This window comes from Nyctereutes procyonoides, unplaced genomic scaffold (genome assembly GCF_905146905.1).
Source record: "Nyctereutes procyonoides isolate TBG_1078 unplaced genomic scaffold, NYPRO_anot_genome, whole genome shotgun sequence".
Classification (NCBI taxonomy): domain Eukaryota; kingdom Metazoa; phylum Chordata; class Mammalia; order Carnivora; family Canidae; genus Nyctereutes; species Nyctereutes procyonoides.
In genome coordinates, this window is record NW_026575034.1 from 22049267 (window position 1) to 22193445 (window position 144179).

Here is a 144179-nt window from a genome sequence, read left to right on the forward strand (position 1 = left end):
CATAGACATGGCCAACAGGCACATGAGAAAATGCTCCGCATCACTGGCCATCAGGGAAATACAAATCAAAACCACAATGAGATACCACCTCACACCAGTGAGAATGGGGAAAATTAACAAGGCAGGAAACAACAAATGTTGGAGAGGATGCGGAGAAAAGGGAACCCTCTTACACTGTTGGTGGGAATGTGAACTGGTGCAGCCACTCTGGAAAACTGTGTGGAGGTTCCTCAAAGGGTTAAAAATAGACCTGCCCTACGACCCAGCAATTGCACTGCTGGGGATTCACCCCAAACATACAGATGCAATGAAACGCCAGGACACCTGCACCCCGATGTTTCTAGCAGCAATGTCCACAATAGCCAAACTGTGGAAGGAGCCTCGGTGTCCATCGAAAGATGAATGGACTGGGTGTTATTCTGTATGTTGGTAAATTGAACACCAATAAAAATTAAGTTATAAAAAAAAAAGAGAAAGACAAAAAAAAAAAGAAAGATGAATGGATAAAGAAGATGTGGTTTATGTATACAATGGAATATTCCTCAGCCATTAGAAATGACAAATATCCACCATTTGCTTCGACGTGGATGGAACTGGAAGGTATTATGCTGAGTGAAATAAGTCAATCAGAGGACAAACATATGGTCTCGTTCATTTGGGGACTATAAATAATAGTGAAAGGGAATAGAGGGGAAGGGAGAAATGGGTAGGAAATATCAGAAAGGGAGACAGAACATGAGAGACTCCCAACTCTGGGAAATGAACTAGGGGTGGTGGAAGGGGAAGAGGGCGGGGGATGGGGTGACTGGGTGGCGGGCACTGAGGGGGGCACCTGACTGGATGAGCACTGGGTGTTATTCTGTATGTTGGCAAATTGAACACCAATAAAAAAATAAATTTATTATTTAGAAATTTTAAAAAATAATAACATAAATAAAATAAAAACAAAAACAAAACAACAACAAAAAAATGTCCCGAGTGCTGAGGTTGAGAGACTGTTCTTCTTTGGGGAAACGTCCACTGATGTCTTCAGCCCAATGTTTAGTTGGATTATTTGTTTTGAGGGGGTATTGGGTTTTGTAAGTTCTTTATATATTCTGGATACCAGCTTTTTATTATCAAATATGGCATTTGCAAATATCCCTCCCTAAGTTGCCTTTTAGTTTTGTAAATTGTTTCCTTCACTGTGCAAAAGCTTTGTATGTGTGTGTGTACAAAAGCGTTTTATTTTGATGTAGTCTCTCCAGGTGATTCTTATGTGAGTCTCAGGTTGAGAACCACCACCTTCAGTGGTGAATTGGGCCTTTGGGGGCCTTGGTCAGAAAGGACTGATTTGAAAATGAGACAACCTTGACAAGGAAGTCATCTTGAACAAGGGTGTTCCTGTCAGGAGTTACCACCTTTTCTGGGCTCAGGATGATCTCTTGCATAAATTGTGCCTCCATGAAGATAACATGAGAAGAATAAATTGATGGATTAATTTTCTGTATTGTATTCCTCAAGGAAATCCTGGAACTGCTTTCCAAGGTATAATTGTTCTTTCAGCCCTCTCTCGTCATCTGACTCACACCTGGTGCCGAAAGACCACCCCCAAGCAGAAAGACAAATAATTGTTTGAAATTTTAACAACTTTCCCATTAAAATAGCTGTATCTATTACACTTAGACATATGCTTTGACCACTTTTAAGGAGTCAATAAATTACCTATTTAGGCTTGCTTATCCTTAGTTCAATACTGATAATTAACATCATTCAGATAATTGGTCATTAGACAGATTTGTTATTTTAGGTGTCTGAATCATTAGTTTAGGTATGTAAATTACCTCAACACTATCAATTCTGTGTGGGAAACATCCAATTTTCATCAATAATTTTATTCACTTGGGTTTTTTTCCCTCTATTTTCCTTATACCTGACTTGTCTATGAGTTCAATGGGCTTGCAACCATGCTTTGACTTTGCTATTGTTTTATTATTTTCTTAACAACCATCTACAACTTATAATATATTAAAGGTAGAAAAATTTGACATTTTTTGGAAACTCATCTTAGGGCATCAAGAGTTTCTCTGGCATGTCACTGTCAGCTGAGCTGTTTTTCCAGTAGACATGAATGGCCTAGATGGAAGGATAAGCAAGTTTGGAATATTCAGGAACCTGCAAAGAGCTCCATGGCACTGTACTTGGGGCTCTAGGTAAAGAGAGACCACAAAAGGTGAACAAGCATTGATCATTAAGACTCATTTACACAGGCAGGGAGGGAGCTGGGAGTTATTTGGAAAAGAATGACAACTACTACACAGATACCAGTGCAGAAGTAAAGTGTTAACTTTCCCAGATATTGTCTTCAAGTTATTTGGTTGGGGAAGGGGGACACCTCATAATCCCATCACCAACGTGTCCACACTGTCCCATGGCAGGGCCCAGCAGGACTCTCTGCTTTGCAAGTTTTCACTTGCAGAAGTAACTTGGAAGCCTGGGTCTCTGCAAATACCAGTATGCATAAGGCCCTCTGCACATGGAGATAATTGTGTACATCTTTTAATTTTTATTTCATTATGGAGCTTTTCTGATTGTTTTTTGAATATTGGGCATTTTTAATTTTTTTGCAGAATTCTAAAGCTTACTAGCATAGAATTGTGTAATTCTTTTTACCATTTTTAATTATCTGTAATGAACTTTCATTCACAATTTCATTTGCCTTGTTCATTTGTGTAAAATGATCATCTAATTCTTCCTACTGAAATTTAGTGTATATATTTTATACACTAGTATATTCTTTCAACAAGCAAATTCCCTGTATGAGGGAATATGGCAGTTTGGGGACAGAAGGAGGCTGGGATAGCATTCCAAAACCGAAATCCTTGGCCCAGCTTTACAGAAGACCATGTGCTGCTGTAGCCTACCTCCACTTGTGATACCTGCCAGTGATCCTTTGAGTGTAAACGACTCAGAAGGAAAGGAGCAGGAGGAAGGACACTGCTGTAGGGTGGACTAACACAGCACAGTGCAGACTCACAGACTCTCAGATTCCACACTCCATGGATACAGCTCTGGCCCATCAGCCAGGGGAAGAGACAGTCCAAATCTTTTGTACTCATCAGTACTGAGTGACATGTTCCCTAAATGAAGAGGAAAATCTGAGGCCTCTGAAAACATGTAGGGCCACAGACACCACCTGCAAAGCACGATCTGTTTGCTTTAGCTCTCCTACGACACAATAAGAATATCCCACATTAAATATAAATATTCTAAAATTGTATGAGTGTGTTAAAGATGACTACTTGGCATAACAGCATGTCTGGAAGAAAGATAATTAACACTTACTTTTGGATTATGAGGTGTCCCCCCTCCCCCAACCAAATAACTTGAAGACAATAATGACCTTTGTTTTTAAGTCTCCAATATTCTCAAGAATAACTTAAAGCACTTAGGAGTTCTTTAGTACCTTCCCCATAGGGTCTCAGTGGCACAGGAACACTGAGCAAAAAAACAATTCCTCTCTTCCCACCCTAGGGAGACCAGATGAGACCTGCCCTGGGAAGGTGCACAGCCTGGGAGTGGCACTGCAGAAGGAAAAGGTTGAGGGTCCTGCGATCATCAAAACAAAACAGATCTAGGGTGAAGTCGGGATTGAGAGATTGCCCAGCATCATCCTCAGACAAAAGGGAAGATCATTAGAATCACACACAAATGAGTGCAGATCCTGTGTCTATTCCAGTGAGGATCTCAGGTTCCCAGGGTTGAGAAACTTCTGATTGCCATTTGGCGATGGCTGTAGTTACTGCTGCTCATTCATTGTCCATGCACAGTCCTGCAGACTGAAGGCTCCTTATGCTCCTGAACCACCCTCCCAACCCATCCCCAAACTTTCATGGTGGACTCTTTTTCTCTAATTATGACCCAGTGTAGTCCTAAGGCCCCAGAAATATAAGATGGCATTATGTCACATACACTTTTGGAGATGATGGGAAGGAGAAAGTCCTAGAACTGATTCCTGGGTGGTGAGAATCCACACTTTGTGCCCACTGGATTTTTTATTTTGAATTCAGATCCTTTCTCTGTTCTTTTCCTGAAAGTGGAAAAATTGGAAGCTGATTGCAGGCTTTATGGTCTTGTCAGCAGAGGGTGCCATTTTTTAGTGCCAGGGGCTCTGTTGAAAAGTGTCTTCCTTAGCTAGCAGATGGTTTTGTTTGGGTTGCTATTTCAAGTCTTTTTTTTTTTTTTTTCTATAACTGTCTCATCTTGAGCTGAGGAATTGGGAATTTCAGAGAATGAAAGATCTGAATATCCCAAGAGTTATCTCAGGGATACTCGATAATACTTGCTAACTGAGTATTACGCTCAACTACACTCAATAATTCAAAAGCCAGAGCCACAGGGTAGTAATAAACTGACTGGTAAGCAGAGGACTAAACAGATAGAAGGAAACCAATAGAAGCTGATTTCTGTTGGTTTCCATGGATGAGTGCTGTAGTTAAAGGTGTGTGTGTACGTATAATGCAATCCCTATCAAAATACCATGGACTTTCTTCAGAGACTTAGAACAAATTATTTTAAGATTTGTGTGGAATCAGAAAAGACCCCAAACAGCCAGGGGAATTTTAAAAAAGAAAACCATATCTGGGGGCATCACAATGCCAGATTTCAGGTTGTACTACAAAGCTGTGTTCATCAAGGCAGTGTGGTACTGGCACAAAAACAGACATATAGATCAATGGAACAGAACAGAGAACCCAGAAGTGGACCCTGAACTTTATGCTCAACTAATATACGATAAAGGAGGAAAGACGATCCACTGGAAGAAAGACAGTCTCTTCAATAAATGGTGCTGGGAAAATTGGACATCCACATGCAGAAGAATGAAACTGGACCACTCTCTTGCACCATACACAAAGATAAACTCAAAATAGATGAAAGATCTAAATGTGAGACAAGACTCCATCAAAATCCCAGGTGTGTGTGTACACACAGAGACACTGGATGTGTCTGACTTTACATCCCCTCCCTCAAAGTCACCAGGAGCTGGGAGACTTGAAAAATTCCTGGCAAAGGGACAAGAGCAGAAACTACTTGGCCAAGCAGCTCATTAATTCTACTTGTTGTTGTTCCCAAGATTACGAATCTGAGAAACCACCGAGGAGCGGACACCGATGCAAACACGAGGGTTTATTTACAAGCTCGAGCTTGGGTCCAAGTATACCCCACACAGCGGAGCAGGGACTTGGACCCCGAAGTGGGTCACAGCTGGGTTTTTTATAGGCTGGTCTAGGGGATTTTCAGAAGGGGTGGAGGAATTTCTCAAGTTCTGTTTACATTCTGATATGGGGCTTAAGGGCATTGAGCTCTGTTCTCATTCTAATATGGGACTTTCTACCACAGGTGTGGGCTCTGTTGTCTTTCTGATATGGGATTCTCTGCCGAGGGCAATTCTGAGCTCTGTTGTCTTTCTGATATGGGATTCCCTGCAGTTTTTCCCATAAAGTTCAGCTCTTATTCACAGGGGCCTAAGATGGCTGTACTTGTGCTAATGCTAAACTTGAGATGGGATGGCCTTAATTTTTCCTGGCCTCCACACTTGTCTCAGTGCAGAATTTGGGAAGAGATAGTCGGCAGTGGAAATGCCGAAAGACCTGGGGATCTTACCAAGTATGACGACACCATTGGACCTCTCTCGCTGGAGGTGCAGAAAGGCCTTACCTCATTCCTGATGGGAAAGGAATGGAGAAAAGCAACTCTGACCCCCATATACCACTGTTGAGGGGGCCCAGCCCAGAACTCTGGAGCCTTCCTCTGTCACTTTCAGTCATAATGTGAACAAGCAAACTGAAAAATGGACACTTATCTGGACAAAGAGAGAAAAGTTTCTAGTGAAAGAATTACTGAGTATTAGAAAAGAATATCAGAGACTTGCAGTTTTAGTTCCAACATGTAAGAAGAACTTAAAAGTCAATACTTCCAATTTCACAGTAAGAAAAAAGCTGAACTGAATGATTAGAATCAAGAAGAAAAGAAACAGGGGAACCCTGGGTAGCGCAGCGGTTTGGCGCCTGCCTTTGGCCCAGGGCGCGATCCTGGAGACCCGGGATCGAATCCCACGTCGGGCTCCCGGTGCATGGAGCCTGCTTCTCCCTATGACTATCGTAAATTAAAAAAAAAAAAAAAAGAAGAAGAAAAGGAACAACTGTTGGAGAGGATGTGAAGAAAAAGGAACCCTCGTGCACAGTTGGTGGGAATGCAAACTGTTGCAGCCATCCTTAAAAAATTAAAAATAAAATTACCATAAGACCTAATAATTCCACTACTGGGTATTTACCCAAAGAAAATGAAAACACTAATTCAAAAAGATATATGCACCCTTATGTTTACTGCAGCATTATACAATAGCTAAGATATCAAAGCTACCTAAGTATTCATCACTAGGTAAACGGATAAGAAAAAGCCATGTGACAAGATGGATGGACTTAGAGGGTATTATGCTAAGTGAGATAAGTCAGATTAGGGAAAACAAATACCATGATGTCATTCATATGTGGAATCTAAAACAAAACAAGTAAACAAACAAATGAAAAGCAGAGTCAGACTTTTATAGAGAAGGAACTGATGGTTACCAGATAGAAAGGTGGGGGGATGGGAGGTTGGCAAAATGGGTGAATGCGAGTGGGAGATACAGCCCTCCAGTTATGGAATGAATAAATCATGGGAATAAAAGGCACAGCATAAGAATATACAGTCAATGATATTGTAATAGTTGCACAGTGGCATTTGTGGTGGCTACCCTTGTGGTGAGTGCAGCATAATGTATACACTTTTGCAACCACTATGTTGTACACCCCAAACTAATGTAATGTTGTGTATCAATTATACTCAAAAAAATAATGAAAGAAAAAGCTGAACAAACTGAACATCTATGACTCTTCTTGGATGCAACAACAGACACTGAGGCCACAGGATAAACCACTACCCTGGTATCTAGAGACAGAGGACAGGTAAGCGCAGAGAATAACAGCCTCCATCTGCTTACCTGGAGAAGTTAAAAGAATCATAAACTAATAGGTGCATTAAAATGGTAATTCTAATGAATTGCTGGAGGCTGGGTATGGATAGTTTGAGAGTGAGAAATTCCTGAGATAAACTGCCCTAGGGGACCACCACACAGCCCTGGAATTTATTTCCAAGAAAACCAAATCAGATCTGCTAGTGAAGAACCAAGGGGAAAAAAAATCCTATCTTTTCTCTGGCAGAGGGAGGGTAAAAGAACCATCATAAAATATGTCCAACGACTTCCCCATAACAAAATGAAATCCAAGACAAAAAGGAATGAATATGGAAAAAAAAAGTATTTAAGAATTGTGTGACAATTTCTTTTTATGTAATATATGTATGATTGGAATACTAGCAGAAGAAAGAGAGAGAGTGGAGCAGGATCATAAGAAATATTTGAAGTAAAAATGGCCAAAAATGTTCCAAAAAATAAAAATAAACATCAAATAGAGATCTAAGCAGCTCAGAGAACACAAAACAAATCAATACTTTTTTTTAAATTCTACATCTAGAAAAAATAATATCAAATCATTTAACTATTATGTTCAGTTTGCTTAAAAAGGCAGCAAAGAATAAGGTAAGAATAAAGTTTTAGTTTTAGTATAAAGATTTTTTTTTACAATGAAGAATTCTTTTACAATCAGATGAAATTTTAAAATTATCTGTGATTTTAAAATCAACTTATTCTATTTCTTGAAATAAAACTAAGGTAACAATGTTTCAAGTAAACTAAACTACATTCTAAAACTGATTCATTCAAATCATAAAGAATGGAGACCAGGATAAAATCAATGGACAGTAGTTATAGATTTAGGTAAGTAGGTCACCAGGTATAAGCTATGTTTCACTCTGAAATGTGCCTTTATTCAGATCCATATGACAGTTAGACCTCACACAAACTACAGAGCCAGGAACGACCTTACTGGAAGCCTAGATATGGGGTCAATTCAGAAATTCAAGAAGACATACGATTAAAAATGAATATGGGCTCTGAGGGCAGGCTGGAGAGGGAAGACACCTCAGGCAGTAGAACCTGTGCACTGCTCTCTCTCCACTTGCCCCTTACACAAACCCATGCAAATACACAGGGCCACACAACCTCCAGATGCCATCAGAAGCTAGATTCTCTTCATTATATATATCTAAAACTCCATCTATTTTTTCTCTCTCAAATTCCAACATCATTTTCTATACCAGCATCACTCCTTTTCTGCCCTATGGCTTCCTAATTATTCTCCTGGTTAACACATTCTACCCAACATACATTCCTCCCAGAATAACCAAAATTATATTTTACAATGAAAATATGATCATGCCATTATTGAAAGTAAAACATTTCATTGAATGTCCATTACTAATGGACACACTGAGTGTCCATTAGGATTAAAACCTAATTTATTAACAATGTCAAACCAAATGCCATTTAACATATGAAAGTTTAAAAACACTATGGTACATCCTTTGTACATCCATTGTAGAATACTATGGAATTCCACACAACGATAAAATTACTGATATACACAACTATTTAGATGAATCCAAAGTGAATTATGTTGAGCAAAACAAACCCAGTCTCTATTTCGGTGAAATTTCTGTTCATGTTTTCTGCTCATTTCATGATTGGATTTTTTGTTTCTTGGGTGTTGAATTTAACAAGTTCTTCATAGATGTTGGATACTAGCCCTTTATGTGATATGTCATTTACAAATATCATATGGTTTCACTCATACAGGGAATATAAGAAATAGTGAAAGGGATTATAAGGGAAAGGAGGGGAAATGAGTGGGAAAAATTAGAGAGGGAGACAAACCATGAGAGACTCCTAACTCTGGGAAATGAACAAAAGGTTGCGGAAGGGGAGCTGGGCAGGGGGTTGGAGTACCTGGGTGATGGGCACTGAGGAGGGCACTTGAGGGGATGAGCCCTGGGTGTTATACTATATGTTGATAAATTGAACTTCAAAAATAATAATAATAAAAAGTCTCTAAAGGTTATATGCTGTGTGATTCTAGTTACATAACATTCATGAAGTAACAAAATTATAGAGATAGAGAACCAATTAATTGTTGCCAGGGGCTACATATGGAGAGAGAAGGGTATGAGTGAAGCTATACAATGATACCGTATGTCGTGATTGAACAATTCTGCATCTTAATTGTGGTGGAGGTTCTGTGAATCTGTGAAGTCAATTAATTACTTAGAATTATACACAAACACAAAGAATCACACACACACACACACACACACAAGGACACACACAAGTAGTGCATGTAACATGGATGGAACCCAGTAAGTTCTATGGTTTTGTACCAATGTCAACCTTACAATTTTGATAATTGTATTTTAGTTACACAGGGTGTTACCACAGGGGAAAACTGGTGGAAAGATAAACATGACCTTCCAGGATGTAGTTATTTTGAACCTTCCTGTGAGTGTTTAATTATTTCAAAATTAAAAGATGTCTCACAAGTGTTAAATGTGAGAAAAAATATCTTAAGAAAAATTAAAATAAAAAGTAATAATTATAATAGCAAATATATATAACACTATATCCTTAGTGCCATTCTAAGCACATTACATATAATAAGCTATTTAATCCTTATAAGAATTATGTAATGTTTATATAATAATCCTAATTTAGAGATGAGAAAGTAAAAATAAAGAAATTATGTGAAAAATACTCAAATCCTAGCTTAAGGTGAATTTTCTGATTAAGCAAGGGGAAAAGACATAAGCGACATACACATAGCTATTAATATAGTCAAACACATTAAATATCTAAATCAGATTATAAAATGGGAAAAATAAAAGACAAATATACTGGATAAATACTTAAATATGAGAGTGAAAATGTATCATTGTGATACTTTTTTTTTTAAATCATGAAAAGTGATAAGGACAACATAAAGTTTTTAAGAGTTAAATTGGCAAAAGGAAAGACAGTTAAAGTCATCTGGGTGATTTAGTAGTCAAGAGAACAAACCTAACAAATAAAAAAGAAACAGATTTGTTTTTGCCTCTGACATTTTCCTTGGTAGAGTTTCCATTTCCTCATCTGTAAGAACTATTTTACGAAGTGCAAGTGAAAGGGGTATGAGGTAATGTACATAAAATTTTTAACATGTAAATGGTAGTTATTATTACTTCATAAGATGATATATTGGTTATCTAATATATATTTAACCTCAAAACAATCAAAAATATAAGTAAAAACTGCAGTATAATATTTTTGTCCTTTTAAATGGCAAAAAAATTAAAGAAAAATATTCAACTCCATTGTTAGAGAGATACATTATGCATCCTTTCTGAGTACATTTTTATAGGACTCATCAAAAAACATATATAAAATCTGCAATAGCATTTGTAGGTTTCCATCCTCAAAATAAAAACTGAAACACCAGAGTAAGATTTATGCAGAGAATCCTTGTATATATAGTTAAAAACAGAAAACTCCAAATATCCAGTAATATTTAAAATGTATGAAAAAATATATGCAAAGAACAATGAATATAAGGCAAAATACTAAAATGTTACCAGTGGTTTTCTCCTAACTAGGGATTTTCTTTAGAATTTTTTCTTTTCCATTTATCTTACATTGAGTATTTGCATCTTATATTAAAAGGCAATATTTACAAATAATTTATCTAAACATATCTGGACTGTGTACTTAAGAGGCAAATAGAATTGAGTCTTAAATTTGTAGATATACAGTCATAATGCCATGCAAAAAGGGCTTAAAAAATACTGTTTTGTTTAATATAGTAAAACCCTGCAGTAAAATACTATGTAGGCACAGTAATTGATTATATAAATGTACATGTATTAGAAACAATGTCAACAAGTACTGCCGGAAAAGTAGTTACAGACCATATACAAAGTACCATCAAAAATTTATGTGTATCATATGATAATATTTTCCAGGTAGATAAAGGAGTGGATCAAGCTATAGATAGAGATGGAGAAAAAATACAGACACAGAAACAGATATAGATACAGATGCAGATGTAGATATATAAGTATATAGATATAGATGTATAACTATCGGAGACAAAACTTTAACAATAAAATTGCTTGGGAGCTGTAAGTTTATGGGCTTATGAGTTCCATTTCATGTTTGTCTTTTTTCATAATTTCTAATATTCTCTACAGGAAACATAGCTTTTTAATAAAATACATATTTAAAAAGAAACATGGACTAATGCTATCTTCCTCAGAGAGGAAGTATCAACTAAACAGCACATTGGGAAACAGCTGTGGTTGGAGAAAGTGGCAGAGCAGATAAGATGAGAAGTGGATTTGGAAGAAGGAATAGGAATTTTTCACAAGCCCATGGGGGTGTATCCCGAGGCAGAACAAGGACATGGAGAGCGCGGCATGATCTGGAAAAGGTGAGGCATTAAATATCCTGGTGAGTCTGATCCTCAGGTCGCTTAGAGGTGACACATGGGCAGTGTTGTAGTGAAGGAGGTCAGGAGTCAGGTCCTTAAGGCCTTGAATACCCCACTAAGGAGAAGATCACTGAAGAACATGGTCTGACATTGAGATTGGAAAAGCACCCTCCTCACCATCCCCCCCACACAGGAGGGACCAATTTCAATCCCCTCAGTCTCCTCAGGGGCTGTTCTGCTAAGTAAAAAATACATGGTTCATTTACATTCTCTTATTACAGACATGCGTGTTGACAAGATATAAATTACAATGTAGGGATACTTGAATGGCTCAGTGGTTGAACACCTGCCTTCTGCTCAGGGCATGATCCCGGAGTCCCAGGATTGAGTCCCACATTGGGCTCCCTGCATGGAGCCTGATTTTCCCTCTGCCTATGTCTCTGCCTCTGTGTGTGTGTGTGTGTGTGTGTGTGTGTGTTTCTCATGAATAAATAAATAAAATCTTTTTAAAAATTATAATATAATAGGAATAACTACAAAACATAGGAATCACTGATTCTAAGAACGACATTAGCCAGAATGAAAGGCATTAAGGAGTGTATGATTGTTTAGAGACAACGCAAGACATCTCAGAGCTTGAGAAACTCATTGAGGAATGGTGGAACAAAAATCCCAGGCCAGAGGACTGCTCTCACTTCATCTATTTCTAAAGATCATGCTAGAGTCATTAAAGATCTATGATCTCTGAAAATCAGTGCATCCTTTCCCAGGGTCTTTGTGGGAGCAGGCTTGCTCAGTCCAACAAGGCGCTATGCTCAAGTTGTTTTGACAATTAAGGAGTAATCCTGCAACCTCCCTGGTGAACTTGCTCCAGAGAGAGAACTCATTGACCATTCCAGAGGCCACTTCACAGATGGCTAGAGATTCCAAAAACTCAATTCTTAAACCAAAGTGATTTCTGCTTTGTGAACAACAGATGAACTACCTGCACCCGGATTTGCTTGGTCTTGATCCCATAAATGATGGGATTGAGCATAGGTGGGGCAAGCATGCAAACATTAGCCAACAAGATGTGGGTATGAGGTGGAATGTGGCGTCCAAGCCGTTGAGTAAGGATTGTGAAGATTCCAGGCCCATAAAAAAGGATGATGACACAGATGTGGGAACCACAGGTGTTGAGGGCTTTGTGGCGAGCATCTTGAGAAGGGATGTGGAAGACAGCATGGAGAATCAGCACATAAGAAACAAAAATTAGCACAACATCTAAAACCACTGTTAACATTAGGATGGAAAATCCATATCAGATGTTCACTCGAATGTCATTACAAGCATATTTGGCCAAGCCAATGTGTTCACAAAAGGTGTGTGGAATGGTATTATTTTGGCAGAAAGTCAATCTTTTCAAAAGAAATATTATGGGGAAAAGTGTACAAAAACTTCTCAGAAAGACAGTCACACCGATTTTCCCAATCAGGGCTTGTGTAAGAATAGTGGTGTATCTCAGTGGGTAGCATATGGCAATGTAGCGGTCAAAGGCCATCACCAGCAATATCCCTGACTCAGACATGAAAGTGCAATGTATGATGAAGAACTGAGTGATGCAGCGATCCAAGGAGATCTCCCCAGCACGGAACCAGAAGATGGCCAAGGCCTGGGGTACTGTGCACGTGGAGAGGACAACGTCTGCTCCGGCCAGCATGCAGAGGAAGAGGTACATGGGTTCATGGAGGTTGCGCTTTGTGAGAATAATGCAGATGAGCAAGCTGTTCCCAAGCAGGGCGATGACGTAGGAAATGAAGAAGGGGATGGAAATCCACATGTGCTGGTCTTCTAGCCCAGGGATACCCAACAACTGGAAGACCGTGTGACTAACAGCAGTGTGGTTTAAGGCAGTCATGCCTGGAGCAGATGATCTGGGATCTCACTTTCTGTTTATAAAGATATGAAAATGCATACTTTTTTAAAAAAAGATTTTATTTACTTGAGAGAGAGAAAGACCATGAGCAGAGGAAAGCAAAGGGAGAAGGAAAAGCAAATCCTGCTGAGCAGAAAGCAGACATGCAGCTCAATTCCAGGACCCTGAGATCATGAACTGAGCCTAAGGCAGATACTCAACCAACTGAGCCACTCAGGCACCTGGAAAATGCATATTATTTTTAATATATTCTTAAGGGGAATTATTCTAATATCCTTTGTGAATATTAGAACTTTTGGCATATCTCATACTCTTCATCTTCTTAAACATGCAAATAGAAAATATGCAAAAAAAAGAAAATATGCAAAGATGAAGGATATGGTGTGTGCCTCAATGAGTGACAACCAACTATACTCACCTCCAACAAATCAAAATCAGAGATATTATTCTATGTATCTCACTTTCAAATAGAGGATTATACATAAGTAGAAAAACTCATTATCATTACTAGGAAGAATGCAAACGATACTTGAAATTGACTAATTTATCAGAAGAGAATCAGCATAAGAAAAGGTGAATATACTGCATAGACATGCACAGTATGTTTATGAAACATTTCTTGCCTTGGGTGACAGGTGCATAGGGAGTGCTTAAGAGGCCAGAAGGGGTGCACAGTCAGTGAAGGGCCTTGATCACAACTTCATACTTAGACCTCACCCGCGTGGCAGCCATTATATGCCTTGAAGATTTATTGGAATAGTAATTGCCGAGAAACTGGATACTAAGAGGTAAGTTGTGTCCTAGGAATAGGATAGATCTGAATGTAATATGGTCACAGAAGAATTAAACTAGTATTTCCTAATCATCGTTTTAGGTCAGGGACTGCAGTATGCACATTGCATGTGGCGTTTTGTATACTTTCCCTGTAGGGAGCAGACATCCACTCTAGGAAGTAGATATGGCCTCCATTTCACCCCTAAAAAAGGACTTAAAATTTTTTTAAAAAGAATTTAAAAAAATAAATGACTGAAAGTTGAAAAAGAAAAACATTATCTCTAGGGGCAGGTGTGGAGCTCTTGATATTTGGAAGACTCTCCTGATAGAAGTTAACACGTAATTTTACCATTTGCTTCCTAGCATTCACTAACTTTCCTTCATTCATTAGCTTAATTATTCAGCAAGCTTATTTGGAGCACAGGCTATTTTTCAGGCATCTGTCCTAACTGGGCTTATGGACTGAGAAAGTGGTCGGTATGGAAGCAGATGGGTTCAGTAAAATTTTCCAGGTGTAATGGGCTCACAGGGTACCCCCTGAGAAGACAGCTATGTCTAGTTCCATTTTCACCAGAATGAAGAAGAAATGAAGCCAATAATAAAATATCCTCTTCCCGGGGTTTCTGAAGATATTAAATGAAGAGGCACCTTAAAATATCTAGCTCAGAGGCTAAGATAAATCTTATACTTGATAACATTATTTCTTCCACTCCAGCTCCCTCTTTTGGTGCCTTGATTTTTCTTTCTGTGGAGGAAAATTGGCTTCGAGTTCTCACACCTGCAGAGATGCCCTGGGTCCTTCCCCAAACTCCCCTCCAATATCTGGCTTGGGGGAGTTGACTAGTTTGCTTCCTTTCTCAGAGCTCCTTTCCTGATTTTTCAGGAGGGGTAAGTAAATGCATTTCCATAGTCTAAGTAACTGTATTTTCTGTTTTTCTCATCTCCAGTCTAATTATTTAGGCATCTACCATTTGATAGGATTGCTTTTCCTGGTTTGTTACCCCTCAGGAACTTCCATCTGGCCCATGCATCCCCAGCTCCCCTCCCAGACCTCACTTTCCACATCTGCTAGAACCAAACAGATTTGTGCCCCTGGTCTTTACCACTCCTTGTCCACATGTATCATTAGCCCCTAAGGGTCCTGTCACCTCTGGCCTGTCAGGGACAGAACACCAGTCCAGTCCTTACCTCAATCTGGAAACTTCACCACTCCTAGATATCTAATTCACTCACCAGCTTTACACTGAACATCCAGGAGCAGATGACATGAGATCCTTAATAAAATTCAGCTTGTAGGTCAGGAGTTGAGCTGTTTATACTCTTTTGTGGAACCCTGGAGGGAACATTTACTTACACTGGGGCTCCAGGGACAGAGCCAGTCTCCACCAGCCTTGCCTTATTCCCAAAAGGGCTGGGTCTCTAAAACCATTTACCATCTCCCTCCCTTCCTTCTGACCCTCTTCTCGTTTGCTTTTCTCAAGATTCTCTGATAGGAAAGCTTTTTCCACCTAATCTAGCCTTGCTAGAGTCCTATTTAATGAATATTTAACTCATTTTCAGAGGGAACATAGGGACAGCTAGGTGGCTCAGTGGTTGAGCATCTCCCTTTGGCTCAGGTGGTGATCCCAGGGACCTAGGATCAAGTCTCATATTGGGCTCACCACAGGGAGCCTGCTTCTCCCTCTGCCTATGTCTCTGCCTTTCTCTGTGTGTCTCCCATGACTAAATAAAATCCTTAAGACAAAACAAAACAAAGGGAATATAAAAACTTATAAATAATATGTACTAATGATTTCTATTTATAGTTTTGTTCCTCATAAAAAGAATTAGGTATACTTATCCTCTGGATTTTAATAAGTCGTAAATTTTAGAACCATGAATAATGATGTTGAACTATTGCCTAAGAGTATATAAGCATTCATATACTCTTAACACACTTAACAGTTAGTGGAAGAGGTGTGAGTCTTGATTACCTTAGACATTTTTTTTATTGTATGAATCCATTTATATGAAATGTCCAGAACAGGCAAGTCCAGAAAGCAGGTTAGTGGTTTCCAGGGATTGGGGGTGATGGGACTGACTGTGTCATGGGCATAGGGTTTCCTTTTGATGAAAAAATTAAATAGTTTTTAATTAAATTAAAATTAAAACCATAGCGATGGTTGCACAGATTGTAAATGTCACTGAATTATACATTTTAAAATGATGAATTTTTATTTGTGTTTTACCACAATAAAACTTCAGAAGAATGATTATGAGGGAGGGACAGAGGGAGGCTAAGAGAAGTAGCAGAGATGGGGACCGAGCAGAAATGAGTTTCAGTGGGTTAAGTTGAAGCCGTGGTAAATCCAAGATCCTCCCACTGTTGATGAGCTCAGGTTGACATGCTGCCTCTTTTAGTCAAGGCATTTCCTGGTCATTTCTGGTTCTGGAGCCAACTCCCACTTGCTCATCCTTCTACATACAGATGCAGTTGGCAGCTTTCCTCCCCTCTTCACTACCTGCTTTACATTTGGGGTTCCTTGTTGCCACAGGACTCTCTACAAAGCAGACACTGTATTCTCTTGCTTGCCTCAGAACAGTAGTTCTGTTACTTCTTATTTCAAGATGTTAGTGCAGCTTTCACTTGCTTAAATTGTAAATACTCATAGTGATGAGAGGACACTCATTCAGGGATTCCTTGACCTCTTCTAGGTAGTCTATTAGAAACAATATAGAATCCCATGGAGAAAAAGACAAAATCACAGCCAATCTCCAAAGAGGCCATTGCCTATACAGCATCACCACCTGGAGTCGAGCATTCATAAGCATAAACTCCTCTTGGTTTTTCATATTTTCATTCATAGATTTTGAGAAAATAAACCCCATCTTGACCTGTGTTCTGGCCTTGGTTTCTTGGGCCTGGATGGTGGTGCGGATGTGTTAGAGGACACTCCCAAGGGTTAAAGGCAGAATCCAAGCAGGATGAAGAGCTTCCTTGTGTTCCTGAGACCTTAAAAACGGGCTATTTAATGCTCCAGCCCCTCTCAGCTGTGCAGTGATTCACAGTGGGAATGGGTATTTCTGAGGAGGTCAGGGGCTGCAAGTTCTAGGCAGCCTTCCCCCAGTCACCGCAGGGATCCAATTGTAACTCAGGGATTTCCTGCACCGCTGTGCTGATTTCCATGGACAGGGCTCGCCCGCTTTCCCCAACTCCGTGACGTGGATACGGGAGGGGCCAGGAGTCCCTGCGAGGAGGAGTGGCTCTCGGGGCGGGTGGCCCTCCAGGCGGAGGCCTGCAGCTACCTTAGACATTTATATTTCATTTCTCTGCTTCCTTTGCCTGCCTTTAAGATTTTTTACTTTACCTCTTCTTTCTTACTTTCTTTTTTCATCTTCCTTTCTTTCTTTTCTTCTCTCTTAATGAGAGACTCAAGAGAGGCAGAGACATAGGCAGAGGGAGAAGCAGGCTCCCAGTGCGCGACTGGATTCCAGAACCCCAGGATCATGCCCTGAGCGGAAGGCAGGCACTCAACCAATGAGCCACCCAGGTGACCCTTTACCTCTTTAGTGTGATTGTGATGTACCCAGAAGTATCTTTATTTGCATCCTCTTTATAAAGTTGACTGAGCTTTTTAAATCTGTGAATTTATGACTTTCACCTAATTTGGAAAATGTCAGTAATTATTACTTCTAAACTTATTTCCTATCTCCAGTCTCTCATGTCATTTTGGGATCTCAACTACATACTTTAGATCTTCTGACATTGTTCCACCAATAACTGAGGGTCTCTTCATTTTTTTTTTCTTTTCCTCTCACATCTTAGAAAGTACTTTTGATAAATCTTATGGATCATTACTAGAAATATGACTATCAGAAGTGCCTAGGTGGCTCAGTCAGTTAAAAGTCTGCCTTCAGCTCAGGTCATGTTTGCAGGGCCCTGGGTTCGAGTACCACATCAGGCTCCCTGCTCAGTGCTTTTCCCTTTACCTCTGTACCTCCCACTGCTTGTGCTCTCTTTCTCTGCCAAATAAATAAAATCTTAAAAAGAAGAAGAAATATAACTATGGTGGTCAAAGGAGAAATGTGGTTGTATGTTTGTTAGATATTAAAGGAGAAATGTGGTTGTACCTTTCCCCAATGCCACTAACAATGTATGAGAGTGTCTTTTTTCTCAAAATCTCGTCAGCAGAGTTTGTTATCAAGCTTTTGACTATTTGTCACTCTGCTAGTTTATCAAGTGTGGCTGGCCACTCCACAAAAATGGCTGCCGATAATTCATTCCTCTACTGCACACACAAGCCAATTTTACCCATCATGAGGTGCAGTCTGTTCTCCAGCCCCTTGAATCTGGGATGGCCTTATAACTTGCTGTGACCAATAAAATAGGATTGAAATGATCTGTGAATTTCCAGGCATTTGGACCTTGCAACTTCTATTTTGCTCCCTTGGGGAAGCCAACCGTCATTTAAAAAGCTCAGGCTAGACAAACGAATAAGAGACCAGGTGGAGAGAGATCACATTAAAGACAACAGAAGCATACCAGTGGACATAAAGGCAAGGACTTTTCTTGAGTTGCTTCTTCATAGCATAAACCTGAACTGTTCTTGGCATACTATAGGCACACAATATTTATTGAATGAAACATGATTGAATTAATAACCTTTATTTGAATGATAGAATATATGACTTCAGTTGCTGGATATAACTTTTAAGGTGCTTGGATACCCTGAAGCCTGGTGATCCCCCAGTCGGGGACAGTTTGATAGAGTTTTAGAATGTTTGATTGACATTGGATGATGCCAGGAAATGGGATTTGGGAACCTCTCGCTACCCAATTCATAGCGTTTTTCAAGAATTCCCACCTCAGGTAGTTAGGCATTTCACTGCAGGCTATCTTTCCAGCAATATTTCCCATTTCATCTTTCATAACTGTTTCTCATACACAGAGCAAATTCATCCTTCACCACTCTTTAGTCATGCCAGGTGCTTCTATTATTTCTGTGTCCTTATCCTCATTTATTTTTTTCTGCCAGGAATATCCTCTTTCTTTGGCTGGTTGGTGAGCCTGTACTCAGATCCCAATCATTTGAATCTTACCCCTCCTAGAGAATGTTATAAATCATCTTCCCAACTAAACATTTTAAAATAATAATGTCTTGATGAGAAAACATGTTTGTATTCTTTTTCATTTTAACAGTTTTTATTCAAAGTTGCATATAAGATTACTTATGCATCTTTTCAATCGTTTCTTCCTTATATTTGTTCTTTTCCTTTCCTATTAAGATTTGGCTTTACATTAAAGGATATTTTTGCGGTCTTTGTCCAGTTTTAGTCTACTGATAACCACCTTGCTAGATTGAAAGTCCACATGGACAGTCATGCCATCCACCTTCTCTCACTGTACTCATTCAATGTAGATGACAGACTTCTTCCTGTAAATTTACCAATTTGCAGACCTTTGTAGTGTCCTCACACAACTTACACTTCATCATCCTTTCGGATGGGCATGGATCAAACATCGTACTACTTTCTCAGCTCTTTGGAAAGAGAGGAAGACATGATCTTCCTACAAATGTGGGAATGCCATATTTACAGTTTTTTTTTTAAGATTTAAAGTATTTATTCATGAGAGACACACACTCAACAGAGAGAGAGAGAGAGGCACAGACACAGGCAGAGGGAGAAGCAGGCTCCATTCCATGGAGGGTGCCTGATTTGGGACTGGATGAAGGTCCCCAGGACCACACCCTGGGCTGAAGGCAGCGCTAAACCACTGAGCCACCCAGGCTGCCACATTTACAGTTCTTGCTCTGGTCAGAAGTCACAAAGGGATTGAATTTCATTTTGGCCACTGGTGCTTCGGCAATGGTCACAAAGGGAAGAGGACATTCCTCTTTTTAAGAAGTATATTTTTTAGTAAAGCAGGTAAATGTGGAATAATATGACAATAGAGTCAAAATAAAATGTTTATAAAAATCATTTTTCAATGCAGATATTTATCACATCAGAAAATATTGCTAAATATTTTCTATGTTATACGTATTCTATCCAATACATATTTGCCTTAAAATATATATATATTTCCCACCTGGAACTCATACTTTTACTTTGAATAGTGGTGAGAGGGATACCCCTGTTGTGTTCCTGACCTTAGTGGAAAAGCAGTTTTTCCTCATTGAGGATAATATTAGCTGTGAGTCTTTCATACATGGTCTTTATAAACATATGTGGATGTTCAAATTAGTCCCGATTTAAAATGGGATTAATATTTGCTAATTCCTATTCAAGTGGAAACAAGATTATTTGGTGCACTAATGCTAACAATTCATTTATTGGAAATAACACATTTAGGGACGGTATTGTGGAGTAGGGCATGTGCAGGTTTGAAAAGTCATAAATATGTGGCCTCTGTATGTGGGTCGGAGGGAGAGATATTAAAAAGGCAGCTCTACTTCTGGGTTTCTTGCAGTAATAGCTGGCCCTGAGATCTTGAGGCTATTACATTTTCATCTCAAGAACATCTCTTGGTATTATCTTCTATAACAGTAGTATTACTAATGTTAAGTTTGTCCTCCTCTTATCAACTATTTTATCATTATTGGGGAGTAAAGGCTTTACTTTTTATGATATGGAATTATCGCACCAATAATTTTAGAGGAAGCTTGACCTCTTTATTTTCTTTCAGTAAACACTTTAATAGTTTATTGATATTCAAATCCTTGTCTATTTAACTCTATTTCTTTCCCCTTTAACTCCATTATTCAGTAACTAAATGAATATTTATTTCTTGTTTAAGAATTTTGTCCATGGGATCCCTGGGTGGCGCAGCAGTTTGGCGCCTGCCTTTGGCCCAGGGTGCGATCCTGGAGACCCGGGATCGAATCCCACGTCGGGCTCCCGGTGAATGGAGCCTGCTTCTCCCTCTGCCTATGTCTCTGCCTCTCTCTCTCTCTCTGTGACTATCATAAAAAAATTAAAAATTAAAAAAAAAGAATTTTGTCCATCCATGCTTCTTCCTCTAGTTCCTTTTGAATATTTCATATCTTTATATGAAAGTACTTCATATAAAGTACTTCATATGAGTACTTCAATCTCCACAGAGGTCTTTCCTGGAAGTGACAAGGTAAGAGACAGAACCCATTTACAATCTGTTCAGGAGTCCATTCACATCAGAGCATACATTCCAGATTTGGCTGTCCCTCAACCTCCTGAAAATCTTAATATACTATCCACCAGTTCCATTCCTCTTGTTCTGTTTCTTTAACTTATTACCATTTGATCTTAGCTTGGCCTTTTAATTTTAAAAAGATGGTTGTTACTTAGCCCATGTCCATGTGTATGACAGGAAAACATCTCATCTCTTCCCCTTTTCTTTATGAATTGTAGGCTACAGGATGGAATAAACATAGTTCCAGAAAAAGCTAAGGTCCTGGATCTTCTGTAATGAGAAAGAGGAATTGCCTAAGATTCCAGGCACTCATTGAGTCCCATGTAACAGACTACTAGGTCTCCACAAAAATCTGCATTTTCCTTTCCTTGAAATTTGATTGTACATAATTGCAAATGGTGGGCAGCCCCAGTGGCACAGCGGTTTAGTGTCACCTGCAGCCCAGGGTGTGATCCTGGAGACCCTGGATCGAGTCCCACATCGGGCTCCCTGCATGGAGCCTGCTTCTCCCTCTGCCTGTGTCTCTGCCTCTCTCTCTGTGTGTGTCTCTATGAATAATTAAAAAAAAAAAAAAAGAAATTGCAAATGGTTAGACAGGTTTACAACTTTTCTTTATAGTTAGATGTGGCCCCACAGCTATTCTCAGCAATAGAAAGTGAGCAGAAATTAGGATCTCATATATAAGTGAAGAATTTAAGAAGCAAATTGCCTCCCTGGGTCTTTTTTTTAAACTATTCTACTGGCTTGATGCTTAGGACAATACTATCTTATCTTTGGGGATGCAGAGATTCAGATGAAGAAAGCTTGGAGCATGAAACCCATACGGAACAGTGCTACATGGCACTAACTACACTCCTGTTTGATTTTTATAAGAAATGAATTTCTTTAGTATTTGATCATATTTAATCATAGCAGGTTAGTCTATACCACATTATGCCCAAAACATCAAGGCCATTCTCCTCAGAACCCCAGGAGAGTCAGGGCTGCAAATTCATTCCTCCAAATCTCAAACTGGACAACCTTCTCCAGATTTCACCAACGAAATCCCAGGAAGTACTTTGTCTTTCCTTATTGTGTAAGGTCATTCACTGAACACTTCCACTGGTAGAGGATAGCTGGGCTAACTCCTTTTTACCTGGAAATTATTACATGGGAAAATACGTAGAAGGGATTAATTACTCAGGCAGATTTTCTCTTTATCATCTCTCATCCTCAAACCCCTACCACCTCGATGAGCAACCATTTGCCAGCTCTATCTCCTTTTATATTTCCTGATTGAAATGCAAATCAGGATGAAGCCTATGCATTTGGCCTCTGGTCTCCCACAAATTTCATCTCCCAAATAAAATTCTGCCCTAGAGCAAACCAATATTGGGTTTTTACTATAACCTGTACTTCATCTCCCCCACAGATACCAGAGCTGAGCCTGAGGATGAGCTACTTTGTATTTCTTCAGACTAAGTGCTCAAAAGACTGGGGGCTAAAGACAGGGACCAGACCAGGTAGAATGATTTTTTTCTGGCCATGATCCCTTTCTATGATCTTCCACATTGTAAATTTCTAAATATGTTGAGATCTCCTTCTGCCATTACCTTCTACAAAAATGCCTCAAAGGGAGGAGGTCTGTGCAGAGATGAACATACCTTCCCTACAAAAGGGCCCCTGGAGAGATAGAAATTGCATTTCAGAAAGAGCTGTCCAATAGAAAGGCAATATAAGCCACACACGTAATTTTAAATTTTCTAGTATCTACATCTAAAAAGTAAAATAAAACTGGTGAAGTTAATATATATTTATTTAATCCAGTGTACGCAAAATATTATCATTGCTATCTACAACAGAAAAGTTATACTTTACATTATTTTTTTAAACTAAGTCTTCAAAATCAGGTGTGCATATTATATATAGAGCACACTTCAGTTCAGACTAGTCACATATAAAGAATTCAATAGGGCAGCCTGGGTGGCTCAGTGGTTTGGCGCCGCCTTCAGCCCAGGGCCTGATCCTGGAGACCTGGGATCGAGTCCCACGTTGGGCTCCCTGCATGGAGCCTGCTTCTCCCTCTGCCTGTGTCTTTGCCTCTCTCTTTCCCTGTGTCTCTCATGAATAAATAAATATTAAAAAAAAAAAAAGAACTCAATAGCCACTGGACAGTAGCTCTAAGCTCCGTGGTATTTGTTTCCACTCTCACATCCACCTCCTAATTTCTTTTACAGTTGGCTCAAAACCGTATAGCACCTCTAGCAAAGCCATTGCAGCTCATTCACAGGCTGCTCACATTTGAGCATAAAGAAAGGGGGTGACACTGGAAAAAGTCATTCTCTTCCTAAAAGTGCTTTATATTATTTTCTTTGTACGTTTTCCTCCCATTCCGGGAGAAAAATCTGTTTTCGATCATTATTTTCTTTTCCCTTTTTTCTACTTCAATGAATTTGGGAAATTTGCTTTAAATTTTCAATTACTAACTTAAATTTTTAAATCCATAAAGGCTGCAGTGAAAACTGAAGTTAAAATTTGATTTAAAGCCACCAAAATTAACATTACAATGGTTTTTAGCACTCAATCCTATATATACTTACACAAAAGTATAGTAATTTCTTTGCTCATTTATTGCATTTTACAAAACCTGACATCGGTGTTACAACACTGTAACATTATAGGTTGCTTTTTTTCATCAATGGGGATGGTAATGAAACCCACACAATATACTAGCAAAAACAAATCCAGTATTGCATATGAGGAATAATGATTTATTTCAGGACTTTGTGTTGCATTTAAAAATGGAAACAAATCAATGTATTCCAATGACAGAATAAACAGGGCACAGGATTATCTCAATAATTATGGACAGTATCTATTGACATTCAATTTTCCATTCAGTGCAGAAAATGATAGCAAATTAATAGAAAAGAACTTCCTAAATTTGATCCCATGAATCAACGGTAATGGTAAAATGTTGAAAGCTACCCTCACCCATCTCAATATTGGTAATTAATCATTCAGGGATGTTCACAATCACCTCTGGGTATATTTTGGCACTGAATAGATGTTTGAAGGGAAGGGTGTGAGAACGCAGGAAAACAGAAGTGCAGAAAGGAAAGACTGAGATACAGATGAATCTCAGTAGAGGGTCCTGCTCAGATATGGGTGGAGATAGCAGAATGTTCAAGAGCTTGGGCGACGCAGGGTCATTGGGACTACACAGTTGCAAGGATTGAAATATGGAGAAAGGGTGGTAGGAAAGTAATATTTAGAGAAAGTATAGATGGGAAAGCCATGGTTTGTGACATTATAAAAGGAAACAGTGCCGGCCTCGTAGTCTAAGAAAACCCCAACACGGCGAGGGGGTACCATCATGGAGAGGAGCAGGGAAGTAGAAGATTCCTCATAGGCTCTATATTCATGTTTATGATGGAGCCCAATCACCCAGTATCCACTCTGAGGTTGATATCTGGAGTAGACATTTCGATTGTTCGTAAACTGGCTGAAACAGTACGTTGGTCCCACTGAATTACTGCACACCCCCAGGATCCAGTCAGTCTTCTTGGCCACATCTACCTCCCAGTAATGTTTCCCAGAGGAGAAGTGCTGAGAGCCCAGGATACCACAGTCATAATGCTCTTCTAGGTAAGACGCAGATAGCTTGGCACCCACAAATCTCACCTGTCTTCGGTTTTTAGACATGACAAGATTTAAGTTAGCCGTGTGTGGATTCAGAGTCACGTCCACTGTGGGAAAATGTACAACATCAGCAGATAAGGATGGGTACATGGGTCATAAGACACAGAGAAGAGGAAACACAGAAGTGGAGGAATGGTAACTATGTGGGGGGTTGGAGAGATGGTACTAACACCTTGTAGTTGAGAGTGTGTGTGGGTATGTCTGAGTGGGAGGAGCAAGTGAGAAAGGCTAAGGACATTTCAGCTCAGAGAAGCCATGGTTGCTACTTACCCCAGTAGCTCTGGACATCCGTCAGTTCTGTAATGATAAACAGAGTCAATTATGTTATACAGAATGGGCAGTTTCAGGTCGGCTGTCTCCCCCTTATTGACTGAGGGGTGAGGCAGGAAATTCTATAATGATGCAAGCTGGCCATCTCGTTCCACCTTATATATGAACTGCATCTTCTTCAGCATGGTTATGTCCCTCTCTCTCTGATCTCTCTCTGCACCACTATTACCAAATACCAACTCTACACTCCATTCTATGTATTGCTGAGGCTACAATAATTTCACATCCAAAAGCTGTCCCCTGAATCTCCTCACCTCTAAACACTCGCAGCATCTTCTTCAGATCTGGAACTCGAAACATACTCTTCAGCTTGGTAGGGAGAGCTTGTGGCTTCTTTAGGGTCCAGAACTCACTTCTAGAGAGAATAGACCTTATGAATCTCCTACACTGCTGGCTTTGGGTTCCTCCAACACCCATCTCCCCCATCAACCACGCCCCTGGGAGAACTTGAGCATTCTCTCCTAAAGAAAATGAGCAACGTTCTGCAAAGAGCTCTGGCACTAGAACTGGAAGACCTGGACTAGAAACTAGCTTCTCACCATCTGTGCAAACTTGGATAAGATCTAACCTTTCAAAGACTCATTTTGGTTTGCTTATTTTGTTTTTTTGTTTTTGTTTTTTTGTTTTTGATAAAACACAATAATTTTCCCTTCTCTACATCCTAGGACTATATAAAATAATGAGCTGGGAAATATTTTTCTACCTCTAAAAAAGATACAAAATGTTTACAATGTCAAGGCCATCTTAAAGGTCTAGTATAACGGACTGGAGATGTGTGTGTTGACAGGGAGAACACCAGCAAACTGCTGCTGGGGCTCTGAGAGTATCAAGTAAAGGGCTTCATTGTGAAGAGTGAGTTAGGCCTTAGGCTCTCCTAAAGGCTTAGGGAGAAAGGCCTGCAGAACAGTGTTTTAGGAGGGAATATCTCTGTCTCTGGGAATATCATGCCAGTTGGAGAAAGAAGACATCTTTATCTCCAAGCCAAGAGTGAATATTTCAGAAGGGACAACGGACTCTGTGTTTCATGTGTCTATGAGGAGCTGAAAGGTACAGGTGTGTGGGCAACCTCAGATGTCATCTTGATGGATGAGATTCTAGAGTATGGGAGAGAGAAGAGAACATGTTTTGTTTCAAGGCCAAAACCAATCTTCTCAAGACCTTGTCTATGTTTTTCCTGGAATTGAAAAAAAAGGAAGTCTGAGGAGAAAAGGTAGTAAGGCCTGGACTTTTCAAAAGCCAAAAGAGAAAGGGAAATTGAAGCACAATGCCCCAGGTGTTGTATTTTGGACCTTGGAAAACACAGATGGGAAATTTCCCTCTGATAATATAGATGGACAAAGAAAAGCTGTGTAGTTTGAGGTAACTATAAGCTACTAGAATCTGGGCTGGAAACATCTAAAGTTTTGTGGCAATGGAGTCCGGTCATGGGATACTAGGGGAGTTAATGATACTGCAATTTTTATTCTTAAGAACACTACTGTCCCCAATTTGTGACCAACTCCCACTTCATCCAAATTCTCTTACCATAGAAACCAGGTCATTCCCTTTATTTTGGGGAACCCAAAAATTCTTATGATGAGCAACTCAAGGCATCACAGACCTATATCTTCCCTGCCTTGTGATTTTTCTTTTTTCCTTTTCCACTGCCCACAAGATAACTCTACGGGTGGAGAAATCTTTGCCAATCCAAGGGGACCATTCTGTGTTCTCTCCTACACATACCTTTTCATGACATCACTCACATCCTAGGAAGGAAAGAGAAATGTTAAGTTAAAGAGTAATAGAATAGGCCTCACCCATTAATAGCCTCATCCATATTCCTTATCCCATTCCCACCACCCCATGATATGATGGGAATAAAAAAGGACCCAAACTGGAGGCCACAAAGTAGATTAAGAACTCAGAGCAGACTGTCCCTGAGACTTTAATGTAGGGATGTCAGGAAATGATTCAACTCATTCATTAGTACCTTTATTTTGATGATAGGGTGTGTGTGTAATGTTAAATATGCACACTATCTATTAGCACTAGAGAATCCCACATGATTAAGTCATCATTTCTGTCCTCGAGATGCTTACATTCTGATTGCTAAGGATACAAGAGCCTTAAATGTGGTTCTCAAACTTTACCTCCTCTCACCCTCAATGCTATCCTTTCTGGCTTCATCTAGTTTTCTTGATTTCAACACACACTCATATTCATGGTTTCCAAATCTGTACTTCCACTCAGATGTCTCTCATATATGCCAGCAAAAGAGCTATCGGCACCACAAACTCAAAACGTTTAAAAAAAAAAAACTTACTTTTCCTGCAATGGTGAAGTCTCTTATCTTCAATCTTCCATTAAATCTTCCATTTAATCACCCAATTTAGACAAAGTATGATTCTAAAAACTACGTCATATTCACTTTGATGTCCCATCTCAGATCAAGCCAGTCCGTTTCACACTCATAACTTCTTTTAGCTACCTGCTCTTCACTGTCATCACTGCCACCATGACCTCCCTGGAGCAGAGCCTCCCGCTTGGTCCTCATAGCTTCTGCTCTATGCACCACATTGACTGAAAGGACAATGGCTTGATCTATGTAACATGGCAATAACTATTTTCTGTGTTGGGCCTATTTTGGGTGGCATTTGACAGAAACACAACTCAAACTGGTTTGAATATGGAAAGCAATAGAGGGGGTGGATGTGTCAATTTACACCAAATACCTAGGATTGGATCAGCTTTAAGGCATGGCTGTACTGAGGAACTCAATGGCCAAATCTAGGTGCCACTTCATGTCTCCTTCTCTTCCGTTAGCTTTATTCTCAAGGGTCACATTCTGATACTTGAAAGCCACAGGCTGGCATGGGCTATCAAATCTAACATGCAACAATGTCACATCGATACAAAAAAGGGGAGGAAGAAAGTATTTGTGCTGAGCGAGCTCTAGAAAACCTGACTGTGTAACAGCACTCAGGTTAAAACACCCATAAGGCAGTCATACAAACAGATGTGAGAGTCTAGACAGGTCCTGTCGAATGATATAAATGGATGAGCCCTTTGCATTTATGGAGCAATTTTTACAGCTTGAAGAGTCTGTGGAGGGGCTCAAGTGGGGGCAGGGAGAAGCATCAGGGCAACCCAATATCCAGGCTGAAGAAAAAGGACAAGAAAAAAAAAATGAAGCAGTGCGTGGGAAAAGGTCCAATAGGTAGAATGTAGCTACTCCATGACCCTAATACTAGGACCCAAGGATAAGTAACTAGGACTAATTATTCTACCAATAAAGGGAGAGCAAGAGGAAAGCAAGAAAGCAAACAGAAAATAAGGAATAGCCGAATGTTCCAGAATGTTGAAACTACATCCAGTCTCCAGTCACACTATTCATTCTATGCAGAAATCACCCGCTCGGATTTCAACTTTGGTTCAAGCTCCTGTATCAAATATCTCCAAACTGACACCTTGCACTCTCCAGGCACACACACATGCATACACACACCCCAGTACAGAGGTCCCAGAGCTCAGTCTTCTTTGTGTCTTAAAAAGACCCATTCAGAAATATCAGAAAGAGAGACAGAACATAAAGACTCCTAACTCTGGGAAACGAACTAGGGGTGGTGGAAGGGGAGGAGGGCGGGGGGTGGGGGTGAATGGGTGACGGGCACTGAGGGGGACACTTGACGGGATGAGCACTGGGTGTTATTCTGTATGTTGGTAAATTGAACACCAATAAAAATTAATTTATTAAAAAAAAAAGACCCATTCAAACTTCTTTTACATGTTAAATGATTTTGCCCTAGAGAAGAGAGTGAAAGCAGAGAAGGACTGGTGATGACACAGAATCTCTAAGTACTTGAGCGTGGGATGTGTTTGCCTGTTACTAAGCTGGCTGAAAAGTACCTGACAAATCCCAACACAGCCTCAGAGTTGACAGGTGCCAAATGGCCAGTGAATCTCAACAGGAGGAAGAGGGATTATGATTCCCCCAGGGACATTTGGCAATATCTAGAGGATTTTGATTGTCACAGCTGAAGAGAGATGCTACTGACATCCAGTGGGTAGAGGCCAGGGATGTTGCTAAACATCCTACAAGGTACAGGGCAGTCCCTCATGGCAAGGAATTTCCAGTTCAAAATATGAACAGTGCCGAGATTGAGAAATGCTGCTCTAAAACATCAGTGGATATAACAGATCTTCTCCATAGTATCAAATAAACTTTTGGACTACCCTTTATATATAATATATGAAAATGAGAATCCCCTAGCATTTATACCTTAATTATCCTATGTTTTACCCGTGACCTCTGCATAGTTTAATAGGCAAGAGGCACAACAGGGCCAGGCAAATCTTTTTCTTTCTCCTACCAGGTCATTAGTCCTGCATAAGAAGGGAATGAAAGTCAGTCTCCCTTTGCCTTGACTCTCAGACTAAGGGCTCTTCCCCGAGTCTTACCTGAAGCAGCTCCATTGCTGACCCCTGACACCGAAGCTCCAGATCAGAAATGAGCTCCCTCAGTGTTTCGCTCTGCTGGACCAGCTCATTCTCAGCCTCTTCTAAAATACTCAGGCCCTTCCTCTCTTCCTCCTCCAGCTTTTTCAATTGTCGCTGCTCCTCTTTGTCCAGGATGCTTCTCAACTTATTAAATTCTGTCTGGATCCTGTGTCTCTCAGGTTCCATCTGATTCTTCAGGAACATGTAAGAGAGAAAGGCTGCTCATCTGTTGAGCTGAGAGTCCCTACTCTTGGGTGGGGGTGGAGATTCAGGCTCAGCACCACTCTTCTGGCTAGGTCTCACCAGGAAAGGAGTAAAAATGGGAAGGGAGTCCCACAGAACCTGTTCTTTCCTTCTGCTTTGTCTTCAGCTCTTCCCAGACCATCAGCCCCAGGCTACCTTATCTAGGCCTCCAGGACATAGACTGTGGATCCTGGGTGAGGTCTAGATTCCAAGGCACCTCCCTGGCCTCCCAGGTCTCTGCATTGGCCTCCCCTTCCAATTTTGAATACCCAGGTGGGAATGATTGTGTGACCTGTCTTTCCAGGAGCTTCCAGAGCTTGAAACCATAGAACAAGGTCTGGAATCAGGAATTGGGGGCTGCCAATGGTCACGGTTCCTCTCCTATGTAACCATCTTTAAAAACCTGAATTCCTGTTTGATATGTTCATTCTCTAACACCGCCTTCCCCATCCTCACACTGAGAACAATGCCCTTGTTTGGAAGGGCTTCAGAAAAGAATTAGGCAAAGGGAAGCTCTTCCAGTCAAATCAGGGAACAGACAGACCCTGGGCTCCCATGCCCTGCCCTGATTCTTGTCCCAGGACACCTTCAAGAAGAATCTCTCTCACCTTCCATGATGTCCTCTTCCCTATGATAACAGCTGTTAGTCTCTCAGCTTCCTGTTGCTCTTGCCTCAGCTTCCCCAGAGACTCCTGGAACTTTTCCTTAAAGAAACATCAGGGCAAGCAGGGTCAAGCACTAACTTGTCTCTGTATCCAGAATGGAGTGAATAGGGAAGAGATTATGCTGACCTCAGACGTCTCTCCTACCATGGCTGAAGAACCGAGAAGGCCTAAGGATCTTTTATGCACAGGGAGTGTGCATAAAGAGCCAAAGGGCATAGACTCATTTCTCTTTCCTCCCAGGGATAGAACCTGTTTATGAAGGACTTTTCTCTCACCACCACCACATCCCCCACACTGGATCATACCAAGTTATACCCTGCAGCATCCTCTACTCTTGCGGAGCAGGTCTTGAGCAGCAATGAAGAGATAAAGTCTCTACCCTTGGGCAGGGGGCATTTTCTAGGTTCATGCTCTAGGTAAATGGAAAAACTACAAAGAAATTAGATTACAGGATAAATGGGCAGCCTGGGTGGCTCAGTGGTTTAATGCCACCTTCAGCCCAGGGTGTGATCCTGGAGACCCAAGACTGAGTCCCGCATCAGGCTTCCTGCATGGAGCCTGCTTCTCCCTCTGCCTGTGTCTCTGCCTTTCTCTTTCTCTCTCTCTCTCTCTCACTCGCTCTCTAAGTCTCTCATGAATAAATAAAATCTTAAAAAAAAAAAAAAAGATTACAGGATAAAGAAAAGTCATCTCCTGCCAAGGGCCCTGCTCCTTCCTGCCTTCTTTTTTTTTTTTTTTCCTCCCTGCCTTCTCCATTTGGAATCCTACCTGATACTCATGGGCAACCTCCTCCATAAGGACCGTGTGGTGACCACGGTGCTCCTGAGACCGCTCACAAAGCCAGCATATAAGCTTCCCATCCTCCTTACAGAAGAGCTGGAGCTTTTCCCCATGGTGTGCACAGAGAGTCACTTTCAGCTGCATCCCAGGGCCTAGTACCACCTCTCTGAGCCTCTCCGCTATGTTGGCCAGGTGCCGATTAGGCCGCAGGTCCCCGGGCTGGTAGCTGGTCTGACATACAGGACAGCTGCTTTCCCCGTCTTGGCCCATCACCAACTCCATGCTATTTCCCATGATGCAAGCTTGGCAGAAGCTGTGGCCACAGTCTATGCTCACGGGTTCTGTCAGGAGCTCCAGGCAGATGGGGCAGGTCACTTCATCTCGTATGTCCACCAGGACCGCTGAAGTCATTGTAGCTTCTCCCCTGGCTCTTGCCTGCCCAGCTGGGATTTCTAAGGCACTTCTTGCTTCCAGAATCCTGGGTAGATGGGCAAACAAAAAAGGGTCAAGGTAAGAAAAGAGTACAAATAAAGGGATGCTGAGTATCCTGGACAACTTGGCCAGATACCTGGGTAACACGGTATTCAAACCTGTTATTCACTCCAGCTCATATTAGACATCAATTTGTACTCTCGTTAGAACAAGAATTACTCCTTGTTAAATTAAAGATTTTCCTTTACTCCTACTGAATGGAGGGACCAACTGAAGCCCGTGAGAGGAGTAGCCCTGCGTGAACCACCATCTGTTTGATCTTTTCCCATCCACCAAAACACACCCTTAGTGTTAAAAGCATCAAAACACACGGCTGCCTCAGCATGTTTGCACTTGCTGTTACTGCTTGAAGGCCCTGCACCCTAATATCCGCCTGACTGGGTGACTTCATTCCACACTCTCCTTACATGTTCCCGTATCAGAAGAGCTGACTCTGTCTAGCCTAACTAAAGCATGGCCATCCATACAATCACTCTCCATATACTAACCTGCTTGCTTTTTTCTTTTCATCACCACCTAATGCATATTTTTAATTGCCTGAATCCTCCTGCTAGAATATAAGTTCTAGAAATCAGAGACTGTTTTTTTTCCCCCCTGTTCATTACTATATCCTCAGAAATATCAGTGTCTACACACAGGTCCTCAAAAAAATTTTTAATTTTAATTCCAGTAGACTCAACATACAGTGCTATATTAGTTTCAGGTGTATAAGGTCCTCAACTTTTGATGAATGAAAATCCAGAACTTCCTTTGTCATGAGCCTTCCCATGAGAATCATTTAGCATGAAGACACTTGCACCTTCTAACAGCTCTAACACCTTCTAACAGGTCAAAACAATGATCACCATAACTGTGAGGTAATATTTTGACTTTCATAACTATTTGTGATTTGAAAATCACATTCCCCTGCCTTCCTTATCCTCAGAGAAAAGCTCTGAATAAATAAGAGTATTTTTGGCCTTTTGATAAAGCAATAGAGACATTGAGTGACATTATAAAACCAAACAGTCTGTAAGTCAGAGTTGGCAGCTGGCAGACCTAACGTGTCTGCAGTCTTAGTTCAAGGCTCTGTCTGCAACCTCAGAGCTTTAACCAGACATTTGGTGGGAAAGGTGGTAAAAGTCGAACACAGACCCTTATGCATAAGGTGTGTGGAAATGAGAAAGGGCCTGTTTGATGAAGAAATTTCACCAGGGCCTGTCATAATCTTTGACAGGAGTCTTAGAGGACCCGTGTTTTGGGGGGAGAGGGGAAAGATGAGGCGATGGGGGCCACATGCATTCCAGTGTAGGGCAGTCCAGAGAAAGACCTGAGGGAGATGTGTGCAGGTGGGATGGCTGGCACAAAGAGGTTTTACAGCATTTCAGGGAAGTAGTTTGGAATCACTAATGGCATAGAAGTGTAAACATGGAAGGAAGGGAGAAATGAAATATTGGCTCATGATACACATGAATGAAACTTGACAACACTAGGCCAAGTAAATGAAGCCAGACGCAAAAGATCACGTTATAGAATTCCATTTACATAAAATGTCCAGAATAGCAAACCTTAGATGTTATTTGTGGGGGGCCGGTGGGAGAAAGAATGAGAATGACTGCTCATAGGTTTGAGGTTTCTTTTGGGGAGTGGTGAAAATAATGGGGAATTAGATAGTGGTGCTTGTTGGACGTATTTGTAATTATATCCCCCAAATACTGTATACCTTTAAAGGGTGAATTTTATGGCACAAGAATAGTATCTCAATTAACAAACTGTATGAGAGGGAAAAAGAATAGGGGAAGACTACCATGACCTCCAGTTCAGTGCTCTCCCAAGCCCTGAGCTTGTACACAAAGCATGCCATGGGAGAGGACTGAAGAGTCAAGCACGGTTCTGCAGTTGGTGTGGAGAGATAATGATGTATGAAGGTATTCATTTCAAGAATAGTAATAGGAAGGTAGAAAATCATCATCAATACCATTTTCTGATCAGTTCTTCTGTGCTAGGCAATGGCTGAACGCTTTGCAGACCTTGAATGAGCAAATCCCACAGTAATTCTATCAGTGAGGTTTAATAACACCTATTTTATGAAAGTGAAAAGTGAAATTCTTAAGGAAGTATTTAACTGCCAAATGTCTCAGAATGAGTAAGTGACAAAGTAAAAATTACAACCCAGTTTTATGCAGCTCCAAATCTCAGGTTATTAACTAGTGACCTGTCTGGTCCTTAAAGGGAAAGAATGCTTTCTTCATGCTACCCATGCCACACGCACGGGCGCTCAGATCATGACGTGACTGATGCTTTTCTCATTTTTAGGCTGTGCTGATTCACGATACCATGTTCCATTTCTCTTAACACTTAAAAGCATCCAATACCTCTTCCTAAGTTATCTGCACGCTCCCTCCCCAGCCCGACTTGGCTTTATTCTTGGCAGCACATCCCATAGACCTAGGCTGCTTCCTTTTCCCTGGCAGTTTAGGGCAGAAAAGAAGGCACTGGTGCTAGAGTAACATAGACCTAGGTCTAAATCCTGAGTTTATCGGTATCTAGCTTTAGAACACTGAAATGTTTCCTGATCTGAGCTGTGGCTTCATCCTTTGTGCATTGCCGAAATCAATTCCTCCCTTAGGAGTATAATTGTGAAAATTATCTGAGCCAATGCATAGAATAGTCTCAATAAAAACTAATTATGGCTACACTTATGCTGGCACTGCTTTCTGATCCTTCAATGCTCTTAACCTGTCACCATGAGGAAAAGGGCCTCTTAATATTTTTACTGGGGACAGAGCCAAGTCTGGTAGACAGATAGCTCTATACAAGTATCTGTTACAAGAATTCATCATTCACTTTCTTATCCCTTTTCATTTCTTCTTACTTCTTTTGGACTTAGGAGAAAAATCTATTATTTCAATTCATAACAAGATTTAACTCCAAGGCATTGAAGGACAATGTGAGAAAGCCTGACCTGTGCCAGTTAGTCTGTTTGTGCTTGGGACAAGGTCAGTTAAGAAAGCTAGAAGCCTCTCTAACTACACAACTAGAGATGCTAGAACTTTCTCTAACTTTATTGTTTGTGAATTAAAATAGATGTTCTCATTGAAAAACACCATTTCAGGCAGCCCAGGTGGCTCAGCAGTTTAGCTCCACCTTCAGCCCAGGATGTGATCCTGGAGACCCAGGATCCAGTCCCATGTCCGGCTTCGGGCATGGAGCTTGCTTCTCCCTCTGCCTGTGTCTGTGCCCCTCTCTCTCTGTCTCTCTCATGAATAAATAAATAAAATCTTAAAAAAAAAAACACTATTTCTCATTATTAGAAGCTTTCAGTTGTTAAGTTATAATACCATTGTCTTAAATCACAATGAGAATTTTTTAAAGACATCTTCCTATGTATATATGTATAGAGTGAGTGTGCGTTTCTCCCATTTGATCACTTTCCTTGAAAGCCATTTGTTCTGTTTGCCTAGCTTGTCTGGGACATTAAAGAACCAACTCACAGGGACGCCTGGGTGGCTCAGTGGTTGAACGCCTGCCTTGGGCCCTGGGCGTGATCCCACAGTTCTGGGCTCAAGTTCCGCATTGGGCTCCCTGCATGGAGTCTGCTTCTCCCTCTGCCTGTGTCTCTGCCTCTCTCCGTCTCTCATGAATAAATAAAATCTTAAAAAAAAAGAAAAGAGTATCTGGCCCTTTTGAAAAAAAATAATAAAGAACTCATAAATACACTGCCTAGTTGAAGGCATGCTAGCTACCCCTAGGATCCCAGTTGAGACCTTTATGTACAGATTAGGCCACGGGGCATTTCTGCATCATAAGTGCAATGCAATAATACCAAAAGCTGGAAATAATTCATAGGGGCACCTGAGTGGCTCAGTGGTTGGGCGCCTGCCTTTGGCTCAGGTGGTGGGGTATACCTCAGGGTCCTGGTACCAAGTCCCACATCATGCTCCCCACAGGGAGCCTGCATCTCACTCTGCCTGTGTCTCTGCCTCTTTCTCTGTGTCTCTCATGAATGAATAAAATAAAATATTATAAATAAAAATAACTCATAAAACCAATAACTGGTAAATGAACAGACTGTGGTATATCCATACAATGGCATTTTACCAAACATAAAATGGAACTGATACTTAAAAACGAGATAAATCTCAAAAGCATGATACAAAGGGAAAGAAACTAGATTCCAAAGGTAAATTACTATAGGATTCCATTTATATGAAATTCTAGAAAAAACAAAACTATCCTATTTCAAAAACAGACTAGTGGATGACAAGCCCAAGGCTGTGGGAAGGGGATTAACTCCAACACAAGGAACTTTTGGGGGTGATGGAAATGTCCTATATATATGACTGTGTTTGTGAATGCACAACTGTATACATAATAAAACTCACAGAATTGTATGCTTAAAGTTGATTTAATAGATGTAAATTATAACTCATTAGGGCTGAAGAAAACGGAACAAAGAAGAAACATTTAGAAAAGTTGAAGGCTTGGTTTTCTGATCTTCTAAGCATAAATTAGAACTGAGCTGTCAAATATGGTAGCCACTTGAAATGAGCACCCAAAATGTGGCTAGTCAAAAATGAGATATATTATGCATCAACTATACACCAGATTTCAAAGAACTTGTTAGAAAAACAAATCACCTAAAACATATCATTAATAGCTTTTGTATTGATTATACATCCTAATATTTTATATTATTGATGCACTGAGTTAAATGAAATATATTCAAATCAATTTCACCTGTTTCTTCTTTTTAATAGGCCACCAGGAAATTTAAAATTATAAATGTGGCCCCATCATATTTCTATTATTTCTTTCCATCTAATGTAGTATTATAGATATTCAAGACAGAGAAAGAATTTTGAGCAGAAAAGATGCTGTAAGAGTTAACATCTCTTGTCAAAGGGTATAAAGTTGAGGCTGGAGAAAGAAATTTGAAGGAGGGGAACATACAGTTAGCATGTTTGACTAACCCTTGCCCACATCCCAGAAGGCCTTTGACTGCCTGTATCAACAGAGTGAGCCCAGAGGAGAAAAGGCAGGTCAGCTCAGCCTTCCACGGAGGCCTGTCTCAAGGGCGGTGTGGTTCGACCAAGAGATGACAGCCTGGCTGTGAGAGGAGCAGTTCCCAGAGCCCAAAATGCCAGAGCCCTGTGGATCACATTTGCAAATGAAAGAGCCCAAATTCATGACCAAATGGAACTATTAAATCAGAAGCAGATGCCTGAAAAACAATGTCAGGTGATTGCGGAACTACCAGCATTGGCGTCCAGTGGAGCTTTTTATGCAGAATCTCAGCCTCACCTGGGCCAATTCAGTTTCTGCAAGTCAATAAAGATCTCCAGGTGACGCCTACGCACATCAAGGTTTCAGAAGCCTGGTTTTACAGAACGGCGCTTCCTTTCCAGGCAGATGCAATTTAGGGGCAAAATAGCTGGAAAGGGGCAGGGGGTGAGGAAGAGTCAGAGGACGGGCCAATAGTTAGATCTGAAGCATCCAACAGAAGCTCACAAGTCAGTATCAAAATGACTTCAGAATTACAGTCAGTGACTCGGGAGGGAACACTAGAGGCTAGTCCAGGCTGTGGGCTCAGAATGAGTTAGAAATAAGATGGGCAAGACTAACCCCCCAGCTCGGAGCTCCACTGAAAATGCAGTAAAAACCTGAACAGGTGGAAACAGCATTCATAAGTAAGCTTGGTTTCTCATACTTAGGGAATAATTATATATATATTTACCTTTGTGTAGGGTTCAATTCTACTTTAACCTATTATCTGGAATGGATAATCTAAAAGGTGGCACTTGATAAATACTGGAATTGGAACACAATCAGCTTCAAATTCTTTTTTAAATGTACCTCAAAAGAATCTCTATCCCAAGCATTTCGGAAATTTATAATAACTTTGCAAATTCTTAAAATACTGTCCCGCACAAGTTGTCGTCTTCTCCCCGAGTTTTAGATAATCCATTAACTGAGGGTTTTTTTTTTAAAGAACTGTTCCCAAAGTTCTTATTTCTCCTTGCATTTGTGATATTCCGCTTTTAATTTCCAATTTTTAAAACTCGTTATATTTTCACTTGCTTAGAGGTTAGTCATATTCTTCATCATAGCGCATTTTAACATATTTTATTGCCCACTCTCTTCTTGCAAAAATTGTTCTGACTGCAATTTTCTAAAAGCTCGGCGTTGACTTGGTCAAGAATAATGACCTAACTTGCTAATTTACTATTTGTCAGGAAGTCGCCTGGGTGTGTCAACCTCTCCCTCGCTTAATGCTCACCCGAACTCCAGGGTGTAAGTATCACTCGGTCCATTTCGCAGATGGGAGAAACGGAAGCTCAAAGACGTCCGTGTCCGAGGCAGAATTTGGCCACAGGCGGTTCTCCAGCCACCGTTTCTGCCTCCATTGACTGATTTTGTCCCTAATCTCGCGGAGCTCATTCGCAATGAGGATGAAAAAGAAATAAAAATGATCTATATCGTGAGCTCAGGAAGGGAAGGGGCCTCCTATCTTCGCCTACTGCCGTCTCCCCTCCGCCAGGAGTGACAGTAAGTGGCCGGTCACGGAAGGGCAGGCGTGACCCGCACACCGCCAGCATGAGATGCCCCAGAGCGGCCCCGGGCGGTCCAGACCCCCCCCCCCGCCCCCCAGCAGTTTTGAGTAGACGGGGAGGACCGGGGCGCGCGGGCCTGCTCCCTTCCCAGGAAGGCCGCGCTCCGGGGCCAGGCCTTGCACAGGCCCGCAGCCCCAGCGAGGCCGGAAGGCTCACCACCCCCAGCTCCCTGGAGAGGTCAGGCCCTCCAGGCTGGAGGATAAGCGGTGTCACTTCCTGGGGCCGAGCGCAGAGACGGGGGAGGGGTGCTGACCTCGGCGCCCCAGCCGGTCCCGCGGTTTGCGCTCCTTGGCGACCTCAAAACTTGCAGCCCGGCCTCCCTCCCCTCCCGCGGCCCCCGGTCCCCACGCGGCGCACGGACCACCCAGGGCTGCCGACTCGGGCGTGGCCGGGCCTTCCGAGCTCCCTGGCCAAACTCGAGTCCGCTCAAAACCAGAGGTCTCCGTCACCCTTGCCCGCCCGCGATCCCCGCGACCCAGCCTGCAGGGCGGCTCGAACTCGGCGCCGGCGGGGACGGCGCGGCGGGCCAGGAAGCGGAGAGGCTCACTCACCTGGACCTGGGGCCTGGAGCCGAGCCGAGGTCCCGCAGCCGCGGCCGCCCGCACCCGAGCCGAGACTCCGGGCCCAGGGGCGGGGCGCCGGACAGCGAGGGCCGCTGATAGGGCCGACCTGGCGGCGCGCGGGTCCCGCTCCCCGGGGGTGTGGTCGCCGGGGCCCCACCTGCCCGCGGGGGCGCTGTTGCGCTCACCTGTGCGCCGCAGCTCTGCGGCCTTGGAGAGCACCTACCTGAGCGCCAGGCTCGGCGCTTGCAAATTGCCTCCACTTGAGTTTCCCTACCTCATGTCAGTGTTGAGGGACACGGCTAATACGCCTGTTAATTAAAGTGTCTGAATAAAAATATCCAAACTGGGGATCCCTGGGTGGCGCGGCGGTTTGGCGCCTGCCTTTGGCCCAGGGCGCGATCCTGGAGACTCGGGATCGAGTCCCGTGTCGGACTCCCTGCATGGAGCCTGCTTCTGTCTCTGCCTCTCTCTCTCTCTCTCTCTCTCTCTCTCTCTCTCTCTGTGTGTGTGTGTGTGACTATCATAAATAAATAAAAATTCAAACTTAGAGGAGCAGGTAAAGAAAACCACTTCGCATCATAATGGTATGTTTTGCAAGAACATCATTAAAATTTATTAAGTTAAAAATTGCATCTGTGATTTTAACCTATGTGACCTATGTACTCTGTGAGAGACCGTGTATATGAGTTTTTAGGTCCTTGTGAATACACGCAAAGCTTATGAAGTGTGAGAGCGGGTTTCAATGGCACAGCAGCTCTTGAAAAGAAAAAGGAAGGTCAAATTTTTTGCCCTAAGGGAACGGAGGAGATGAACCTAACCTGGTCCCGGAAGTTGGGTTGGGGGAGGAGGGCTCACCGGGAGGAAGGTGTCAGATAAAAGTCAGGACAGAGGGTTAGGCAACAGATTTTTTTCATTTAGCATACTATTTTTAAGGTTTATTATTGTTATATCACCTACGAGTACTTTATTCCTTTGATGGCTGAATCATATTCCATGGTATGGATTTTCCACAATTTGTTCATCCATTCATCAGTTTTTAGATATTCTGAATTGTTTCTACTTTTTTTGGCTTTTATGAATAATATGACTGAGTTTTCTTGTACATTTTTTTATTATTATTAAACATAGGCTTTTTGTTTTTCTTGGGACTATACCTAAGGATAGAATTGTCGGATCGTGTATTTACTCTTTGGAGAGTCTTCCAGACTGTTTTCCGAACTGACTGCACCATTCTACATTCCCACCAGCAGTGTAGGAGGGCTCTAATTTCTCCATTTCCTTGCCAGTATTTGTTATTCCGTGTCTTTTATAATCATCTTAGTGGGTGTGAAGTGGTATTTCAGTAGTATTTTAATTTGCATTTCCCAGAGAACTAATGGTGTTCAGCATCTTTTCATACATGTTACTGCCATTTGCATATCTTCTTTGGAGAAATGTCTATTCAGAGCCTTTGCCTGTTTTTTTTTTTAATAGATTGCCTTTTTGGTATTAAGAGTTCTTTTTTTTAAGATTTTTATTTATTCATGAGAGACACAGCAAGAGAGAGAGAGAGAGAGAGAGAGAGAGAGAGAGAGAGGCAGAGACATTGTCTGAAGGAGAAGCAGGCTCCCTGCAAGGAACCTGATATGGGACTCGATCCTGGATCCTGAGATCACACCCTGGGCCAAAGGCAGACACTCAACCGCTGAGCCACCCAGGTGTCCCTAGTATTAAGAGTTCTATACATATTCTAGATACAAGTCCTTTATGAATTCTATGATTTGTAAATATTTTTTCCCACACTAGGGATTGTCTCTTCATTTTCTTGATTGCATCCTTTAGAAGAACAAGTTTTGAATTTTGATGAAAGTCGTTCTTTTGCTCCTATATATATAAAGTAGTATGATTTAACTCTTATATTTAGATTTATGATCTATTTTTTTTTGCTTTTTTTTAAAGATTTATTTATTTATTTTTTTTTTTTTTATTTATTTATTTATGATAGAGAGAGAGAAAGAGAGAGGCAGAGACACAGGAGGAGAGAGAAGCACGCTCCATGCAGGGAGCCTGACACAGGACTCAATCCCGGGACTCCAGGATCATGCCCTGGGCCAAAGGCAGGCGCCAAACCGCTGAGCCACCCAGGGATCCCCAGGTTTATGATCTATTTTGAGTTAATTTTTATTGTGTGAGACAGAGGTCCAATTTTATTCTTTTGCATGTGGATATCCAGTTGTCCCAGGACCATATTCTTTCCCCACTGAATTATCTTAATGTTGTTGGCAGTCCACTAAAGACCTTTAATAAGGGGTGTGTGTGATGGTACGGGGTAGGTGGGAATATGTTCTAAATTTGTAAATGTCATGTAAGAAAATATCACGTGGCAGCAGTAAGCAGGTAAAGAGGTCTGGAAATTACTAAATGCCTAAATCCAGGGAGAATAAATGTCTAGCTACTGCTTTAGTAGAGAGGAAAACATGCTTAACTAGATGCTCTTGAGTTTAGTTAAAAGAGGTGTTATACTATATGTTGGCAAATTGAATTTAAATAAAAAATTAAATTAAAAGAATGGATCTGTGAAATCACTGGTTTTCTCTCCATGCAAATCGGTGATAATGTGTGGGTGGGGATTAAGGATAAGTAACTCTAGATGTACATCCGATTTCTTGCTCTCATATCTTAATGAAGGACATGAAGGAGAAATGACTTGAGAGATGAAGAATACAAGTAGGAAGAAGAGAAATATGAAGTGATGCTCAAAGGAGCACACTGAAGGAGCATCTTTCCAGGGAAAACACCTTGAAGACACAGAGCAAAGGATCAAGGAGAAAGCTCAAGAGAGGGATGCCTGGGTGGCTCAGTGGTTGAGTGTCTACCATTGGCTCAGGTCGTGATCTGAGGGGTCTGCCTATGTCTCTTCCTCTCTCTCTGTGTCTCTCATGAGTAAATAAATAAAATCTTAAAAAAAAAAAAAAAAGAAAGCTCAAGGGAGCCCTGATATTAAAGAAGGTCTGGGGCTTGTATTGAGGGGTACAAAATGGGTAAAGGGAATTAAGAATTACATACTTCCAGGATCCCTGGGTGGCGCAGTGGTTTGGTGCCTGCCTTTGGCCCAGGGCGCGATCCTGGAGACCCGGGATCGAGTCCCACGTCAGGCTCCCGGTGCATGGAGCCTGCTTCTCCCTCTGCCTGTGTCTCTGCCTCTCTCTCTCTCTCTATGACTATCATAAATAAATAAAATAAATAAATAAATAAATAAATAAATAAATAGAATTACATACTTCCAATTACAAAATAAACGTCACAGAGTTGAAAAAGTGCAGCATAGGGAATATAGTCAATAACATATATTAACTTTGTTTGGTGGCAGATGGTGACTATGCTTATCATAGTGAGCTCTGAGTAATATATAGAATTGTTGAATCACTGTATTGTACATCTCAAACTAACAGGACATGGTATATCACCTATACTTCAATAATTTTTTTTTTTTTTTTTTTTTTTTTAAGGAGAAGCCTGAGGTCTGGGACTGGAAGAGATGTAAAGGAAAGATGGTATGTAGCACAAGAATAAGCTAAAAAACCATTTCATCAAAAGCTTTTTTCAACATGAGGATGAATAAATCAAACAGTGAATAATTGATTCCATTCAATACAACTTGCATTTCTTTTCCCACTTATTTTTCTCTCAAGAGACTAGCTACTCTGAAATTGCAGGTCAAAGGCCACACTTCTTTGCTTTTTTTAAAATGCCTTTTTATCTTTCAAATGAGTCTGAGTTTCTTAACAAGTTTTTCTCTCACTCTCTCTTATTTCCCCCTCAGTGTTGAACCCCTACTTCATGCAAGCCCAATCCACCCACCCTTACACTTCATAGGCCTTTAAAGATTCAGTTTTTACCCCTGAAATTCAGCTTATCACAGAAAAGATAATGAAAGAAGGAAATCTGCTTTACAAAGAAACCCTGAGAAATTCAACTTACAATTGTTTGCCTAAAATTAACTGGCATGCCAGGTACTAAATAAGTCTTGCCCTGTAATGTGTCTGCTAATTTATTTTCCATTCAATAGATATCTTCTATGGGGCTTGATTTTATTATCTTATAGGCAGTGGAAAGTGTAATTATTTGTATTTTGGGTAGACCTTTTGGGTGTCAGGGTAGGTGGTAGCTAGAAAGTACACAATGCTGAAACCAGGGAGACCAACTCATAGATGATTAAAACAGTCCAGATGAAACTAGATAAAGGCAACAGAGTGAGAATATGAAGTAACCATGAAGCAAGTCGCCAAGGTGGCAAGATCAGACTCTGTGACAGCAGCGAATTGAAGGGAGGAAGAAGGTGAATCTAAGACAGATTTTGCATTAAGCCATTTGGAGGAAGGTGAGGCTCTACACACAGGAGATCTTATTTTTGCATCTTTTATGTCCCCTCTTGTTTTTCTAGTTCAGTCTGTGTCCTGCTTTTCTGACCTCAGTACTAAGCCTTTCTAAGAGGGGATGTGTTCTGTGATTTCTGAACTTGATCTTTCTTTTTCCTCTCATAGGAGGGAGAAAGTGGATGGGGTTGGAGTGGAGACTGTTCATTCATTCATATCACTTCATTTTGTGAAGTGTGATATGAGCCCTTGTGAGAATCATAGGGCAAAGAAGATGGGATATTGACCAGTTAGCAGATAACACTGATCTGGATTTTAAGGAGTCATGATCAACAGGAATGGACATGGAGAACTTGGCAAGGTCTCCAAGTCAGTGGGGGATATATAGTAAAAGGAGTCTCAGGATTGGTAATCCCTGTGTCCTTGCATTAACATCCATTAATGTATAAATTGATTAAAAAAATGGGGTATATTCATACAACAGCACATTATGCAGCCATCGAAAGGAATGAAGACTGATACATACAACATGGATGAACCTTGAAAATAGCATACTAAGAGAAATAAACCAGTCAGAAAAGATCACATTGTATGATTTCATTTATATGAAATTTCCAGAATTGATAAATCCATAAAAAGAAAGTGGTTTAGTGGTTGCCTGGGGCTGGGAGGTGGGATGGAAGAAAAAGGGATACTGGTTATGTTGAGGGAGGTGAGTAATGCAGATGTTCTAAAACTGGTTGGGTGATAGTGACAACAGCTTTATGAACATAATAAGAAATACTCATAACACCCAAAATAAATGAATTGTGTGCCATGTGAATTTTATCTCAATAAAGCTCTTATTGAAATTGAAAGAAAGAAAAGAGGAAAGGAAGGGAAGGAAGAAGGGAGGGAAGAAGGAAGGAAGGAAGGAAGGAAGGAAGGAAGGAAGGAAGGAAGGAAGGATAGAAGGGAGGGGAGGAGGAAAGAAATTAAATCTATCTCCTGGATCAGAAAGAGAAATGTGGGCTGCTGGCCATTTAGCTTTCTGTATCAGTCTGCTGAACAATAGCCTTTATACAGTTACTTTATGGCCCCAAGATCATCTTTCCTGTGCTCTCTCCCCCAAGCTTGGGTGACACTTTAAACTTGTAAACTCCCCTACATTTCTCCACTCAACAAGAGTCCACTGCAGAAGTCTAATAGGGGAGGTGAAACTCTCAGAAGAGAGGGCAAAGGACACCTGGCTTCACTCATCTATACCTGCTTATGCCAATTGGAATAGAGAGCAAGGAAAATGGGAGTGGAGTGGGAGTGGAGCAAGGGTAAAAGAGGAAAGAATGGAATGGGGCAGAGTCTCAAAGGGACAGGAGGAGACAGAAAAGCCTGCTATAGGGAGGTATTCAAAGTACATCCAGTCATTCTCAATCTCTGGTTTTGTCAGGAATGCTGCAACACCAAATCAGAAAATTGAGAGGAAGAAATGCCTTTCTCAAGCAAAGAAGAACTGTGACAGGATCTTGAAGAACAGCAAATACAAAGGGCTTAGAAATTATCAGAGGCCAGAGGCCAGTAGACGGTGGTACCGAGGTCTTGGCCTCAGGGATGATTATTTTTCCTCTATGATTTAAAACAAAGAAAAACATGCCCACATCCCATATGTTCAAAATAATTAACTAGGAGAGTTGAATTGAAGCAGTTAAGTATTGATTAACTTGGGTTTTACAACTTATCTTTCCCCTATATTATGGGGAATATTGTTTTTAGGATTCAAATATTTTGTAAGCACCTAAGATGTCCTGGAATCTAACATTGTGCATTTAAGGCAGAGGGAATTAAATGGGTGTGCCTGGGTGGCTCAATATGTTAAGTGTCTGCCTTTGGCTCAGGTCATGATCCCAGGGTGCTGGGGTGGAACCCCACATAGGTCTCCCTGCTCAGTCGGGGTAGTCTGCCTCTCCATCTCCCTCTGCTGTTCCCCATGCTTGTGCTCTCATTCTGTCAAGTAAACCAATAAAATCTATATATTTAAAAAAAAGGGGGGGGGAATGAAATGTTGGAGTGATGCCCCAAGAATCAAGAGAGCGATCCCCTGCTTCAGAGAAGACCAGCCCTTCCCCAGCCTCCTCATCTCCAGAGGCTGGAGCAGACAACAATGAGCTCCCCTGGACTGACCCATCACACCTCCCCACTCAGGATACTCACCACCACTTACTGCTTTGAGACCATTAGGAATAATATCAGTAAGCATTTTTTTTTCCCTGTTATGTCTCATGCAAGAAACTCATGATTCAAGGTTATTGCTCAGACTCTCATCTCCATAAAGCCCTATATATCCCTAGTTCTCTTTTTTTTAAGGATTTATTTATTTATTTATTTATTTATTTATTTATTTATGAGAGACACAGAGAGAGAGGCAGAGACACAGGCAGAGGGAGAAGCAGGCTCTATGCAGGGAGCCCGACGTGGGGCTCGATCCTGCCCTGGATTATGCCCTGGACTGAAGGCAGCACTAAACTGCTGAGCCACCTGTGCTGCCCTATATCCCTAGTTTTGATTCGATATTCCACCCCTCTCCAATTTTTGAAATCCTTCATTGGGCAATCTGGGATTCAGTCATCATTCAGTAAAATTCCCTGTATTGTCAATTTCTTGGAATATTCTCTTTACTTTCTTGGTCTCACTCCTGGTTCTTTATCTCTGTCTCTGTCTCTCTCCTTAATTCTTTTGTCATGATTCTTGATATTTCAATTCATAGAGGATCCTTGCTTATGCTGACCTTCAGTCCTCTTCACTACCTTTCCTAAAATAAGCTTGTCTTTCATCCTTCCTCAGCCTCTCCCTCCCGTGGTCATCCTACACATCCCATTGTCACCAATAACTACAAAACCTTTCTGTGACCTTAGTTTCAATCATTTCACTCTTCCTCTAGGTGCCATCACTATAATTCCCTTTGATCCCACCATAATCAAACTGGTTCCTACCATTGATTCTCTGTGCACAGCACCCCCTCCATGTCTGCACTACTCCCCAATTTTCTCAGTTTAAATTCCTCTATTATAATCACTCTTTGATGTGCTCATTCAAAGACTTTGTTATTATTCCCCGCCTTCTTTGTAGGTTCTTAACAAAATACCAATCCTGTTTTTTTTTTTTTTTTTTTTTTGCACCAACCATGTTTTTACTTGACTCTTTGCTGCTCCTCTTTACCCAGTTAGCTGACCATGATTGGAGAAACAACCCCTTCCCTCCCCCACCCCACACACTTCACTTTAAATTTATGTGAGTCTTTAATGCTCTGTAATCTCTTCTCTCCCCCATTCTCCCAGGCTCTCATCTCCTTTCTTATTAAAGGATTTAAAACAGAAAATCCACAACATTTATACAATTCTGAAATAAATACATGTCAGAGATTTGCTTACTTCATTAATTAAGGAAGGAACCAGTAAGGTAGTAAAATCAGTTCAAATAAAATATGACTTCAGGAATGAGAACTGCAACATTCATATCTTATATAGTTTACTCTCTACATTAGCAAAACCTTACTATTCCAACATGATTTTACTATTTTAGGAGGCTCTTGCCTAGCAAAATAAAAATTTCAAATAAGTTTATTATTCAACCTAGAAATACATTTATATGTGATCCATTTGCTCAATACTTCAATAGAAGAGTTTACTCCTCAAGACTTTTCAAGCCTCCTTACCTCAAAATTCTTCTTACCTTACTGTTTCCATCAATCTTAAGCTGTTATCCATACCCAATCTTAATTAAGTCTCTGAACTGCAAGACTCATCTTGAAAAGAACTCCAAATCTTCATAAACATCTTAACTTTACCATTCTCCCTCTGAAGACTCTTCCTCATTGTATTAAGATAAAACTTTGCCTTGTTTTATCAACAGGTTATTTATGGATTACTCTGAGAGAGCCAACAGTTGACAAGAAATGTGTATACTCTAGCATACAAAATTAATTTTATATGCCACGAACAGGAATCATTTGTAATTCCAGGAAGAAAACATTTGCTTTGTTAGCATTTTCTATAATTTGTATGGTTGCAAAATAGCCTAGACCCCAGTTAATCAAAGATGATCACGGTAGTACATCCTTATAGAATCAGGTAATTCCCAGAGAGTCTGTTAGACAACGTCCAAAATTCCACTCCAAGAATACCAGTCATCTTTTTCTCCCATTTCCAAATCTTTGACAATATTTCCTGACTATTCTTGTGAAGTTCCTGTCTAGGACTTAGCCTGAAGTTTTCAGCCCGGATGGCCAAATGGAAAAAGGATAGAGTGTTCTAGGTGTTGATCCAGTACATGGTATACAGTAATATAGGTTTGTTTTTCCCTTGGTTGACTCTTATTTCTCCCAGATTCCAAAGATGCAGCCTCTCTGGATGCTGGGGGCATAGTTGGTGCTCAAGGGTACTGTAGGAGGTCCAGGATGATGACACAGACCTCCTTCCTTGTTCCTAATTAGCAACTGTTTCCTAATTCAGATTGGTGAGATTCTATTTCCTTCAGAACCTTCAAAGCTCTCAATTTCTTCAAGGTTATTCAGACTGAGGGGTGAAGGAGTAAAAGAATACATTACCAAAAGTTACCAAAGCAGTTACCAAAAATTTGCTAAACATGGAACAGATACCCTAGTGTTATTTAATTCAAATTATAATTGATATGAACAATAATATGCATAATAATAATAAAGCTTTTATAAAAAGCTTTTTAATAATAAAACTTTTTAAAAAAACCTCAATAAAAGTAGCATAATTTATTAAAATTTTAAAAATGCATAATGTATCATGTGTAGCTGTTCCACTTTTAGGTATTTAACTTACAGAAATACAGAACTCCCAAGATGCACATAAATATACACAAGCTCCAGCTATTTTATAACAGTGATAGATTTTTTAAAATATTTACTTATTTATTTGAGAGAGAGCAGGGTGAGGGCAAGGAGCAGAAGGAGAGGGAGAGAGAATCTCAAGCAGACTCCCTGATGAGCACAGGGTCTGACATGGGGCTGGGTGCTTTATCCCAGGACACTGAGATCATGACCTGAGCCAAAATCAGGAGTTGGACACTTGACTGAGCCACCCATGCACCTGAAAGGTGTCAAGTTTGATAGCAACAAAATATCCATTGAAACACCATTTATTTTGTTACGTCAGGCTAATCTCTTTAATAATCAAAGCATCTCTGAAGTGGGTGTTACTATATTTTACAGAAAAGGAAAAGAAGTTTAAAGAGGTTCAATATATTGCCTAGAGACAAATAGCTAGTATGTACTGAATAGGGTGACTTCCTCTAAGTCAACTCTGTGTGACTTTAAAGCCTTTGTGGAACTTGGGGAAGAAAGCACTCCTAGTAAGCACTGGGGCCCAGGGATTCAGGCTCCATTTAAGTTTTCAAATACTTTTGTATTTTAAAAATTTTACCATAATTACTGACTTTGTGCATATGTTGTTTTGTACCTGTGAAGATAGGTTTAAAAGGCAATTTCCCTTGTGGTTGCTAGATCAAAGGACAAATACATAAGAATTTTTTCAAGAGATTTCCAAATTACACAAAAATTCTGTCATATTTTATATTCATGAGCAGTGTATGAGAGAGCTTGTTTTCTTAATTCTTTGCCAACACAGTGTTAATCTTTTTAATTCAAGTCAATCTGACAGGTGAGAAATTGAATTTTGGTGTAGTCTTATTTCATTTTCTCTTGTTAATGGTTAGGCATATTCCAATTGACTTTGTCTTCTTTCATCAGACTCTTGATCATTTCTTCCCTACATTTTAGGGCTCCTTATATACTAGGAAAAATTAACCATTCATCTGTAATATAATTTGAAAATATTTCTTCACAGTTTTACACTGAATTTTGATTTTGCTTATGTTATGTTTTGGTTTTGATTTGGGGGATTTTTTTTTTTTTGCCAAGAAAAAAAAGGGAGACATTTATTATTGGAAGATCATAGGGATATCTCTGTGGAAGAGACATATAAACAGAAAACTGAATGAAAGGAGGGAGTGAGTCACGTAAAGATATAGGAAGAGGGTGTTTCAGGCAACAGACTGACAGTTACCAAGACCTGAGGAGGAGATGAACTTGGTACATCTGCAAAACATCAATGAAGTCTATGTGTTTTTTAGTAGGTGTACCTAAATCAATGTCTACAATAATTTCTAAGTGCATTTAATTTTTATATTTTAAAATTATATTTGGATGAATTCCGTTATTATAAATATTAGATTAATTCTTTTTTAAAACTTGTTCTCTTTCCTATTCCTCTATGTAGAAATAAAATTCATGTATGGTTATACAATCCTCTTGGGTCTCAGGACAACTTTTTAAAATTCAATTAGTTAATATATAGTGTATTATTAGGTGCAGAGGTAGAGTTCAGTGATTCATCAGTCTTATATAACACCCAGTGCTCATTACATCACATGCCTTCATTATAGCCCATCACTCAATAACCCCAACCCCTCAACGACCTCCCCTCCAGCAACTTTCAGTTTGTTTCTTATGATTAAGTCTCTTATGGTTTGTCTCAGTACAACTTTTATTCTTTATGAGGTAATAAGCTATTAATTAATAATACTTAAAACAATACAAATAAAACTATATTTGCAAAGCATTTATTATATAGTAAGCACTGTATATATATGCTATGTGATATATATTTGTATATATATTGTATGTGTTGTATATATTCTATAGTACATATTCTTATACACACGTTAAGGAGAAAATGCAAGTGGATACTTAGAAAGGTCTTATTTGAATGTAGATTTAAACAAATTATCACAATTCCCCTAACCAGTTTTTTTTTTTTTTTTTTGAGACAGTGGGTTATCAGAAGGTATTGAGTCATAGGTGGAAGTAAGTGGGATGGGTATTACTGTAGATTTCTAAAAAAAGAAATCAAAGGGAGATTTGAGTAGAGCGTGTACTTAAATAAATTAGGACATAGATGATAATAACACGGCAATACTTGGAAGATGTGGATATGAGGATAGTGTGAATATAGGAACAACTGATAGATACAGAAAGGGATTAAGTTGAGGTCAAGTTAGGAACATTTATTTAGATTCCTGGACAAGATGTGAAAACATCTGGTTAACCCCTTCCCAAATCTGCTTGGTCCTTACTCCATAAATAATGGGGTTGAGCATAGGTGGGATGACCACATAGAGGTTAGCCAAGAGGATATGGACATAGCGTGGGATGCGTTTCCCACCAAATCTGTAGGCAAAGACAGAGAAGAGGGCAGGGATGTAGAAGAGTAGGATGACACAGACATGGGAGCCACACGTGCTCAGGGCCTTGGACCGGGCATTTTGAGAAGGGAGGTGGAAGACAGCTTGGAGGATGTGAATGTAGGAAACAGTGATAAGGATGATGTCCAGGCCTGTGGAGAGTAGAGCAGCTGCCAACCCATACCAGATATTGATGGAGATATCAGAACAGGACAGACGGGCGATGCCCATGTGCTCACAAAAAGTGTGTGCAATGATGTTTATCCGGCAATAGTGCAGGCGCTTGAGAAGAAAGACAGATGGAAACATGATGATGAAGCTGCGGGTCATGGTGGCAGCGACGATCTTCCCAATGACCGTCTTCGTCAGGATTGTGGGATATTGCAGAGGGTAGCAGATGGCCACAAAGCGGTCAAAGGCCATGGCCAGCAGGACCGCAGAGTCAGCCACGAAGAGGAAATGAATGAAGAACATCTGGGTGAGGCAGCCATCAAAGGAAATATGGCTTGAACCCAGCCAGAAGTTGGCCAGTGCTTTGGGCATGGTGGAAGTGGAGAGCAAGATATCCGCACTGGCCAACATGGACAGGAATATGTACATGGGCTCATGCAGGCTTGGCTGGGAGAGGATGACACAAATTAAAATGCCATTGCCTGCCAGGGCAGCTGCATACATAATACAGAAGGGGATGGAGAGCCAGATGTGCAGATGCTCCAGCCCAGGGATGCCAATGAGGAGGCAGCCGGCCACTCGAGTGTCAGAGTAATTCACAGCAGCTGGACTGGTGGCAGATGAAAGGGCCATGATTTTCTTCACCTGTGCAGAGAGGCAACCTAGCTTCAGACTTTGTATATACTAGCAGAGTGCACACAAAGGCTTGCAAGCAGCCACATGGTCTGCACACACTCACAGATCCTACAACCCCTATGGGCTTTGCACAGGTATATTCTCTTTGGATACTTATACAGAGGCTCTGCACAATGTGCACACTTATAGACCCTGCCCACAGAAAGACTCTGTGCTCTTATTCAGAGGCTTTCAATACGGTTCTAGGACTTTCATAGGGTTTAAAGACATTGCCAGACTCAGTAGAGTACCACAGGTTCTGAAAAGAACGGGAATAGTTATAACACCAAAAACAATCTCTATAATCGCTATAGGTATGTTTTTTGTTGTTGTTGTTGTTGTTTAAGTTTATTTATTTATTTTTTAAAGATTTTATTTATTTATTCATGAGAATACACAGAGAGGAGAGAGAGAGGCAGAGACACAGGCAGAGGGAGAAGCAGGCTCCATGCAGGGAGCCTGACGTGAGACTTGATCCTGCAACTCCAGGATCATGCCCTGGGCTGAAGGCGGTGCTAAACCGCTGAGCCACCCGGGCTGCCCTCTATAGGTATGTGAACGATGATGAGCTCTGCAAGAGGCCCAGGCTCTGCACAGTAGGGCCACACCACAGAGCAACTGCCTCAGCATAGCACATCTTGTGGAAGTGTAGGATTGGGGACAATGCAATCCACTGCAGATATTATATCTCTTTCCTCCCTATCACAGATGCTCTGACAAAGATGGAGGCAGTCAAGGCAGCCACGACATTTAGAAAGAATACTGGAGGGGATCCCTGGGTGGCTCGGTGGTTTAGCGCCTGCCTTCAGCCCAGGGCATGATCCTGGAGTCCCGGGATCGAGTCCCACATCAGGCTCCCTGCATGGAGCCTGCTTCTCCCTCTGCCTGTGTCTCTCCCTCCCTCCCTCCCTCCCTCTCTCTCTCTCTCTCTCTCTCTGACTCTCCTGAATAAATAAATAAAATCTTTAAAAAAAAATAGAAAGAACACTAGATATTATGTGAAACAAAACAAAACAAAACACCAACCTGGGTCTGCTGTATCAACTAGACTGAGTGATTTTGGACAACTCCACTATCAGTTTGCTAAGTAACATTTTTCTTATCTTTAAAATGAGCGTAATTGTTGTCCCACTGGTATATTACATTAAATTTTGTCTTTGGGAGCCTTATTAAGTTGTGTGGTGCTCCCTGAGTCACCCATCTGTCTCTGAAACATGGTACTATCATCGGGAAGAAGAAGAAAGGTATGGAATAATGCTTCAGAAGGTGAGGTCCTCAGACCAGTGTCATCAGCATCATCAGGGAACCTGCAGGTTCTTGAACCCTACCACAAATCCAATGAATCACTAACTGGATTTGGAGGCAGCAATATACTTTTTAGCAAGGCTACCAGCTGACTCTGAGTCATGCTAAGGTTTGTGAGCCACTGAGACAAGAACTTTTTACCTTTCTTTCCTATGTAGTCTAAATGCCCATCCCTTTTGCTAGGATCAATAGCTTCTCAGTTCCAACTGGTTTCTGCAGCATTCTCTCTGGAAATGCTCAGACTTCCACTAAATCTAACCACTGTTATCCTCAGCTCACATGGTCAGGATGTGGAGAAAATATCGACCATACAAATAGTCTTTACTACACATTAGGCCACTTGACACCTTAGTCCTATCCAATTATCCTCACAATAAACATATAACTTTTACCACTGCCCAAATTCCTATTCCTCTCTCAACAGAACTTTCCTCTTATATTACCCAGACTTCAATTTTCTCAGAAGCCAACTCCTCATATTATTATTCCACTCTCATACATTTATCTTATCTCTACACCCATTCTTCTCTCATTTCCTCCAGTTTTAGACAAAGTGGTATGAATGTTTCTCCTGTGTTTCAGTGGTTCATTTATCAGAACCGGAATATATTTTACATTACCTAGCCATAAAAAAGCTCCTTCAAGATGTTTTATTTATTTATTTAGAGATAATATAAATCAATTGTAATTTTCTATACTGGCAGCAAACTGGAAAATTACATTTTGGAAGTTCCATTTTAATATAAACATAAAAGCGTACAAAATATATGTTAAAATCACATACTTAAAAAATAAATGTAATTGAAATTTGCAAAGCCTCTACACTGAGGACTACAAAATACAGCAGAGATTTTTTTAGACATAAATATATGAAGATGTACACCAGGTACACAAGTCAGAGGACCAAATGATTGTTAAAACATCAATTTTCTCAAAATAAATCTCTAGTTTGTTTTTTAAATGCAATTTTTTGAATAATTGGCAAATACAAAATTGTATATATTTAAAATATACAACGTGGTGATTTAGAATATTCATACATCTGTGAAATTATTGCCACAATCAAGTTAATTAACATCCATCATCTCACATAGTTACTTTTGTGTGTGTGTGATCTTAAATTATTTTTAAAACCAGCTGGATAGGGATCCCTGGGTGGCGCAGCGGTTTGGCGCCTGCCTTTGGCCCAGGGCGCGATCCTGGAGACCCAGGATCAAATCCCACATCGGGCTCCCGGTGCACGGAGCCTGCTTCTCCCTCTGCCTATGTCTCTGCGCCTCTCTCTCTCTCCCCCTCTGTGACTATCATAAATACATAAAAATTTAAAAAAAAACCAGCTGGATAAACACACAGAGACACATATCTTTGCATATGTGCATATGTATATATATGCATATGTGTTTAAGTATGTATGTATGTACATATGTCTAAAAGAATAATTTCCCCATCTATTATCTGAATCCCCTTTCTCTCCTACCTCCTCAGCTCTCATATCTTATTCTACTAACCTGTCCCACCACTTACTGTTCTTTCTTCTTTCCTTCAAAGTCAGTCCTTCCATAAATACTTCTTTAGGTTTCATTTCTCTACCTTCCACTGGTTCTTCTCTTGTTTTCTGGCCTTCCTTTCCAGTCTCATCAAGCGTTACTCTGTCCCAGCAGGATGGCTTCCTGTTGGTGTTTCCTATGGGCCTCCTCACCACCCACTCAGCCTAACTAATCTGGTCCACTGCCTGGGCTTCACTTAGTGGGCATGTGCTAGTCCCTCCCAAATCTATATTTGTCATCTACATTGTTTCCAGGCTGGCTTCAGATCCACTTATCCAAACACTTCCCCCACTCCCTGTAACTAGTCTGCAGTCCTCCCAGTCTAGAAAGCAGCCTCCATATAGAAGTCATGTTTCCTAAAGACACTTTTGAGCACAGTATTTACTTGATTGCAGATAATAATTTCCCGCTGCCTGAAAGATTCACACAAGTATGTGCCCTGCTTTCTCTGCTAATACTGGATCAAACGCTTGTCTCTGTGCCTGTTCTTCTTTCTCTGTGGTCTTTTATATGTTCTGCTTCTTCTAACTCCATCCTCACTTTTATCTACCCCATTTATAGTTCTCATTCAGGAAGACTTTCCTGAGGCTGAGTGGTGTGCTCCTTTCATGCACCTATGTTCCCCTGCAAATACCAGTATCTCTCTAGCACTTATCACACTGAAATCTTTTCAGGCCCAATATATTGTGAGCTCCTTAAGGGTCGGCGCTGTGTCTTATTTACTGGTGTCTGGGATAGAGTTGACATGTAGTGGATGTTAACAAAAATGAGAGAACAGGTAAGTTTCCACTCACGCAGCCACATAAATTCCCACCATCAGGGACACACACTTGTGCCATTAAAATCATAGGTTCACAGTCACAGACCCTCTGTTCTCACACCCTCTTCTAGTCTGGAGCCTGTGCCACTTGTTGCACCCATCCTTCCTCCAGCATCACTCATCATGTGCCTTCACCACACATGCTCCCACCTTCCTGGATTGCATCGGCCCCTGAGTAAACTATTCTTCTCCGACTTCAGTTCTACATAATCAACCTCCAAGGCAGCCTTTGTTCACAAGACTCTGGGACTTGTGGTTTCACTCCAGTTCAGGCACCCTTGATGTTGCTATGCCCCCCAAACTAGGGAGCATCCCTAAGAGCTCCACTTACAGTTTTCTCTCCCGCAGCCCCTATTATCAGAACTCCCACTCCTTCTATGCCCAATTGTCTTGTCCTCTAGTTCTTGCATCTCTCAGCTTTGGGGAAATTACCTGAAAAAGTGTTCCTTCTATCCCAATGAATTCCTCTTTTCACCTGTTTTTGAGTCCTTTACCTGATTGTTCCATCCAAGAACTTTATCCTTTATAAATGACCCCCAACTGCAGTAGAATAACATTTTCCCCCTTTGTTTACTGATGTCTGAGGATAGAATCCATGTGCCATTTATGATTGTGGCATCTTCCTTACAAGCCAAGGATCAGTTGCTCATCAATATCTCATCCTCATCTGTAAGGTGACCCTTCCAACTGCTCTTCCCCCATCTCACTCCACAAGAAGAACACGATTCACTCTGGCGACCTAGTCCTTTCTTCCCCTTCATCCTTCATCTCTCCTTGAATGTTGCTACAGAGGTGTCCATTCATCTTGTACCCATTCCCCAATATTAATAACCTCCTCTCCATCCTGAAAATATTTGATCCCAGACTTACTTCCTTGAGGCCACCTTCTCAGATCCACAGTTTTCAATTCCGCATTTCATACACAGCTCAGCCTTCCTCAATATATAGTATTGAGTCTTGAGCCTTGCTTCATAGGTCTTTGTTTCCTCTTCTCCTTTGGGACTATGGATTCTCCTCCCTTGTATGTTCTTTCCTCCCTTAGTTTCAAATCTCTGCCCTGCCATTTGGGCCCATATACTTCCATTCAACACAAGGATTTAAGGCACATAAGGAAATGCTCTGGCATAGAGCCAGAGAGAAGAAATCTATTGATAGACACTAAGGGGGGTGGTGGGACAGTGGTGGTGAGGACCAACTCAGAGGCTCCTCCTTAGCCTGAGAGTTTCCATTGAACTAGTTTTTGCATCTCCTGCCCTAATATAAACTCTCTTCCATGCCTTCAATCCCACTCTCTCTTTCTTTTCCTCTCATCCTTTTTCTTGTCTAAAGTTTTTCCTCTAGGGCTTCTTTCATTCACCATCTGCCTAGTGTCTGTCTTCAAACTTCTGCTTCTTTTTTTACCTTAATGCTCTCTCTTCACCCTTTCATTGCCCCTAAAAATCTATTGCATTATATGTCCTGAAGGAAAGGATACATAAGGATTATTGGTTTATATAAAAGATTAACTCATCTTGCTTAGAAGTCAAAGATTCTTCAAAGAAGTACCTCAGTATAGTTATAAGTAGAGACGAGAAAGCCTTATTCAGTGAAATAGGTAATATTAATATCTGTCCTACAACCATATCATTTGGAACTCACCCACATCCATAATTAATCAACTGTCTTTCTCCAAACACTCACATAAATATCTGGGATCTAGAGGGTTTTTTTAGTAGGCTCCATCCCCAATGTGGAGGCCATCATGGGGCTTGAACTCATGACCATGAGATCAAGATCCGAGCTGAAATCAAGAACCAGATGCTTAACTAACTGAGACCCCCAGGGGCCGTTGGGATCTAGAGTTTAAAGGGTTATTATCACACCATTCTTCAAAGTCAGTACCTGGAACCTAGTTAACTCTAATTTGTTTTTCTTTCAAAAATTAGTTTTTGAGTGTCTATAAATGACTAGTCTACACAGGCCATACCCTGGAGAATCCCAGCACATCCTAATTTCTCCTCTGTCCCAAATCCTGAATCATACCATGTTTGTGTATGATGCTATTTCTAGACTAGGAAAACATTAATGTAAACATTTGTATACTAATACTAATACCAATAGTATTGACTGGTGATTGGAGCTTCCCTGGAGTCCCTCTGGATTTTAGAGCCCTCAATTTTCAGTCTTTCCATCCCCTGAGAAAAACAATGAGAAATAAAAGGCTATGCTGTCCAGGTGTGTTTGTCTCTTGAATTAAATTTCTTTGTTCCTGTGCCTCATCTCTTGTCTGAGTACCCTTGTCTTTCTTTTTACATGTGCTCCCCAATTGTGTTGTGTTACCTCCTGTATTTTTCTGTTCTCAGCTTGGAACTATCCTCTTCAAGCCCTTTATTGGTTTCCTAGCATCAGAGTAAGGTACCTGTGAGTATAATCTGCATGTAGTAATAGTGATAGGAGTCTTGGGGAGGCAGACTGGGGAAGATCCTGGGAAGGATCCAGGGAATGATTAGGGTTGCTGGAATACTGAATGACCCCTCAAAGATATGCATATATCTCTTTTTTTTTAAGTCATCCGGCTACCTTTCTTTCTTTTTTAAGATTTTATTTATTATTAATGAGAAACTAATACAAACACAGAGAGAGAGAGAGAGAGATTGAGAGAGAGAGAGGCAGAGGGCAGAGACACAGGCAGAGGGAGAAGCAGGCTCCATGCAGGGAGCCTGACTTGGAACTTGACTCCAGGTCTCCAGGATCAGGCCCTGGCCTGAAGGCGGTGCTAAGCAGAGCCACCCAGGCTGCCCAAGATATGCATATCTTAATCTCTGGAATCTATGCATAAATTATATGTCAAAGGAGATTTATGGCTGCTAATCACTTGACTAAAATATAATGGGTTATCTGGGTGATTCTGAAGTAATTGCAGTAGTCTTTAAAGGAAGAGGGAGATAGAAAAGTTTGAATCAGAGAGAGATATGTGACTATAGAGGTTAAGAATAATGAGACTTGAGAAAGATTCAATCCCTTCTATTGTCTTTGAAGATGGAGGAAGAGACAATAACCCAAGGAAATGTGTGTGTGTGTGTGCGCGCGTGCACGCATTTATGTGTGTATTCAAAGTATATATTCAATATTTTCTGGCCCAAATAGGAAACATTGAAAAAAATTAAGTGAAGAATGACAACTTGAAATTTCAGTTTTACTCCTGAGACTGTATGAATGATTATTCTATGTGAAATCTTGCTTCCTTTTACTCTGGACGAGGCATAGAAGGACAGAAAATTTGTCCTCCAGGAGACTTCCCAATCATTAACAGAGGATGCCCACATATCTATAAAAGAGAATCCAAAAGAATAAGCAGGAAAATAATGTAAAACTCAATATAGTCATCCGATTGCTTGTTTGGTAAAATGATTTAGAGCTGTGATTTTATAAGCAGGGGAATGGGTTGCATGTTTCAGCATTACTGAAGAACATGTCCTGGAGACATCAGTGTTGGTAGGATCAAGAGCAATAAATAGAATTTACACATGTTGAGAGAAGACAAGATTCCACTGATGGAAAAGGCAACAATCCAAGCAATGAGATGTAGGAAAGGGGGAGAAATCTATGAAGGTCTATATGGACACCTCGTAGAGAGGAATGTGAGACACATTCACATAGGTAGAACTAAATTATATGGTTTATGTATACAAGCTTAGAATTGACAAATACCCACCATTTTCTTCAACGTGGATGGAACTGGAGGGTATTATGCTGAGTGAAATAAGTCAATTGGAGAAGGACAAACATTATATGTTCTCATTCATTTGGGGAATATGAATAATAGTGAAAGAGAATAGAAGGGAAGGGAGAAGAAATGGGTAGGAAATATCAGAAAGGGAGACAGAACATGAAGACTCCTAACTCTGGGAAACGAACTAGGGGTGGTGGAAGGGGAGGAGGGCGAGGGGTGGGGGTGAATGGGTGATGTGCACTGAGGGGGGCACTTGACGGGATGAGTACTGGGTGTTATTCTGTATGTTGGCAAATTGAACACCAATAAAAAAATAAATTTATTAAAAAAAAAAGAAAACTATTGACTTCCAGGCAGGGGATAAAATATTTTCTGTAGGTGTAATGGAGGGGGAACTACAAACTTTTAAACAAGGTTGTAAGCAAGGTAATTTCATATTTTTAAGAGAGCAATCTGGCAACATGAGATAAAAACAAAGATATTGGAATAACTGGAATTCTTATTGTATGGCTCTAATTAGTGATTAATGACTTGAGTAGGTGAGGAAGTGGAAAAATGGAGTAGTCAGATCAAGCAGGAGTTTCAAAAAGGATCAGAAGAACTGAAAAATGAGATATGGGGACTGAAGGGGGATGAAGAGCCTTAGTCACCCCTCAGATCGCCATGCTCCAGTGATGGGAGAGTTTCATGATGACAAAGTGAGGTAGCTGGTCAGGAAGTTGGCAGATGGAAGAAATTATGAGTTGTTGATGGGTTGACAGAAGAATATTTGGGTGGAAATTTTCTTCCAGATATCAAGGAAGTAGAGCAAATAGGCAGCAGTAGATTGGCTTGCCAGAGTCCTAATGATGCGCTGGCAAAGAAGAATGCAGATTTGCTAATTTGACCTGGTCCCTATTATTTCTTTGAATGGATACCTCAATGAAGATATTACTGAGACTCATGCCAGGTAAGATATTCAGTACTTACATCTTTGAGAAATCTCAGAGTGAATTACTTGGTGAAGGCAAGATAATCTTGGAAATTTAGTTGACAACACAGGGCCAGTAATGATCCTAGATCATGGATCTGATGGTACACTGTCCCAATATGGTAACAATACTGTTATGGTAATATCTATAGATAGGGAGTTATTGGTTTAATTGATACCTCTTGGCAGCCTTTGGTATCAAGGTATCAAATGCTGTGGAAATTGTGACAAAAGGTAGGTTGTGTTTGCCCTAGTGTTTGTTATGTGATGGGAATAAATGGATCTTAGTTCTGGAAAAGACTTAAAGGGAATTCACTGCCAGCCAGTTCCAGGAATAAAGTAGTATATTTTATCCTCAAGGAATTACAATTACCATGATGTCCACATTGAATTTAACAAGTGTCAATCCAAGCATCTTCATGTTGGTGGGGATCCCAGGACTGGAGCAATTCCACATCTGGATTGGACTTCCTTTCTTCGTTATCTACGTGGTGGCCCTTGTAGGTAATGGCATCCTTCTTTACCTCATCACTATGGACCACAACCTCCATGAACCCATGTTCTTCTTTCTCTCCATGTTGGCCTCTGCAGACCTCATATTATGCACCACGTGTATGCCCAAAACACTTGGCATATTCTGGTTGAAATCTCAGAAAATCACTTTTCCTGGCTGCCTTACCCAGTTGTTCTTTCTTCACTTCAGCTTTTTTCTGGATTCAGCCATTTTGTTGGGCATGGCATTTGATCGTTACATGGCCATTTGCTCTCCTTTGAGATACAGAAGTGTTTTGACACCTAGGACAATAGTCAAGATCATGGTTGGCATTGTGGGTCGGAGCTTTATTGTCATTCTGCCTGTTGTTTTCCTGGTGAAGCGTTTGCCCTTCTGCAGGACGCGAATCATTCCTCACACATACTGTGAACATATAGGTGTGGCTCGGCTCGCCTGCACGGACATCTCCATCAACATCTGGTATGGCTTTGCTGTGCCTGTAATGACTATTATCTCAGACCTGATCCTCATTGGTATTTCCTATTCTCTCATCCTTCATGCTGTTTTCCACCTTCCATCCAGAGATGCCCGGCAGAAAGCCCTCAGCACCTGTGGTTCTCATATCAGTGTCATTCTCATATTCTACACACCAGCCATGTTCTCTGTCCTTACTCATCGCTTTGGCCACAATATCTCTCTCACCTTTCACATCATGTTTGCCAACCTCTATGTGGCAATACCTCCTGCACTCAATCCTATCATTTATGGTGTAAAAACCAAGCAGATCAGGGACAAGATCATCCTTCTATTCTTTCCTAAAGGGATGCAGTGACCCTGGGCTAAGCACATGGAGAGAAAAATTGTGGGAAGTCTGATTTAATAGAATTTTTAATGTAAATCAGTAGCAGGAAGACCTCCAACAATGGACTCAATTCCTATGAATTTCAAGGCCTTAATTATGTTAGAGAAAATCATCGGTAGAACTAGAGGAAGAGAGGTAAGGATTTTTCAAGTCCCTAGAAAATGACAGACATCAGATGGAAGAATCCTAATTTTCTACAATCAAAAACTTAAATGCAAAAACTGTTTACTCTTTGTTTCTTTTATCTTGTTTCAATGTCTTCCTCAAATAAATTTTAAGAAGTAAAGAAAAGAAAAAAATACTACCTTATTTATAGGCTTGTTTAGTATCCAGTAAGCTCATAAATGCAATAACCATCTGCATGCTGAAAATTTCCACATCGAAAGCTCTACTCACAATTCTTTCAGTCCCACATAGACAACTTTGTATTTAGTAATGCCTCCTGGCTCTCCTACTGAAACTTCACAATCAACATGAACTAAAAGTCGTATTATCAATTACATCTTCTGAATTTCCTTTAAATTCCTCATATGTTTCACACTAAAATATGATCACCACTCTTTCTTTCTGTGTCCTGGATCTATTCAGCAGCCTCATTTGGAATTTGCATCCATTTTTTTTAAAGGGGGGGCCAAATTATATTATTATTTAAAAATTTGAGTACAACCAATTTTGTTGTCATTAAAATTAGAGGTATCTTAAATTTGAATGGATAAACCAAAAACCAGAAATTTAGTTTGGTAAAAATGGGAATAGTTTTCCAGTAATTACAGATTAGAAGGCAGAAATCAATTTAGAGAAACATAGACAAACCCCATGTTTACAATGATTGTGCCACAGATTTAAACTTCAGGAGTGCATTAGTAAACTGTTCACATTGAGATCTTCACCTTGAGATTAGATAGCTGTTCCTTTAAAAAAAATCTCAGTACCTTGTGCAAATAAATCGGTCTTCCATGTGCCTTAGCACACTTAAAATTTCTCCATCGTATATATACAAAACACCTACCGTTCGGCAGGGCAAAATACATACTTTCATAACAAAGCTATAATGTACGTCTCAAGTATGAACAATATACACATAATACATGGTATACAGTATTTACAAAATATAAAATATAATACAAGTTGTTGGTTGTGATTTTTTCAACTCATCTTTTGCACTTGTAAGTTACAAGGCAAATTTTCATTTCTGTACCAATTCTCTTTTCAAGGGTCCAGAGATTTTGAAAACTGATAGACATACTGCAATCTGAGATCTAAGTTTGAACTTTTAGGAGAGTTTTTAAGTGTACTGCCACAACTCCCTATTTTGGTTGGAATTTTCAATAGTGCTTCCCATCCAGTGACTAGGAGGCTTTGGAAGAACACTGGGAGAAGGTGGATCGCTAAACTCTGCTCCAGCATACTTTTCCTTTTGGCTCACTTCAGTTAGAAATGCTGATTTCTTCAAATGCATATTTTTAATATTCTCAGTGTTTTTAAAAGGCTTTTTTTTTTCCTGCTTCTGAATTAAAGCGGATGAAACAGAATCCTGCCAAAAGTTGTTTTCATTTCTTTTTTGCAGAGGTGATCTCGGTTAGTGGTAAGTTGTATCTGCTTTTCTGTCTGTTTATCTTTGGTTGTTCACACAAGTGTATACCACGAACAAGCCGGCTGTGGGGAATGGCAATTTTCTCCGATTTTCCCATCTTTGATCTTAAAACCTCTCTTCTGAACGATGGTTGGCGGGGCGCCGGGGCGGCAGCTGGCCTGGGAACTGGCTCACTTCCTCAGGTTGGGCTGCGGCCGCGGGACCCGGGGCCCAGCTGGACGCCCGGTCCGGTCCGGGACCTGCCGCGCCGCGCTCGGGCCGGTGCTGCGGGTGCTGCGGGTGCTGCGGGTGATGCCGGTGATGCCGGTGCTGCGGGTGTTGCGGGTGCTGCCGGTACTGCCGGGGCTCCGGGTGCTGCCGGTGCTGCAGGTGCTGCGGGTGCTGCCGGTGCTGCGGGTGCTGCGGGTGCTGCGGGTGCTGCGGGTGCTGCGGTGCTGCCGGTGCTGCCGGTGATGCCGGTGCTGCCGGTGCTGCGGGTGCTGCGGGTGCTGCGGGTGCTGCCGGTGCTGCCGGTGCTGCGGGTGCTGCGGGTGCTGCCGGTGCTGCCGGTGATGCGGGGTGATGCCGGTGCTGCGGGTGTTGCGGGTGCTGCCGGTGCTGCGGGTGCTGCCGGTGCTGCGGGTGCTGCGGGTGCTGCGGGTGCTGCCGGTGCTGCCGGTGCTGCTGGAGCCGCTGGGCAGCTGCCCCGGGCTGGCCCGCACCCCCGCACCCTCCGCTTGCGCCGCTTCTGTGGCGCTGCCCGAGAGGTGCCTCCCGCCGGGGTCAGACAGCCTTGGCCCGAGGTCCTGGGGCGCGGGGCTGCGGGATCAAGGAGGTGAGGGAGGAGGAGGTGGGGCAGTGCCCGCGGTCCGGGATTCGGGGTAAAGGCGGCGGGGCCGTGGCCACCCCCGGGAGAGCTCCGAAGTAAGCGCGGGCGGAAGAGCCCAGGCGCAAGGCGGCCGCCCGGGGCCAGTGGCTCCCGCTGCGGGACGGAGGCGACGGTCCGGGCTCTCGGAGCAAAGTGGCTCAGCGAGGAGAAAAGGGAAGAGAAGCCGGCGGTAGCGGTTGCGGGGCGGGGCGGGGCGGGGCAGCAAGGGAGCCCGAGTGCAGCGCGGACCATCTGCATTTTAATCACAAACTAGAGTGGTCTTACTAAGTCCTAATTAATCATGTCAATCCTCCACCTAAAAATCATTCAGGTTACCCACTTTGCCCCAACATATCTTCAAAGCCTTTCACAGCACGGTTGGTGCTAACCAACTGTTGCTTGGCGTCCACTAACCACCTCTCCCTTTCCTCTCCCTTTCATTCACGTGCGCACTATGCCATAATCACCCCATACATCTTACGCTTTTTTCAAACTATGTTCTCTTTCCTTCTAGAGTTTCATGCATACTATTTCCTTTAGAGGCAGAAGCTTAGCTTTTGCACTTGGGTAAGAAAAGGAGTGAAAGGACATAATTTTTCAATCCCTTTTTATTGTTCTATTTCACACCCACTAGGATAACTGTGATTTTTTTAAAATGGGAAATAACGAGTGTTGGTGAGGATATGAAGAAACGGAACCCTGATGTACTGCTAGAGGGAATGTAAAATGGTGCAGCCTCTGTAGAATATGGATTGGCAGTTCCTCAAAAGGTTAAACATAGAATTATCAAATGATCCAGTCCTCTTTGTAGATATATACCAAAAAAAAATTGAAAACAGCTGTTTACGCCAAAGTTTGTAAATAAATGTTATGGTAGCATTGTTTACAATAGCCCCCAAAATAGAAACAACTCATATCAAATGCATATCAACCAATGAATGGAGTCTTTTTCAGCCGTAAGAAGGAATAAAGTTCTTATATTTAATATCACATGAATGAACTTTAAAAACACTATGCTAAGTGAATGAAGCCAGACACAGAAGCCTGACATATTGTACTATTCCATTTAAGTCAAAAGTCCAGAATAGCCAAATCCATAGAGACAGAAAGTCAATTAGTAGTGGCTAGATGACTGGGGTGAGGGGAAATAAAGAGTGACTGCTTATTGAGGATGTGGTTTCCTTGTGGGGTGATGAAATGTGCCGCAATTAGATAGTGGGGATGATTACACAACATTGCAAATGTACTAAAAGCCACTAAATTGCACACTGTAAATGGTTAAGATGGTGAATGTCATGTAATGTGAATCTTACCTTAATAAAAAATTAAATATGCTCAGCATAATATAAACAATATATGATGAGCATAAAGCTAATAAGTCCTCTGATTTCAAAGTATTTGCTCTTACTTACTCAATGTCCTAGCTCCCAGTGAGGCAGGATTTCTCTAGCACAGAGACCTCACTTTTTGTATCCTGAATTAAAGCAAAGCTGCAATTTTCTTTTCTTTTTAATAAATTAATTTTTTATTGATGTTCAATTTACCAACATACAGAATAACACCCAGTGCTCATCCCGTCAAGTGTCCCCCTCAAAGCTGCAATTTTCAAGCTCATTCTAATCTCAGTGTGTCAGGCCTGCAATTGGTGGTGTGGTGAATGAAGACTGCTCATACTGGCTTATGAGAGCTAAGTGTTAAATTTTCAGGAATTTTGCAAGCAGGTCAACATCATATTGGCTGCTTCAAATCAGCAATAGTGGGATTATCTACTCCTTGGGAATCAGTAAATGTACAGACCAAATTTTCAAAAGATAGTTGCTAAACATTCACTAGCACATCATTGGCTATAATCCTCTTAAAGCCTGGTTCAGAGTCCTGAATGTGGCTGAGGCCATAACTTCAGACCTTATAGGGCTACACTTGACTTTCAGACATTTTTGGGCTGTTTATGTTCCTTTGGCCATACTTCACATTCCTGAGCTTGTTAGTATTGTTGGGAGTTGGGGATGGGGATGTAACACATTATTTTGTTGTGATTGAGGTAGGCTCTTTTAGGTATATGGATTTATGTGGCTACAAGGAATAGAGTGGGAAGGAGAGACCAGAATGCAGCCACCCAAGACTTACAGGGTTGAACATTATGGAAGTAGAAGACTCTCCAGGGAAAAGATGAGACACTTGTCTTCAGCTCTAAACCCAGCCAGTCACGTCCTTGTGCTTCTGGAATTAGGTGAATCTCTCTCGGGTTTTCTTAATATCTTTATATATCTCACTATCATTATAAATTAACTTCCCAAGATTTGCTCTTAGGCCAGGTTGCCAAGATTTGGCAAAAGTTATTCACCTCACTCAGGGAAAACACAAAAATATTTTCTTTATAGACCAAATATGCCAGAAGTCTGAGCAGACAGCTGAAAAGTAAGCTCCATGGTTAAGGAGCAAGGTATAATTTCCTTGCGAAGTCCTGTAGGGGATTCTGAAGGAAATGCAAAACCGGCCCACACTGCCTAGAATAGGGGCGGTGCAGACTGAGCACCTGAAGAGTATCTATGATCATCCCCCATCCAAAGTGGGAGGAGTATGCCTGATAGGAAAAAAAAAACTGTAGGAGGACACTTCCCTGCAGCTAGATAAACCCTGATGGGAAAAGAAAGGAGGCAGGAGATAAAAGGACTTTGCTGTGGACAAAGGATGGGGTTTTTGCTTTGTTTTGTTCTTATCCTTTGACCATAAGGAGGGTGAAAGCTTATACCAGGAGACATAATGACATTAACAACAATGACACAACACACGTGTGTAGCATTGTATAACATTTTATAATTTCCAAAGTGCTCTAGCATCCAATTTTCTTTGGATCTTCATATCACAACCCTGTGAGATAGATGTTAAAGGAGTCTAAAAGAGGCTTGCTCAAGTGCAAATTAGGAGGGTAACAGGAAAAAAAAATTTAAAAAAGGAGGGTAACAGGACACCCAGCATTCAAGGGTGTTTGTGTTTCCAAACATCTAATTGTCTTGTCCTGTTTTTTTCTTCCAAATTACATACTTATAGCCATAAATATTTCATTTATGCAGATCGTACTATCTACTATCATCAAATTTTCCTATTTGTGTTACAAGATTGTGAAGCAGTTCTTCCATGAATAAACTGAGATAGAAGGGAGAACCTTTACATTTCCCTTACTTATACAGTTTTGATATGAACTCTAATTTGTATTCAATATAGCTGTTGGGGAGTATGCATAGAGATCTAAAAATTTAAATAGTAGATGGAGAAGTGTTATATATAACTTGTTTTTGTTTGGTAGAAATAGAAATATATTGTTATTAAACACTGAAGAAGCTTATAGACATTTATTTATTTTTATTTTTTTAAAAGATTTTATTTATTCATGAGAGACACACACAAAGAGAGAAAGAGAGGCAGAGGGATCCCTGGGTGGTGCAGCGGTTTGGCCCAGGGCGCGATCCTGGAGACCCGGGATCGAATCCCACATCGGGCTCCCTGCATAGAGCCTGCTTCTCCCTCTGCCTATGTCTCTGCCTCTCTCTCTCTCTCTCTGTGACTATCATAAATAAATAAAAAAAATAAAAAAAATAAAAAAAAAAAAAGAAAGAGAGGCAGAGACATAGGCAGAGGGAGAAGCAGGCTCTATGCAGGGAGCCCGGTGTGGGACTTGATCCCGGGTCTCCAGGATCACGCCCTGGGCTGAAGGCGGCGCTAAACCCCTGAGCCACCCAAACTGCCCTCTTTAGGCATTTAAGATAGTAGCTTTAGGGGATCCCTGGATGGCTCAGAGGTTTAGTGCCTGCCTTCAGCCTAATGTGGTCCTGGAGGCCTGGGATCAAATTCCATATCAGGCTCCCTGCATGGAGCCTGCTTCTCCCTCTGCCTGTGTCTCTGCCTCTCTCTCTCTCTCTGTCTCTCATGAATAAATAAATAAAATCTTTAAAAAAATAAATAAGATAGCTTTATGCCTATAATACATATTTATCTTTGAAATATGGGACGCCTACAATTTGGGTCATCTCTATTGAATGAAAAAAGACTAATTTCATAGCAAGTAAAGTCTATCCTAAATGACAACTTATCTGTCTTCTGTTTTAATAGGATCCTTTTTCCTCACTTCTAAAAAAACATGAGAGCCAGTTATCCTCAGCAACACCTTCTTTTTGAGGAAAACAGCAAGGCCACTCAGTCATGAATCTGTTTGGTCTTTACTCCATAGATAATTGGGATTGTTATGGGGACATCATAGAGATTGGCCAACAGGATGTGGCCATGGTTGGGGATTTTTCAGCTGAAGCGCTGAGCAATAACAGTGAAAACCCCTGGAAGGTAGAACATGAGGATGACACAGACATGAGAACCACACATGCTGAGGGCTTTAATTTTTCCATCATGGAATGGCAGTCTGAAGACTGCCTCAAGAATGAGCTCATAGGAGATGACTATTGTCACCATATCTAGCATAATAGTGAGTAATGGCACAGAGATTCCATGCCAGATGTTGATGGTGATAACAGCACAAGCCAACTTTACCAGCCTCATGTGTTCACAGAATGTGTGGGCAATGATGTTTGTAAAAAGAGGGGCAGACACCTCTATTATCTTTCCCTACTAGGAAGATAATGGGGAAAACAGTTGCAAAATTCCTCAGCACTACAGCACCCCCTATTTTACCAATGACACCATGGCAGAGAATGGTGGTATATCTCAGTGGGTAGCAGATGACCACTGATATGCAGAGCAGAAGGGTTCATAGCAATCAAAAGCAGAGGCTAAGAGAATGCCTGACTCCACTACAAAGGCAAAATTCATAAAAAAAAAAAAAGAGTTCGGTTACACAACCCCAAAAGAGATGTCCGTATCATCAAACCAGAAGATGCTCAGGTCTTTGTGTACTATGAATGTAGATAGCATCAGATCCCAAAAAGCCAACATGGAGAGGAAGAGGTACATGGGTTCATGAAGACTGTGTTCCCTGCCACAATGCTGATTAGGATAACATTTCCTGATACAGCCACTGGGTACATCAGACAGAAAGGGATGGAGATCCACATGTACAGCTCTTTAGGCCAAGAATGCCATTGAGGATAAACATATCATAAATGACAGTAAAATTGTTAGGATGAACCATGCCTGAATTATGCTTTGGAATTTTCACCACTTACCTATAAGAATAAAGAAAGTTTGAGAGCTTGCCTGTCACAATCGACTAGCATGATCTGCTATGTAAAATTTCAGTTAGTAAGTTCCCTCCTACTCAAAGGTGTTAAGTATGTACATAAATGTGTGGGATAAAAGAATTTCATAAAGATGCTTCTGAGGAAAGTCCTGAGGCTGATACTGTTTTTTCACACAACTGTCATAAACTTAAAATGATAGTCATAGGAAATTTAAAAATCTATAATAATAAATTGTATTCTCTGACTAAATATTTTAAGACAGGGAAGAAAATTACAAATTTTTGTAAAACATATTCAAAACCAAATAACAACAAAAAGATTTTTTTTTGGTTGAACTAATTAAACAACAATTCTGTAATCCAGTGCACATATTTACCTAAGTAACTATTAATCTATTGATCAACTAAACATCTATTAATCACCTACAATGTGTACAGAGATATCCTCATGTGCATAAAAGGGAAAAGGAGTTCAAAGCCTATAGAATAGAAATCTCACATGTCAGTGTATAGTTTATAGAACCATTGTCCCAACAGAGATGTTTTCTATTTAATTAATTGTTATCCAATGATTATAGATACCCTTTGTTTTGAAGTTTCAATGGTGAAAAATTTTATTAAATTATGAACAGCCATCATCGCAGGTGGGGATACAGCTCCTGAGAATGGGTGGAGATGGTTATAGCACAACTCACTGAGGATGAGACACTATACTAAAGTTTACCTAGATTATTCAAAAATATTGTTTCTCTATGTCAAAGTTTCATTATTAATACATTCCAACTTCATTACTTTTTTCAACTTTATTACCTTAAAGAAGCATCATCAGAAATAAGTAATGAGGAAGCTAAAAATATAAATCATAGATGTAATTGGATACTGCTACCAACCACTTCATATTTAAACTTCTTTAAAAATAGATTTGGTAATTTCTTTCTTTGTTGGTTTCTAATTCCTTCAAGTTTTATTTTGTGTGTGTGCAAGCACTGAGTTTGAATAAAATTAGTAAACAAGAAAATTGTATCCTTCAGGAAACATAATACAGTTGACTTTCCTCAAATTCCCCCTCCCAGAGATTTCTGTGAAACCCTCCACCTGGTGCTAAATGAGTTTCATCACTGAAAAAATGACATATAATGGACACTATACCCCTTAAAGAAAATAAAAATAAAGTCTCCTACCCTTACATCATTTTAAGATTTTTGTTTGTTTGAGAGGGGCTGGGGTAGGGGCAGAGGCAGAGGGAGAGAGAGAATCTCAAGCAGACTCCATGCCCACTGTGGAGCCAACACGACGCTCAATCTCAGGACCCTGGTATCATGATCTGCGCCAAAATCAAGAGTCAGAGGCTTAAGCAACTGACAGCCACTCAGGGGCCCTATCCTGCCATCATTTTAAATAGACTAAAATCTTCATTAAAAAGGCAATTAAACTTTCATTAAAAAGAAAGTTAATTTCCTTATTAACAAAGAAAAATCTTGCTATTCTGTATCATAAAAGATCAACTTATATACAAAGCTTAATACATTTTATTTTAAAAATAAATGACATTTAATAGATTTCAGTTTTTATTAAACTTTTTAAAAGGTTACAAAATGCTTGTGCTTGGTGTTATTCTTGAACAATATCAATGGTACATAAATATATATTTGTATAGATAGGCTTTCTGATGGGTAAAAACATGGAAATAATTAGTTATATCTGCATAGTAAACCAATAGATATTATTTTATTTTTGTTTTGTCTTGATAGTTTCTATTTTTCTATTATATGGAAAAATATGACATTATTTTACTATTGTCAAATATATATGACAATATTAGATGAAGTTGTTTTGTTGTAATTAAAGGGAGTGCTAAAAATGCAAGCCTTTATTAGAAGTTATTTGATTTATATATTCTACCTTTGGAGGAATTGACCCAATATCCCTTCTAATCTATAGTAATCTAACGCTGTTGGTTCAGTTCCAGGCCAATGACCTCTATAGTTGCCCTTTAGCTGTTTAAGATAAACTGGGAAGTCTAGTATTGATTAGCATCAACTAAAATATTCATTGATGCCATAAATTTGCATGGCAAAGAATAGGGAATTACATTTACCAAAGAAAAAAGGTGTGTATAAAACAATACACAATACATTTGTTCTTTACTTCATATTAAGATATCTTCCTGGGACACCTGGGTGGCTCAGCGGTTGGGCGCCTGCCTCTGGTTTAGGTAGTGATCCCGGGATCTGGGATCGAGTCCTGCATCAGGCTCTCTGTGAGAAGCCTGCTTCTCCTTCTGCCTATGTCTCTCCCTCTCTCCCTCTCTTTCTGTATCTCTCAGGAATAAATAAATAAATCTTAAAAAAGATATCTTCCTAATATTTAATGTTTAAAACCAGAGCATTCTCCTTACAAAGATTAACTTGCTGGACAAAATAACATATTTGATGTGGTGTCTCATGCTTTTAAAGTGTAAGAAACTATGTGCATAAGCCCAGACTTCGTAGACAGGCAACCAAGAAGTCAAAGTCAGGGTTTCATTACCCACAGAGGATAAGATTTGAGAAGGACTCATAGATTCCATAATTCCCCTGATCCATCAAGAGCTTCCTTTCCCCAGACCACCCATTCAGGCACAGCTCAGATCTGGAGTCCCACCTTGGATTAAAAGATCAGAATACTTTCTCGAAATAGACTGTATTAAGAGCCTGTCTCAAAGCAGACATTTCTCCAAAGAAGACATACAAATGGCCAACAGACACATGAAAAAATGCTCAACATCACTCAGCATCAGGAAAATACATACCAAAACCATGATGAGATACCACCTCACACAGGCAGAATGGCTAAAACTAACAAGTTAAGAAACGACAGATGTTGGCAAGGATAAGGAGAAAGGGGAACCCTTTTATACTATTGGTGGGAATGTAAGCTGCTGTAGCCACTCTGGAAAACAACATGAAGTTTCCTCAAAAAGCTAAAACTAGAGTTACCCTATGACCTAACAATTGTATGACTAGGTATTTATCCAAAGGATACAAAAATAATGATTTGAAGGGGTACCTGTCCCCCAGTGTTTATAGCAGCAATGTCCACAATAGCCAAACTATGGAAAGAGCCCAGATGTCCGTTTGCAGATGAATGGATAAAGAAGATGTGGTATAGATATACGATGGAATACTACTCAGTCATCAAAAATGTAATCTTGCCATTTGCAATGATGTGAATGAAACTAGAAGGTATTATGCTAAGCCAAGTAAGTCAGTCAGAGAAAGACAATTATCATATGATCTGACTCATAAGTGGAATTTAAGAAACAAAACAAGATCATAGGGGAAGGGAGGAAAAAATAAAACACGACAAAATCATAGAGAGAGACAAACCATAAGAGACACTTAATCATAGGAAAAAAACTGAGGGTTGCTGGAGGGGAGGGGATGGGGGGATGAGGTAAATGGGTGATGGGCATTAAGAAGGGCATGTGATGTGATGAGCACTGGGTGTTATATGCAACTGATGAATCACTGAACCCTACCTCTGAAACTAATAATACACTATATGTTAATTAATTGAATTTAGATTTTTAAAAAAACCTATCTCATTCAGTGGAGGACTGCTGGTGTTCTCATCATGAGCTCTCCTATGAGTAGCAAACTAGAATGAGGTCATCGCAGCTTTAAAATATTACTATGGGAGGCTCAGAGAGCAGGGTACAGGAGTGTTAATTACTTTTGAAAAAGCACAAGAAAACTGAGCCCAGAGGTAAAGAGAAATTGCTGCAGGGAGAGCAGAGGGGAAATGCCGATCCAGAGAATTAATATGCGGAAGGGTGGCCAAAAAAAGTACAGTCTAAAAAAAAGTTACTTTCTTTAACTCCTGCTCTCATGGCCAATTCACAGACAGAAATGGCTTCTTGCAGTGTGGGTAATTGCAGTAACTGCTAAGTGTCTGTGTCCAAGTTCACTGGAAATGGTCAACCTCGTATCTGCACAACCTAGCTCAGTCACCTCCATCTATTCCCAGAACGGAGACTCCCACTACACAGAAGGCAGAATGAGCCCAGGATTGTGTATTGCTCCTAGAATATCCCAAGGGAGTAACCTCTGGGACTTTGTGCCTTTCCTGCTTTCCCTAAACTGCAGGCAGGGACAAATGACTCAAGAACATACTGATCTCCTTTCCTGCTGAAATAGCAATAACTCTTTGTCCCTGTACTAAACCCTATAGGGACATGCACAAATTTAAGGAGGCACCTCCAATTTTGGGAGCGTCCAAGACTATGAAGGAAAGTGTCTTCTTAAATTTTGCATCCTGGGGATTTCCCTAGCCACATCCTAGTCCCAGCTCTGGAGGGAGCATTATTTAGTTCATTATTGTGTCCTCCCAGCCTGCCTAGCTCATCATCTCTGGCTGGACTACAGTGAAAGTTCTCAAATTAATTTCACTGTTGCTAAAGCTTCATTCTAAGTGCATCTTCCCCATTCTAGCACCAAATCTAATAGTGAACGTCAGGAGTAGGATCCTTTCCATTCAGAAATTTGCCTTCTAGAAGCAGAAACAGCTAAACAGATAATTACAACATGATGTGATTAGTGCCAGGGCAAGGATAAAGTCAAGGGAGACTAAGGGGTGACTTTCCAAATGGGTAATGCTAAGATTTTAAGCTGAGTCAGACAGAAAAAGATAGGAAGGATATTCTAGAAAAAAGAAACACCATATATGCACAGGGATGATGACTGCAAAATTATAATGTGTATTTGGAACTCCAAATAGATTAGTCTGGAATTTAGGGTGTTTGGGGGACAAATGGGAGGAGGTGACACTCCAAAGGATGTCAAGGGACTGAAATTGCTAGATATTGTATGTGATGCTAATAGGGATCTATTTTATATTAAAGGCTTTATAAATTCTGTAGAAATGATGATTATATTTCTATTTTATAAGGATTATTATGGCTTGAGAGAAGGGGAGGGATTCATGGGGTGGAACTGAGATCTTCAGATCAATGAGTATCCAATAGCAGAGGTGACAAGGGACTGAAGAATGGTGACAAAGGAGAAATGTGTTCTAACAGTATCTTAAAGTCTCAATGGCCGGGTTGGCAAGCATGTGTGTAAGGAGTTTTACATGATAGTTCAAGTCTTTGATGACTGATTCATGATAGCGAAGGTATTCCTTTTTTAGGCTTGAATCAGAAAAAATAATCTGTACCCCTCCTTCCATAGGTCTATTTGCACTTTCATACTAAAATTACCATTATGTGTACTTACACAAATGATTGGATATTTATGACATAAATACAATAACCCGCAGACACAAGTGATTCTTTTTTTTTCTCTCTCTCTAACACACACACACACACACACACACACATACACAGATCACACTGTTGATGGCTTTAATGTGGTGGAGAGTCCACTTGCCATTTTGCAAGCCCCAGTGGACTGTGCCCACTCAGGATACTGGCTAGAAGAAAGGAGGCTGCAGGGTCTCTATTGGGACCTCAGAACTTCAGGAACTAGACCCCTGGGAAATGTTTCCTCTGCAGGCCACAGCTTGATAATTAGGTTTGTGGCTATGGTCTCTCAGGAGCCCACAAGTTTTGAGTGCCGTCTCTGAAGACCAGAAAGAGAAATAAGAGGATTAATTGCTTGAGGGTGCCATTTCTATGTATCCTTGGTGTTCACCAAAGGCCTGGGTTTGGTGAGTGTTGGGAAAGCCAGGGGCAGAGCTCAGGTTTGGATCCTAGGACAGCTAATTGAAGGATTTACAGAAGAACCAAGAGGAGGGCAAAGAGATGCTGAGAAAAGATCAGTGGGCTCAATCCAGCTTTCCCCATGAAATAGAGTCCACAAGACTGGGGGCCAGATTTTAAATAGTTCCTAGGGGTTGGCATAAGGATGGACAAATGGGGCAAAGGGAACAAATAGGACTGGTCCTTTTCTTCAGGACATAGTTCAACAGCGGAAACCATATGGTCTGAGAGCCTGGATTGGAAGGAGCAGATCAAACTCTGTGTTTTCTGTATATGATTTGAAATTTTCTGTTACTGTGTGGGTTTCTGGCATCCATGTCTATTTGCAAGTGTTTGTAATAATAACGACATTACATAATAGTCACTCTTTATTGAGAGCTTAACATTGAGCTGGGGACTTTCCTCATGTAATGGCCACAAAAATTCTATGAGGAAACAGGCATCTTTTAAAAAAATTATTTATTTATTCATGAAAAACACACAGAGAGAGGTAGAGACACAGGCAGAAGGAGAAGCAGTATCCCTGCGGGGAGCCAATGTAGGACTTGATCCCAGGACCCCGGGATCATGACCTGAGCTGAAGGCAGACGCTCAACCACTGAACCACCCAGGCGTAAGGAAACAGGCATTTTAGAGAGATCATATAACTTGTTTGGTATAATGAAAAAACAGGCACTGATCAAATGCAAATCAAATACTGGATTCTAAAATGCAAGTTCTTAAGAAGTAGCAATAACATGACTTCGTATAAACTTTGCCTAGGAATTCCATGTGTGTGTTTTATTTCACTCATTCATTTATTATTTTAGCCACTTATTAAACTCTAAGGGAATATAGAGTAAATAGAAGAGAAAATGGAGGTGGGGTAGAGATATGTGGCAGAAAAAGAGCAAAGATCCCTATCAAAAAGGACTTGTGTGGGAATTTAACATTATTCATAACAGGAATTTAATCATTATTCATCTATTCAACAAAATTTAAATGGTCATGAGAAGATGGGAATATTCTTTGTGTCTTGACTCAATAGCAATATTCAGTTCCAGAAATAGTCACTGAGCACTTTTTAAGGTCCACTATTGGGCAGATATTGAAAGCACTTTTGAAACAACAATAGCGACAACAACAAAAGCAGAAAGTACAAAATTTACATGATCTTTGCCTTTGTAGAGAACGCAGCTTAGCAGAGAAAATAAATAGTAAACAGGTGTTCGCAAGTATGGTGAATTTAAGAATAGAAGAAATATGATTTGGAAATAGAATACTCTAACAGAGATCAGAAAGACTGTTCTCAGGGAAGCGATATTTCAGTTGAATGAAGTGGAGTTTAGTTGAAATTTGAATGATAAGTAGAACCTAGCATTGCTTGGAGATAAGAAAAGCGATGGCGATGCTTGTTCTAAAGTCCAGGGGGAAATATGTGCACAGTCTCATAGTCAGGAGACTTTGGCACTGAGGGAACATGTGGTAGCCTATCTGTATTTAGAATAGCACACATTGTCTGTTTAGACTTTTATTTATCTACAATGATGGTTGTTCAGAGAAGTACATCATCAGGGTGGGCCATATCTGTGCAGTGAGTGGCCCACCCTGATGATGTACTTCTCTGAACAACCATCATGATAGCTCACCTGTAGGGAGTCATGGTGGTCTTGTTTCTCTTTATCACATAGCTTTCCCATATCTCTGGCCTCATTTCTGTTCAACTGCAGAGAAGTGTGAGTCTCAGCAGATACTTAAGTCAAAATTGAGGAAATAATTAAACACTGTAGTTGGAACCCCTGAAATAAAGTGGTAGAGGAATTTACCACACATCTTATATGGAAGTTGCTTTTAATATACACATCTTTAGAAAAAGCAGGACTTCTTTTTCTGGTAAACATTCCAAAGATGTAACAGGAAAACAGAAGAGGTAACAAGACCAGATTATGGATATCTTGTTAGCTATGTTACAGATTTTTCATTTTGATCCAAAAGGATTGGATCAGCATAATCAATTGTACATGGGGGTTTAAAGAGAGAAAGGTATAAATGGTGCAAGTCAGGTTTTTGCTTTGGCTTATTTAGTGGATGATATTCTATTCTGTGAAATATTAGACACAGTAGGAGGCTTTGGGTTTCTGAAGAAATACGATGGGTCTTAATTTTAATTTTTGAAAATTAAATCTGAGTCCTGTGAGATATCCAAAAGAAGATATCTAGAAAGGAGTTGAATATATGTGTCTTGTAAGATGTAAAGAAGAGGTAAAGAATTGGGAGATGTCATGTACAGCTATTAACTGGGATCTTAAGAGTTGATGGCCTAGTTAGGAAAAGTATAAAGAGAAGAAAAGAGGGCTTTGAGCGGAGCCTTGAGGAACCCCAGAACTTAAGATACAAGGAACAGGAAGAACAGGCAAAGGATGAGATGAGATGCTAGCGAGATTAAAGAAACACTCAAAGTGTTGTGAAAAAGCATCCAGAGGATGTTTCAAGATGGATGGGATAGTGAATAGTGTCAGATGCTGCTTGAAGTACAGCAAGGACTCAGGGTGGGACATGGACTTCGCCGGTGGTGTTAGCAAAAGTTGCTTTGGTGGAAAGGTGAGACCAGAAATGAGACTAGCACGAATTAAAGGGTGAATAGGACATAAGAAGCACGTATGTGGTGTAGACAACTACAGGTCTAACTATGATGAGAGAATATAATTGTTTCTGTGTAATTTACACTAGAAAATACTTGAGCACATTTGAATTGTTTAAATGTTGAAGGAGTAAACTTTTAAAAAGCCTAGGTTGAAGACAAAGGCAAGAAAGAGAATAAATGATAATAAAAGATACCTGACACGATGTAAAGATGTGAGAGAGAGGGATGGATTTGTTTTTGGACCCAGATACAAAAGGAATATTTTTTCCAATGTATATAAAAAAGGCACTTACAATCTAATATAAATATATACATACACACACATACACACAGATGTGATAGCTTTCTCACATGATTTCACATACAGTGCCTTTGAATTTCTCTGTGAAGTAAAATGAAAAATTATCTGCTGAGAAAGAGAGAGTTGGAATTGGTGGATGTGCTTGGAGAAAAGCAGGGAAAAAAGTCATCCAAGTAGATTAAGCTGAAGAATATCATGTTGGGTCATCGGCAATGTTGAAGATGAACTTTAAGGCTGATGATAATGGAATTATGGGAACATTAACATGTCTAGTTAAGTGCCTTACTGTGCCTAAGACTTACTAGGTTGGTGAATCTAGGAGTTCAGTTTTGCATGCATGAGAGCTGGGAGGTCACGCAAGCAAGGGTGGGCGGAATATATGAGAGTACGTGACATGATGAATCATAATTTAACCTAGAAAAGAGGGATGCAAAGACACCAGGGTAGTGAATGAAAAATAGTGAAAAAGTCAGTGCTCTGGAGGGCTCAGGGTTGTTGAAGAACAAATTGGTAATCACTAAACCACATAGATGAGCAAATAGAAAGTTAACATGTGCAAATGTGTGATTAATGAGGCCAGTCAATTCTAAGTTACTGTACTTGAAGATACAATAATGAAATTAGGTACCTTTCTTTTCGGTAATAAAATGAAGCTGTCTGAGGTGATGTTGTGCCACCTTGAGGGAAAAGTTTGGAGTAAGTGAGTGACAAGGATGTTAACATGCTGTAAAATGATCACCACAATCGGTCTAGTTATACATATCGCCGCGCAGAGTTGCAAATTTCTTTGTGTGATGAAAATTTTGAAGATCTACTCTCTTAGAAAGATTCAAGTATACAATATGTTATTATTAACCTGAGTCACCATGCTGTACATTCCATCCCAGGACTCATTTATTTTATAACTTGAAATTTGTATATTTGACTCCCTTTATCCATTTCACTAACGCCCCATGCCTACCTCTGTCAATCGCCAATCTGTTCTCAGTGTCTGAATTCCACGCTTTCATGTTGTTGTTGTGTTTATGGTTAGAGATTGCACACACAGCATTTGTCTGTGATGTCATATGATATTTGTCTCTGTATTCTTTTTTTTAAGGTTTTATTTATTTGAGAGAGAGAGAGAGAGAGAGAGCAAGAGAGAGCACAAGCGAAAAGGAGTAGGCTCTCTACTGAGCAGGGAGCCTGATGCAGGGTTTGATTCCAGGACCCTGGGATCATGATCTGAGCTGAAGGTAGATGCCTAACTTCCTGAGCCACCCAGGCACCTCTTGTTTGTTTTCTTTTTGTGACTTAATTTTATATCTTCTGTTATACAGATATCATGTATGTGCCACTTGCCCTGTGCTCTATAGAGAATTGTGTTTATTACATGATAGTTTATATAAAGACTTCTTATGTGTTATTTGCAGCTCTAAGCATTTGCTTATGTGTAGGCTTTAGCAGCTTACTTAACTTCTCTGTGCTCCGTTTCTGTATCTTTGAAATGTAGGTCACATTATTATCTATCTCATAGAGTTTTTAAGAGGATTATAGAAGTGATTTCATGTAAAGAGCTTTAGACTTGTGTAGTATGTGAAGGTTTCCCAAAATATTGCTTTTGTTTACAGAGGTTGCTTTTTTTGCTTTTATCTTGACCTGAGATTTAAAATGTATTAATTCTGTATTTCTTCCACTAGAGGTCCCTCAGTTACACTCTTTGAATACATGTCTTTGATAGTTTTTTTTTTTTTTCTTTTCTTTTTCTTTTCCTGTTTCTAACCACATGTTTATGGTTTGGGGAAGAGGTATCATAGAAGTTTAAAACACACCATTTGGAGTCAGAAGTGCCTGGATTTGGGTCTTACTCAACTTTCCATCTATGTTAGTCTCTTTGAGAGAGGTATAATAATACTATTTATACCCTAGTGCTATTGGGGATAGTTTGTTTTCATTCAAAATATTATTTTCTTTTTCTTATGCTAGGAAACAATGATGATAAATGGCTACAGTGACAAGAAATGTCACTGTATGTCACTTGTATGCTTGCAAGTTAACCCTCTTAAGATACTATTTTATTTAAAAAAAATTTTAAGATACTATTTTATTTATTTTTTAAGATACTATTTTAAAATGTAATAATATCAATACTTTTAAAAAATATTTATTTATTCATGAGAGACAGAGAGAGAGAGAGAGAGAGAGGCAGAGACACAGGCAGAGGGAGAAGCAGGCTCCATGCAGGGAGGCCAATGTGGGAGTTGATCCCAGGTCTCCAGGATCACACCCTGGGCTGAAGGCAGATGCTCAATAGCTGAGCCACCCAGGCATCTCAATATGTTGCACGTACTGTGGCAACACGATTAGGGTCCTGAGGATAATGGGATGAGGAAAATAAAAGTAAAGAGATGGGGACAGGAGGGACACAGTGGATGATGTCCAAGCAGTGTCAGCTTTATTCAAGGTTTTACAACATTTTATAGCATGAGCAAAACAAAGCTAAGAAGGTGTCTATTTTTAGCATGTTTGTGAAACCCTCCAAAGTTCCCCTTTCTCAGCATGTAAGACAGACTCACGGGTGCCAGGAGACCTTGGTAAATAGATAAGCTTGTTGCTCCAGATGTGCATACTTCAAAGGAATATTAGGTATGGTAAACAGACCAGCAAGGACAGACAGACCTTTACTTACATTTATGACCAGGCCAGAATAAGTTGTATCTATTGTGTTATGTGGGCGATCACGTACAAGCGAGCCCTGAGAACCATTGCTCAAGCCCTTTCTCAAGTGTCAACCAACTATTCACCCTTTATGCTCCCAAGCCTTTTGAGTGAATGAGGGACCCAAGTCCGGGCCTGTTTTGGTTCAGTTACTCCAGTTAGTTTGTGGTCACCCACACCAATACTTATTTTTTTTAAAAGACACTTGACGCAGTTTCTTCATTCAGTGCTAAGAGGGAGCTGGACACTGAACTGTATGCCCATTTCCACATCATTCTCCATGGTGAGGCACCAAACATCAGTCTCAGAGAACATTCTGGTCTGCAAATCCCAGGTGCTAGAATGTAAGGGAAATCAGGAGAGTAATTGCAATTGGCTTAGGGTTAGTGTGCTGGACACACTGCAGTTTGAGTGTTAGGTTTTCCACACTGACTTCCCTACATCCTAGGCCTCTTCTCAGTGCCTGGCATCTAGTATGTATCGCCTGAGCAATTATGTGGTTGGCACCATAGCATAAGTGTGTGGATTGTATAGATTTTGGCTCTGCCAGTTACCCAAGATGAGATCTTAGGTAAAGTTTTCTCTCAGAGTATTAGATTCTATTTAAAAAATGGAGGGATAAAAACAAATGTCTCACACCATATCCACAGTCATGCTTAAGTAGGAGTTCTCTGTGGACATGACCTGAGAAGGCTGCTCTAAAGCCATCAGTAAGGGTTCTCAACAACCTGGGAAGAGTTGAGTTTGATATTGGCCTGCCCAACAAGAAGGTTTGCATCAACTCTGAGCAAAGCACCAATGTTCTACTGGAGTCCCTGAGGAAAATAGAAGGCTGATTTGTACCTGGGCCCCAAGTAATGAGGGCCTGGACCCCTGGTCCCAAAATGGACCAAAGTGGGCAGGACACTGACCCTTTCCTGCTTTCCAACAGACATAGGCCTGGCAGTCCTATCAGTGATGGTAGTGTCTGCAGAGACCTTCATTTGCCTGCTCCTCCTTAGCTTCCCTTTAATAAAGTTGAGCTGCTTTTATTGGAAAGAAAATATATATTTCAGAAGACTGTTCTAAATTGGATAATACTTTGTAAAGCTGGGAATAATAGGAGTTGTAATTGTTAATTATCTACTTATTTTTCCAATTGTGCTCCATTTCTTAGTTTCTTTCTCTGCTTGTGGTTAGATTGTTTTTTTTTCTGTATTCAAGTCTACATAGAAACTAATTACATTGATTCAGTGAACACTCAATCATTACATGGAAAAAAAATAGGGAGATTGAAAACTCCAGAGTAACTGAGTAATTAGTACTAGGAGTGTCACATCTGAGAAATTTTTCTTTTCTTTCTCTCTCTTTTTTTTTTATGGGAATCTTTCTTCAAGACATGAATATTGTTGTTCTTACTAGCACTAGAAGGGTCTTTCTTGGCAGATAGGAAAGAGAACTAACCTAAAGGAGAGAGTGGACGAAGAATTACCATACAATATTCTCAGATTCACTATACACATTTTGTTTTTCAGACTCAAAATCTATTCATGAGACCACCCTGGCCATGTACAACCAGAGTAGCTACAACACAGGTGACTTCACCCTCCTGGGCATCCCTGGCCTTGAGCAGTACCACGTCTGGATCAGCATCCCCTTCTGCTTTATCTATCTCATGGCCATTGTGGGCAACAGTATCCTTCTCTACCTCATTGCCGTGGAGCGGAGTCTTCACGCACCCATGTTCTTTTTCCTTTCCATGCTAGCCATTACAGATGTGATATTGTCTACCACATGTGTCCCCAAAACCCTTACTGTCTTCTGGCTTGGTCCCCAGAAAATCAGCTTTCCTGGTTGCCTCACCCAGTTATTCTTTCTGCACAGTAGCTTTGTCCTGGACTCAGCTATACTCCTGGCCATGGCATTTGACCGCTATGTGGCCATCTGCTCCCCTCTGAGATACACTACTATTCTGACCCCCAGGACCATCACCAAGATTGCAGTGGGCATCTCCTGTCGAAGCTTCTGCATCATCCTGCCAGTTATATTCTTGCTTACACGCTTGCCTTTCTGCAGGACACGCATCATACCACACACATACTGTGAGCACATAGGTGTGGCCCGGCTCGCCTGTGCTGACATCTCCATCAACATCTGGTATGGCTTTTGTGTTCCCATCATGACAGTCATCTCAGATGTGATTCTCATTGCCGTTTCTTACACCCTCATCCTCTGTGCGGTCTTCCGCTTGCCCTCCCGAGATGCCCGCCAGAAGGCCCTTGGCACCTGTGGTTCCCATGTCTGTGTCATCCTCATGTTTTATACACCTGCCTTTTTCTCCATCCTTGCTCATCGTTTTGGACACAATGTCTCCCGCACTTTCCACATCATGTTTGCCAACCTCTACATTGTTATTCCACCTGCACTCAACCCCATTGTCTATGGAGTGAAGACCAAGCAGATCAGAGATAAGGTCATCCTTTTGTTTTCTACCAAGGGTTCAGAATGATGTTTAATATGCTATGGGAAAACTAACATCACTGTATAGGGGTATTAATGTAGTGATATGAGAAAAAATCTAATTTATTTATTTAAAGACAGCATGAGCAGGGAGTGAGAGGAGGAGGCAGAGGGAGAGAGAGAACATTAAGTAGGCTCCATGTTTAGCACAGAGCCAAACACAGAGCTCAATTTTATTACCCTGAGATCATGGCCTGAGCCAAAATCAAGAGCAGGCACTTAACCAACTGAGCCACCCAGGCACCCCTAAAAAAAGCTAATTTCTTTTTTTTAAGATTTTATTTATTTATTCATGAGAGACAGAGAGAGAGAGAGAGAGAGAGAGAGAGAGAGAGAGAGAAAGAAAGAAAGAAAGAAGCAGAGACACGGGCAGAGGGAGATGCAGGCTCCATACAAGGAGCCTGGTGTGGGACTCAATCCTGGGATTCTATCCCGGGACTCCAGGATCACACACTCGGCCAAAGGCAGGCGCTAAACTGCTGAGCCACCCAGGGATCCCCTAATTTCTTTTTAAATATAAAGTAAGATCTGCCTGCAGGTACTTTTGCATACCAGGAAAATGACATAATCTAATGTACGAGATGGTTCTATGTATGAAAAATTACTGATGGCCTGTTTGTTTGTGGAATATGAAGTTATATAGAATATAATAAGGAAAGGAGGTGGAAACAGAGAGCTGACTTACTTTAAATGAACAAAACAATACAAATTTGAAAATTGCAACTTTGCAACTATGGAGTGAAAAATGTAAGGGAGAAACACTTAAGCAGAGAGACTAAAAGTAAAAGTAAAAATACCAATGAATAATCCATTATTGAGGGGATCTGTAAGTGGATTGAGAATATTTATAATAATATTCAATGCTCATTATTATTCATGATGTACATTCACAGTTCCCTTTCAGTGGTGCCCCAACACATGAAGTCTTTCAATACAAGTGCTATGAACTGGGTGGTCTACCAGCAGGGCTGTAATGAGGAAGAGATAACATATACTTTTTAACACCAAAGTTGTTCACCCCAGTGCTGGCAGAGGACAGTAACTTCTAGGCTCTAAGACACATTGAGGAAGGGAGCTGCAGAGATTGGGTCAGGAGATCTCATGCCAGTTCGCTGGGACAGTAAAGTAGACATTTAACCCCACTGGCCTGGAGCCTGTGAGACCCTTACCTACGGAGTGTGTTTCCTGGACAGTGGGAAAGAATCAACTATCAGACACATAAGTGTGGTACAGGAGGGATAAACAGAGGAACTCTACAGGGAAGTAGCACATGCATGAGAAGATGCATCTAATTGCACAAGGATCACATGGCACACAACACCATTTGAAGAATGATCTAGAGTTCCTATGATAAACCTTTCATTTTTTGGAAATTATCCACTGATTTAGGACTATCTATTGAGTACTCACTGTATTGCAATGAGCTTCTAAGCATTCGGGATATAATGCTTCTAAGCATTCGGGTTAATAATACAAAGAGACTCTGCCCTGCTCTGTGGAGCTCATATTCTCAGGACAGAGATTCATAAGAAACATGAAAACAAATAAATTCTCTACCTTCAAAGAGTAATGTAACTGAGAGAAAAATGAAGTGAATGCAGTGATGCACTACAAGTGGGCAAGGAGGACAGTGGCAGAGAGGACAGCACAGGCAAAGGTCCTGGGGCTGGAAACAGTGTGACATAACTGTGGACAGAGCAGAGGCACATGTGGCTTGAGCATACTGAGGTGGGGGGACCAGAGGAAGGAGGAGGAGGAGCTTGGTCAGGTCCTGTGGGACTGGAATCATCCAAACTTCATTCTAGGAGGAGGAAACTGAAGCCTGGAGAGTGAGCATGACTTCTCTAAGGTGCATGGCAAGGCACTTATAAATGCAGAGCTTGAATAGCATCTGCCAAACCCCTCGTTCAGAGATTTTCCCACTCCACATAACCTCACTCCTGAGATAACGTCAGAGGGAAGAAAACATAAGTAGAGATATCAGAGCCCGTTTTTCTAATTTTGGTGAAGTCTAATTGTCTTAAATTAAGCTCCATGCTACTAATTGAGGATTCTGCTGTGTGTACCAGCTTGGTAAATCTGCTCACAAATATCAGAAGAAATGACCTCTTATTTTCTTCTAATTATTTCCGCCCTTCTGAGAGCATGGATTAGATAAGAGCTGATATTTTTAAAAGCTTACTGTGGAAATCTAAATAAATAGATTCTGAGCTAATTTAAAAGTACGTTCTCACACACACAAAAAGAGTACATTCTCGTTTCATCTTGTTAGGAACTCAAAACCATGGTTGTTCACCAACACACAGGAATGGCTCCCATGAAAGCTTAATGCCCTAGAAAAAGCAATACAGCAAGAGATTTTGTTCTGCATTGTGTCCTTACCTTCTCCCACTCTCTATCTTTGGCCCAGTTATCTATTATTATATTTCTTTTTTTAAAAGATTTCATTCATTTATTAATGAGAGAGAGAGAGAGAGAGAGGCAGAGACACAGGCAGAGGGAGAAGCAGCCTCCCTGCAGGGAGCCTGACATGGGACTTGATCCTGGGTCTCCAGGATCATTCCCCGGGCTGAAGGCAGTGCTAAACCACTGAGCCACCGGGGCTGCCCTGTTATATTTCTACCATCACTCTATAAAGGGGTTCATTTATTTCTTTGACTTATAGCCCCTGTGCTGGTAACTCTATACCCTAGTGTCCATATATGATCTTCCTAATAAATCTTAGTGTCTGCTTTTTTACCTAAGGGAGCCAGTGTTAGGATGAAACAAGTAATGTGGATCATGTGCTTTGCAGATTGTAAAATATTAATCTATGTTAGCTGTTAGGTTAGTATTCTACTACTTCCACTGTCATTCTTGTCTGGAAGGAGAATCTCAGCATGTTTAACTCTGAGCTTATCATTGTCATTTAAAATCCCTCCTCCCCTGGAAGGTATTATGCTAAATGAAATAAGTCAGAGAAAGACAAATACATATGATTTTACTCACACGTGGAATTTAAGAAACAGAAAGTTAAACATAGAGGAAGGCAAGAAAAAATAAAATAAGATGACAATAGAGAGGGAGGTAAACCCTAAGAAAGGAGGAACTATAGGAAATAGACTGAGCGTTGCTGGAGGGGAGGTGGATGGGGAGATAGTATAACTGGGTGATGGGCATTAAGGAGGGCACTTGATGTAATGAGCATGGGTGTTATATTCAAATAATGAATCACTAAATTCTCTCCCTAAACTAATAATACAGTATATGTTAACTAAATTGATTTTAAATATTTTTTTAAATTTTTATTTATTTATGATAGTCACAGAGAGAGAGAGAGAGAGAGGCAGAGACACAGGCAGAGGGAGAAGCAGGCTCCATGCACCGGGAGCCCGATATGGGATTCGATCCCGGGTCCCCAGGATCGCGCCCTGGGCCAAAGGCAGGCGCCAAACTGCTGCGCCACCCAGGGATCCCCAACTAAATTGATTTTAAATAAATAATTAGTAAGTAAATTAAAATAAAATAAATTCCCACTCCACTTTGATGTTTATGGAAGGAGAAAACAGGTTAAGCCTGGTGTTTCTCTTCCTCAAGGTCAAATCTACTGCCTCAGTTGCTAGCGGCTCTTTGTGGCGAGACTGGCTGCAAATATTCTGTTCCAGTGTCAGACCATGAATGACATTGCATGTTCTGGTTGGATTTAAAAGAGAATAGTGTCAAACATAAGTTGTCTTATCCTATATATTTTTCTTTTTGCAATTTCCTCATCCCTTATATTAGATATGAGATATTAAAACCAAACCATTAGGGGAATGAAGGGTTTTACCTTTCCATCCTCAGAATTTAGAGCTGCATCCTACAAATAGTAGAGATACAAGAATGTGTCTCTAAAACCTCTCTTCCAGAAATTCTCCATGTCACCATTCTTTTTTTTTTTTCGTAAGCTTTACACATCTTTTTTTTTTATATAAATTAATTTTTATTGGTGTTCAATTTACCAACATACAGAATAACACCCAGTGCTCATCCCGTCAAGTGTCCCCCTCCGTGCCCGTCACCCATTCACCCCCACCCCCCGCCCTCCTCCCCTTCCACCACCCCTAGTTCATTTCCCAGAGTTAGAAGTCTTCATGTTCTGTGTCTGATATCTCCCACACATTTCTTCTCCCTTCCCTTATATTCCCCTTCACTGTCACCATTCTTTAGGTGTTTGTGATTACATTTGCTGTCTCTTAGATTTCAGTGCTACTCATTCCATCATCCTGTTTACTCCCATTTAGCCAGACATTTGCATTGTATACCTAGACCTGATTGTGTACGTGTTTTATTTTATAAGCCAATGGCAACTGGATATATTTCTTGTGTTCAGAAGAATAATGTAGGCCTTATAAAAATGAGTAATGGAATAGATTTACAATGTCTCTCTTTGAAGAGAGAAGGCAGTTGGTTTTATGCCTTGCACCTGTCATTTTGAACCGATGTTTTAAAATAAATGGACAGTGATTTATGTGTCATAATTTCAGTTGAGTAACATTCACAAAGTGTATGTTCTAGGAAGCAAAATGCATAGAAATTGGTAATACTGATATATAGTAAGTACTACCCACGCGGCTTACAATCAGAAAGCTTCTATGTTAGCAAAAGGAGTACATCACATTTACAAATACTTTGCATAGCTAATCTTATATGTTGCAATGAGTGGCATAGGATGTTAGGGAAACACAAAGGAAGCATACTCAACCATTCCTCAGAGACCAGGAAAGATTTCTGGCAAAGTACATTTCCGTGATTGTCTAGAAGAACACAAAGCAGTTGAGCCTCATGAATAAGGGGAACAGGATCTGCCAGCCAGAGGGAATACTGAGCCTAGGCAAGAAACCATGTGTTTCAAAATCTGTTAACTCTGATCTGTAAGTTGATATAGGAATCGTCCATAATGATAATGGCATTGTGCAGGGGAGCTGGACAGTGAGAAAAGGGAGACTCATAAACTAGTCTTCGGTAGAGGTAGGAAGCTGGTGGGAATATCAGTAGATGAAGTTTGTAAACTATCTCATACCTTGATGCTATTGTTGACACTTGAAAGTTAATAATTTCATCACACATTTCTTACTTCCTCTCGGAAAGGAATTGAGGATAGGCATATGAGTCAGACAAGCTGATATATGAAAATATGAGCATTATTTCCATAGTGCCAAAATCAAGAATATGATATAAGTGTGTCTTCACGTTGCCTTCTACTATTTTATTTCCAAGTGTAAACTTCACATCCAAGAGTGAGACAAGACCCACCTAATCATCGCTGTAGTTCATTCTTCTGCTGAAGAAAACCAATGAATTGCCAACGTGGATGTACTTGCATAGGGATATATCAAACTATCAATGAGAAAAGATGATATTTTTAATTTCCAAAAACCATATATTAAGGCTTTTGTAGAGTAAAATAAAATACTAGAAAAATGCAATTTTAAATAACCATGGAACACAGTCTCATATCTATTGTATTCAAAGGCATAAAATATATTATAATAAGCACTACTGGATTAACCAGAGGAAACCAATGAAAGACTAGCATAAATATACATATTGGTTCTTGAAAGTGTGCATAGTGGTATGTACTATAGAGAATTTATATTATCTCATGAAATAATACTTTGCCAGCTTTGTTTGTTCTATGGGTTCTATGTATCACTAACCACTCCTTAAACATGTGATATTATGTGGTCATGTAACATGATCAGCCTGCTGAGGTACATACTCCCACAGACAGCAGTGCACGATGGATTCCTCACTTAGAATTCTTAGGAATAAATTGTCATGTTTTCAGAGTGGGCCATATATCAACAATTGCTCTCATATGCTCTAGTCCATTGTATCCACACATACTCCACAAGGGAAAGGTAGGGCAGGAGAAGAGGTTATTAGACTGTTCTAGACTATTAAAATACAGCATGAAAATACCATAAAGATTTTGTTGCTGTTTTTTGGCATACTGTAAGTTTGTTTTGTGACGGTGTAATTGCAAAACAATTCATACAAACGAGGTCTACAAAGACAAACTGTGGAGGACATATTGTGAAATACGTCATTACCACATCCTCTTATGTGCCTCTACATGGAAGGAAAGGCATTGGTGAGAGAGAGAAGAGTTGTGAAGCTACTGTCTACTATGAGGGTCCAGTAGCTACCCCATATGGGTCCTGCAGGCATCTCAGATAGCCAGTTTGTCCTTAAGCTGACACTGTAAGCCACACAACCCTGAGTAACGTGTCAGCTCTCCCAAGCTCAAACACCCTGCTGGTGTTCCGGTTTGCTGCTCTACTCTTCACACCACCTCTTGGGGAAGGTCCATGAATTGTCATTGTATAAAAGAAAAAAAAAAAGCTCAAAGAAGAAGACACTTGCTCCAGTCTGTTTAATAGTGGAATCTATTCAATCCCATGTCTGCCTGATTCAACAGCCCAGGCTCTTCCCCCACACTGCTTTGCCTGTATATCAGGCTAGGGGGCAGAAACAAATACTAAGTAATGAGGACTGTCCACGTCTAGGCGGCAGCTGGGGTTGTTATTTGCGCAGCAGGAAGCATGTCTCCATCTGAGTCTGCTGTGCCCCGCCCAGGGGCTCTGCAGAGACCTCCCTGCTTGGTCTCTTCCTTTCCAGGACTCTGAGTGCAAGAGACATGGAAACCTGGGGGGACTAGGAGAGTCAGCAGAGATGACTGCAGATTGCTGCAGATCCCTCATGAACAGTGCACAACTGAGACTCACAGGTTCTCAATCCCACCAGGAATGCAGGGTCCATGCCCCACCTGATGCCCTGAGAAGAGACCCATAAATTCTTCCTGCCCACACCCGCTCTCCCCCAGGCTTGCCTGAGAGTACCTTCGGAGTCCCCAGATCACTGATGCCCTGACTACTGAATGGACAGGCTGGAGCAACAGGGACTGGAGCATCACTGGATAGATGGAGGCTGAATGTTCTTCCTCATCTTTAATCCCACCTCCCCGGCAGAGAGGTGAGAGCTCCTGACTGATGAGCAACAGGACTTCCTCAGCCAGGCTCAGTCACAGGATCTGAGGGTTCCTGAAAACCTCTTCCTCTCCCTATGCTCTACCTGGATTTATCCCACAGTGATCCAAGCACTGAAGATCCTGGTGAAATGCCAATCTTCCTGTAGTTGTTTCAGAGAGCCTGTTTGTCCTGATAGAAACAGACTACTTCAGATTCTTTTTCAGAGAACAACTTTGATTTGCCAAGGAGACCCTGTGTTGGAGGTCCAGTGAGACTGTTAAGTTTGAGAACTGGAGTGAGGTGTCCCCACTCCCTTGTCACAGTTCCTGGATCAGAAAAATATGGAAGGTACAGATTGGGGACTAGGAACAGGGATTAAAAGACAATACCACCACATTCTCTATTTTATTGGAAACAGTCTTGTATTCAAGCTGCTTTTCTTGAGCTCCGTTGGCAAAAAAAGGTTGCTAGTTTGGTGTAACTAGGTCTATTTTGAATCTTTCAGCCTGACTTTTAGCAATTTGATTTTTCCAAACTCAGGACCATTCTTCTTTCAAATATCATTAGTTTAGTCTCTATCTTTCCTTTTTTTGTGTTCTAAGATATGTTACAGGATGGATGGTTGATCAGATTGTGAAATGAAGACTAGGAATGAAGTGGAAAATTTCTCAACAGGATTAGATTCAGGAATAATACAAATGCTGAAAGTACAATAATTACAACTATTATATTTAACATGTTTTCTGTATTGACTGTGTTTCAGGCAAAACTGACTTATTCGTTATTCACTTTTTATTGTTTTTTTTAATGAAAATGTCATTTCATAATTTAAGCCATATGCTTAAATCAAAAACTACTTTTGATGAGGCCTCTTCTTTATGATTACTGTGGAGAGCGTGTTCCACCTGGCTTTGGGTCATTTTCTGGGTTGGTTAAGTGATATGGATATTAACTAGGGCTATGGAGTACAAGGTGAGCTCAGAATCCTACTCCACTATCTTGTCCAGAGATCCCAGAATCACTTTACATATATTATTTTTTGACTCTTACATGATTTTTTGAATTTTATTTATCCTTAAAAGTTGTCTTATCTCCAGTTTAAGTAAAATAAATAAAGGTGTAGAGAAGTTGAATATCTTGTGCAAAGTCCCACAGCTGGTAGGTGGCAGACTAGGGTCTGAACCATATACTGTGGCCACGGAGCCCGCTCCAGATCTTAACCACTGTGCTAGAGGGGGAGTACATGGCAACAAGAAAAGTGGATCAATGTGCCTGGCTTCCCTCTCACTCCTACCTCCACAGAGAGCATGAGGATCATGAATTCTGATTAAACCAACGGCCAAAGTGCTTAATCCGTTCACTCCAAATCATATGACAAAGCTGGGACTGAACACATGCTGCCAGAGTTCAGTCCCTGAACTCTTCCCCTCTGCCTTCTTTCTGTGTGACTGCTTCCAGCTGCATTTAATACATTCCTTGTTCTGCTCTTCCCTGGACGGAACACTTGCGCCCCCAGCCCCTTAGGCAGGACACAGTCTGTGAGCCACTCTGAGGAGAAGCAGGCAGCGTGAGAAGGATCATCAGCACAGGAAGAGGGAGGACACGGGCTCTGGCTTGGAACCCACGGGGGCGAGGCCATGGATGGATCCAGGGGAGTCTGAGTCTGTGGCTGGTTCATGCAGGTGTGTGTGTGTCCCAGTGCCCCCAGTGACTCATGCCGGCAAGAAAGCATGCCTGTGTGAATGGAGGCAGAACAAGGACCTCCTCAGAGTTGGGGCGGGGGAGGGACCCAGGTCAGATGAGCTGCTGAATCTGTGTGAGTGGCAGAGTAGCTTCTCCTGCCAAGAGGAAAACTGCTGTCTGCTGGGAACAAGGCAAAGACTTCCCAGGCAGGAAAGGGTCCTGGACTAGGATCCAGGAGACCTTATTCTTTGTCCCAGCTGTGTCTGACCCAAGCCTCACTGTGCATTGGTTTCCTGATCACAGAAAGGGGCATGGACAGTGTGATGGCTGCGTGCATCGGCAGGTAGGAGCAGCTCCAGGGCTCCAGGCTGTGGCTCCGAGACAGTCTCTTGCCCAGGAGTCAGGGGGAATGGCAATCCCACTGCCACCTCCGTCAGCATGTCCCTTGTGAACCCCTGACCCTGAGAGGACACTGAGGTGTGGAGGCCTGGAGATGAGGTGAGAGACCCTGCAGAGAGCAGAGCAGGCAGAGGACGATGAGAAGCTCTAGCTGTGCACCTCTATTGAGTACATAATATTGATATCCTATGACTTATTGGATACAGTATGGGGCATCAGATTTGTGATGATATATGAGGGAATTTGATTTTACTTGTTGAAAAGCTATATTTGAGATATCCATAAGACGAGATCCAGAAAGGAGTTGAATATATGTGTCTTGTAAAATTAAAGGAGAGGTAAAGAATTGGGAGATGTCATACACAGCTATTAACTGAGATATTAAGAGTTGATGATCTAGATCAGGAAAAGTATGAAAAAAAGAAAAGAGGGCTTCAAGCAGAGCCTTCAGGAACTCTAGGACTTAAGATACAAGGAATAGGAAGAACAGGCAAAGGATGAGATGGGATGCCAACGAGATTGAAGAAAAACTCAGTGTTGTAATAAAGTATTCAGAGGATGTTTCAAGATGGAGAGGATATTGAATAGTGTTAGATGCTGCTGTGAAGTTCAGCAAGGACTCAGGGTGGGACATGGACTTCACCGGTGGTATTAGCAAAAGTTGCTTTGGTAGAAAACTGAGGACAGAAATGAGATTAGCATGAATTAAAGGGTGAATAGGACATGAGAAACATGTATGTGGTGTAGACAACTACACGTCTATGATGAGAGAATATAATTGTTTTTGTGTAATTTAGACTAGAAAATACTTGAGCACACTTTAATTGTTTAAATGTTAAAAGAGTAGAAATTTTAAAAACCTAGGCTGAAGGCAAAGACAAGAAAGGAAATGAATGATAATGAAAATTGGAAAGATTTGAGAGAGGGAGTTTTGGTTTGTTTTTGGACCAAGATATAAAAGGGATATTTTTTCCAATTATGACAGAAAAAAAGAGTAGAGAAAAAAAGGGATATTTTTTCCAATTATGACAGGAAAAAAAGTAGAGAAAAAAAGGGATATTTTTTCAATTATGACAAGAAAAAAAGTATATATGTGTGTATGTGTATATGCATATATATGTAGATGTGCTGTCTTCCTTGATTTCATATCCAATGTTTTCTAATTTCTATGTGAAGTAAAATGAAAGATTATCTGCTGAGAAAGAGGGAGTTGGAATTGTTATATGTGCTTGGAGAAAAGTAGGAAAAAAGTCATCCAAGGAGATTGAGCTGAACAAGATTATATTTTTAGGTCATCTGGCAGTGCTGTGGTGAAGCTTAAGGTTGATGATCATGAAATTATGGGAAAACAATTAAACCTCCTAAATGAGAAGAACCTGCAACCAAGAATACTTTATCCAGCAAGGCTCTCATTCAAAATGGAAGGAGAGATAAAGAGCTTCCAAGACAGGCAGGAACTGAAAGAATATGTGACCTCCAAACCAGCTCTGCAAGAAATTTTAAGGGGGACTCTTAAAACTCCCCTTTAAGAAGAAGTTCAGTGGAACAATCCACAAAAACAAGGACTAAATAGATATCATGATGACACTAAACTCATATCTGTCAATAGTAACTCTGAACGTGAATGGGCTTAATGACCCCATCAAAAGGCGCAGGGTTTCAGACTGGATAAAAAAGCAGGACCCATCTATTTGCTGTCTACAAGAGACTCATTTTAGACAGAAGGACACCTACAACCTGAAAATAAAAGGTTAGAGAACCATTTACCATTCAAATGGTTCTCAAAAAATACCCTAAAAACTATAGAACACTTCTCAAAGAAATTGAGGAAGACACAAAGAGATGGAAAAATATTCCATGCTCATGGATTGGCAGAATTAATATTGTGAAAATGTCAATGTTACCCAGGGCAATTTACACGTATAATGCAATCCCTATCAAAATACCATGGACTTTCTTCAGAGACTTAGAACAAATTATTTTAAGATTTGTGTGGAATCAGAAAAAACCCCAAACAGCCAGGGGAATTTTAAAAAAGAAAACCGTATCTGGGGACATCACAATGCCAGATTTCAGGTTGTACTACAAAGCTGTGTCCATCAAGACAGTGTGGTACTGGCACAAAAACAGACATATAGATCAACGGAACAGAACAGAGAACCCAGAAGTGGACCCTGAACTTTATGGTCAACTAATATACGATAAAGGAGGAAAGACGATCCACTGGAAGAAAGACAGTCTCTTCAATAAATGGTGCTGGGAAAATTGGACATCCACATGCAGAAGAATGAAACTGGACCACTCTCTTGCACCATACACAAAGATAAACTCAAAATAGATGAAAGATCTAAATGTGAGACAAGATTCCATCAAAATCCCAGAGGAGAACTCAGGCAACACCCTTTTTGAACTTGGCCACAGTAACCGGAGAAGGACAAACAGTGTATGTTCTCATTCATTTGGGGAATATGAATAATAGTGAAAGGGAATATAAGGGAAGGGAGAAGAAATGTGTGAGAAATATCAGAAAGGGAGACAGAACATAAAGACTCCTAACTCTGGGAAATGAACTAGGGGTGGTGGAGGGGGAGGAGGGCGGGGGGTGGGGGTGAATGGGTGACGGGCACTGAGGGGGACACTTGACGGGATGAGCACTGGGTGTTATTCTGTATGTTGGTAAATTGAACACCAATAAAAATTAATTTATAAAAAAAAAAAAGAAAACAATTAAACCTGATTAAGTGCCTTTCCATCTTGATCTAAAGGACTCATAAGGTTGGTGAATTTTAGGATTTGAGTTTTGCATACAAACGTGATAGGAGGTCAATGGACCTTATATGTGTAAGAGAGTGGTTGGCATGATGAATCAGAATTCAAACCAGAAAAGACGAATGCAAAGACACCAGGATAGTGAATGAAAAGTAGTGAAAAGGACAATGCTCTGGGCGGGGGAGGCTCAAGGTTGTTGAAGAACAAATTGGTAATCACTGAACCGCATAGCTGAGCAGATGGAAAGTTAGCTAATGTGTGTGATTAATGAGGCTGGACAATTCAAAGCTACAATTCTTCAAGAAAGAGTCCTAGAATTGGGTACCTGACCTTTTAGGAACAAATGAAGCTATTCAAGATGAGATTATCATGCTTTGAGGGAAAAGTTTGGAGTAGGTGAGTGACAAGGATGTTAAACTTGCTGCAAAATGATCACCACAATATGTCACGTTAACATCCATCACCACAGGGTGAATTATTTTCCTGTGATAGGGACCATGAAGATCTATGCTCTTAGCAAGTTTTAAATATAGAATTTCAGACTATAGACTGGAGTCATTGTGCTATACATTCCACCCGGAGGATTCATTTATTTTATAACTGGAAGGCTGTACATTTGACTACCTTACTCATTTCATAACCCCCACCTCCACCTCTGTCAATCACTAGTCTGTTCTCTGCTTCCATGAGCTACAAGCTTTCATGTTGTTGTATTAGATTACATATACAGCGCTTGTCTGTAGGTTCATAAAGTATTTGTGTATAATTTATGTGACTTAATTTTTATCTTCTGCTATACAGCTGTCATGTGTATGCCATTTGCTATACACTCTGTAGAGAATTTCCTTTATTACATAAGAGTTTATGAAAAGACATCCTGGGTTTTATTCGTAGCTCTAACATTTGCTTATCTTGTGGTCTTTGGCAATTACTTACCTTCTCTGTGCTCTGTTTCTGCATCCTCAAAATGTAGGCAACATTATTACCTATCTCATAGAGTTTTTAAGAGGATTATAGAAGTGATTTTATGTAAAGAGTTTTAACTAGTATAGTATTGTGAACGTTTCACAAAATATTATTTTTTATGTTGTGGAATTTCCTTGTTTGCTTTTATCTTGACCTGGGATTTAAATGTATCAATTGTACATTTCTTCCACTAGAGGTCCCCTCTATATTTACCAAGGGCACCTTTTTTTTTTTTTTTTTTTTTTTAAGATTTATTTTTTGTATTCATTAGGAGACAGAGAGAGAGAGGCAGAGACACAGGCAGAGGGAGAGAAGCAGGCCCCATACAGGGAGCCAGACATGGGACTCCATGCAGGGAGCCTGACACTGGAACTGGATCCCAGGTCTCCAGGACCACACCCTGGGCTGAAGGCACTGCTAAAGCACTTAGCCACCCAGGCTGCTATCAAGGGCATTTTAAAAGATTTTAACATTTTAAAAGATTCCCCTTTCAGGGCTGAGAAGGGGCTGGAGTCTCAACTGTATATCCATTTCCATATCATTCTCCATGGTGAGGCACCAAACATCAGTCTCAGAGAACATTCTGGTCTGCAAATCCCAGGTGGTAGAGTATACTCTCCCAGTAGAGTAATTTCAATTGTTGTAGGGTTAGTGTGCTGGACACACTGCAGATTGAGTGTTAGGTTTTCCACCACTGACTTCCCTGCATCGCAGGCCTCTTCTCAGCGCCTGGCATCTAAGAGTGTGTCACCTGAGCAATCACCTGGTTGGCACCACAGCTGTGGTGGAGTTTTAGCTGTGGACTGTACTGACCTTGGCTCTGCCAGTTATCCAAAATGAGATCTTAGGTAAAATTTTCTCTCAGAGTGTTAGATTCTAGAGCAAAACAATAAAAAACAAATGAGGAGAATGAAAATACTTACTCAGAAGATTATTCTCAATGAGATGATACTGTGTAAAGCCGGACCTCTAGTAGGAGTCTGTCATTGTTAATTATCCTGTTATTTTCCCATGGTATACCCACTTTTCTTAGTTTTTTTCTCTGCATGTACTTAGCTGTGGTTCTCTCTGTTCACTTCAATATAGCAAAAAATTACATTATTATTATTGATATAATATATATTTTTTGATATAATTTTTATACAATAATATATAATATTAGGTATTAAAATGGGAATACCATTTGGGCAGTTTGAAGAAGATTCCAGATGCCCAAGGGACTACTACCAGGGTATCTAGTCTAGGGAATCTTTCTTGAAGAGATGAGCACTGGGAGTATCTTTCTTGGCAGATAGGAAAGAGGAGAACTAACTGGAAGGAGAGAGTGGACGAAGAATTACCATACAATATTCTCAGATTCACTATACACATTTTGTTTTTCAGACTCAAAATCTATTCATGAGACCACCCTGGCCATGTACAACCTGAGTAGCTACAGCACAGGTGACTTCACCCTCCTGGGCATCCCTGGCCTTGAGCAGTACCACGTCTGGATCAGCATCCCCTTCTGCTTTATCTATCTCGTGGCCATTGTGGGCAACAGTATCCTTCTCTACCTCATTGCCGTGGAGCGGAGTCTTCACGCACCCATGTTCTTTTTCCTTTCCATGCTAGCCATTACAGATGTGATATTGTCTACCACATGTGTCCCCAAAACCCTTACCGTCTTCTGGCTTGGTCCCCAGAAAATCAGCTTTCCTGGTTGCCTCACCCAGTTATTCTTTCTGCATTATAGCTTTGTCCTGGACTCAGCTATACTCCTGGCCATGGCATTTGACCGCTATGTGGCCATCTGCTCCCCTCTGAGATACACTACTATTCTGAACCCCAAGACCAGTGTCAAAATTGTTGTGGGAATTTCCTTCAGAAGTTTCTGTGTTATAGTTCCATGTGTTTTCCTTGCAAATCGTCTACCTTTCTGCGGGACACGCATCATACCACACACATACTGTGAGCACATAGGTGTGGCCCGGCTCGCCTGTGCTGACATCTCCATCAACATCTGGTATGGCTTTTGTGTTCCCATCATGACAGTCATCTCAGATGTGATTCTCATTGCCATTTCTTACACTCTCATCCTCTGTGTAGTCTTCCGCCTCCCCTCCCTAGATGCCCGCCAGAAGGCCCTTGGCACCTGTGGTTCCCATGTCTGTGTCATCCTCATGTTCTATATACCAGCATTCTTCTCCATCCTTGCTCATCGCTTTGGGCATAATGTTCCCCGTACTTTTCACATCCTCTTTGCCAACCTCTATGTAGTTATCCCACCTGCACTGAATCCTATTGTCTATGGAGTAAAGACCAAGCAGATCCGGGACAAAGTCATTCTCCTGCTCTTTCCCCAGAAGGTTGCAGTGATATAGGCCTGAAGTTGAGGTGAGTGGGAGAAGTTCTTAGTGTATATTAGCTTAGAAATCTAATCTGTAGCCCTGGGTCCAGAGAAGGAATAGATGAAAAAATTCCTTATTAATCTGACATGTGGTTTGCCTTCTTTGTTACTTTACGCAGAATGTATTCAGATACAAAAATTGCAAAAAAAAAAAAAAAAACCTGATATAACTGAGTATAGAAAATAGTATATATGTGTATATTTATTTCCAGAAGTGAAATTTAGCAATTCCTTATGACTGTCCTAAGGCAATTACAAAAGAGCTAATAAAAACAATAGAAAGATCGGCATTTCTTTTTCTTTTTTTATTCTATTTTTTGTGTACTTTTTATTGGAGTTGTATATGCCAACATAGAGCATAACATCCAGTGCTCATCCCGTCAAGTGTCCCCCTCAGTGCCTGTCACCCAGTCACCCCAACCCCCACCCACCTCCCTTTCTACCACCCCTTGATCGTTTCCCAGAGTTAGGAGTCTCTCATTCCTGTCACCCTCACTGATATTTCCCACTCATTTTCTCTCCTTTACTCTTTATTCCCTTTCACTATTTTTTTATATTCCCCAAGTGAATGAGACCATATAATGTTTGTCCTTCTCTGATTGACTTATTTCACTCAGCATAATACCCTCCAGTTCCATCCATGTCGAAGCAAATGGTGGGTATTTGTTGTTTCTAATAACTGAGTAATATTCCATTGTATTCATAGACCACATCTTCTTTATCCATTCATCTTTCGATGGACACCGAGGCTCCTTCCACAGTTTGGCTATTGTGGACATTGTTGCTAGAAACATCGGGGTGCAGGGGTCCTGGTGTTTCACTGCATCTGTATTTTTGAGGTAAATCCCCAGCAGTGCAATTGCTGGATCGTAGGGCAGTTCTATTTTTAACTCTTTGTGGAACCTCCACAGTTTTCCAGAGTGGCTGCACCAGTTCACATTCCCACCAACAGTGCAGGAGGGTTCCCCTTTCTCCACATCCTCTCCAGCATTTGTTGTTTCCTGTCTGGTTAATTTTCCTCATTTTCACTGGTGTGAGGTGGTATCTCATTGTGGTTTTGATTTGTATTTCCCTGATGGCAAGTGATGCAGAGCATTTTCTCATGTGCATGTTGGCCAGGTCTATGTCTTCCTCTGTGAAATTTCTGTGCATGTCTTTTGCCCATTTCATGATTGGATTGTTTGTTTCTTTGCTGTTGAGTTTAATACGTTCTTTATAGATCTTGGAGACTAGTCCTTTATCTGATGTGTCATTTGCAAATATCTTCTCCCATTCTGTAGGTTGTCTTTTAGTTTTGTTGATTATCACATTTGCTGTGCAGAAGCTTTCGATCTTGATTAAGTTCCAATAATTCATTTTTGCTTTTGTTTCTCTTGCCTTCATGGATGTATCTTGCAAGAAGTTGCTCTGGCCAAGTTCAAAAAGGGTGTTGCCTGTGTTCACATCTAAGATTTTGATGGATTCTTGTCTCACATTTAGATCTCTCATCCATTTTGAGTTTATCTTTGTGCATGGTGTAAGAGAATGGTCTAGTTTCATTCTTCTGCACGTGGAGAAGCACCAGTACCATTTATTGAAGAGACTGTCCTTTTTCCAGTGGATAGTCTTTCCTGCTTTGTCCTTGTTTTTTCTCTTGTTGATATGATCTATCATGTTGATTGCTTATGAGTGTTGAACCAGCCTTGTTTCCCGGGGATAAATCCACTTGGTCATGGTGAATAAACTTCTTAATGTATTATTGGATTGTATTGGCTAGTATCTCTTTTTTAATAATATATTTTTTAAAGATTTTATTTATTTATTCATGAGACACACACACACACACACACACACACACAGAGAGAGAGAGAGAGAGAGAGAGAGAGAGAGAGAGGCAGAGACACAGGCAGAGGGAGAAACAGGCTCCATGCAGGAAGCCTGATGTGGGACTTGATCCCGGGTCTCCAGGTTTACATCCTGGACTGAAGGCGGCGCTAAACCGCTGAGCCACCCGGACTGCCCTATTGGCTAGTATCTTGTTGAGAATTTTTTGCATCTGTGTTCATCAGGGATATTCATCTAATTCTCCTTTTTGGTGGGGTCTTTGGTTTTGGAATTAAGGTGATGCTGGACTCATAGAACGAGTTTGGAAGTACTCCATCCCTTTGTATTTTTCGGAACAGCTTTAGTAGAATAGGTATGGTTTCTTCTTTAAATGTTTGATCAAATTCCCCTGGTAAGCCATCAGGCCCTGGACTTTTGTGTCTTGGGAGGCTTTTGATGACTACTTCAATTTCCTCCCTGGTTATTGGCCTGTGCAGGTTTTCTATTTCTTCCTGTTCCAGTTTTGATAGTTTGTAGCTTTCCAGAAATGCGTCCATTTCTTCTAGATTACCCAATTTATTGGTGTATAGCTGCTCATAATATGTTTTTTAAATCATTTGTATTTCCTTGGTATTGTTTGTGATCTCTCCTTTCTCATTTGTGATTTTATTAATTTGAGCCTTTTCTTTTCATTTTTAATAAGGTTGGCTAATGGTTTATCTATCTTATTGATTCTTTCAAAGAACGAACTCCTGGTTTTGTGGATCTGTTCTACAGTTTTTCTGGTCTCTATTTCATTGAGTTCTGCTTGGATCTTTATTAACTCTCTTCTGCTTGGTGTAGGTGTTTTTTGCTCTTCTTTCTCCAGTTCCTTTAGGTTCAAGGTTAGCTTTTTTATTTGAATTTTTTCCAATTTTTTGAAGGATGCTTCTATTGCGATGTATTTCCCTCTCAGGACTGCTTTTGAATCCCAAAAGTTGTATGAACGGTTGTATCCATTCTCATACAGTTTCGACTGTATCCCAAAGATTTTGAAGGGTTGTATCTTCATTCTCATTAGTTTCCCTGAATCTTTTTAATTCTTCCCTAATTTCCTGGTTGACCCTGTCATCTTTTAGCAGGATGGTCCTTAACCTCCACGTGTTTGAGTTTCTTCCAAATTTCTTCTTGTGACTGAGTTCAAGATTCAAAGCATTATGGTCTGAAAATATGCAGGGGAAAATCCCAATCTTTTGGTATCGGTTGAGACTCGGTTTATGACCCAGTATGTGGTCTATTCTGGAGAAAGTTCTATGTGCACTTGAGAAGAATGTGTATTCAGTTGCATTTGGATGTAACATTCAATATCTGTGAAATCCATCTGGTGTATCATTTAAATCAATCCAGTGTATCATTTAAAGCTCTTGTTTCTTTGGAGATGTTGTGCTTAGAACACCTCTCATTTGCAGAAAGCGCCATGTTTAAGTCTCCTAGTATTAGTGTATTATCTAAGTATGGTTTTAGTTTGATTATTAATTGATTGATATACTTGGCAGCTCCCACATTCGGGGCATAAATATTGATGATTTTTAGGTCCTCTTGTCGGATACATCCTTTTAAGTATGATAGAGTGTCCCTCTTTATCTCTTACTACAGTCTTTGAGATAAACTTTAATTTATCTGATATAAGGATGCCTACCCCTGCTTACTTTGGAGGACCATTTGAATGGTAAATGGTTCTCCAACCTTTCATTTTCAGGCTGTAGGTGTCCTTACATCTAAAATGTGTCTCCTGTGGACAGCAAATAGGTGGGTCTTGCTTTTTTATCCAATCTGAAACCCTGCACCTTTTGTTGGGATCATTAAGCACATTCACGTTCAGAGTTACTGTTGATAGATATGAATTTAGTGTCATCATGATACCTATTCAGTCCCTGTTTTGTGGATTATTTCTTTGGGCATCCTCTTTCTATTACAGAGTCCCTCTTAATATTTCTTGCAGAGCTGCTTTGGTGGTCACATATTCTTTCAGTTTCTGCCTATCTTTGAAGCTCTTTATCTCTCCTTCCATTCTGAATGAGAGCCTTGCTGGATAAAGTATTCTTGGTTGCATGTTCTTCTCATTTAGGACCCTGAATATATCCTGCCAGCCCTTTCTGGCCTGCCACGTCTCTGTGGAGAGGTCTGCTGTTAATCTAATATTTCTCCCCATATAAGTTAGAGCTCTCTTGTCTCTTGCTGCTTTAATGATTTTCTCTTTATCTTTGGAATTTGCAGTTTCACTATTAAATGTTGAGGTGTTGAATGGTTTTCATTGATGTTAGTGGGGGATTTCTGTAGCTCCTGAATTTGAATGCCTGTTTCCTTCCCCAAATTAGGGAAGTTCTCAGCCATGATTTGTTCAAATATGCTTTCTGATCCTCTGCCTTGTTTGGTGCCCTCTGAGACCCCAATTAAATGTACCTTTTTTTCCTTCTGAGGCTGTCCTTTATTTCCCTTAACCTTTCCTCATGGTCTTTTAATTGTTTTCCTCTTTTTTCTTCAGCTTCCTTCCTTGCCATCAACTTGTCTTCTATGTCACTCATTCTTTCTCCTACCTCATTAACCCTTGTCATTAGACCTCCAGTTTGGATTGCATCTCATTTAATTGATGTTTAATTTCGGCCTGATTAGACCTAAATTCTGTAGTCATGAAGTCTTTTGAACCCTTTATGCTTTTTTCCAGAGCCACCAGTAGCTTTATAATTGTGCTTCTGAATTGGCTTTCTGACATCAAATTGTAATCCAACTACTCTAATTCTGTCGTAGAGAGTATGGTTTCTGACTCTTTCTTTTGTGGTGAGGTCCTCTTTCTAGTCATTTTGCTCAGTGCAGAGTGGCTAAAAACGAGTTGTACTGGAAAAAAGAAGAAAAAGAAACAAAAAACAAAAAACAAAAAAACAAAACGAACCACAAAAAACAAACAAACAAAAACCAAGGAGGGGTATCCTTTGTTCTATATACTGTAAATCCCTCGATTTCCCCTGGAGCTTTCCAGTGCTGCTGGGCCAAGAACTTGCTCTTCCCCTGTCCTTCCAACTGGTCTTCTGGGGCAGGGGCCTGCTGTGCTGATTCTCAGGTGTGTGCACCTGGGGTAGCTGCCCTGCCCCCTGAAGGGTGCTGGGCTCAGTGGGAGCTGTTTATCCCGTGAGGCCCCTGTTCCCTGGTGGCCCCGAACCTCCCAAGCACAAGATGACACAGGGAGGAACAACAGTGGTGGCGGCCAGGGTCCAGACCTGGAGTCGGCTCCCCCAGTAACTCCCCCAGTCACTCCCGCAGTCTCCCAGTCCGCACTGGCCTGGATGCTCCGGGGCCACGGGGGCGCCGATCTGCACAGCTTGGGGGCGTCCAGCGGCAGGAGAGTCCTCGCTGTCCTGTGCCCTCCCCGCCTCCGCCTGTCCCTGGGGGAGCGCAGGATCCTGGGCTGTGTACCCCCAACCTGAGGTCCGGGGCCTGAGTCCCGGGCCCGCGGCTCCCGAAGGCAGCAGGGTGCAGCCCCCTCCCGGAGCCCCCGCCTGAGCTGCTCCCGAGGCCCCGCCGGGCGCTCCAGCCCTTTACCCGCTGGGCCCGCGGTGTGGGGCGCTCTCCCCCGGGGCGCGCTTCCTCTGTTGGTGACCCCGGGGCCTGGGGGCCCCACTGCCCCTCTTGCAGTTCTCCTGGTGCTTCCTGCGAGCACTTTTCCCTCCGGAAAGAATCCATCGTGGATATTTAAAGTTCCTGCTTCTCCGAGGCTGGAATTTCCTACCCCAGAGGCTCTCGCTGCCTGGCCTTAGCCGGCTCCTCGCGGGGGCCCCTGCCCCACTGGATTCTTTTTTTTTTTTTTTCTTCCACCTTCCTACCTTGGTAGAAGTGAAAACCCTTCTCTCTTTAGCATTCCAGCTGTTTAAATCTCAAGTCGAATTTGTAGGTTTTTAGGATGATTCGAAAGTTACAGGTGACTTGGGGACCCTTCTCCTCTGCCATCTTGCCCCGCCCTAGGTCACCTCTTCTTTATCCATTCAACTGTAACGGACATTTGGGTTACTTCTATATCTTGGCTATTGAAAATAATGCTGCAGTAAACATAAGGTTGCATACATCACTAAAAATTACTGTTTTCAGGTAAATACTCAGGTAAAGTAGTGGGATTACAGGACCATGTGTTATTTCTATTTTAAATTTTTGGAGGAAACTCCATGCGGTTTTCCACAGTGGCTGTACCAGTCTGCATTCCCACCAACAGTGTACGAGGGTTCCTTTCTCTCCACATCTGTTCAACACTTGTTATCTCTTGACTATTTAGATTTAGCCATTCTGAAAGGTGTGGAGTGGTATCTCATGGTGTTTTGTATGTATTTTTCCCTGGTGATGAGTGATGTTGAGCATCTTTGATATATCCCCTTGCCACATAGTATTCATAATTTATTAAAACAATGAATATTTTGCATTTTAATATGAAGAGGATGTTTTGGTAATTTTTAACTTATCAATTGATACTAATATGGATATAGGATTCATATTCCAGAATTCTGAAAGCCTTAATCAATCTAGGCACAGACTACATACATAACAGTGGTGTTGGGCTATTTCATTTAATCATTTACTTTTTTATTCAACAAATATTATTGAGCCTCCAGGTTACATTAGGGGATGTGAGAGGAACCAGACCCCTTACTTCTTCATGGTCTCAAAATGAATTTTGCAACCATAGCCTGCGGACACTCTGAATACATCCCCTCATTGACCATAGCAGCAACATTTCAGGAAATATAAAGGAGGAAGTGTTTGGGAAGAATCGACTGAGGTCAAACCATGCTTCAAATTCTTTGGCTGCAAGTCCAAATCCCATGTGATATTCTGAAAATGGCTGTTTGCACTGCTCATGTTATTTCTCATCTCCAAAAATATTTCTCAACATCTAAGTTTTAAAGAAACTTTGAAAACCAGTGAAAGGTAATAAACACAGACACTGACACTGTCAGAGGATCCATGTAATAACTGCTGATTTACAGAAACATCGTTAGCTATGTCATGAATATGCATGTGCCCACAGACTCACTCCAACCCAACAGCAGCTGCTAAATATCTGTATCACACAAAGCCATGCCAGACTTCATCTGTGATTATGACATTGACAGTAATGTCATTCATTCATTCTCAAAGACAACCAAGATGCAAGCAATGAGCTACGTAGGGAGTACAAGGCAATGAATATAACACAGAGTCCTTAATTTATTTAAGGTTGTAAAGAATTCAGTAGTATTTGATAAACTCTCTCATGAAGAAAAGAACCTAGAGTGTCACAAACAAGCTTAAACATTAGGAGAAGAGTCACAGAGTCCATCAGGCTTCTAATGAAGCTTAGAGCTTAAGAATCTTTTTTTTTTTTTTAAGAGCTTAAGAATCTTAGAGAATCTTAGGCTTATAATGAATCAGCAGGAAGAGCTTTAAGTGACAGAAATCCACCCAGAGGAAATGATGAGGCCACAAGATTGGAAGCAGGAAGCATGAACTAGAGTAGTGTTTGAGAACCTGAAACAGGTGCATAAGACCTCTTTCTGAACTACGTTGGTAAGTCAAGGAATAATGGAGATGATAGGAAAGGGGAGTGATGAAGGCAATGTGTGCACACAAGCTGAAATCCTTGCAGAGGGAGGGGTTCAATAAAGGAAATAGGCAAACTCCAAATTGGATAACTGCAGCTCCAAAGTGGCCTTTGGGAAGAACAGATTCCAATCTGCCAGGATTATGACATGTACACTTACAAGGAACAGAATTTTAATGTGAATCCTTCATATCCCCAAATGGTCAATACGTGAAGACAGTGGGTACTTTCTTCTTAATGAACAACCTGAGGGAATGTGGAATTAGTTTTTAGAGAACTGGGTAATATTCTATTGTATACATAAACCACATCTTCTTTATCCATTCATCTTTCGATGGACACCGAGGCTCCTTCCACAGTTTGACAATTGTGGAACTGGGTAGCGAAACTTTAAACACCTACTCGCCTCCTCGGGATTTAGTGGTTCTCCCCTGTGGTGCTTTGTCCCACAGGGATGTTTGGCAGTGTCTGAAGGCATTTTTGGAAGTCAGTATTGGGGTGGAACACGTGCTGTGTGAACACCAGGGATACTGATAAATATTCCAGGAAGCAAAGGACATCACACCACAATAAAGGATTATCCAGCCCTGAATGTTAATAGTGCTGTGATTGAGAAATTCTACACTAATTAAGGTTATAAAAGAGTCGTGAATTACAGAATAAGATTTCTTTTTTCTTTTTTTAATAGTTTTATTTATTTATTCAGAGACGCAGAGAGAGAGAGACAGAGAGAGAGAGAGATAGAGAGAGGTAGGGACATAGGCAGAGGGAGAAGGAGGCTCCCTGCACAGAGCCCAATGTGGGACTTGATCCTGGACCCTGGGATCATACTCAGAGCCCAAGGCAAATGCTAAACTGCTGAACTATCCAGGCACCCCAGAGGATAAGATTTCTGAAGAGGACTACTGGAAAAAGTTAAGTCCTCAACCCCATACTCCACACCCAAGAAAAAGGGGTAGAGAGGTACAGCCCATTTTACCTTGGGTCAAGAATCCTGAAGAATTCTACAAGAGAACATATGTTACTTGATATTAGGGGAGAGACGTGGCAGACAGGTACCTTACTCATGCCTGTAAATTGAAATGGAGAAATGACAGTGCCCCTGCTGTTGGAATGAGAGACTAGTGATGTTGTGAGGTGGGTGTTTGCTACACTAGTGGAAGGTTGACCATTCCTTGGATGATCTGTATGCTAGAGACAGCTGTCATGGTATCTTTGATTTGGTCCACAGAGCCTACAGTTCTACAAGGGTGACCTGTGGAGGGTGAAATCATAATCACCCATTCAGAATAAAGAGATATTAATTTACATCAAGTGAAGAAGAAGTAAAAGAGGGAACGAAGCTTCTTCAGTAATCTATGAAACACAATATCAAAGAGGTCGAAAAAATTAACACACCTAGGAAGCATGGTAACAGCTACCTGAAGCACTCATGGATTGTGAATCATCCACTGTCTCTACTCTGTCCTTTTGGAAGGAAACATCAAAAGCCAGATTAGCAAGTGAGGGATGGGAGGAGAGGAATAGTGTGACTGAATGCTGGGCCGTCTGGCCGTTATGTGAGCGTGGGCATTGTGAATATGCACCAGGCTCACCAGAAACTATGCGATCCTCTGAACGTGACCAGAAATCTTAGGAAACTCTGTTTCCATCCAGGGTGGAAGAAAGAACTAGCCAGATTCATAATTCCAAGGGGTCAGTAAAGCAAAATTGGTTATTTTCTGTTGATACTTTAAATGCTGGACCTGGTCAACATATTACATAGTCCCAGGATCCCGTAGAAGGTAATGAGATCATTTCTTACACTCCTGTCCTTCCGTCACAGATGGTGTCTTGCACGGAGTAAAGAATTGGACTGGCTAATTAATTACTGAATTCTTTTTCAAAAACAGGAGCGCACGCTTTATTCTCCATGGTCTCTAAGGACCTCTAGGGGCTAAAACCTTCCTGATGACTTTTCAGACACAAAGCAGCATCACTCTGCTCTCTCTGGAGGCTTAGAATTAGATACAAAATGGGCAGTCATGAATTCATGCTAGCTGATAGAGAGAAGGGTGTGTTGTTCCTCCAGTGTCTCTCCTCTGTCTGGCTTCTGGTGAGTTCTGAAACCCTGTAGGGGGCAGCTAGCTGACTCACCTGAAGTCTGCTTTAAGAAGAAGTGAAACCCTGAAGAGGAGATGACAGATGAGAAGGGAGAGAGCGCCTGGAGGTTAGCACAAGGGAGCTTTGAGTAGAGTGAGCAGAGCAGGTGCAGAGCCCCAGGACTGGGGTCCCTGTTCTGGCACAGCCACTAACTGTGCAACTCTGGGTACTGCGCTGTGATTCTCTGTGCACACAGCTCACTGGGCAGATTCAATGCACTTGGACTCCAGGTCTCTATGACTCATTAACATCCCACAGACCAGGGAGGAAAGTCAGCTCGGCACAGGCAAACTTCTGAAATCCAGGAGCAAGGGGTTCACAAACTACAAAATGGATCAAACTAACAGCTGAGTGAACACATTACAAAACCTTCCATTTGATTAGGAATTCTGACATTAAAGCCTGTGAAAGCTGCCCAGGAAATAAGAGAGTAAGGGAATCAGCTAGTCCTAAACTTTACAAGAGCCTGACTTGGCCAAGCATCTCTAATCTTTTGCTTTTCTGCCCTTGGGTTCAAGGCTGGTCATCAGAAGAGCCTCTCTGCTCATCCCCCAACTCCATCTCTGCCTATCTGTGCCTTCTTGCACAGCAAACTTTATAGGCATTCTCTCTTTGACCAGAAGTTCAAATGTTACAGAACATGAGATCCATGAAGAATCATAGAATACATCCAAACAGCAGTGACAAGTGGCAAGGGGCTTGATCTACAAAGAGAACAAAACTCTCTCAAGCTCACACAGCCAGGGCAAGCCAGAGCCAGCTTAGCCCCAGGGCTCCTCACCCCTCCAGCACCCCTTCCCCTAAACCACCTGGTCCCTGTTGGCTGCAGAGAAAGGGAGGGTTCTGAGTTCCAGGGTTGCAGGAACTGAGTCCAGCAATGGAGATAGGGACTTCTGCCTCTTGTTTGCCACATGAGTCTGTGCCCATCCCCTGGGTCCGAGAGTACCTTTGAAATCTCCGTCCAGAAATGTGTACTCTATTTTCCTTTTCAAATTCTCCTCCAACACCTTAATGGTGCCTCAAGGACTGAATAAGATATTAGAGCCTTACACATCTCTATGCAAATTGAGGCATCACCAGCTACTTGCCCTGTGGTGGGAGGCAGGCTCACGGCCAGAAGCCTCCTCATCTGTCATGGATTAGCCTGGTAAGTGGATACAACGTTTTCCTTGCAGAGTGTCTGACACATAATGTGCTCCCTACTGCTTGGTTTCTCTCCTGGTTTCCTTTCTTCACATTCATCCAGACAACTCACACCATGAGTGAGTCACTGCTGGGAATGACAAAGAATGTGATCCTGGGACTGCCGGGCAGCCACTTTCCCACAAATACTAACACTTAAATCCCTACACGCAGAATGACTTTGGTCCTGCCCTGCCCAGAGTCTTGCTCATTGAAGCCTGGTTTCTTCTTCCTTCTCTCTGTTCCCTTCACTTTTGCTCACTTGTCTTCTGGGGGTTTTTCCCCTAAATTCCATCACTGGTGGTTATGTGAAGAATGGGAATTGTATTCAGGGGGAAGAAAAAAGGGCTTGTTCAGTGGTGGATCCCAAGCAATCACATGCCTGGAGGGAGACAGGCCAGGCGGGCACAGACTGAGCTCTGTGACTAGAACGGATGCAATGAATCACACAGAGAGGTGGCACTGATCTTGGGAACCACGGGGCGATCCGAGTCATATACTACCCCAGAAATTCCAGGCACGTTCCCCATGTAATAATGCTGCATTAGTCCTCACTGGAGCACTTCTTGGGCCTTGAGATACCGGAAGCTCCCAGGTCCCTTCCTCCTTCCTTCTCCTCAGCAAAGACTCTGAGATTAGGCTCTGGCCTTGTGTCATTAGGGTTGGGAGAAGGGGAAATGGAAAATATTTCTGGAGTTCCTCTGCCTAAGAAGAGTGCCTTTGCCTGACACAGTTCTGCCAGAAGCAAAGCTTTCCAGCCCTGTCTTTAATCATCATGAGGCAATGAAGGTGAAAGAGTTTCCAGATCATCCGAATGACGGGAGAATACCAACTATAATCAGTCTCACAGACAGAAAAGTCTGTGCAGTTAAGGTCTGGGAATGCAGTGAATAACATGTGTCATTGTAACAAAACCCGGGTAAGGCTGTGCCTACGTGGTGAGGGGTTAATAATGTGAGTTCCTGATGCCACAACCTGCCAAGGTTCTCTATTAACACGTTCAATGCTGCTTCAAGGACATATCGAAATTGTAGAGAATACAGCTTAACATACGCGGCTTAAACATTTTCTCTTACCTAACTGATGTATTTACCAATGTCTTCCTTCATCTATAAAACAGAGGGTTATTATCCCAGCCTGAAGCCTGATGATGAGGAAATATGAAGAAAGGAAGTTTGCCAATGTTTTCCCCTAAGCAGTGATCTCAGGAAGGCATCAGTTTCCCACTGTGTGGACTTCATGCCCTGTGTCTCCTACTCCCTGGCCCCTGCCCCCCAGAAAGGGCAACTCTCCAAAGTCCTCCAGGTCCGAACCTATACAGTGCCCTGGCTTCCCCCTGCCATGGGACTGTTCAATGTCAGTCATCCTGCTTCCTTCCTCCTGACTGGCATCCCTGGTCTGGAGAGCTCTCACTCCTGGCTAGCAGGGCCCCTCTGTGTGATGTATGCCGTGGCCCTCGGAGGCAACACTGTGATCCTACAGGTCGTGCGAGTGGAGCCCAGCCTCCACGAGCCCATGTACTACTTCCTGTCCATGCTGTCCTTCAGTGACCTGGCCATGTCCATGGCCACACTGCCCACCGTGCTCAGAACCTTCTGCCTCAATGCCCGCAGCATTGCTTTTGATGCCTGTCTGATCCAGATGTTTCTCATTCATTCCTTCTCCATGATGGAGTCAGGGATTCTGCTGGCCATGAGCTTTGACCGCTATGTGGCCATTTGTGATCCTCTGCACTATGCCACTGTGCTCACCAATGGAGTCATTGCTGGAATCGGCATAGCTGTGACTGCCCGGAGCTTCATCACCCTCTTTCCCCTTCCCTTCCTCTTCAAGAGGCTGCCTGTCTGCAGATCCAATGTTCTTTCTCACTCCTATTGCCTGCACCCAGACATGATGAAGCTAGCCTGTGCTGATATCACTATCAACAGCATCTATGGACTCTTTGTTCTTGTATCTACCTTTGGCATGGACATGTTTTTTATCTTCCTCTCCTATGTGCTCATTCTGCGTTCAGTCATGGCCATCGCTTCCCGCAAGGAACGCCTGAAAGCTCTCAACACATGTGTGTCACATATCTTGGCTGTACTTGCATTTTATGTACCGATGATTGGGGTTTCTGTAGTGCACCGCTTTGGGAAGCATGCCCCACGCTACATACATGTCCTCATGTCTAATGTTTACCTCTTTGTACCTCCTGTGCTCAACCCTCTGATTTATAGTGCCAAGACAAAGGAGATCCGCCGAGCCATTGTCCGTATGTTTCGCCCCATCAGAATGTGACCTTCATGTGTGCCTTTAATATCTCATGTTCAATACAGGCATATGTTGTTACCGTGTCCTTATCATCATCATCATTGTCAACATTATCATCTTTGTATCATCTAGAATAAAATAAATATATAGGGGAAAGTAAAGGTCAGAAAATGGAGCAATGAAAAAAAAAACAAAAATGGAGCAATGAAATTAGAACAAAAAATGTCTAGCACATTCACCAAATTTCAGTGGCATTCATAGAGCGGTTAATATTGGAGTCATAGGTTATTAGACAACTGTTAACAGAGGAAGATTGATATAAATGAGAATCATTTTCCATTACAGTGACTGTTACCAATATTATGTTAGCTAATTCATTGAATCATTAAGAATGTCAGGTTCTGTATAAATTATTGATAGGATTTAATTCATTTAAACTTTATAATGGGGATCCCTGGGTGGCGCAGCGGTTTGGGGCCTGCCTTTGGCCCAGGGCGTGATCCTGGAGACCCGGGATCGAATCCCACGTCGGGCTCCTGGTGCATGGAGCCTGCTTCTCCCTCTGCCTCTCTCTCTCTCTCTCTCTCTCTCTCTCTCTCTCTCTGTGACTATCATAAATAAATAAAAAATAAAAAAATAAAACAGATTAAAAAAAAAACTTTATAATGATCTCAAGAGGCACAGAGAATTAAGTCAATTTTTTTCAGAGTAATACAGATAATAGGTGATCCAGATGAGAATCTATACTTTTATTTCCTGGAGAACCTGGGTGCTCAGTTCAGTTAAGAGTCTGACCTTTAGTTTTGGCTCAGGTCATGATCTCATGGGTTATGAGATGGAGCCCCACATCAGGCTCTGTGCTGGGGGATACTGTTTGAAGATTCTATTTGCCCTTCCCTCTGCCCAACAGCGTGCATATGTATTCTCTCTCTCTCTAAAATAAATAAATCTTAAAGAAAAATACTTGTCTGTCTCCATTATGTGTATCTAATACCTACAAATACTATCTGTGTGCTGAACTGGCCTCACTAACATTCCAAATGTTATCCTCCCTTTGGCTTCACTGTCATCACATTCATGAGTGTTTCAACTTCACAAAGTGAAATTTGATGTACTGTCAGAATGTTATATAAAACGTATGACCCTGGAAAACTGAAAGAGACTGACATCTAGAAGAAAGTCCAGATTCTTCTCTGCTTCCTTCATCTGTTCACCAATCTACCCTTCCACAGGGAAAACAGTATTCAATATATGAACGATAAACTCTTGTGGTTTTTTTTGCCATTATACTAAGTATATGATTTCTCTTTCTCTTCCTTTCTTGGGACTTTAATTTTCTTCTATATAATGATGTGATAGCAGATGCCAAAAATCATGTCTTTCTAGAACTTCTAAAAATCCCTGAGAGAGGTAATAGAGAATTTATGATTTAGACACTACAAAGCAAATATTTTGGACCTTCTATTAAATTGGTTTTCGTGGACACTCTTTCCTTGATACTGGGGAGGTATAATACAATAAAAAGTCCTTGGCAGAAGTGGAGTGCTTTCAGATGAGGTTTTAGCATACATCTAATCTAAATTAAAGGAGGTGCTCTGTGGAGACTGACCTACCACCAGTGATACTGAGCCAGAGACTAAAGCGGCTGAGCATAAAGTTATCTAGTTTTGTCTCTGTGAAGCTTTCTTGAGGGAATATGAAGAAAAAATATCAGGTGCCAGAGGGAGGGAATTATTTTTGAATGGAAGTGATGTATTTGGGATCCACATTTCCATATATGCTTATAAGCGAAATAAGAAACTCATAATGTAAGTGCCTCATTCACTATATAAATTATTTTAAGGGCATGATTGGGTAACATAGCGCAGCATGATTTCAAATGGAAAATAATGAGTCAGACTATGGGTTTCAATCAGTTCAAATAATGATTATTTTGATTCACACAAGAAGCTCTATACTGTCACCTTGATTAATAGCAGTAGTAGTAGTAGTAATAGTAGTAGTAGTAGTAATAGTAATAATTTATCATGCTTGAGAGTAGGATTAAATAATTATATAGATACAAAGGCAAGACTTGGGGAAACTTCTACATATGAAAATTTGGAAAACATTCTCTGATTCCTACCCCAGGGAGAAGAAGAAAACAACCTTTTGGCCACAGCCTAATGTTGACAGCCAAGGGTGGAAAGGAGAAAGGACAAGGAGCCTGAAATAGGAGCCTCCTATAAACACCTCTGGGTCTTCTCCACCTTATTTCCTCTCTCTCTCTCTTTAAACAAGCTTTCCTTTGAAGTCAATATTTTTCCTTATTGAAATAGAAAAATATCTGGATTTTGGCCAACTAAAAAGGAGCAAAGAAGACTTTATACTTCTTTTGTTTTAGGCCCCTTACTTCTGCCTCAGAAAGTTAGGTCACCTAAGAAGACTATATATTGAACTTGGATCAGCTAATCTTGGATGGGGGTTATAATGAGGTTTCTGGGGGAAAAAAATCTCTAAGTAATAGAGGTCATGCTTTTGCATTGTCTTGTCAGGGGTGCCAGTCTCATCCTCCAGGGCCTGTGTCAGGTAGGTCAACACAAGTAACAGAGAGAAGAAACTAGAACAAGACTAAGGATAGGGTGGGATTCCTGTTTCCTTTCCCTCATCATAAGACTCATAATAAAATCAATACAGTGAGAGTATAAGAATTGAAAAAACATACATCCATTTGCAGGGGGGCGGGGCCTTCTATGGAATTAATTTCTATATGAGGCTGGGAAGTGGGAGAACCTTTAGAAACAAGAATGAGGTAGTAGAGGTTTATTAACCGGTGCCTGGGTATGGCTGACACCAGTATCAGGGAGGTACAGCCCCACCTCAGGGAAGACAACCTGGACCTGCTCAGCTCTGCTAGGACGAGACAGCTTTGCCACTGCAGGTGCCACTCAGTGGGATGAGAAGTTCTCCTCCCCGGATACTGTTCTATGAATGAATAAATAGGAGCAGGGGCACACACTGCCTTTCTTCTGAGTTACAGTTCTCCACAGCAAGGGCATTCCGTCATCAGGAAGATACCCATCACTCCCTCATCAGCTGCCACACTGTCTCACTGTGCTGACACAGGGGTGGACTCAGGACCCTGAGCTGTTCTATTTCATTTTCAGAGAAGAGAGGATTCATGTGCTGGGGCCTGTGCATTGAGCAACGACAACCAGATGCCCTCTGGACAGTTGAGTGGGGTGTGTGCCCTGAAGAGGGCTCAGGTTTCAAGAGGGCCAAAACACAGATTTATGAAGTCAGCCATCACTCTGTGAATTACCATCTTCCTGGCCTCAGACAAGTAATTGAGTCCCTGCTGAGGCATTACCCTATGCAGGGAAGAGGAGGACAGCTAATCAAGCAGTGCCTCCACATGAATGTCTGTTGGGAGGATCATGGAGAGCACGTGACCACCAGTCGACCTACGCACTGGAGCCCAGAAATCGAGGCTCCTCATTTCTGACCCTGTCCTTGGAATGTGCATAGTTTGTCTTGCCCTTTCTTGAAATGGCCCCGAGGTCATGACCCTGAGATACTCATGTCTTGCTGAGATCTTCTGTCTATACAAGACACTTGACAGGATGAGCACTGGGTGTTATTCTGTATGTTGGTAAATTGAACACCAATAAAAATTAATTTATAATAATAAAAAAAAAGACCTCTAAACTTTTAAAATTCTGGTATCAGGTTAAAGATGTACTGGCCTTAGGCCACCCAAGACAAACCTCGCACGTAAGTTGCCTTGCTTGTTAAATCAGCCACCTACTGATTGGGAGTGTCCTGCCTCTTCTTTCAGGCTCTTCTTGTCTTTGGAATATGGTGGCCAGTTTCAAATGACACCTGGGAAGCCCCGGAAGATCTTTCAAACCAATGCCAGTAGCCAACATTTTATTTAATGGATTTTTCACACTAGGTGTAGCTGTATGTGGCTTGCAGTCATATTTGTAATATGAAGTGTTTTTATTTCTTTTTCTTTTCTTCTATTCCACATGGAAAACTTATTTATCAAATATATGTAAGAAAATAAACAGAAAGAGGTATGTTACCTGTTAGATAATTATTATTTTTTTAAAGTCGTTATTTATTTATTTCACAGAGAGAGAGAGCACAAGCAGGCAGAGCATCAGGCAGAGGGAGAAGGAGAAGTAGGGTCCTTGCTGAGCAGAGGGCTGGAAGCAGGGCTTGATCCCTGGCTTGATCCCAGGACCCTGGGATGATGACCTGAGCCAAAGGCAAATGTTTAACCCACTGAGCCACCCAGCGACCCCTCTGTTAAATGATTAATTTAGTTTGTTTTGTACATGTGTCATTCAGGAGTCAGCTGACACTATCTAAACATTGGATATTTCACTGAAATTTGCATAAGCCCACAACAATCTTCAAAGAGAATGTAAAAACCCCAGCCAAACATTTCTGGAGTCATGCATCACTCACCCAAAGCATGGATGTGTGGCAAGCTTTACTAACAGTTTAGATCCAAACAGATCTCAACTAATAGAAATACAACAAACAGAGCTGGTTATTGGACAATCTTGATTTTATATCTTTAACTGACAGTCAGGTGCTCAGAAAAATTTCTTTCTCAAGTGTTTCTCAATTTCCTTTTCCCTAGCAGAGATATTTAGACATTCTTTTTTATTCAACTTTTTTTTTTTAGTCAAAAAAAAAAGTACTGTTTTTTTAGGGGACTAGATATAATTCTGGTAACATACTATGTTCCTTACAAGCTTCATTGTTTGCTTAAAAGGAACATAACAGCTCACTCCTTTATTCATTCCTTCAACAGTGTGTATTGTGACCTACAATGTGGGCGACACTATATTCACTTGGAGGGCTCTGTGATTGCAGAATTTGGTTGTTAGTGTTTGTGAGAGAAATCTATCTGAACAGAGCTGGAAGGGCTATGCCAAAGTCTCTCGAGATGTGTTTACTAACTATTGCTTTTAAATGACCTCCCCCTTGCACAGCCACACCAGGTTTTGAACAGCTGCAGTGTGATGGAGAATGTGACTGGTGAGGATGTAGTACATGTTCATACGGACAGTGGCAGGACAGAATGAAGGCTGGGAGCCTCAGGTTGTTTTTTTAAGGCAAATATCTCACATTACAACAAGGCAGGAGAAAGAAGGTTCCTGAGTGGCCATCTGTATTTTTACCATGGAATATAGCCTGTAAGCAGCAATGGCTCAGAGTCAACTTCAAATACTAGATTTGGCAATCCAGCACTGTCTCTGGGACAAAGTCTTCTGTGAATGTTAAACAGCTTAGAAGTAGTAGAGTGCTAGGTGGCTTTTCCTGTATTTGAACAGTTGACATGCCATGACATTGTGTAAACTAAATCTGTGGATTTTAACACAAAAATCCAGCAGTCAGCAGTTTCGTAATAGGTCTTTGACTAAAATTTCTAAAAAATGTAGAAGCAAGTAAAATAGATCTGAAACTCAGACAAAGAAATGTCTGTGAAACACATACATCCAAAACTTTATACGCCTGGGTTGCAAACACTAGAATGAAAATAGTTCCCATTTCATTTATTCAGCAAGGATGGAAATTAATGATTATGGGAAATACCATTCAACATTTTGCATACAAATATGTGCAAGAATATTTTTATAAATAATGTAGAAAAACAAGTTTATGGTTTTCAGGAGGGAAAGAATGAAGGCACAACTCTGGTATAAATTGGACACTATTTTTAAACTGATTCTGATTCATTTTCAATATAATCTCTTAACCGTGTTAGACTTCAGACCACACAAAATATTATAAAATGGTTTATAAATTTATGATTTACTTAGATATCAGTATATTTAGATATCACATTGAATACTAATCTTACCAGTTTGAACAAATGCAATTTATGTCAAAAAGAAAAGCCTTTTTTAAACATACTGTTAATTAGGGACTTGGTCAATATTTTTTAAGCAGCAGTTAAACATACATATACGTATGCATATATGTAATGGATTTTTCTATATTAAAAAGTTAAGAGTCTTTAATTTTCTGCCTCAATATTTTTCTCTTAATCCATAGTCATTACAAACAGGTTATATTTATTGTGTGTGTATATATATATGTGTATATGTGTATGCATGTGTGTACATCCCAGTGGTCCTTATCCAACTGAGAGCTGGAGGGTGAGTAATTCTGGAACACTGAAAGGAATTTCTATCACTTTCTTGTTTTTTTGTCCCTTTTTTACTCAGAGCTTAGCTCAGCATATCTGTATTCAACAGTGAGACACACACAAGGAAACATCTCCCAATGTAATACACTTTGTTATCAGGAACCAGATTCAATTCAGCCATGTCCCCAGTTGAGTACAGTACAGGTTCATCATTCCATGTGTGTTTGCTAAAGAAATAAATAAGGCATCACTGCACAAAATGGTGACCAAAATACTTTGTGTTACACCTAGCACTCACTTTGCTCCTTATTCTGTGACTTCTCAATTCTGTGGTTGAATTCACATATATGTTTAAAAAAAAAAGAAACCTAAGAAATACTGAAGTCACCCATATGATTTCTTTTTTTTATTTTATAAATTTATTTTTTATTGGTGTTCAATTTGTCAACATATAGAATAACACCCAGTGCTCATCCCGTCAAGTGCCCCCCTCAGTGCTCGTCACCCAGTCACCCCCACCCCCTGCCTACCTCCCCTTCCACCACCCCTAGTTCATTTCCCAGAGTTAGGAGTCTCTCATGTTCTGTCTCCCTTTCTGATATTTCCCACTCATTTTTTTCTCCTTTCCACTTTATTCCCTTTCACTATTTTTTATGTTCCCCAAATGAATGAGACCATATAATGTTTGTCCTCCTCTGATTGACTTATTTTACTCAGCATAATACATTAGAACCCATATGATTTCTAATACTTAGTTGTATATACTGAAGCATTAGGATGTAACACTTTTTAAAAAATAAGAAAGATTCCTGTTATAAGCGTGACTTTAAGGGCTGTGGATTAATCTTTGTCCTTTTTCCTCCTTTCATTTTTGCTCATAACTCTGTGTACAGAGTTAACTCATATCCAGCTATTGGATATATATATATATATATATATATATATATATATATATATATACCTTTCCAGGTAACTGGGAGGAGAATTTTCTGGACTGGGTGGAGATGATTTGGTAGCTTTTCCAGCTTTGTGGCTCTGCAGCTCCTTCTGTTGTGTGAACAGCTCCAAGGAATACCTCTCTTAGAGGCCACTTGTGTGTCTCAGAGCTAAGACTATTTCTAGAGGAAATAGTCTCTCCCTCTGTTCTAGCCCTAGAGCTCTACAAGCCTTTCTTCCAAGAATTGTGCTCCATTGAGAATTTTAGTGTGGTGGCCCTGCTATCTTGCATCTATCTGCTTCCTCCATGCCTGTATCTGCCATCAGCACCTTCTTTCTTGCTCAGTGATTTTTATCTGTTTTATTTATGACTTCTTTCAGGCTGAGGTCAAATCCTCCCAGGACAGCTTATTTGCTGAACATTTCAGAGATTTTCAAATGCTTAGGAGCACCACAGCATTGCTTGATCCTTTCAGGTTCATGAGGACTTGGATATTATATGGATTATTCCCAGTTACACCAGTCAATCTCAAGGCCACCTGCCCAGATTTCTGCCTAGGTTACCATTTTCTCCTACTGGGCGTGAGTATTTGTGATTTTTGGGCAGTTTGTCATTTCCTGTTGGACTAAGTTTGGTTATTTCCCCACTGCTCCTTACTACGTACTTTCTAACTTTGTGTTTAGGCTGTCCGTACCTTGATCTAGGGACATTTGTCATTTGTCATTTCTATGTCATTGAATATTATTGAAGATGCTATCTCTAGGTTTTTATTCTATTTTTTCTTTTCTTTTCTTTTTGGTAATGGTTGGTTAATTTGCCATTCAGGAGGTGTTCAGAGGAGATTCAGATCTATATTGCTGCTATGTTTAGGGCAATATCATGTCACTCAGTCCTTATGGCTTTATTTTAGAAAAGTTATTTCAAGATCCTTTGTGGAAAAGAAAAACCACGGAAAAGGATATTTCTTTAAAAATGATACGTTTCTGTCTCAGTGTCTGCTTTTCTCAATCATCCAACAGAGCTGAATTATGCAATAGCCTGTTCACTCTCCAGTGAAAGCCACTGAGTTTGTGTTTACCTCTGCCAAGTGTCCACATAGCCTATGTGGGCTGCGCCATGTGTGGTTTGCATGAATTTGAAGAGGATTCTTCTCTCCTCATGGCTATTATTCTACAGGGATTATGTTCTCTTAATGTCCTGATATTATTAAGCTACCTTTTTTCTATTCCAGCATTGAAATCTCTGGACTTGGGCTCACCACAGGCCATTAAAATCCATATTCTAGCAAACTGTGGGCCAATATACCATTGCTGCTGAAGCAGACACACCCCCCATCAATCACTGGTGTCTGTTAGGCTTCCATGTAGAGTCCTTACTAGCTCCCTAGAAGAAAGTTAATCATCCTCCTAGTCATGCCCAAGGGATTATTACACAAAACTTTTCTCCTTGTTTCAACTTGTGAATTTCAGGTGTTAACATCATGTATATTGCTTGGTCAGAATGACAAGCATATAGGTTCCATTTTAGAAGACTGAAGAATATTATTTATTTCAAAAGTGAAAAGTTGGTCACAACTATTGTGTATCTTTAATTTTTCAAGTTTAAAGATTCTCAGAAGTATTATTCTTTTAAAGTATATTTGGTGATACCTTTTATCTCAAGTCACATATTCTCCAGTTATAGCATGGTTTACATAAGTTTTTGTCTGTTTTGAGATTTACTTAAAACCATAGGTGGAACCTGTTTATTGGGACAAATAAAAGAGTCTAATTGAAGACCCTCTTCCTTGTTAGCTCTGAGAGAAGTCATCTTTGACAACCTGTGAGACAGTTAATTACAACATAAGGCAGACTGTTGTATTGAGTCAATGGGTTAGAATTCAACTAACAGCAAGTACCGAATCAGAGGTCCATTTATAGAAAGAGATTAAAACCCTCCATGGCCAAGTACACCCGAAAATCAGCAATAACAACAAATTCCTAGGGTACTTGGATTTCCAGAAGATCTCTTCCTGGTCAGAGATTAGGCTTCAAAAACATTTTGTACAGCCTCTTACGAATTTCTTTAGTTTTAATGGAATAGATAATTGGGTTGAGCATTGGAGGCACAAAGAGATATACCAGGGACATGAACTTGTGCATGTACTCAGGGGCATGCTTCCCAAATCGATGAACCATGGACACACTAACCATGGGTACATAGAAGATGAGCACAGCACATATGTGTGACACACATGTGTTGAGTGTCTTAAGCCTCTCCTCCTGGGAGGCAATGGCCAATATGGAGTGCAGTATAAGCACGTAGGAGAGGAGAATGAGCACTGAGTCTACACCAAAGGCAGAGATAACAATGAACAGGCCATACATGCTATTGATGGTGGTATCTCCACAAGGCAGGTGGATCAAGTCTGGGTGCAAACAGTAGGAATGTGTTAACACATTGGCTTTACAGAAAGGCAGCCTCTTCAGAAGGAAAGGCAATGGGAAAACCATGCAGAAGCTGCGGATGATGATGGATATGCCCATGTGAGCCACACGGATATCAGTGAGCACCGAAGAATAACGCAGAGGGTTACAGATGGCCACATAGCGATCAAAACTCATGGCCAGCAGGATCCCAGATTCTGTCCAGGAGAAAAAGTGGATGAAGAACATCTGGGTCAGGCAGGCATCAAAGGCAATATCTGGAGCATGAAAGCACAAGGCAGCCAATACTGTGGGCAATGTAGAAAAGGACACACCCAGGTCATTGACAGACAACAGAGACAAGAAGTAGTACATAGGCTGGTGCAAGCTCTGCTCCTCCTTTATAATGAAGAGGATTAGGATATTGCCCAGGATGGAAATAGCATAAAGCAGCAAGAGGAGGGCAGCTAACGAGTGTTGTAGACCCTCCATCTCTGGGAAGCCTGTTAGTGAGAAGCTGGTAGTGCTAGAGATGTTAGTCCCAAAACTTCCCATGAGGGTCCTTGAGTAGCTTTTGGGGAAATAGAACCAGAGTAAAGTGAGGTCAGACAGTGGAAGATCAGGAGTGGTCACTGTCCTTAGCAGGATGTAAGAGGCAATGATACTTAAATTCTATGATCGCTAGATCATGAAAGGGTCAAGAAGGAGCAGGTTAGGGATTGTTGGTTACATCCCAGACTTTCTGCAGTCTGACCATATCCACAGATGTGTCTTGGGCTCCAAACTCTTCCCCACAGATATCCTTTGACTCTTTTTTAGGGGAAGGAGGAGAAATTATCTGTTGTTCTTCTTGTCCCTGTGTTCTTTACAGAAAGATTCCAATCTTTCTCCAGTAGCAGAGAGTGACTTTGCCTTTCTCCCTACCAGTTCTTAGCTACCATCTTCTTCAAGAAGTGAGGTATGGTATGTCCTTCCTCCGTCTCTGCTTATTGATGCATTCATTCCTGTGCAGGATGACATCTCCATCTAGACTCTGAGCTGTATCCTCTCTTGTCGGCATTCAACCATCACTCCAGATCCTCATCCTCTTTGTTGCTTGAGCCCTTCCACTTATTCACCAGGGGTCCAGAATCTCATGTTTCTGCACATATGATTGCTTTAGATTTTCCTCTCCTGCATTTTCACATGTTTTGTTTTTCACTGTTTATATTAAGGATTCTCAAACTGTATATTAGATTCATTTGAAGAGGTTTACAAAACTCCTTTGTCTGGGTCTCATTCATATCAATTAAATCAGAATCTGTCAGTGGAACTCAAGAATCAGGATTAAAAAAAAATTCCAGGTGATTATGATAGGCAGCCAAGTTTGAGAATCAGGGGCTTAGATCACTCCAATAAGCTTCAGATATGTCCCACCTCATACCAACTTCTTTTTTATTGAGGAACAATTTCATGATCTACTATCATAAGGAATAAACAAACAATAACAACCCTCTTTTTGGTCCCCACATAATCTTTTTTCCCCACATAATCTTTTAGTAACCATTCATCTCTCTGTTCTCTTTCATAACTAATATTTTCAAAATAATTTTCTACTCATAATATCCTTCTTTATTTCTTCTCTGTACATCAATGCTCCCAAATTTATATCTCTAGCTCAGATTTCTTTTAGCTATGGGACACCAGAAGTCAACTCCCTATTGGACTATCAATTGTAATAACTCCTCTGTATCTCAAACATAATATAAGAATTTGAACTTCTTGTTAGTCACCATACTTGATCCTCTCCAATATTTACCATCTCATGGAAGCCCATCACTATCTGTCCATGCACTCAAGCCAGAACAACCTAGGAGGCATCTCTCACACTCTCCCATTCCGAGATCTAATTAATCTATTACCATCTTTCCAAAATATACTTAACACTGGCTTCTCTCCATCTCACTTCCAACTGTCATCCACCCCTCAGCATCATCAACCAGGGTGTCTGCAGAGCCTTCCTTGGTGATTACCCAGCTGAATGTCATGCCTCTTACCAATTCATCCTCCATAAAGCAGCCAAATTATTTGTTTATAATATAAATAAGTGAAATGGTGTTATACTCCCACTGAAAATCTTCTAATGGCTTCCCTTACCTTTTGAAATGAGAATTCATCATCCTCACTGTGAAGTAGCATCAGTACCACCTGGGAAGTTGTCATCTCCCAATTATTTGAATCTTTCATTACTTTTCTGCTCGTGTTGTATGTCAGTGTTTTATAATCTTATACCATTTTTCTTCATGACTCATCACACTTTAGAATCATGATGAATTATTGTGTATCTGTTTGGATATTTGATTAGTATATTTCTCCTCCAATAAATTGTAAGTTCACACAATTGTCTGTTCTTACTTCTTATCTTATTCTCAATGCTTATCCAAGTCACTGGGCATAGAGCCCTGGGCTAGGACTCAAAGTTTTTCTAGTTTTAATCAGTAAGTATTGATTAAGTAGATAAACTATCTGAGGAAGAAGGTATCATAAGCTACACATTTTTAGGTGTAACATGAATTTTAGGGGTGCCCGAGTGGCTCCTTTGGTTAAATTTCTGCCTGCCTTTGGCTCAGGTCATGATCTAAGAGTCCTGGGATAAGACCCACATCAAGCTCCCTGCTCAGCAGAGAGTCTGCTTCTTCCTCTAGCCTTCCCCCCAGCTCATGAGCTCTCTTTCTCTCTCTCCCCCCTCTCTCAAATAAATAAATAAAATCCTTTAAAAAGTTTTTAAATGAATTTGAAAGTTAATAACTCACCTAACAGCTAATAAATGAGTTTTTGTCTCAGCTTTGCCATGTACCAGGTGTGCATTTAGTTTATCTACATGCCTTATTTTTACATCTATAGGATAGAAAAAAAAAACAGTACAACACTTAAAATTCCTATTCTGGACTCTGGTACAAATTATGTACTGAATAAATGGCAACCAAGAGAATGATGACGAAAAGGTTACTTAGGGGATGAGATCCTCTGGTTCTCTTTGCACATTTTTTAAAAATTTATTTTTATTTATTTATGATAGACGGGGGGGGGCGGGGCAGAGGAGAGGGAGAAGCAGGCTCCAGGCCGGAAGCCCGAGCGGGACTAGATCCCGGGACTCCAGGATCGGCGCTGGGCCAAAGGCAGGTGCGAAACTGCTGAGCCACCCAGGGATCCCCCTCTTTCCACATTTTCTTCCTACTTTTGGGTTCCCAACCAAAGGCTCCCCCCTTTTGTCTCAGCCTTTATCCACCACACAATAAAAATATTGGAGTATGAGTTAATTACACTGAAGCATTTGCACGGAAAAAAAGCCTTGGAAGCTATCTAGTAGGTCTATATGTGCTAGGGACTATAGAGTAAATCTGTTAGAAGGAGGCCAGGATAGTGGGATTTCAGACATCAGGGCTGCAGATGCGGAGTATGGGTTTGGGGAAGAGGAATGCAGACAAAAAAATCTCTAAATTTGGATCATAGACAGCCTCTTCTTCTTCAAATATCTGTACCCTAATTGCCTTAGGATTTTGAAGCTTATAATGAGGTTCCTACAGACCTCTGTGTAAGAGATGAAGTCCCAACTTACTTTCCCCAGGACGGCTCTACTGGAAAGGAGGAGAGAGATGGATGAAGTATTTACCAGGGAAGAAACACCAAGGACTATGCACATTGCATACAGTCTCCCCACCCTGATCTCTATAAAGCTGATTCTTAAGAATCCCCGGGGTCCAATTAGTCCTGGAGCTCAGAGGTGGCTGGGGTAGCAGACAATGCAAAAAAAAACTTGAGGCGATGGCTTCTCTGTGTCCTAGAATCTCTTCCCCTTAGAGGTTTCAAAGAAATTAAGAGTTAGAACTGTGTTGCTCTTTATTTTAGAGAAGAGGAACTGAAGCTCAGAAGGATCCCATTTAGTGAGCCAACAAACAGCTGGATTCTATCCCAAATCCCCTGACTCTTACTGATTTCCAAATTACAGCTCCTTTTACTAACTATTCCACAACCCAGATAGATTTAAAGAAGCGAAATAACATAATCACTAAAAACCTAATGATCCATAATCAGCAAATAGAGTAACCATCTTGGTTTGCCTGGAACTATACTGGTTTTAGCACAGAAAAATCCTGCATGGGGAAACCCTTCATGCAGTTTGTCAACCAACATCCCAATCTAGATTCAAAACTAACTTCTTCCCTGTTTAATTGAGTGTTCTTTAAAAAAATTATTTAATTGGTTCAATTGCCTAACTCCTCATTTGTAAAACTACAGTAAAAATTCCTGCAGATCTAGTAGACTATGACACTTAATATCACAAGCTAAGTGCTTATGAGACAAGAACTATTGTAATGACTTGTCAGTTTTTCATCTGCCAGGAAAGAATTTGAATAAAGATGGGATAACTAGTGGGCTTTGGAGGCTCTGAGGTCTGTGAGGACAGGTTGATTCCTAAGATACTAATCAAAGGTCTTAAGCTAGGAGAGTCTTTGGCTCTCCGTTTGTGTCACAAACTTCTGCAATGAAGAAATTGAGGTTCTAAGGGAGAAGAGTCTTGCTGCCATGCACAGAGAAATTGTTACAAAGTCAGAACTTGAATTGAATTTTCCTGATCTAGGCCCAAAGTCTAACCCCGTTGCCCATGCTGTCTCTCATTACCAGGTTAGGAGAGGGACAGAAAAGTAATTGGTATGTTATAAGCTTTCACCAAGTGTCTGGGACCATGATAGGTTATTTGATATAGAGTGACTCATTTAGTCCTCACAGAAAACCTAATGAATGCATTTTATTATACCTAAAATCAGTACTGGATTTTCCAGTAGACTAAACTTAATACAAAAATACAGCAGTGAAGGGGCACCTGGGTGGCTCAGTGGTTGAGCATCTGCTTTTTCCTCAGGTGGTGATCCCAAGGTCCTGGATTGAGTCCTGCATTGGGCTCCCTTCAGGGAGCCTGCTTTTCCCTATGCCTATGTCTCTGCCTTTCTCTGTGTGTCTCTCATGAATAAATAAACAAAATCATTAAAAAAAATTACAGCAGTGAAGAAAACACTAAACACTATCAATCTTAAAAATTATAGCATTACATATATTTTAAATAATAAATAAACATTACATTAATATTATATATTAAAATGTATACATTTATTTAAATGCATAGGCATTTGTATATATAAAAACTACACATGGCTCCAATGGAGATCTAGAAAATGAGAATAAATATCTATTTCTTGAAATAAACACAAAGCACAAGAGAGGAAGTGTTGGTAAATTTTACACCCGTAGTCTCCAAATATTCTGTCATTCATTTTAAATTAATGATCTCATCCGATCCTTTGGCCATGGCTTCGGGGGAGATGGGATATGGAGAGTGGAAGCTCCCTGTGCTCCAGATAGGCACTAGGTGGGAATGAGTCTCTAGGCCCCATGTTAGGCCTCCGCAGGTAGTGCTGTGGGCCCTCCATTGCCAGTAGCCACATCTGGAAGGGAATAGGGACCCTAGGAAAAGAAAATGCTTATCCCTTGAGATGAATAAAGCAGAGTATTTGGAAAGCACCCCTGTGGGGAGCCAGCAGGGGCAGCAGGCTCAGACCCCGCCCCTCGGAGGCTCAACACCTCTCTGGGAGTTTCAGATCCCTGGGACTCTTCAGGTTATTTCCACCCACCTGCATCTCTTTCTCTCCACTCTCCCTCACTTTACTAAAAACATATATGTTTTATAGAAAATTATAGAAGATACAGATAATTAGAAAAATAAGACTTCCTGATTCTCACTAGCCAGAGACAACTACTACTATAATTTGTTATTCCAAAAAAAAATTGTTATTCCTTCCAACTACTTTTTCTATGCAAATGTATGAATGTTTAACAGCAATATTACGTCAGTATTTTTACTAAGAAAAAAGTGTCAGCATGCTATAAATTTTATTTGATAAGATGTTTTATTTGAAATACAACTTTACAGTGGCTTATACATTCTCCCAATCTGTCCCCTGCTAGAAATCTGTTGTGGCAGCCACAGCTTCTGATTCAGGTAGTATATCTTTCTAATGTTGTTTTCCTTAATGTTTTAACATTTGAGAGGTCTACTATATTCCTGTCCCATTTCCCACTTTAAAAAAAAAAAAGATTTATTTAATTGAGACAGAGTGAGAGAGCATGCACGAGCAGGGGGAGAGGAGAGAGGGAAGGAGAAGCAGGCTACCTGCCTGAGCAGGGACTTGCAGGCAGGGCTTGATCCTGGAATCCCAGGATTCCAGGATCATGAGCTGAACCCAAGGCAGATACATAAGGGAGTGAGCCACCCAGACGCCCCTACCCCCCTTTCCCACTTTAAAAAACTTTACAGAAAATGATCTCCACTATGTAAAAATTCTAAATTAGCTTTAAATCCATGTTGTTGTATTCCCCAGAATACACAAAATTAAGTAAATTGAATTGGGAAAAAAAGATACCTTCAGTATTTGTTTAACCTTTCCACCTAGACACATGCTTTTGTGTCCATTTATCCAAGTTTATTTTTATTTTATTTTATTTTATTTTATTTTATTTTATTTTATTTTATTTTATTTTATTTTTTATTTTATTTTATTTGGGGCAGGGAGCAGCAGAGAGAGACAGAGAGAATCTGAAGGAGGCTCCAACCCCAGCACCAGCCCAAACACCGGTTCCATCTCACTACCCTGAGATCACGACTCAGCGGAAATCAAGAGTCAGTCCCTTAACAACTCCACCACCCAGACACCCCTCAAGTCTATTTTAAACTGATAAATAATACAGTTTTGTTCCCTAACATAGATCATTAAAATACTACAGAGAGAAATTATTTTTAAGCTTGAGAGTTGAATTAAAATATTTGCTTTTTTTGAAATTGCTAATTTTGTATTATTGTGTTATATTTGGAAAATTTTCTCAATTTTTAGTAATTTTTCTTTTTAGATCTTTGTGTTTTCTTAATCTACAAATGACTTAACTTGCAAATAATAATATGGTCGCATTCATTCATTTGTTCAATCAATAAATATTTATTGAAATCTGTGTAATTTGTACAAGGTTAAGCTCTGAGAGTAATCTGGTTATAAATATAATTTAAATATAAGATTTTTCCTTATTGAGTACTTACTATATGCCAATCAATGTGCCAACCATCTTGCAAACACTATCCCTAAACTTTATAAAAATGTAATCTGGCTATTTTGGTAGCAATTTACAGAGGGATAAGTTGAGGCTCAGAGAAGTTGGGATTTTTCTAAGGCCATGATCTGCCTTGCGCAAAATTCACATCATTTCCAATATTAAACAATTCAATCTTTTAAGAACCTAATGGTTCAAATAGGAAGCTATATGCGAAGTAGTACAGAATGATATCTAGCTGCTTTGGTGTAATTTGACACAAACCTGTAATTAAAATAATAACAATAAGCACAAAAATAATAGAACATCTGTTTTACTGCTATTGGAGGTGAAGGGACGAAGTAGACAGAGGGCAGGTGGTAAAGGAATTCCTTAAAATGCAACACAGAGTAGATGACTCAAAAGCTGAACCACTATCTGGCCCATGATATATGTCTAATACATATTTCTGATGAATAATTAGAATGGTATGCAGTTTCAGGCATATAAAAATGGACAAGATATTCTAAGTAAAGATTCTTTTTTTTTCTTTGTTGTCCCTTTTTTTAAATAATAAATTTATTTTTTATTGGTGTTCAATTTGCCAACATACAGAATAAAACCCAGTGCTCATCCCGTCAAGTGCCCCCCTCAGTGCCCGTCACCCATTCACCCCCAACCCCCGCCCTCTTCCCCTCCCACCACCCCTAGTTCGTTTCCCAGAGTTAGGAGTCTTTATGTTCTGTCTCCCTTTCTGATATTTCCTACCCATTTCTTCTCCCTTCCCTTCTATTCCCTTTCACTGTTATTTATATTCCCCAAATGAATGAGAACATATAATGTTTGTCCTTCTCCGATTGACTTACTTCACTCAGCATAATACCCTCCAGTTCCATCCAGGTTGAAGCAAATGGTGGGTATTTGTCGTTTCTAATGGCTGAGGAATATTCCACTGTATACCTAAACCACATCTTCTTTATCCATTCATCTTTCGATGGACACCAAGGCTCCTTCCTCAGTTTGGCTATTGTGGATATGGCTGCTAGAAACATCGGGGTGCAGGTGTCCCGGCGTTTCATTGCATCTGTATCTTTGGGGTAAATTCCCAGCAGTGCAATTGCTGCGTCTTAGGGCAGGTCTATTTTTAACTCTTTGAGGAACCTCCACACAGTTTTCCAGAGTGGCTGCACCACTTCACATTCCCACCAACAGTGTAAGAGTGTTCCCTTTTCTCCGCATCCTCTCCAACATTTGTGGTTTCCTGCCTTGTTAATTTTTCCTATTCTCACTGGTGTGAGGTGGGATCTCATTGTGGTTTTGATTTGTATTTCCCTGATGGCAAGTGATGCAGAGCATTTTCTCATGTGCTTGTTGGCCATGTCTATGTCTTTCTCTGTGAGATTTCTCTTCATGTCTTTTGCCCATTTCATGATTGGATTGTTTGTTTCTTTGGTGTTGAGTTTAATAAGTTCTTTATAGATCTTGGAAACTAGCCCTTTATCTGATATGTTATTTGCAAATATCTTCTCCCATTCTGTAGGTTGTCTTTGAGTTTTGTTGACTGTATCCTTTGCTGTGCAAAAGCTTCTTATCTTGATGAAGTCCCAATAGTTCATTTTTGCTTTTGTTTCTCTTGCCTTCGTGGATGTATCTTGCAAGAAGTTACTGTGGCCAAGTTCAATAAGGGTGTTGCCTGTGTTCTCCTCTAGGATTTTGATGGAATCTTGTCTCACATTTAGATCTTTCATCCATTTTGAGTTTATCTTTGTGTATGGTGCAAGAGAGTGGTCTAGTTCCATTCTTCTGCATGTGGATGTCCAATTTTCCCAACACCATTTATTGAAGGGACTGTCTTTCTTCCAGTGGATAGTCTTTACTCCTTTATCGAATATTAGTTGACCATAAAGTTGAGGGTCCACTTCTGGATTCTCTATTCTGTTCCATTGATCTATGTGTCTGTGTTTGTGCCAGTACCACACTGTCTTGATGACCACAGCTTTGTAGTACAACCTGAAATCTGGCATTGTGATGCCCCCAGATATGTTTTTTTTAAAATTCCCCTGGCTATTCAGGGTCTTTTCTGATTCCACACAAATCTTAAAATAATTTGTTCTAACTCTCTGAAGAAAGTCCATGGTATTTTGATAAGGATTGCGTTAAACGTGTAAATTGCCCTGGGTAACATTGACATTTTCACAATATTAATTCTGTCAATCCATGAGCATGGAATATTTTTCCATCTCTTTGTGTCTTCCTCAATTTCTTTCAGAAGTGTTCTATAGTTTTTAGGGTATGGATCCTTTACCTCTTTGGTTAGGTTTATTCCTAGGTATCTTATGCTTTTGGGTGCAATTGTAAATGGGATTGATTCCGTAATTTCTCTTTTTTCAGTCTCATTGTTAGTGTATAGAAATGCCACTGACTTCTGGGCATTGATTTTGTATCCTGCCATGCTGCCAAATTGCTGTATGAGTTCTAGCAATCTTGGGGTGGAGGCTTTTGGGTTTTCTATGTAGAGTATCATGTCATTGGTGAAGAGAGAGAGTTTGACTTCTTCTTTGCCAATTTGAATGCCTTTAATGTCTTTTTGTTGTCTGATTGCTGAGGCTAGGACTTCCAGTACTATGTTGAATAGCAGTGGTGAGAGTGGACATCCCTGTCTTGTTCCTGATCTTAGGGGAAAGGCTCCCAGTGCTTCCCCACTGAGAATGATATTTGCTGTGGGTTTTTCGTAGATGGCTTTTAAGATGTTGAGGAATGTTCCCTCTATCCCTACACTCTGAAGAGTTTTGATCAGGAATGGATGCTGTATTTTGTCAAATGGTTTCTTGCATGTAATGAGAGGATCATATGGTTCTTGGTCTAAGTAAATGTTCTTAGAACAAAGATACAGAGGCATAAAGGAGCCTGTTGGTTCAGGAATCACATGTAGTTCCATATGGCTAGAGCCAAATTAAAGTTTTTGGAGAAGTGGGGATGGTTGGGGTAGTAAGTCATAAGAAATACAGTGGTGATATTATTATTATTATTTAAATATTTTATTTATTTATTCATGAGAGACACAGAGAGAGTGAGAGGCAGAGACACAGGCAGAGGGAGAGGCAGAGGGAGAAGCAGGCCCCATGCAGGGAGCCCGATGCGGGACTTGATCCTGGGACTCCATGATCATGCCCTGGGCCGAAGGCAGATGCCAAACTGCTGAGCCACCCAGGTATCCAGTGGTGATATTATTAAGAGACATGTTAAGACTTCTGGACTTTATCCATAGATATTAAGAGCCATTGAAAGGAATTTAACAATCAGATAATCTTTAGGAATATCTTTCTGGCTGCAATATGAGAAAATGAGAGAAAAGATCAGTAAACAATGAGATCAGTTTGGAAGATAATGCCAAGTGAAGTGAGGGATGACAATGAAGGCTCAAAATAAGGTAGTAACAATGGTGAGGTAGAAACAAAGATTGGAAAAATCAAAATCTAGAGTTGTCAGGATTTAGTATTGAGTTACAGATAAAAGGTAAGGGTAAGGTAAAATAGTCATTTCTACTTCAAGTTTCACTCCATTGCTTAAAGATTCCTCCAAAAATGGTAAATGATGACAAGGAAAAAAAAAGTGTGTATATATATACATCTGTATATATAGCAATATTTTAAAAACTTTAAACAGAAAGTATACAATATAACACATTAAGACAATATTCAGAAAAAACTTTTATTTTTATATATTTTTTTTGTATTTTGGTCTCATTAGGTGCTCTTTCCAGAGTCTAATACTGCTTACATATTTTTTTCATTATTCTACTCACTAATATGATGAATTACATTTATGAATATCTGAATAATGAGTCATTCTTTAATCCTAGAATAATGTTGATTATTTTTTGTTTATATTATTGAATATTCACAATTTTTAGTATTTACACATATGTTCCCATTAGTCTTTTGCCTATAGGATTGTTTGTCGATATATATTTTTGTCTAAATTTTTATCAGAATTATATGTGCTCTTTTGTATAGCTTTCCAATTTTATTTATGACAAGATATATAGAAAGCATGATCTGCTTCTTGAAATGTGGGGAGAAATCTAAGGAAAAAGATATTGTACTATAGTATGTTGGAGATAGTGGGAGTATAATTGTTAAGTTTTAATTTCTTCCTCAATTATCAATTAAGTCTTCATGGATTTATGTTTTGTAATTTTCCCTCAAATATCAATTTATTCAAGACTTCGCATTACTTATAGAACATGCTACTATAATTTAAAAAATATCTCTAATCTGGGACGCCTGGGTAGCTCAGCGGTTGAGCATCTGCCCCTGGCCCGGGGCATGATCCACCGTCTCAGGATCGAGTCCCAAGTCAGGCTCCCTGCGTGGAGCCTGCTTCTCCCTCTGCCTATGTCTCTGCCTTTCTGTCTCTGTATCTTTCATGAATAAGTAAATAAAATCTTTAAAAAATATATCTCTAATCTAGTATTATATGATTCCTAAGTTTATTTTCTATTTCATTAGATTTTTAGAAGTTGGTCTATTTTGAGAGCTTGTTAAAGATTGGTTATTGGATTATTTTTAATCTTTCCCATTTGCCTTCATTCAGTCCTTTTAACATAAAATTATTTTATATAATACTTTATCCTTTTAAAATGTCTTAAATTGAATGCTTGATTTAACTTCCTCTCTTTTTTTGTCATAAAAAAATACTACTAAGAATTTTCAAGACTATGAATTTGAGCAGAATATATCATTGCATAGATTTCACATGTTTTGCTGTATATACTGTTTCACTTTCATTGTTCCTTTATTAATATATGTTTTCTATTGTTCATATAAATATGTAAACTTACGTATATGTGAACATATATGATGTATATTATAATATACACTTGCTGACTTTTCTTATTGAAACCCAAATCACTTAGTACAATTTATATTGCAATTGTATTTATTTCATCTTAAAAGCTGGTAGGTAGTGTGTAGTGTATGAAATAAATGCTGACATGCATAGTGATAGCTAATGTATATATAATAATTTTAACTAATTTTTTTGCATAATATTTTTAAAAAAATTTATTTACACATAACATGAAGACCTACCCTCTTGACAATTTTTTAAGGGCACACTACATTATTGTCAACTATGGGTACAATGTTGCACAACAGATCTCTATAGTTTATTTATCTTGCTTAACTACAACTTTTGTCCTTTATAATAACTGATTATTTCCCCCTCCCCTAGCCCCTGGCAACCACCATTCCACTCTTTGATTCTATGAATTTGACTATTTTCTGTAGTTCATGTAAGTGGAATCATGCAATACTTGTCTTTCTGTGACTGGCTTATTTCACTTATGTAATGTCCTTAATGTCTTCAATCCACAGTGTCACATATTGCAGAGCTTCCTTCTTAAAGCTGAACAGTGTTCCATTCTATGTATAGGCCACATTTTCTTTATTCATTTGTTGGTTGATGGACATTTAGGTTGTTCCCATATCTTGGCTATAAGTAATGCTGCAACACAGGTGTGCTAATATCTCTTTGAGGTCCTGATTCCAATTCTTTTGGATAAATACCCAGAAGTGAGATTGCTGGATAATATGGTTATGACAGCAAAAGCAAGATAACAAAAACAAAACAAAACCACTGGGAACTACACCAAACTAAAAAGCTTCTGCAAAGCAAAGGAAAGCATAAAAGCAACCATGAAAATATTTGTAGACCATATATCTGATAAGGGGTTAATCTTCAAAATATACAATGAACTTCTACAATTTAATAGCATAAAAACTAATAAACTGATTTTAAGATGTGCTAAGAAATAGCATAGGCATTTTTCCAAAGAAGACATTATACATGGTCAACAGGACATACAATGGCTCAACATCACTCATCATTAAGGGAAACGCAGATTGATAAATATATATAACCACAAGTGTTGACAAGGATGTAGAGAGTTTGGATCCTTGCACACTATTGATGGGAATGTAAAACAGCGCATCCACTATAGAAAACAGTATAGAGATTCCTCAAAAAATTAAAACTAGAACTACCTTTGACATAATCTTGAGGAAACAAATTCCTTTACCCATTATAACAGAGTTTCCATGGTAACAAGCAATTTCCTTTGTGCTGATTCACTTTCAGCAAAGGTAAGAGAAACATCGGGCTGAAATGAAAGATTTGTTATAGGATGTGTATTGTTGGATTAAAAAAGGGAAAATGAAAAATTCTATTTGTTTGTTTTTGCTAAATTATGACCCAGTTTACCCTGGCAAAACCTGTTGGCTTGAGTCTTAACTGTTGTTAGGCAGAAATCCTAATTTTGTTTACTGACTAAAAAGATATTTTAAAAGCTTTGTCAAAGCAGTTTTTAAAAACTCAAATTTGTGGACTAACAATAGATATCCACTGAATCTTGGAATTTTAACATGTCTCCTCCTTAAAACCTTGTTCCCAGTAGTATTTTGCAAAGCCTTTGACGGATCTCTTTGGTTTTGATGGAATAGATGACTGGGTTGAGCATAGGAGGTACAAAAAGGTAGATGAGGGACATGAGTGTATGTACATACTGTGGGGCATGCCTCCCATAGCGAGCAGCCATGGACACACCAACCATAGGCACAAAGAACATAAGCACAGCACACATGTGTGACACACACGTATTGAGGGTCTTAAGTCTTTCCTCCCGGGAGGCAATAGCAAGTACAGAGCGCAGGATGAGCATGTAGGAGAGGAGAATGAGAGCAGAATCCAGACCAAAGTTAGAGATGACAATGAATTGACCAAAAATATTATTGATAGTAATGTCACCACAGGGCAAGTGGATCAGATCTGGATGCAGGCAGTAAGGATGAGAGAGTACATTGGCCTTGCAGAAGGACAACCTCTTCAGAAGGAAGGGCAGTGGGAAAACCATACAGAAACCACGGATGACAACAGCTATGCCCAGGCGCACCACACAGGCATCAGTGAGCACTGTGGCATAGCGCAAGGGGTTACAGATGGCCACATAGCGGTCAAAACTCATAACCAGGAGAACTCCAGACTCCATAAAGGAGAAGAGGTGGATAAAAAACATTTGAGCCATGCAAGAATCAAAGCCGATCTCTCTTAAGTGGAAGCAAAACGTAGCCAACACGGTGGGCAGTGTGGAAAAGGACACACCTAGGTCATTAACTGACAGCAGGGATAGGAAGTAGTACATAGGCTTATGCAAACTCTGTACCTCCTTGATGATGAAAAGGATAAGGGCATTGCCCACAATGGAGACAATGTAGAGGATACCAAAGAGCAGAAACATCCAATGTTGGGATGTCTCCAGCCCTGGGAACCCTGACAGGGTGAAAGGAGGCAAGTCTGAGCTGTTGTGGGGCTTACCTCCCATGTTGGCACTACTGCTTAGGTTCTAGGACCACTAGCCTGTAAAAAATACAAACATATAGTTTAATTTATGACCTAGACCTAATATTTTAAGACTCTCATGTATCATCCAACCCCTTAGTTTATAGCATTAACCAGTCTTGCTCACCAAACCACTTATCCTTGTCCCTCATTGTCACTAAGATCTCTGCAATTGTCTGAGTTTTCTGTTTATCCAGCCGGCTAAACAGGTTACTTTGCTTCCTTTACACCTGTGCCCATTGCCACGATGCTCCTTCCCACATTCAAAACTATGAACTCTTTTCATCAGTCTCTGGGCATCGTTTTGTTCAAGACTTAAGACAAAACTGCCCTGATCACTACCTTCTTGAGTATTCTGTCCTCTTTCTGAGCATCTCACTTATTCATCAGACCATAAACTCTCCTCTTTCTACTCTCTCATGGTACTGAACATTTACTACCTTATCATGACTCTCCAGCTTCCTACTCCTATAATTTGTTGGTTCTTTTATCCATTCATCCTGACAGAAGATAAATGGGTAGAAAGATATCCATCCACAAAGATAACCTTCCAGGCATTCAACGAGAAGCACTAGATACCCACTTATCTTTGCATTCTTCTATCCAGTTAACTTATATCATCAGTTTTCTCCCTGAATAATTTAATTTACTAAATGTTAGTTCTTTATAATGTCTTTTAGAACCGAATGACAAGCTCACTTCTGAAAGCCCCTGGATTAATAATCATTCATTTATACCATGAAGTTGCTTCTTGTCTGTGTTCTCCATCTCTTTGAATAATACCACCATTATGCCTGAGATTGAAACTCAAAATCCAAATATCATTTTGATTTTCTTTCCTGTATCTATTGCATTAAACCAGGTAAAACCCAAGGAAGATACTGACCCCTAAAATGCCTCTGTCAGGACCTTTCTCCGTTCCTTTCCACCCACAGTCCCCCCTCCAGACCCAAGGAATCACATTCTTGTACCAAAATGACAGCCTCCTAATAAACCTCATGCCTCCCTCTGTTTCATTCTGCAGTAGGACTATTTTAATGAGTAGCAGAACTAAACTAATATTTTTAAAAGACATATCTGAAAATTGCACTATTCAGTTGGAAACCTTGGATGCTCCCTCATTACCAAAGGATTTAATCCAGGCTCACTAGTCTAGAATTAAAGGCCTTTGTAGTCAGTACTAAATCAGTAGATCTGGTCTCAGTCTTCAAAATTGCCTTCCTTATACCTCAAGATACCCAGATTGATCTCTTTGCTGTCATCCAAATAAGAACTGCAGCCCCTCAGCTCCCAAAGGCTTCCCTGAGTATGAGAACATCCCCATTCAATCCATCTTCCAGGACCCAGGACTAGCAACGCCCTCTGCTGTGAATACTTGCTGGTCATGACCAGCAGAGGTAACATGGCTCCTTGCCACAGCTATAGGTTTGCATCTCTTCTTGTGCCCACTTCTCTGCCTGGCCTGCATTATAGTTTTGTGAATCCACCTGACTCCTCAGCTCCAAGAACCCAGCCCTGACTTTCATTTGTTGTTGAGTCCCTTCTGTGGTTAGCGCAAGGTCTCACACAGAAGATGTACTCACTGAGTCACTGATCCCTTCTGGGTTTTTGGTCTCTTTGTTTGTAAACTGGAGATGTTAACGAACTGTGCTAATGGGGTTGTAAAGATCCAAAAGTGGGTAGTTGTGAAAACTTTCAGGATTTTGAAACCCTGAGTTCTAGAGACTGATCTCTGCCTTCACATCCAGCCACTCATCTGCCTTTGTCAAACCTCCATCTGACTTAGGACTCCTCTAACCTTTCTTTGCAGGATGCGTTTTCCCCTTTATTGCGTATTCTTAGGACAGCTTTGTCTTCTCTACTTGAAAACTCTTCCTACACATTTTTGTCTCTGCATGCAATATGCAGATGTCCTTGATTTTAGGGTCTTTTACCACTGAGTAAGGTCCTGCCATGTGACTTCCAAAGCAGCCAATGTCTTTTTATATATGCCCCTGAGACCTAGTATTCTGAAGAAAGTGAGGGGGTGTTTGTTCACATCAAGGTATCTATACCCAAGTACAGCCTTATCGGGGCGCCCTGCTGAGAAAGTCAAGTCTGAAGCAGAAAGCATGGCAGGATTTGAGAGAACAAGAGCAACAGGTAGTAAATGTGCCTTAAAGCTTGAGACCAGAGTGTCTGACACTCCAGCTTACCTACCTGAGAGAGCACCACAAAAAGAAGGTGCAGAGAAAGGAAGAACCGTAGTGGGGGCTCTGCATGCCTTGCTCCAAACCCCTACCCCATTTCCTCTGCCAGCTCCCTGGCCTGAGAATATAAGGTTGCATCTGGGAAGTAAGTCCCTTGAGCTTATATCAGCTCAGGTACTCACGGACTGCTGGGAATATGGAACATGTACATTGGTTTTACTGGGAGGACATTAAAAGAAGTTGGGTTTAGAAAAAAGCCCTTAGAAACCTAATGTTTTTCTGGGACAAACCAGGCTGAAAATGCAGTAACTTTTCAAAACTTCCACTCATAGATAAGTCAGACCAAAAGATGTAGTGCATCACCTAATACCCTCCTATCCCTTCTCGCAGTTACACTGATGGTCATGGAGGAAGGTCAGGCAATCACCCAAGCCCTGATCAATATACATGGATTTATCAGTATCTTATGTCTACTGACCCTTTGTCATGAGTCTTCCTCTTTATAATTTTCCATGTGAAAAAAATACTCTTTTCATTTACAACAAGGTCACAATTCTTACCCTAGAGATCTGTGGAATAAGGTGTATGTTAATAAAAGTAACTATACATCGAGTCATTTGTTCAACGGTAGACATGATTTTAATCTTAGGGAATGTGTAGATAAGTAAACGTAACAATTCATAGTCCAGTTGGGGAGACTCCTAAGGAAATACTTATAAATACTTCAGTGACTGATGATAAAGGTCCAAGGTAGACTTTAAGACAGAACAAAGGAGGGGAATTTGCAATAGTCTAAGACAGTGAGAAAAGATTTCCAGGTGCATCTCTTGACTCTCAAATTATGTAAGTTACTGTTAACATAACAAAGTTATGAAGTGACTGTGGTATGCAGAATGCCCCCCACAAAGATGTCCAAGTTTGGTACCTATGAATATGTACATTTCATGGCAAAAGAGACTTTGAAGTTATAATTAAGATTATAGACCTTAAGGATTTTTTTCTTTTGGATGATTCATGTAGACCCAATTGGTTTACATGAGTGTTTAAAAGTAGGGAACTTTCTCCGACTGGAATCAGAAAAATGTGGCAGAAGTCAGATTCAAAATGGAGAGGTGTTTGGTCCACAATGACCTGAGGGGGCTGGTGAATGAATAGCATGAGAGTAGTGTGGGCAGCCTAAAGGAGCAAATGCCAGTCCCTAGGTAATAGCCAGCTAGGAACTTGAAACTTCAGTCCTACTTTTACAAGGAAATGAATTCAAGCAATAACTTGAGTTTCAAAGCAGCTTATCCCCAGAGCTTTCAGTACGGAACTCAGCCCCACCATCATTCTGATCACCTTGAAAGACCCTCAACATGTAAGGTTTCTGGATTTCTGACCTACAGAAACTACAAGATAAATTTTTATTGTTTTAGGCTGCCACATTTGTGACAATTTCTTACAGAAGCAATATAAAACAAATATAGTGAGTCTCAGGCAGAAGGGAGAGGACAGGGAAAGAATAAAAGAAGGATAATTTCTGGCAGATGTAACAAGCCCTACACGAGATGAGGGCTTGAAAAGCAACACTGGAGAGGAGAATGGGAGACATAACAAGGAAGGGTTTAGAAGGCTTAAAAAAATAAGCTGGAGGGGCACTTGGGTGGCTCAGTAGGTTAAGAGTCTACCTCCAGTTCAGGTCATGATCCCAGAGTCCTGGGATCAAGCCCCACATTGGGGTCCTTGCTCAGTTGGGGGCCTGCTACACCCTCTCCCTTTCCCTCTCCCTCTGCATGCTGTTCTCTCTCTCTCTCTCTCTCTCTCTCTCTGTCAAATAAATAAAATCTTAAAGAAATAAGTTGGAAATAGTGAGAAATTAATCCATCAAAGCCAGACAATAAATGGTCTCAATTGTGTGTCCAAGAAATTTGGAAAAGAAGGATGCCATTGCTATACACAGGAGAAAGAAATGTTAAAAGCAAGACAACATGCCCAACATTGAGTCACTTATGTTAAGCTCCACATCACCAGAGACTTAGTTATAGATTTGTTATTCCAGGAATAGAATCTTAAACCTGTCAGTCAGGAATCCTCTGATCAGCACTAGTGAAGTAATCTGTCTAACGGACATTTGTCTTGCCCTAAAGGAAAGTAACCTTTCTTTTTTTGTTTTTGTTTTTCTAAATTGTTTATTTAAATTCAATTTAGTTTACATATACTGTATTAGTCTCAGAACTAGAATTCAGTGATTCATCAGTTGCATTCAACACCCAGTGCTCATTCCATCAAGTGCCTTCCTTAATGCCCATCACCCAGTTACCCTATCCCTGCATCCACCTCCCCTCCAGCAACTATTTTGTTTCCTAGAGTTAATATTCTCTTACGGTTTGTCCCCCTCTCTATTTTCATCTTGTTTTATTTTAAGAAAATTAATCTTTCAATAACCAACCCACTTTTTATTTTTTTTTAATAAATTAATTTTTATTGGTGTTCAATTTACCAACATACAGAATAACACCCAGTGCTCATCCCGTCAAGTGTCCCCCTCCGTGCCCGTCACCCATTCACCCCCACCCCCCGCCCTCCTCCCCTTCCACCACCCCTAGTTCATTTCCCAGAGTTAGAAGTCTTTATGTTCTGTGTCCCTTTCTGATATCTCCCACACATTTCTTCTCCCTTCCCAACCCACTTTTTAAAAAGATTTTATTTATTTATTTATTCATGAGAGAGAGAGAGAGAGAGAGAGAGAGGCAGAGACACAGGTAGAGGGAGAAGCAGGCTCCATGCAGGGAGCCTGATGTGGGACTCGATCCCGGGTCTCCAGGATCAGGCCCTGGGCTGAAGGCGGTGCTAAACTGCTGAGCTACCTGGGCTGCCCCACCAACCCACTTTTTTGCCTAGTGTAACTTCCTTGTTCCAGCTCCCTTCTGCTTATAGAAGTCTTTCTTTTGTAAGCTCCTCAGAGCTCCTTGTTATTTGCAAGATTGGATATTGCCTGATTTAAACTGGTTTTTGTTCAAATGAACTCTTAAAATTTTTAATTTACCTCAGTTTATCTTTTAACAGAAGGTAAGTGCAAACTTAGTGATAGGAAGTTGAGAATTCCCATATAATCGCATCGACCTTCTTCTGAAATGAAAGTCAGATCATGAGCTTGAAGTGAGGCTGGGGTAATATCAGCAATTAGCTAAGAGAGAAAGTATGAAACAGGAAACATGGAAGCATCTATGGCCAATAGTGAGCGTTATTACAGTTTGGACTAATCACTGAAGCCACTGAGTTTATTATTGCCTCGAATCTGTCCACCCTCTTAATCACACCACTCTTCTATTAAATGCTTTTTTAAAATTACTTTTTTGTTAAAATTCAATTTAATTAACATACACTGTATTATTAGTTTCAGAAGTAAAATTTAGTAATTCATCAGTTGCATACATCATTCCATCATGTGCCCTCCTTAATGCCCATCACTCAGTTACCTCATCCCCCACCCACCTCTCCTGCAGCAACCCTCAGCAACCCTTTCTTTCCTAAAGTTAAGAGTCTCATGATTTTCCTCCCTCTCTGCTTTTGTCTTATTTTATTTTTCCTTTCCTTCCCCTATGTTCATCTGTTAATACCACATGATTTCACTCATATGTGGAATTTAATTTTAAATGATTTTAAATCTTCTTGGTAACTTCTCCCTGAAGCCCTCTGTTCTCTTGCTTCTCAGATCTCTTATGGAGATGGCAGCAAGGAATTTGTCCTAGTTTTCTCCTGGGGTTGGAATTCCATTTCCTGGATCACATATCTTACTTTTTTTTTTCATCATCCATGTTTGTTTGTTTGCTGTGGAGGACTTTCTTGTCACACTTTATTTTAGGACGCTATTTTTATTAAGTTGCATACCACTTTTTTTCATTTGTATACAATACTGTTTTTCTTTCCTTTTCCTGTTTGTAGAGAAACTTTCCTGTGCCATGCATTGTGCTAAGCACCCTAAATGTTTGGTAGCAATTGCACTGCATGTATATGGGGTGGAGGGGGGGATTCCCTGATAGTCAAGCAGTTCTCTGACATTAGCTCAGTGACCTACAATTTAACTCACTTCTGACGCTATCTACCTAGAGGTAGCTACAGATCCCAATGTGAAAGGCTCAGTCCCACAAGACCGCCCTTCACTTCGGATGTCAATAGCAAGCTAGGGTTGTTACCTGTGCTTCAGATTGACTGGCTATAGACTGGGATTCCCACGACTCATTCCTTGGACTTCAGACACAGGAAGCACCTTATGAGGTGGAGGTATAGCGCCCCACATTTCTTCAAACAGACGTTTGAGGTGTGCTATGTAAAACTTGAGAGAGTTTGGCACATAAGGGATTGTGGGACCTCATCTGAGGTTCCACAATTGCATAGAGGGGCAGAAAGTCAAGTAACCCCACCTGGGACCCAGATTTCATTCAGTGATACCTCCTATCCCCTACACTCCTTCAGGGTGTGCATCTTGGAGGTTCTCCATGAACCAGCACTGAGGTGGAGAATGCCTTCACATTCTGTTCCACACGATAACTATTCTGGCATTTGCTTCCAACAAGCATACCCATAGACTGGATGGCCCTTGGACCTACTTCCAGCCCATGACAAGCAGGTGACCCTAGTTTTGCTTAAAGAGACCACATGCAATTCATATTATAGTTCTAAAGAATGGAATAAGATGGGGCACCTGAGTGACTCATTAAATTGAGCGTCTGACTATTGGTTTCAGCTCAAGTCATGATCTCATGGGTCGTGAGATGGAGCTTATGTGGGGCTTCATGATCCGTGGGGAGTCTGATTGAGATTTTCTCCCTCTGCCCTGACTCACTCATGCTCTCACTCTTTCTCTCTAAAATAAATAAATAAATCATTAAAAAATTAAAAAATAAAAGAATGGGATGAGAAGCCATGTAACTACCGGAGCAGTAGAAATTGCATCATAGGAAGAGAATAAAGAAGCCAAGACCTCCGATGAAATGTATAGGATGACCTGGATAACCAGAGCCCTGTGATGGTGAGAGTGTTGGTGTAATCACAGTCCTCATCAGTAAACTAGGTCACCATCTGAGACTTACCTCCACATTTGCAAGTTACAGATCCAGACAGAGTGATAAATGTTCTATTTAATGGACTGAATAGAAGAAGATGCAAGCAGCAAACATCTGCTGAGCTTCTTTTAAACTAGGAAGATTTCTTTTAAAAAAGATTTTATTTATTTATTTGACAGAGAGAGAGAGAGAGAGAGAGAGAGAGAGAGAGAGAGAGAGAATGTATACAAGCAAAGGGAGCAGCAGGCAGAGGGAGAGGGAGAAGCAGGCTTCCCGCTGAGTGACGAACCCTATTTTGGGCTTGATCCCAGGACTCCTGGATCATGACCTGTACCAATGGCAGACACTCAACCAACTGAGCCACCCAGGTGCCCTTAGACAAAGAAGGTTTCTAAGGTCAGAAGAAGAATACTGAGTATTGTCATTTATAGAATGTAATGTGGAAAACAGCCCAGATGTTCCTAGACAGGTTTTCATAGATACATAAATGAGCCAAATGGTTGCTTCAAATTCCTTTAGACTTAAAAAGGCAAGCAATATGAATAATGGCGAAAGGGAATATAAGGGAAGGGAGAAGAAATGTGTGAGAAATATCAGAAAGGGAGACAAAACATAAAGACTTCTAACTCTGGGAAATGAACTGGGGGTGGTGGAGGGGGAGGAGGGCGGGGGGTGGGGGTGAATGGGTGGCGGGCACTGAGGGGTACACTTGACGGGATGAGCACTGGGTGTTATTCTGTATGTTGGTAAACTGAACACCAATAAAAATTAATTTATAAAAAAAAAAAATAAAAAAAAAAATAAAAAGGCAAGCAAAGGTATTATTACTGAAAGCATATTGTCCACTTATTAAGGCAATAACCTCATTATGAGGCATATTTGTGATAGAGCCAAGATCATTAAATAGCAACATTGTTTCAAAAAATACTTCTTTACCCACATGTTAAAGGCCAGGCACAGTGCTAGCATTCTATTGAAATTACTATGGGTATACCTTCTCTACAGTATATAAGGTCTGAGCAGTATAAATATGCAAGGTACATTTCTGGCATGCTTGAAAACTTCAGATATAATTTATTTTTTATTTATTCTGGTAGCATCCATAATTCATATGGTATTTAGACTATGAACAATATGAAAGTCTTCATATAAAATTGTTCTTTAATAAAATTATGTTCTATTTTAGAGTAAAACATTTTAGGATATGACAATTCATTGAAACATAAAGAGATGATTAGTATGTAAACATATACAAATATAATCATTTATTAACTCATTTCTTAACTTCTTCGGGGTATATCTGGTATATTTCAGGTCCTATGTTAGAGATTGAAGAGTATAAACGTGAATAAGACATGGTCCCTGGCCATGAGTTGTTTACAATCTGGTGGAGGAGACAAACTACCCAACCTAATGGATATTAAAGTACATTCCAAGTACAGTGGAGACATAAAGTGAGTATAGAACAGTGCTACTTAGGGTTCAAGAAAAGTCTTAGATAAAATATTTATTCAGGCTCTGGTTTATACTCATGATGCTTTGAACCTAAACACTGAATTTTGTATTTATTTTTGCTGAATAAAAATAATATGAGTAAATAAACTATGTGTATTACTATATAATCTTTAGAGCAGTTTAATTTATTCACTCTTCAAAACAAACATACGAGGTAAATAAATCAGAGATCAGTGTCCCAGTTTACAGATAAGAAAATTAAGACTGAGAGGTTCAGTTCACTTACTCAAGAAGTCACCTCTCTAGATGGGTTAAGTAGCCTTACTGTGGTGATGTTTTCACAATATGTACATGCAGCAAATCATCATATTATAGAACTTGAACTTATACAACATTATATGTCAATTTCAATAATATCTCAATAAAGCTGGAGGAATGAAAAAATAAAGAAAAAAGATATCACCTCTAATTTATGCTTCTCTCTATAGGGGGAATTATGTGGTATAGAGGGAGAGGAAATGTTTCCTGACATGAGATTCCGATTTAAGAAAATGTATTATTGGGTGCCTGAGTG

The 144179-nt window shown here is 40.6% G+C and overlaps 9 protein-coding genes and 1 pseudogene across 13 annotated transcripts; 4 read left to right on the plus strand and 6 right to left on the minus strand.

Moving 5' to 3' along the window:
* Positions 1-12363: 12363 nt before the first annotated feature.
* LOC129504859 (olfactory receptor 52B4-like) lies at positions 12364-13326 on the minus strand. The gene is given in 1 exon segment (XM_055317738.1): positions 12364-13326. A coding segment is annotated over 1 exon segment (963 nt).
* A 5996-nt stretch (positions 13327-19322) lies between these two features.
* Positions 19323-19943, minus strand: LOC129505107 (60S ribosomal protein L26-like; annotated as a pseudogene).
* A 4033-nt stretch (positions 19944-23976) lies between these two features.
* On the minus strand, positions 23977-39142 carry TRIM6 (tripartite motif containing 6). 4 transcript variants are annotated; one of them, XM_055318049.1, is made up of 8 exons: positions 39080-39142; positions 31780-31921; positions 30607-30702; positions 29717-29947; positions 27002-27024; positions 25534-25634; positions 25220-25246; positions 23977-24996 (listed from the first exon to the last, which is right to left on the minus strand). In XM_055318049.1, the coding sequence occupies exons 2-8, from the start codon at positions 31852-31854 to the stop codon at positions 24434-24436; spliced, it is 1116 nt and encodes a 371-aa protein (XP_055174024.1). In that variant the 5' UTR covers positions 31855-31921; positions 39080-39142; the 3' UTR covers positions 23977-24433. The 4 variants fall into 4 exon arrangements, with proteins under 4 accessions (XP_055174024.1, XP_055174022.1, XP_055174021.1 ...); XM_055318047.1 differs by having other exon boundaries at positions 25534-25631; positions 31432-31921; XM_055318046.1 differs by having other exon boundaries at positions 23978-24996; positions 31432-31921.
* Positions 39143-50511: 11369 nt separating this feature from the next.
* Positions 50512-54477, minus strand: LOC129504860 (olfactory receptor 52B6). Its single transcript, XM_055317739.1, has 3 exons — positions 54430-54477; positions 51734-51793; positions 50512-51504 (listed from the first exon to the last, which is right to left on the minus strand). Exons 1-3 carry the CDS (start codon positions 54475-54477, stop codon positions 50512-50514), a joined length of 1101 nt encoding a protein of 366 aa, XP_055173714.1.
* Positions 54478-60262: 5785 nt separating this feature from the next.
* LOC129505124 (olfactory receptor 52H1-like) lies at positions 60263-61213 on the plus strand. The gene has a single exon (XM_055318079.1). It carries the CDS (start codon positions 60263-60265, stop codon positions 61211-61213), a length of 951 nt encoding a protein of 316 aa, XP_055174054.1.
* A 17276-nt stretch (positions 61214-78489) lies between these two features.
* LOC129505058 (olfactory receptor 52H1-like) lies at positions 78490-82721 on the plus strand. Of its 2 annotated transcripts, none has more exons than XM_055317988.1 (2): positions 78490-78501; positions 81768-82721. In XM_055317988.1, the coding sequence occupies exons 1-2, from the start codon at positions 78490-78492 to the stop codon at positions 82719-82721; spliced, it is 966 nt and encodes a 321-aa protein (XP_055173963.1). The 2 variants fall into 2 exon arrangements, with proteins under 2 accessions (XP_055173963.1, XP_055173964.1); XM_055317989.1 differs by lacking the exon at positions 78490-78501 and adding an exon at positions 80490-80516 and having other exon boundaries at positions 81792-82721.
* A 14235-nt stretch (positions 82722-96956) lies between these two features.
* Positions 96957-97904, plus strand: LOC129504861 (olfactory receptor 52H1-like). The gene has a single exon (XM_055317740.1). The coding sequence runs from the start codon at positions 96957-96959 to the stop codon at positions 97902-97904; it is 948 nt and encodes a 315-aa protein (XP_055173715.1).
* Positions 97905-110000: 12096 nt separating this feature from the next.
* Positions 110001-110939, plus strand: LOC129505052 (olfactory receptor 51I2). The gene has a single exon (XM_055317981.1). It carries the CDS (start codon positions 110001-110003, stop codon positions 110937-110939), a length of 939 nt encoding a protein of 312 aa, XP_055173956.1.
* A 9073-nt stretch (positions 110940-120012) lies between these two features.
* Positions 120013-120957, minus strand: LOC129505056 (olfactory receptor 51I2-like). The gene has a single exon (XM_055317985.1). The coding sequence runs from the start codon at positions 120955-120957 to the stop codon at positions 120013-120015; it is 945 nt and encodes a 314-aa protein (XP_055173960.1).
* Positions 120958-133954: 12997 nt separating this feature from the next.
* Positions 133955-134899, minus strand: LOC129505057 (olfactory receptor 51I2-like). The gene has a single exon (XM_055317987.1). The coding sequence runs from the start codon at positions 134897-134899 to the stop codon at positions 133955-133957; it is 945 nt and encodes a 314-aa protein (XP_055173962.1).
* Positions 134900-144179: the final 9280 nt, after the last annotated feature.

Bases quoted from the DNA above. Each gene is read 5' to 3' on its own strand.
- LOC129504861 (XM_055317740.1), top strand. From the start codon at position 96,957: ATGTACAACCTGAGTAGCTACAGCACAGGTGACTTCACCCTCCTGGGC.
- LOC129505124 (XM_055318079.1), top strand. From the start codon at position 60,263: ATGATGTCCACATTGAATTTAACAAGTGTCAATCCAAGCATCTTCATG.
- LOC129505057 (XM_055317987.1), bottom strand. From the start codon at position 134,899: ATGGGAGGTAAGCCCCACAACAGCTCAGACTTGCCTCCTTTCACCCTG.
- LOC129505052 (XM_055317981.1), top strand. From the start codon at position 110,001: ATGGGACTGTTCAATGTCAGTCATCCTGCTTCCTTCCTCCTGACTGGC.
- LOC129504860 (XM_055317739.1), bottom strand. From the start codon at position 54,477: ATGAGACTGGAAAGGAAGGCCAGAAAACAAGAGAAGAACCAGTGGAAG. The intron at 51,794-54,429 runs GTAGAGAAATGA...CGTTCTTTTCAG, and splicing joins AAGAGAAGAACCAGTGGAAG to AACCTGTGGTACTCTACTGA. The intron at 51,505-51,733 runs GTATTGAAAGCC...CTCTCTGCACAG, and splicing joins CCTATGAAAGTCCTAGAACC to GTGAAGAAAATCATGGCCCT.
- TRIM6 (XM_055318046.1), bottom strand. From the start codon at position 31,854: ATGACTTCAGCGGTCCTGGTGGACATACGAGATGAAGTGACCTGCCCC. The intron at 29,948-30,606 runs GTGAGAGAGATT...ATGTTCCTGAAG, and splicing joins GGAAGAGGACATCATGGAAG to AATCAGATGGAACCTGAGAG. The intron at 27,025-29,716 runs GTAAGACTCGGG...TTTCCTTCCTAG, and splicing joins CAGCAATGGAGCTGCTTCAG to GATGTGAGTGATGTCATGAA.
- LOC129505056 (XM_055317985.1), bottom strand. From the start codon at position 120,957: ATGGGAAGTTTTGGGACTAACATCTCTAGCACTACCAGCTTCTCACTA.